The following is a 144,179-nucleotide window of genomic DNA, read 5'->3' on the forward strand; positions in this document are numbered from 1 at the left end:
TATACATTACTAGAGAGACTTGACTGAGGCATATACATCACTGGAGACACTGGGCTGGGGTATATACATCACTGGAGACACTGGGCTGAGGCATATACATTACTGGAGACACTAGGGTGGGGCATATACATTACTGGAGACACTGGGCTGGTGCATATACATTACTGGAGACACTGGGCTGGGGCATATACATTACTAGAGAGACTTGACTGAGGCATATACATCACTGGAGAGACTGGGCTGGGGCATATATGTGGCACCCCAGGGGTCTGGTTTCCACAGTAATAGCAGTATTACGTCTGTGAGCAGGTGGGAGGTCTCCTGGGCAGGGATCCTAAGCATGCCACACCTCCTGCCCAGTCCTGGGAGGGGAAGAACTTCCCCTACATAAACTGGGGCTGAGGCAGGGTTAGAGAGAGGAGTTCCAGACAGAGACGGAGTCTGGTCTGGACACGCAGAAACAGGGACAGATAGACATCAGGAGCTCTGTAGGAGCCAAGGAGAAGCGCCAGGGGCTGGAGCTGTGCAGAGCTCGCCCTGGGAGAAGGTACTAAAACCGGACACAGGAGTCCGAGGCTGTGGGGACTAAGATATACCCAGCAGCAGAATCCATCCGGCAGGGGATTCCAGGTCCTCTGGCCATAAAAGCCCGGAGGCTCAGTCACAACGAAGGGACCAGCACCGCCATCCCGGAGCGGAGGCTAACAGGAGGCCCCAGGTCACCAGCCATACGGGTGAGCACCACACGGTATACCCAGGGACGTGGGCTACTTGTAACCACCGAAAGCAGGGTAGCCAGGAAGGGTACAGACTAACGGGAAGGCCTACAACTCCACCTGGCCAGGGGAACTCCGGCTTACTCGCAGACTAACCAGGCCCCAACTACTAGCCAGTACTCCCGGGGAAATTTGCCTTGTACCATCAGTAAAGGCCCTGAACTGTACCCTCGCGTCTCCGTGCTTCCTTGTCGCACCGTTAGTGCTGGGACATCCACACCATCACTCCCAACATCATCCACATCCGCTGCCCTGAGGCCATACCTCTTCCGTTGGGGGTTATATCAACATTGCTGCACACCTATACCACCGGCCTCAGCGGACTGCCCTGCAGCGGCGGTTTCATAACCGCATTCAACGGGTGGCGTAGTCGGACACTAATACCATCATGCCAATAACTGCCACTTAGTTTGACCACCCTGGGCGCGGACCGGGTCACCGCCACACGAAGACTACTACCCCCATCGGATCCGGCTCCGGGTATCCCCCGCGCGCACGCGCGCCGCACTACAGCACTGACCCAGGGGGTGAGTCAACTTTGGCGTAGTCGGCAGGATTACGTGCCCGCAACCACCGGGTACTGCGTGCCTGAAAAAAGAGACTTTTATACTTACCTGTGGTGAAGTTTCCCGCCGTCCGGAGTCGTTTCCCGCCATCTGGAGCCGATTCCCGCCATCCGACGCCATCTTCTGCCTTCTTCCCGCCATCCGTGGAGTTTTCCCGCCATTGGACGCCATCTTGAGGGCGCCGCGCGGGAAGAAGAGGGGCGTGGACTCCGAAAGCCCGCGAGAACTGAAGCCCCGCCTCACGTCCGGACGTTGCGTAAGGTCCTGGAAGGAGCCCAGCAGACGCCGACGTCACAGGAGCGCGACGGAAGGTCCTCAACCCTGACGATCCACTGCGGAGCCGCGGCCTACGGAAGAGGATCATCGCAAGGTAGGCCACGGTCCACTAGGGGGGAGGAGGATATCGGATACGGAGGAGAGCTTCACCGCCACAGCCGCCGCCAGCGCCACCGCTGCTGCGGTCATGCCTTTCACCATGCCCTTTATCCCGGGGGCAGCCTGGCTACCCCAGTACTCAGGGGAGTCACATACCCTAAATGACTTCAGAGAAAGGCTGGATAGCCTCTTCCAGGTGTATCCCCTCACGGAGGCGCAAAAAGTGAGCATCCTGGTGGCCCAATTAATCGGGGCAGCCCAAAGGGAGGTAAAGTCCTGGCCACCTGGGAGGAAGAGGACTGTCAGAGACATACTAACCCGGCTGAAAGACACATTTGACACCCGCACCTCAGCCGAAATAAAACTAAGATTTTATGGGTGCAAACAATGGGCACATGAGAGTATAAGAGACTATGCTCTAAACCTACAAGAGGCCCTGAGAGCCATTAAGCAGGCAGACCCTGACAGCGTGGGAAATGAAGATAAGCTGTTGACTGAACAATTCATTGAGGGTCTACTGTGCAATGCCCACCGAACCCAGTTGCGGGCAATGGCCTTACAGGACCCTGACCTGGACTTTGCACAGTTCAAGGACAGAGCCATCCGGGTGCTCCGAGAACCGGCACCAGGTGGCGCTGTGACCCACAGGCGCCCTGCTATCACTTATCACCAGGAGACGGCGCCCTTGTCTGCAGGGCCTGTGGGAGCTGATGCGCAGGCTTTAAACAGTGACCCGGCTACAGACCTGCACCATCAGGTCCAAGAGCTAACTAAAAGCGTTGCCGCGCTAACCCGAACTGTGCAGTCTTTACAGGTTTCTACTGCAGGGAAGATTGAGCTGGCATCCGGACCGGAGGACATCCCGTGGCGCCGACCAAGGAGGACCCCACCGGCCAGAGGAAGACCCAGCGATCGATACAACGAGGACGACGACCTATTTGCCGCCGCTGCAATCAACCCGGACATGTGGCAAGGTACTGTCATTTAAACGGGCACAACCTGGGGTAGAGGGCCAACCCCCAGGCATAAGACCATCAGGCCCATCAAACTGGCGTGATAAATACGTAGGGGGACGTCCAATCTTGCCTGTGGTACTGGATGGCATTCCTATGAGTGCCCTACTAGACACTGGGTCACAGGTCACCACCATCCCGTACGTGCTCTTCAAGCAGTACTGGAATGATTCGGACATAACCCGCTACCCAGACGACGACCTGAGTATCATCGCCAGCAATGGTCAGCCCGTGCCGCAGGTGGGATTCAAGGAGGTGACCATTAAAATCGGTAAAGTCGAACTGACGGCACAAGGACTGATTATAGTGGACATAGACCGTCATGAGAGTCACCCTAGAATCACCCTGGGAACCAATGTAATTGAAAATTGTCTTGCAGAGGTGATTCTCATTTTACAGCAGGTTGCCAAGAACGCCAGTTCCGGCCAGCAGCGTGTGCTCCAAAAAGAGATCCGGGCACTGATGAAGCGGCAACAGGTGGAACTATCTGGTGGTGAGATAGGTAGCGTGAGAATGTGTGACCCGTTCCCTATTGCCATGCCCCCAAAAAGTGAGATGATGATTTGGTGCCGGGCAGCTATTGGTCTAAGAGGTAGAGACTACCAAGCAATGGTAGAACCCGTCTACTCAGACAGTAGGCCCACCATTTTGACAGCACGGGGGGTGGTCGATGTACGCCATGGGAGGGTGCCCGTTCGCATCATAAATATCGGTGAGAGAGAAGTACACCTGCCCCGGTATGCCACGCTAGCTAAATTGTTCACCATAAACCAGAATTCTGTACAGGCCGTGGAACCCTTGCCTCCATCTCAACCAGAGGAAGGTAACGGCTCTAAGAAACCAGTGGAGGACTGGTGTCAGCAACTACATCTGGGTACTGACTCCACTCCCTCACACCAGAAACAAGGAGTCTATCGGGTGGTTCAAGAGTACGAGAGAGTGTTTAGTAAACACCCGTTAGACTTCGGGCGAGTAAAGGGGGTAGAACACCACATCCCCACGGGAGACCATCCTCCCATAAAGGAGAGATACCGACCCGTACCCCCTGCACACTACCAACACGCCAAGGGGATGCTTAGAGACATGAAGGAGGCTGGGGTAATCAGGGACAGCTGTAGCCCCTGGGCAGCTCCACTAGTCTTAGTGAAAAAGAAGGACAACACTATGAGAATGTGTGTAGACTACAGGAAGGTCAACCGTATCACACACAAAGATGCGTACCCGTTACCAAGGATAGAAGAGTCCTTAGCTGCATTAAAATCTGCTAACTTCTTCTCTACTTTGGATCTCACTAGCGGGTACTGGCAGGTTCCTGTAGCAGAGGCAGACCGGGAGAAGACCGCATTCACCACCCCGATGGGTCTCAGCGAATTTAACTGTATGCCGTTCGGGCTCTGCAACGCACCAGGAACCTTCCAACGGTTGATGGAATGCTGTCTGGGACACCGGAACTTCGAGACGGTCCTGTTATACCTGGACGATGTCATCGTCTATTCCAAGACCTACGAGGACCACCTGAAACACCTGGCAGAAGTGTTCGAAGCTCTGGCAAACTACGGCCTAAAGGTGAAACCCTCCAAGTGTCACCTCCTGAAACCAAAGGTGCAATACCTGGGACACGTGGTGAGTGCTGACGGAGTGGCTCCTGACCCTGATAAGATCACCGTGATTAAGGACTGGCCAAGACCCTCCAGCATAAAGGAAGTGCGGCAGTTCCTCGGGTTGGTAGGCTACTACCGAAGATTCATTCCCGGTTTCACCAAAATGGCAGCCCCTATGCAGGACCTCCTGATAGGTCAATCTCGGAAAGCCAAAAACCAGAAGCCGCCCTTTAGGTGGGAAAAGCTGGAAGAGGAGTCCTTCTGCCAGCTGAAAATGGCCCTCACGGGGGATGAAATCCTGGCATATCCAGACTACAGCCAGCCCTTTATCCTCCACACGGACGCAAGCAACATCGGGCTAGGAGCCGTACTGTCCCAGATCCAGCAAGGGAAAGAACGGGTAATCGCTTACGCCAGCCGAAAGCTACGGCCCACGGAGAGGAACCCTGAGAATTATAGCTCATTCAAGCTGGAGTTCCTGGCAGTAGTGTGGGCAGTGACCGAACGTTTCAAGCATTACCTTGCCTCCTCCAAATTCATCGTGTACACGGATAACAACCCATTGACACACCTGGACACTGCAAGGCTCGGTGCTCTGGAACAGAGATGGATGGCTCGCCTGTCCAACTTTGAATTCACCATCAAATACCGGGCAGGACGCTCAAATGCCAACGCGGATGCCCTGTCTAGAATGCCGAACTTACCGGACGTAGGGGAAGATCCAGAAGATCTGGAAGAAGTTGAGCTCCCTGCGTTCCACCGTCATGGGATTACCCTGTATTCCCACCGTGTGAAGGACAGGCGCTCCGCGACGTTCAATCCCTTGCCCCACTACAACTGGGCGGAGTCGCAAGACAGTGATCCTGCAGTCCGTCTGGTGAAGGAAATGCTGACCCAAGCCGATGCCAGTCTGGACCCAGACGCCCCAGAGGAGACTAAGCAACTGTGGAAGGAGAAAAGTAGGCTGTTCCTCTACAGGGAGAAGTTGTGCCGGAGAATGGTTAACTCTCGAACACATGAGTTGACCTGGCAGGTAGTGGTCCCCAGACGAGACGCGGCTATGATTCTGGAGGCGTACCACAACGGAGCAGGACATTTCGGGTGGAAGAAGCTGGAGTTCTTATTGCGTGAACGGTTCTACTGGGTTGGCATGAGAGGAGCCATCGAGAGGTGGTGCAGAGACTGTGGACCGTGCCACCTAAGAAGGAAGGACCGTGCCAGCCAGAAGACTCCCTTGCAGCCCATCATCACCCGACAGCCACTGGAACTGGTAGCCCTGGACCATGTGAAACTGGCTCCAAGCAGATCTGGGTATGTCTACGCCCTCACAATCGTAGATCATTACTCCCGGTTCCTGGTGGTGGTCCCGGTCAAGGACTTAACGGCTCAAACAGCAGCTAGAGCCTTCCAGCAGCACTTCTGCCGTCCACACGAGTACCCGGACCAAGTGCTGACAGACCAAGGGCCAGCCTTCGAAGCGGAAGTCTTCCAGGAGTTCTGCAACCTGTATGGCTGCACGAAGATAAGAACAACGCCCTATCACCCACAAACTAATGGACTCTGCGAGAAGATGAACCAGGTGGTGATAGACCTCCTGAAAACATTGCCCCTGGAAGAACGCAGTATGTGGCCTGAGAAGCTGCCTGATCTGGTGGACCTATACAACCACATCCCTGTAGGTTCTACCAACTGTACCCCGGCTTACCTAATGAGAGCGAGACCTGGTAAGCTGCCTATCGACCTGGATATGGGAGTCCTGACGCCCGAGGACACCTCGCCAGAGGCAGACTGGGATACAGAACGGCAGCAGCAGTATCGGAAAGTACAGGAGAGCGTCGAGCGAAGTCTGTCTCAAGCTAGAGAAAGGCAAGAGAAGGCTTATAACCAGTATGCTCCCGCTGTTCCCCTGGTACCTGGAGAGCAGGTCTTGAAGAGGAAAAGACGGCTCCACAAGTTGGACGACCAGTGGGAGAAGGACCCGTACACCGTACTGCCATCAAGCCATGAGAACCCAAAGATTTGCGTGATCAGTAAGGATGGAGGAGAAACCACAACCGTTGTCTCCAGAGACCACCTGAAGAAGTGTCCCGAGCAGCTGCAAAACCCTGAAGAAGAAGATCAAGAAAACCCTCGACCCGCAGAGGAAAGGGAAGAAATGATCAGGACTGTACTCGGAGACTTCCCCCGGTCTTGGACACAAGTAAGCGGTGCTGTCGTGGTACCCGTCCTCACCTTTCTCCAGCCAGCCCCGCAGGTGCCTACAGAGGAACCAGTAGAGCTGGAAGAGCAGCCGGCCCAAGAGGCAGAAGAGTCCACACCAGCAGTACAGGAGGATCAACCCTCTGCTAGTAGTGAGCCTGCCGTGCCCCTAGTGAGCCAAAGAGTGCGCAGAAAGCTGCCCAGCCTGCCCATAACACCTCCTACATCCTGTAGTGCAGGACCAGTTAGTGAGCTCCGTAGGTCCATTAGGGTTACCAGAGGCCAGATGCCCGTACGTTGGAGAATCTAAGTTGGCTAGTTGCTTTAACTATTTTATGTTTACCTGTTTTGTTGTAGCCGTTGCTAATTATGTTTTTCAGTTACAGATTTCTTTATATGGACTGACAGGTTATGGACAGTGAGTAACCGGAACTCTGTTGTAAATATGTTTGGAGCGTAACCCAGGAATGGACTAAAGACTGTTAAAGACTCGGGGCAGGACAGACCCCTACCTGGTTACGGCTCCCTGTTCTTTGGTGAAATGGACACCCTTATTGCTTCCTGGTTACGGACACGCCGTGACCATCTCATGTATTTAATTGTTATTGTTTATACCCTGTTATGTTTTTTTTTTAAAAAAAAAATATATATGTTTAGTCCGGGAGTACTAAATTTCACTAGGGGGGAATGTGGCACCCCAGGGGTCTGGTTTCCACAGTAATAGCAGTATTACGTCTGTGAGCAGGTGGGAGGTCTCCTGGGCAGGAATCCTAAGCATGCCACACCTCCTGCCCAGTCCTGGGAGGGGAAGAACTTCCCCTACATAAACTGGGGCTGAGGCAGGGTTAGAGAGAGGAGTTCCAGACAGAGACGGAGTCTGGTCTGGACACAGAAACAGGGACAGATAGACATCAGGAGCTCTGTAGGAGCCAAGGAGAAGTGCCAGGGGCTGGAGCTGTGCAGAGCTCGCCCTGGGAGAAGGTACTAAAACCGGACACAGGAGTCCGAGGCTGTGGGGACTAAGATATACCCAGCAGCAGAATCCATCCGGCAGGGGATTCCAGGTCCTCTGGCCATAAAAGCCCGGAGGCTCAGTCACAACGAAAGGACCAGCACCGCCATCCCGGAGCGGAGGCTAACAGGAGGCCCCAGGTCACCAGCCATACGGGTGAGCACCACACGGTATACCCAGGGACGTGGGCTACTTGTAACCGCCGAAAGCAGGGTAGCCAGGAAGGGTACAGACTAACGGGAAGGCCTACAACTCCACCTGGCCAGGGGAACTCCGGCTTACTCGCAGACTAACCAGGCCCCAACTACTAGCCAGTACTCCCGGTGAAATTTGCCTTGTACCATCAGTAAAGGCCCTGAACTGTACCCTCGCGTCTCCGTGCTTCCTTGTCGCACCGTTAGTGCTGGGACATCCACACCATCACTCCCAACATCATCCACATCCGCTGCCCTGAGGCCATACCTCTCCCGTTGGGGGTTATATCAACATTGCTGCACACCTATACCACCGGCCTCAGCGGTCTGCCCTGCAGCGGCGGTTTCATAACCACATTCAACGGGTGGCGTAGTCGGACACTAATACCATCATACCAATAACTGCCACTTAGTTTGACCACCCTGGGCGCGGACCGGGTCACCGCCACACGAAGACTACTACCCCCATCGGATCCGGCTCCGGGTATCCCCCGCGCGCACGCGCGCCGCACTACAGCACTGGCCCAGGGGGTGAGTCATATACATCACTGGAGACACTGGGCTGAGGCATATACATTACTGGAGAGACTTGACTGAGGCATATATCTCACTAAAGATGCTGGGTTAGAGCATATATTTCACTGGAGAGACATGGCTGAGGCATATACATCACTGGAGACACTGGGCTGGGGCATATACATTACTGGAGACACTGGGCTGGTGCATATACATTACTGGAGACACTGGGCTGGGGCATATACATTACTGGAGACCCTGGGCTGGGGCATATACATTACTGGAGAGACTTCACTGAGGCATATATATCACTAAAGATGCTGGGTTAGAGCATATATTTCACTGGAGAGACTAGGCTGAGGCATATACATTACTGGAGACACTGGGCTGGGGCATATACATCACTGGAGACACTGGGCTGCGGCATATACATTACTGGAGAGACTTGACTGAGGCATATATCTCACTAAAGATGCTGGGTTAGAGCATATATTTCACTGGAGAGACATGGCTGAGGCATATACATCACTGGAGACACTGGGCTGGGGCATATACATTACTGGAGACACTGGGCTGGTGCATATACATTACTGGAGACACTGGGCTGGGGCATATACATTACTGGAGACACTGGGCTGGGGCATATACATTACTGGAGACACTGGGCTGGGACATATACATTACTGGAGACACTGGGCTGGGGCATATACATTACTGGAGACACTGGGCTGGGGCATATACATTACTGGAGACCCTGGGCTGGGGCATATACATTACTGGAGAGACTTGACTGAGGCATATATATTACTAAAGATGCTGGGTTAGAGCTTATATTTCACTGGAGACACTGGGCTGGGGCATGTACATTACTGGAGACACTGGGCTGAGGCATATATATCACTGGAGACACTGGGCTGAGGTATATACATCACTGGAGAGCCTTGACTGAGGCATATATATCACTAAAGATGCTGGGTTAGAGCATATATTTCACTGGAGAGACTTGGCTGAGGCATATACATTACTGGAGACGCTAGGCTGGGGCATATACATTACTGGAGACACTGGGCTGGTGCATATACATCACTGTAGACACTGGGCTGGGGCATATACATTACTGGAGACACTGGGCTGGGGCATATACATTACTGGAGAGACTTGACTGAGGCATATATATCACTAAAGATGCTGGGTTAGAGCATATATTTCACTGGAGACACTGGGCTGGGGCATATCCATTACTGGAGACACTGGGCTGAGGCATATACATCACTGGAGACACTGGGCTGAGGCATATACATCACTGGAGAGACTTGACTGAGGCATATATATCACTAAAGATGCTGGGTTAGAGCATATATTTCACTGGAGAGACTTGGCTGGAGACACTGGAGACACTGGGCTGGGGCATATACATCACTGGAGACACTGGGCTGAGGCATATACATTACTGGAGAGACTTGACTGAGGCATATACATTACTGGAGACACTGGGCTGGGGCATATACATTACTGGAGACACTGGGCTGGTGCATATACATTACTGGAGACACTGGGCTGGGGCATATACATTACTGGAGACCCTGGGCTGGGGCATATACATTACTGGAGAGACTTGACTGAGGCATATATATCACTAAAGATTCTGGGTTAGAGCATATATTTCACTGGAGACACTGGGCTGGGGCATATACATTACTGGAGACACTGGGCTGAGGCATATATATCACTGGAGACACTGGGCTGAGGTATATACATCACTGGAGAGACTTGACTGAGGCATATATATCACTAAAGATGCTGGGTTAGAGCATATATTTCACTGGAGAGACTTGGCTGAGGCATATACATTACTGGAGACGCTAGGCTGGGGCATATACATTACTGGAGACACTGGGCTGGTGCATATACATCACTGGAGACACTGGGCTGGGGCATATACATTACTGGAGACACTGGGCTGGTGCATATACATTACTGGAGACACTGGGCTGGGGCATATACATTACTGGAGACACTGGGCTGGGGCATATACATTACTGGAGAGACTTGACTGAGGCATATATATCACTAAAGATGCTGGGTTAGAGCATATATTTAACTGGAGACACTGGGCTGGGGCATATCCATTACTGGAGACACTGGGCTGAGGCATATACATCACTGGAGACACTGGGCTGAGGCATATACATCACTGGAGAGACTTGACTGAGGCATATATATCACTAAAGATGCTGGGTTAGAGCATATATTTCACTGGAGAGACTTGGCTGAGGCATATATGACGCGCCCCCTTGGCCAGTGCTGTAGTGCGGCGCACGTGTGCGCGGGGGAATACCCGGAGCCGGATCCGATGGGGGTAGTAGTCTCCGAGTGGCGGGGACCCGGTCCGTGCCCAGGGTGTCAGACTAAGTGGCAGTCTATGGCAGTAGATGTTAACTTGGATGTCGACTACGCCACCCGTTGAGTGCGCTTTGCAGCCGCCGCTGCAGAACAGTCCTCTGAGGCCGGTGGTATGGGTGCAGCGATGATGTTATAACCCCCAACGGGAGGGGTATGGCCTCAGGGCAGCAGGTGAAGATGATGGGGGTTGTGACGGTGCAGTAAGAAGAGTCAGAGTCAGGAGATGCAGTTTCAGGGTTTTTACTCACGGGTGTTCTCTCAGTCACTCTGGCCTTGAGTGACCACCCGAGCCGTGCTGCGTCCACCAGGTCCTGGACTCGGCTAACCCCCAGGCAGTTCCGGAGCGTGGTCCTGAGCTCCCTTTTCTCTCTCTGTCTCTGGCCGTTCCCACCAGGGATCCACCTTTGGCCGGCTCCCTCGGGTCTCTTGGTGGTCAAACCTCCTCTGGGTTCCCTGACCCTATACTTGGTGTGCCTTTCTGGTGGATTTGGTGAGGGTCGTGGCAAATCTTGACCACGAACTCCGGTTCCTGGCTGAGGATAAGTGGCCTCCACCAGTTCGGGTTCCGGTACCCGTGTCCGCCAACCCTTCACCCTTTTTGGTCTGATTCTGGGTTCTTAGGGTTCCCTCTGGTCTTCCACTCTGGGCCTTTCTTTCTCCTCTCTCCTCTGCAGGCTTGGCTCTGGAGCTGGGCCCAGCCGGAGCCACAGCTCCCTGTCAGCCCTCCTGGCTGAACTCTTCCTAAAGACTCCCTCAGCTCTCCCTGTCCTAAGATGGTGCCCACCATATATACTCCCTCTATGTGTGAGCCCAGGTGACTAGCACCCAATGAGCTCCTAGCTTTACCCAGAGTACTCCCCCTATCTGCCCCTACACTACTGGGATGTTCCACCCCCCTCCCACTCCAGCCAGGGACAGACGCTGTCGTACCTGCACATATACTTGGTGGGAGTACCGTAGTTCTGTCCCCCGGAAATGGGATGTATGTAGTGCATGCAGCCTACTGAGCTCAGTCCCACACTCCATCCTTACCCGGGAGTGCAATACCCCTGTAGCAGCCAAGTCCTCAGGGTGCTACATATACTTTACTGGAGACACTGGGCTGGGGCATATACATTACTGGAGACACTGGGCTGGGGCATATACATTACTGGAGACGCTGGGCTGGGGCATATACATTACTGGAGACACTGGGCTGGGGCATATACAGGTGCATCTCACTAAATTAAAATATCATCAAAAAGTTAATTTATTTCAGTTCTTCAATATAAAAAGTGAAACTCATATATTATATGGAGTCATTACAAACAGAGTGATCTATTTCAAGTGTTTATTTCTGTTAATGTTAATGATTATGGCTTACAGCCAATGAAAACACAAAAGTCATTATCTCAGTAAATTAGAATACTTTATAACAACAGCTTGAAAAATGTTTTTAAAATCCGAAATGTTCGCCTACTGAAATGTATGTTCAGTAAATGCACTCAATACTTGGTCGGGGCTCCTTTTGCATCAATTACTGCATCAATGCAGCGTGGCATGGAGGCGATCAGCCTGTGGCACTGCTGAGGTGTTATGGAAGCCCAGGTTGCTTTGATAGCAGCCTTCAGCTCGTCTGCATTGTTGGATCTGGTGTCTCTCATCTTCCTCTTGACAATACCCCATAGATTCTCTATGGGGTTAAGGTCAGGCGAGTTTGCTGGCCAATCAAGCACAGTGATACTGTTGTTTGTAAACCAGGTATTGGTACTTTTGGCAGTGTGGACAGGCGCCAAGTCCTGCTGGAGAATGAAATTTCCATCTCCAAAAAGCTTGTCGGCAGAGGGAAGCATGAAGTGCTCTAAAATTTCCTGGTAGATGGCTGCGCTGACTTTGGTCTTGATAAAACACAGTGGACCTACACCAGCAGATGCCATGGCTCCCCAAACCATCACTGATTGTGGAAACTTCACACTAGACCTCAAGCAGCTTAGATTGTGTCCTCTCCACTCTTCCTCCAGACTCTGGGGCCTTGATTTCCAAATGAATATTGGAACTGTGAGACCTTGTGGAGTGTGTCAATGACTGCCTTCTGGACATCTGTCAAGTCAGCAGTCTTCCCCATGATTGTGGAGCCTACTGAAACAGACTAAGGGACCGTTTTATACGCTTAGGAAGCCTTTGCAGGTGTTCTTTGGTAATTATTGTATTTTACTGAGATAATGACTTTTGTGTTTTCATTGGCTGTAAGCCATAATCATCAACATTAACAGACATAGACACTTGAAATAGATCACTCCGTTTGTAATGACTATATAATATGAGTTTCACTTTTTGGATTGAAGAACTGAAATAAATTACATTTTTGATGATATTCTAATTTTGTGAGCTGCACCTGTACATCATTTGAGACGCTGGGCTGGGGCATATAGATCACTGGAGACACTGGGCCGGGTCACCACCCCGCGCACCCAGGCAAGTGCCAGGGCCCTGAGAAAGCGGGGGGCCCACTCGCCACCGGGAACTCTATCACGCTATGGGGCCCTTGAGTTGGGGGAGCCCAGTGCCAGCACCCCCGAGTGGGCCCCCCCGCTTGCTTAGGGTCCCAGCCCTTGCAATAACTACTTCTCCCTGTTCCACCGCAGCTCCGGTGTCTTCCATGTCTTCTGACTCTGTGATGTCTTAGGGATGTAAGTAATAAAAGAAAACTAAAAAAATACATTGGTGTCTTGAATTTTAGTCCTTGTGAGGTTGGCTCAGTTAAACCTTGCATCAGAGGAGACTTGATACAGACATCTATAACAGCTGTTTTTCAGAGTTCATATACATGGCTGATATTTCAGTCATTTTAGACAAAGCAATCATGACTTATAATTGATGTCACCATTCTGTAAGCATGTTCCTATTAAGGGCAAGGCCAGTGTTGTAACATAGGCGGCTTTCTGTTGTCATTAATTTTTGGTGTAATAATAATATATATGTCCATAAGTAAAGTACATCTGCGAGCGGCGTTATCGAGTATTTTCATAGCAATAACTACTATATACCACTTTCACGTACAAACAAGAACTCTTCTTTGGTAATGCTCAACTGCATTGTTATGACCATGTTCACACTCTAACACAGGTAACGGTTGAAAAAAAGGAAAGAGAGACGCTGTACCTGCACCCAACTGGTCCCTGTACAGACTAGAAAAATCATTAACCACATAACTCAAAAACACTTCCTGGCTCCCTAAAAGGCTGTTGAGGGGTTTCTTGTACCTCCTAAGGAACCCGATGGGAGGCCGCAACACAAATGCTGCAAAAGGGAAAGGCAGGGAGACAGAAGAAGTCAGGGTAAGAAACTAAACACGTTCACACAGGATAGACAGGGATATATATCTAGAAGCAAAAAAATAAATGGGCTAAGCGAAAAACCTCCCAATCCCCCAAACATAAAAGAAAGGGAAGGGTACGGGAAGGAGAACTCACAGTCAGACCGCAGGAAAAGCAGCTGGGCTTTATCAAGCAAGATAATCCTTAGTTGAGGAGCTGGAACGCCTAACACCATCTAAGATCTCATTCCCACGTCCGTGTCTCCAGTACGTGTGAACGCAGTATAGGCCGCAAAATGTCCCGCACACGTGCACACTGATGACATCCGTGTGTCATCAGTGTGACACTTACCGGACACTGCAGTTTGCGCTGTTCCCCGGCGCCAGGTGCTGAATGCAGCTCACATAATTGTCGTCTGCTCTCCCTGTGATCAGGCGACAATGATGGAAGTTGTATTCAGTACCCGCAGTGTACTTTGTGTGTAAAATCAAGAATTAAATTTTAAAAAATCGTGGGCTCCCATCGATTATTCATGACCATAAGAGGAAAATCGCCCGCTGGGGGAATAATGGGCCCCACATAGTTCTCCATAGAGTATAATGTGCCTACATATCCTCCATACAGAATAATGAGCCCCACATAGTCCTCCATACAGTATAATGGCCCCACATAGTCCTCCATACAGTATAATGGGCCCCACATAGTCCTCCATACAGTATAATGGGCCCCACATAGTCCTCCATACAGTGTAATGGGCGCCACATAGTCCTCCATACAGTATAATGGCCCCACATAGTCCTCCATACAGTATAATGGGCCCCACATAGTCCTCCATACAGTGTAATGGGCCCCACATAGACCTCCATACAGTGTAATGGGCGCCACATAGTCCTCCATACAGAATAATGGGCCCCACATAGTCCTCCTTACAGAATAATGGGCCCCACATAGTCCTCCATGCAGAATTATGGCCCACATAGCCCTCCATACAGTATAATGGGCCCCACATAGACCTCCATACAGTGTAATGGGCGCCACATAGTCCTCCATACAGAATAATGGGCCCCACATAGTCCTCCTTACAGAATAATGGGCCCCACATAGTCCTCCATGCAGAATTATGGCCCACATAGTCCTCCATACAGTGTAATGGGCCCCACATAGACCTCCATACAGTGTAATGGGCGCCACATAGTCCTCCATACAGAATAATGGGCCCCACATAGTCCTCCTTACAGAATAATGGGTCCCACATAGTTCTCCATACAGAATAATGGCCCCACATAGTCCTCCATACAGAATAATGGGCCCCACATAGTCCTCCATACAGAATAATGGGCCACACATAGTCCTCCATACAGTATAATGGGGCCCACATAGTCCTCCATACGGAATAATGGCCCCACATAATCCTCCATACAGAATAATGGGCCTCACATAGTCCTCCATACAGTATAATGGGCCCCACATAGTCCTCCATACAGAATAATGGGCCCCACATATTCCTCCATACCGTATAATATGCCCCACATAGTCCTCCATACAGAATAAGGAAGTCAAGAGGCCAATGAAAAACAAAAAAAGGGCTTTCGGTAAACTTAAACAAGAAGGCAGCGAGGAAGCGCTAATATCTTATAGGGAAAAAAACAAAATCTGTAAGAAACAAATAAGAATAGCAAAAGAGGAGACAGAGAGACTAATTGCCAAGGAAAGTAAAACGAATCCCAAACTGTTCTTTAACTATATAAACAGTAAAAGGATTAAAACTGATGGAGTTGGCCCATTGAAAAATAACCTGGGTAAAATCATGGAGGGCGATGAGGGTAAAGCAAACCTACTCAATAGCTTCTTCTCCACTGTTTTCACAAAAGAAAACAATTTATCGGAGGAAATGCAGAGTGATAAAGTAAACCCTCCGCTAAATATCACCCACCTAACCCAGGAGGAAGTTCAGAAACGCCTAAATAATATCAAAATAGACAAGTCACCAGGCCCAGATGGCATACACCCCCGGGTACTAAAAGAATTAAGTAATGTGATAGACAGACCGCTGTATCTTATATTCAAGCACTCTTTATGGACAGGGACTGTCCCACTAGACTGGCGCCAAGCAAATGTGGTACCAATATTCAAAAAGGGGTCTAAAAGTGACCCTGGGAACTATAGACCAGTCAGCTTAACGTCTGTTGTGGGTAAATTGTTTGAAGGATTTCTTAGAGATGCTATTGTAGAATATCTTAATGATAATAACTGTCTAACTCCATATCAACATGGATTCATGAGGGATCGCTCCTGCCAAACAAACCTGATCGCCTTCTACGAGGAGGTGAGCTCACAGCTGGACCGGGGAGAGTCAGTGGATGTTGTATACCTTGACTTCTCCAAAGCGTTTGATACCGTGCCACACAAAAGGTTGGTATATAAAATGAGAATGCTTGGTCTGGGGGATAATGTGTGCAAGTGGGTAAATAGCTGGCTGAGTGATAGAAAGCAGAGGGTGGTTATCAATGGAGTAAGCTCAGGGTGTGTCAGGGTTACTAGCGGGGTGCCTCAAGGGTCTGTCTTGGGCCCTATATTATTTAATATATTTATTAATGATCTAGTGGAAGGGTTGCATAGTAAAATAGCAATATTTGCAGATGATACTAAACTTTGTAAAGTAGTTAATACAGATGAGGATAGGGCACAGCTACAGGAGGATTTAGATAAATTGGGGAGTTGGGCCAAAAAATGGCAAATGGGGTTCAATGCCGATAAATGTAAGGTCATGCACATGGGAAAGAAAAACAGCAGTCACCCATACATATTAAATGGGAAACCGTTGGGGAAATCTGACATGGAGAAGGACCTGGGCGTCTTGGTTAATAGCAAATTAAATTGGAGTGCCCAGTGTCAGGCAGCAGCTGCGAAGGCAAATAGAGTCATGGCATGCATCAGAAGAGGAATAGGGGCATATGATGAGAACATTGTTCTTCCTCTGTATAAAGCGCTGGTAAGGCCGCACTTAGAATATTGTGCACAGTTCTGGGCTCCGGTGCTCAGGAAAGACATATTGGAGCTAGAGAGGGTACAAAGGAGGGCGACTAAGGTAATAAAGGGAATGGAGGGACTAGAATACCCAGAGAGGTTGTCAAAATTAGGCCTATTTACTTTGGAAAAGAGAAGGCTTAGGGGAGACCTCATAAACATGTATAAATACATCAGGGGGCAATACAGAGATCTCTCCCATGACCTGTTTATACCAAGGATGGTGACAAAGACGAGGGGGCACACTATGCGTCTGGAGGAAAGGAGGTTCCTGCACCAGCATGGAAGGGGATTCTTTACGGTCAGAGCCGTGAGACTCTGGAACTCTCTGGGAGAGGAAGTGGTGATGTCCAACTCACTTAATGAGTTCAAGAGAGGCCTGGACGCTTTTCTTGAGAACAATAAAATTACATTTTATGCTTAGTTAATTAATCCAGGGATTTAATCTGACTGCCAGATTGGTGTCGGGAAGTGAATTTTTCCTCAATGATGTAAATTGGCCTATACCGCATGGTTTTTTGTTGCCTTCCCCTGGATCAACGCTGCGGAATAGCTGCAGTGCACAAGAAATAGGCTGAACTGGATGGACGCTTGTCTTTTTTCGGCCTTATAAACTATGTAACTATATAAAAACTATGAATAATGGCCCCACATAATCCTCCATACAGAATAATGGCCCCACATAGGGGTGGCTGTTCTGGTGTCGCGGGCCAAATAAAACCACCCTGCGGGCCAGATTTTCTCCATGGGCCAGAGTTTGACATGTATGCTTTAAAGTGGCTCTGTCAGAAAAAAAAAAATATTTAAAATATATGAAAAAAAACAAAACATGAAAGTTAAAAATAAAGATAATAAAAAAAGCAAAAGAAATAAGCATATGTGGCATCGCCGTGTTCAGAAAAGCCCAATCTATCAAAATATGAAAATTATTAGCCAGATTTGCAAACATTGTAAACAGAAATTTTTTTAAAAACGACAAAATTATATTGTTTGGCTGCTGCAATATCACAAAAAATGCTGTAACAAGCGATCAAAAATCTTGTAAACAGCAGAAAGTTTGTAAATTTTACTAATAAACCTAATTTGCAATGAGTTTGAATACTTTTCATAACAACTAATTTAGTAGGTGTTATTTATAGTCTTAAGAGTATGAACACATGGCATTTTTTAGACACCAGCGTCAAGTTAAATATTTCAGGAAAATGCTGGCGCAGTTTCTCCTGAAGCATCTTTCTTGCCATTGTTATTTGCGGCAGGGGCGCCATCAGGTCATTACTGCCCTTACTGCTGTATGGGGCCAGGTGAACAGCTGTAAAGAGCAGGGGCCGGGGCCCCCCTCTTGTGCTTCTGGTCACCGGGCCCCGGGTTATCACGTGCTGGTGCTGAGAGCATATGATGGACTGGGACTGGGGGGTAGGGAGAGCATATGATGGACTGGGACTGGGGAGTGGGCAGAGCATATGATGAACTGGGACTGGGGAGTGGGCAGAGCATATGATGAACTGGGACTGGGGAGTGGGCAGAGCATATGATGAACTGGGACTGGGGAGTGGGCAGAGCATATGATGAACTGGGAGTGGGGGGTGGGGAGAGCACATGATGGACTGGGGAGTGGGTAGAGCATATTATGGACTGGGGAGTGGGCAGAGCATATGATGGACTGGGGAGTGGGCAGAGCATATGATGAACTGGGAGTGGGGAGAGCTAATGATGAATTAGGAGTGGGGGAGCAAATAAAGAATGGGGGTAGGGAGAGCAAATTATGAATTGGGTGTGGGGGTGGGGAAAGCAAATTAATTGGGAGTGGGGATGGGGCTAGCAAATAATGAATTGAGGGTGGGGTAGCTCAAATAATGATGAATTGAGCGTGGGGGTGGGGAGAGCAAATTATAATGAATTGAGGGTGGGGGAGAATAAATGATGATGCAGTGGGGGTAGGAGAGAGAGGACATGAAAAAATGAATTGGGGCGGAGAGGGGCATGTAAATATAATTAATTGGGAGAGGGGGCATTGAGGGTGACAGAGTGTGACTAGTAATGAATTGGGGGAAAGAGTACAGGTTCTAATTAATTGATATATTTATTAGGTGGGGAAAGTGGCTATTTACAGTCAGTGGGGGCAAAGTGGTGGATTACAATTTATATTTGGAATGGTGGGTTACATAATAGCTACTTATATATTAATGGTGGGTGCATGTCTGTATTCAGCTGCGTAGTGTAGAAGTTGGGGAATGTGCTTTAGATAACTGTGATATTTTATGCAGAGAAGAGTCCTGGCTGGAAGAAGTGATGGCAGTCTGCGCTGGATGGAGGACTTCAACTAGTCAGTGAAATCTTTCGCATTGTACTGCATCTATATTTTTTATCCGTGCATCATGAATCGTGGTATGTGTTAAAGGGGCCCACTGAGACTCTTTCGCCTGAGGCTCACGAAAATCTGGAGTCGGCCCTGATAGCAACAGTTAACAGCCTCCAGCCAATCAGAGGCTAGCAGCTGACATCGGCACGCACATCGCCGGCAACGACGTCACTGCCATGCGCCAGCGTGTCCGCGCCTCAAATGGATGAGGAAGAGGACGCCGCTGTACCGCCAGGTATGGAGAATTTTTTTTTGTTTTTTTGTATGGGGCCAGGATGGGAGATCATATGGGGCCTGGGGGCAGGATGGGAGAACATATATGGCCTGGGGGCCGGGATGGGACATCATATGCAGCCTGGGGGCAGCATGGAGACACATGGAGACACATGGGGCCTGGATGGGAAAACATGGGGCCAGAAATGAGACACAATGGTGGCCAGGAATGAGACACAATGGGGGCCAGGAATGAGACACAATGGGGGCCAGGAATGAGACACGTCATTACAGGAAGGGCCAGGATGTGAAACATTATTACGGCTGTGATGTATTTTATTTTTGAGGATACGGTTTTCAGTGAGGGGGGTCCTGTTACGATGCAGGCCGGCACTATGTCGCCTTTTTCTTCATCTGGCGTAGTGTACAAGTTATGGAAAAATTGAGGAATGTTCTCTAGATAACTGTTATTTTCTGCAGAGATGAGTCCTGGCTGGAAGAAGTGATGGCGGTCTGTGCTGGATGAAGAAGAGAAGCGAAGATGAAGGACTTCAACTAGAGACGTCACTGGTGAGTCAGTGTGTTACCTGTACACTTACACTATATACTATATACAGGGCTCAGGGCCGGCGTCAGCACCCGGTGCACCCAGGCAAGTGCCGGGGCCCTGAGCAGGAGGAGGGCCCACTCGCGGTCAGGCACCCCGCCGGGTTATGGGCGGAGGAGAGCGGTGCCAGCACCTGCCCTTCTCCCCCGCTTGCTCAGGGCCCCGGCAGCCGGATACTTACCTCTCCCCGTGCCACTGCAGATCCGCTGTCTTCCTGCTGTGCGTTCCCTGTGACGTCTCAGGTCAGAGGGTGCGGTGACGTCTTTCCACCACGCCCTCTCCTGAGCCTTCACAGGCAGCGCAGAGCGGGAAGACGCCGGCAACGCTGGAGTCAGGACCTGAACAGTGGCAGCAGGTGAGGAGGAGTGAGGTGAGTATTTTTTTTTTTTTAATGTATGGAGGCATGGAGCATTATATGAGGGGGTGACATCCTGCATGGGGCATTATATGGGGGGGTGACATCCTGCGTGGGGCATTATATGGGGGGGTGACATCCTGCATGGAGCATTATATGAGGGGGTGACATCCTGCATGGGACATTATATGGGGAGGGTGGTGACATCCTGCATGGGACAGTATATGTGGGGTGACATCCTGCATGGGGCATTATATGGGGGGGAGAAGTGATATCCTGCATGGCGCATTATATGAGGGGAGTGACATCCCGCATGGGGCAATATATGGGGGAAGTGACATCCCGCATGGGGCATTATATGGGGGGGTGACATCCTGCATGGGGCATTATATGGGGGGTGACATCCTGCATGGGGAATTATAAGGGGGGGACAGTCTGCATAGGGCATTATGTGGGGGGAACAACCTGCATGGAGCATTATATGGGGACCAGTATCCTGTACGGAGCGTTTTATGGGGGCCAGTATTCTGTATGGAGCGTTATATGAGGGCCAGTATCTTGTACAGAGCGTTTTATGGGGGTCAGTATTCTGTATGGAGCGTTATATGGGGGCCAGTATACTGTGTGGAGCAATTTGCTGGTTTCTGAGCTATTATGGAATTTACAATAGATATCGCTCATGTAATGTAAGAAGTGAAATCTTTGCATTGTACTGCATATATATATTTCTCTGCGGTATCTGTGCATCATGAATCGTGGTATGTGTTAAAGGGGCCCACTGAGACTCTTTCGCCCGGGGCCCAGAAAAACCTGGAGCCGGCCCTGACAGGGCTCCTGTGTATAAAGTCACTGGTGATCTCTGTATTACCTGTACACTATATACTATATACAGAGCTCCTGTGTATAATGTCACTGGTGATCACTGTATTACCTGCAGGGGTGGATTAGGAGTAGCCAGGGTCCAGGCAGTTTAAAAGGTGTGGGTTCCCCCAGGTACCTGATGTATCACGTGACGTGCCACATGATCCCCTTTGATAGATCATGTGATAGGTCATGTGAGTAAAACGCAGGTGCTCTGGTGCAGATCTGTGGATGGAAAACGGCAGAGATAGCGGCACGCAAATTTATCTCTTACATACAGCACTATACATAACATAGCGATATACATAATAGAGCAGGGGTGGGAGAATAATTTTCATGAGGGGCCACATGAGAGACCGTGACTGTTGTGGACGCCGAACCATTATGCTGAAATTAACTTTGGTAATTCTGATCAATATTAATATTAACATATTGATTAGAATTATTTTTTATATTAATTGTATCACTTAATATTGAGCAGAATTAAGTATGCTCACACCACCTTATCTACAGTATGAGTCCCCACAGAGCCCCCTACATGCAATATGAGCCCCCAAATAGCCCCCTCAATCAACAAACAAAGCCATCAACCTATGGGGCTCTTATACATGTAAACCATAGCAAAAAAAGACACCTTAAAAATTCTCCCTTTCATTATTTCTTTTAAAAACCCATTACATAAAAACATAAATGCACATACATTTGCACAGAAAAACAGGGATTTAAAAAAAAGAGCAGAAATGAGGGGATATAGGGACTAGTTTTACCTTTTACAATTCCCTTCCTGACAGTGGAGGTTGGCACACTAACTTGAAACGGTATGGCGCCCCCACTCCTCGTTGACTACCCCTATGTGGCCTTACCAATACTCTAACTGATCAGGCATCCTCAATCAGATAATATGTAATGAACATGTATAAATATATAAAATATAGATACTAGTGGGCTGAGGGATCGATCATCAATACTGTTCAACAATCTGGCCAGAAAAACCCTAACAAAGTCCAAAAGAAACACATATGATGTCCTTGTCAAACAAACAATAACCCTTCAGATCATAAATGGCCAGTCAATTAGCAGTGCAATTAAACCACAAAACATCCATATACCTCATATCACGTTTCTATGGACATGGACTAACTATGTATATATATATATATATACACTGCTCAAAAAAATAAAGGGAACACTTAACAGAATATAACTCCAAGTAAATCAAACTTCTGTGAAATCAAATTGTCCACTTAGGAAGCAACACTGATTGACAATCAATTTGACATGCTGTTGTGCAAATGGAGTAGACAATAGATGGAAATTATTGGCAATTATCAAGACACCCTCAATAAAAGAGTGGTTCTTCAGATGGGGACCACAGACCACATCTCAGTACCAATGCTTTCTGTCTGTTGTTTTGGTCACTTTTGAATGTTGGTTGTGCTTTCACACTCATGGTAGCATGAGACAGACTCTACAACCCACAGAAGTTGCTCAGGTAGTGCAGCTCATCCAGGATGGCACATCAATGTGAGCTGTGGCAAGAAGGTTTGCTGTGTCTGTCAGCGTAGTGTCCAGAGGCTGGAGGTGCTACCAGGAGACAGGCCAATACACCAGGAGACGTGGAGGGGGCCGTAGGAGGGCAACAACCCAGCAGCAGGACCGCTACCTCCACCTTTGTGCAAGGAGGAACAGGAGGAGCACTGCAAAATGACCTCCAGCAGGCCACAAATGTGCATGTGTCTGCACAAACGGTTAGAAACCGACTCTATGAGGGTGGTATGAGGGCCTGATGTCCACAGATGGGGGTTGTGTTCACAGCCCAACACCGTGCAGGACACTTGGCATTTGCCACAGAACACCAGGATTGGCAAAGTCGCCACTGGCGCCCTGTGCTCTTCACAGATGAAAGCAGCTTCACACTGAGCACATGTGACAGACGTGACAGAGTCGGGAGACGCGTGCAGAGCGATCTGCTGCCTGCAACTTCCTTCAGCATGACCGGTTTGGCAGTGGGTCAGTAATAGTGTGGGGTGGCATTTCTTTGGAGGGCCGCACAGCCCTCCATGTGCTCGCCAGAGGTACCGAGATGAGATCCTCAGACCCCTTGTGAGACCATATGCTGGTGCGGTTGGCCCTGGGTTCCTCCTAATGCAGGACAATGCCAGACCTCATGTGGCTGGAGTGTGTCAGCCGTTCCTGCAAGATGAAGGCATTGAAGCTATGGACTGGCCCACCCGTTCGCCAGACCTGAATCCGATTGAGCACATCTGGGACATCATGTCTCGCTCCATCCACCAACGTGACGTTGCACCACAGACTGTCCAGGAGTTGGCGGATGCTTTAGTCCAGGTAGGTCTGGGAGGAGATCCCACAGGAGACCATCCGCAACCTCATCAGTAGCATGCCCAGGCGTTGTAGGGAGGTCATACAGGCACGTGGAGGCCACACACAATACTGAGCCTCATTATGACTTGTTTTAAGGACATTACATCAAAGTTGGATCAGCCTGTAGTGTGTTTTCCACTTTTTTTTTTGAGCAGTGTATATATATATATATATATATATATATATATATATATATATATATACTGTATACAGTATATATATACCCTATATGGCTGAACAGTTGTGCACTTAGCTTAATGGCATCTTCTTCTGACACATTTCCCTCCTCTTTTAGTAATTCAGGGGTTCATCAGGCAATTCCTTCAATCAGGACAAGAAAAAGAGACCATCAGCCGTACTGCAATGAGGATAACAGCTCACAGGCCTAGACACTATGCCCCCACATAGCCCCTTACATACAATATAAGCCCTCACACAACCCCCTATATAGAGCATGAGTCCTCACATAGTCCCCAATATACAGTATGAGCCCCCACATAGCTTACAGCCTGTAATTACGCCCTGGCACTTTGATTGACAGCTCCCAGTGCAGTGCATCATTGACCGAAAGCCAATGGTTCCTGGGATGAATAAAGTCAATTTTTTCCCCATGAGCTGCACTTTCAGTACAGCGGTCAGGCACCTTTCTAACGCTTGTAAGGAAGCTAACGGACACATAGTTGATGGGAGGTATGTATAACCGAGATGGTTGCCATCTGTGATGTAATCCTGAAGTGTTGCTCTAGTGCACATAGCGCTAAGAGGTTTGTTTGGTGCGTCCGGGCCCAGATTTTACGGGTAGCTGGAGAGATGGGTGGATTCGGCTACCCACATACCTCACCTCTGGGTGTGGTTAACAAGGTAAAATGGAGTCTGTTATTTGACACATTGTTATTGGACACTGTGTGTGGAGGGAAAAGGCCTCCGGTGTGATATCAAGACGGAGGCAGGGTACTAGATGCTCCCCAGCCTGTGTGCTCACAGGACTGGCTAACCAGAGACTTTGGCTAAAGGACTGTTTTCTTTATTTTGCCTGCACTGAAGGCTGTTTGTTTTCCTTTTGCTTGTGGATGATTTATGAAGCAATAAACCGACATGGACATTTAAACAGAAACGCTTCTTTTTTTGCCTCCCGACGCACCCAAGTGAATAGAAATCCCACAATTGGTGTTAGAAGTGCAGGCAGCGTTACCAGCAAATACAGTACGTGTGACTGCTACAAGACGTACTGCATGTCCTGGGCGAAGTTTGCCATAAGCCAGCAAGTGACACCAGACAAAATGGAGGACATTCTTAAACATCTCGTGCAAGCACAGCAGGCACTGCACCAGCAGCATCTGCAATTGTTACAGCAGCACAGGGAGCAGCAGCAACAAATGGCGCAACTGGAGACAAGTAAACTGCTTATGCAGCAGCAGCGACAGGACCAGCACCGTCAATAGCAGCAGCAAATTGATTTGCTCGCAGAGGCGATTCGTGGCATGGCGACAGCTCCGACAAGGTCAGTGGATGATTTTTCCATCCGGGAGGCGGTAAGCAGAGCCCTGCAGAAAATGACCTCAGGGGATGATACAGAGGCCTTTTTGCCTGTTTTTGAAAGGGTCTCCAAGAGGGGGTAACTTCCGCCAGAGCAACCTCAGAGGTGCTGGCGCCATACTTGACGGGGGAGCCCCAGAAGACTTACTGTGACTTGGCTTTGCAAGACGCCAAGGAATATGGCAAGCTAAAAACTGAAATTTTGGCGTGCTTGGGGGTAACGATGACTGTCAAGGCGCAGCAGGTCCACCGCTGGGCGTATCATCGTGACAAACCCCCTCACTCCCAATTGTTTGACCTACTGCACCTGGTCCAAAAATGGTTGCAGCCGGATCCTCTTCCCCTGCGCAGATGGTAGAGCGAGTGATGATGGACCGGTTTGTGCACTCCCTTCTGAGGCCAATACAGATTTGGGTTGCCCAGGGTGATCTCTGGAACGCTGATGAACTGATCGGATTGTTCGAGAGGTATCAGGGGGTTGAGGGTTCCTTGGGAAGGCAGCCCACTCCATACTGGGGTTCCCAACAGGGGCGGAGGCCCAAAAAAGGGTGGGGCGTCCAAGGTCATGCCAAAGGTCCCTGCTGGCTATATTATATGCTGGAGATGGCACGGCCCAGGTCATATAGCCGCCCGTTGTCCCCTGACCTCCAAGCAAATGGATGTAGCATCCAGGCTTCGTCCAGGACTTATTGCACCCCATTACTATAGAGCGGGACTTTTGTTTGTTTTGGGATCTGTGGGGAAAGAGATCAAGGCTTAGTTGCTCGAATAAAAAGCCGGTTGGACCTAAAGAAGTATCACCACACCCAGAATCTGACAGGTTTCCCTTCTGTGTCCTTGTGGGGGATGAGGAGGTAGTGTCCCCTGGGACTGACTTCCTGAGTTAGGGGTGACCAGCGAAAATTTTGTGTCCACTCAACATAGGGACCTAACTCTAAGGAAAGCATTGAACAATGTAACAGTCATAAATGTTATTGCGCCGGTGGCTGACACGAGATTTCCCTATTTTATGTTGAGTGGGGAGTTATTGTACCAGGTTACGAAAATGAGGGAGGAACTTGTGGAACAGTTATTGGTACCAGGAGCCTATAGATGGAGGATGTTGGACATGACACATTTAATGTCTTGGGTGGCCATTTGGGAGTGGAAAAAAAACTCAGAAATGGATCATGCAGCGGTTCTATTGGCCCGGATGTCACCGGGAAATCTTAAAGTATTGCAGGTGATGTCCTACGTACCAGTTAACAGCCCCCACCTCTCACTTTCGAAGTCCCCTCATGCCATTGCCCATCATTGAAGTGCCGTTTGAGAGAATTGCCATGGTCTTGGTCGGTCCCCTGGTTAAATCTGCTCGTGAGCAGCACTATATATTGGTAATCCTGGACTATGCCACACACTATCCTGAAGAGGATCCCCAGAGAAACTCCTCGGCAAAAAGTATAGCTTGCGAATTAGTCCACTTTTTTTCCCGGATAGGATTACCAAGGGAGGTCCTGACTGACCAAGGAACACCCTTTAGGAGTAAGGTGATGAGGGAAATGTGTAAGGTGTGTAAGGGCCTGCAAATCACCCAACTAAAGACATCAGTATATCATCCTCAGACAGATGGCCTTGTGGAAAGATTCAATAAAACTCTGAAGATTATGCTGAGGAAGACCATAGAAAAGGACGATAGAGACTGGGACTGTCTCCTGCCGTACCTGTTGTTCTCTATCCGAGAGGTTCCACAGGCCTCTACTGGGCTCTCGCCATTTGAACTTCTGTATGGCCGACATCCGCGGGGTCGCCCATCTCTATATACTACTAACATCAGCAGTTGTGTGAGCAGTATATAATTACAACATAAGTGTTACCATATTATCATTGATGCAATTAAGGTATTTTTTTGTATTATATGCAGAATACGTGTGAACTGGCACAGAATAGAAATGAATTCTTGTTATAATGACACATGGGGAGATTGATATTCTTGCACTGTATACTTGTGCACTATCCTTTCCTGATGTATATTAATCACTGATTATGGCGTGTTACCTATATATACCTTGTTTCTGCACTGTGAATGTTCATGGTTTGAGATAAACTCACAGTTAGAAGGGCCGAAACGTCGCCCGTACATGGGGAATAAAGGCCACAGTTTCTTTTACTATCAAGTCTGGAGTGCTGACATTTTTTGCCGTATATCACTATAAATAAATATGTATCTGCATCAATCTCTAATCATGTGGTTACTTTTTTATATGTAAAGCAATAACTGCACAGATGTCCTCATGTATATGAAATGTATAATCTACAGACTCGAGCCAATCGATCACAGGATCTATTGTAGTGGGACCAAGGTCCCACAAACGTCTTCGGCTGGTATTGGGACCCCGGCATCCTGGATGTATGTGGCATTTACAAGGGCGCACTATTTCCTGACCAGCCTAATTATTTTGCATGACCCTGACCTGATAACCATGGAGTCCTGTGGATCTTTTTATTCAGCTCTACAGTACACTGTATTATATATTGATGATGGCTTACACAGTGATTTTGGCCATGGCACAGTTTGTGCAGCACAAAATCATTGCAATCTCCTGCTACATTACATAGCAGCAGAAATAAAGTGAATAGGGTCACATTACATCCTCTAGGTACCACAACAAGCAACTGAAAAAAATCATAACTTGTCACATCACCGCAGAGGTCGCAATGTGACCCTACTCACGAGCGTCATACAGAGTCTGATGGGCAGAGGGCAGTGCTGGACACTTAGGCCGGGCAGTGCGAGCTCTGGCTGTGAGTTTAGAAAAAAGCACAGGGAGTTTCCCAGTCTGGAGAGCAGCATGTAAACAAACCAGGTGCAGGCAATGTAGTGAAATTCAGGAGGAACGAAAGTTAGAAACCACAAAATTTATAGGGGAGTTATAAATTATAATAGAGCACAGATTATCTTAAAAGTTTTATTTTTCGGTCTGACAACCTTCTTAAATTGGTGCCAGATGAAATTGGCTGCTTCTGGTGGTGGTGGTCGCCAGGTGGAATTGGCTGCTGGTGGTGGTGGTGGTGGTTGCTAGGTGGAATTAGCTGCTTCAGGTGGTGGTGGTGGTCTCCAGGTGGAATTGGCTGCTGCTGGTGGTCGCTAGGTGAAATTGGCTGCTGCCGGTGGTGGTGGTCGCCAGGTGGAATTGGCTTCTGGTGGTGGTGGTGGTCGCCAGGTGGAATTGGCTGCTGCTGGTGGTCGCTAGGTGAAATTGGCTGCTGCCGGTGGTGGTTGTGGTCGCCAGGTGGAATTGGGTGCTGCTGGTTGTTGCAAGGTGGAATTGGCTGCTGGTGGTGGTGGTGGTGGTTGCTAGGTGGAATTAGCTGCTTCAGGTGGTGGTGGTGGTCGCCAGGTGGAATTGGCTGCTGCTGGTGGTCGCTAGGTGAAATTGGCTGCTGCCGGTGGTGGTGGTCGCCAGGTGGAATTTGCTTCAGGTGGTGGTGGTGGTTGCCAGGTGGAATTGGCTGCTGCTGGTGGTCGCTAGGTGAAATTGGCTGCTGCCGGTGGTGGTTGTGGTCGCCAGGTGGAATTGGGTGCTGCTGGTTGTTGCAAGGTGGAATTGGCTGCTGCTGGTGGTGGTGGTCGCCAGGTGGAATTGGCTGCTGCTGGTGGTGGTGGTCGCCAGGTGGAATTGGCTGGTGGTTGCTGTTGCTAGACGGATGTTTCTTTGCTATATAGAGTGGAGATATAGGAAATAATGTTAAAGTGCATTCAATTCACAAGATAAAACCATTTTTTTACACTTTCTGCATGCTTCAATAGTCTCCATAGGAAACTAGAAGCAGCAGTTGTCTGATAGCTTCTACTACATACAGGCGATAAGCAGATCGCTTGTATGCAGCAGAAATGCTCACTTGCTATGAGCGCCGACCACTAGGTGGCGCTCATAGCAATTGAGACATGACAACCACAGGGGTCTGCTGCAGACCCTGGGTTGTCATGCCCACCCATTGGTGACCCGCGATCATGTGACGGGGTCACCGATGGGCGGGGCTTAAGACGCACTTCCCGGAAGCGCGAGTTAAATGCCGCTGTCAGAGATTGACAGCGGCATTTGACTGGTTAACAGCCGCGGGTGGATCGCGATTCGACCCGTGGCTGTTGCGGGCACATGTCAGCTGTACAAATCAGCTGACATGTGCCCGGTTCAGTGCGGGCTCAGCGCCGGAGCCCCCGCTGAACCGGCCTTTCCGAGCTGGTGCATAATATTACTGACCAGGTCGGAAATGGGTTAAAATATGAAAAAATGAATAAAAAAAGCATAAAAGTTGGAATCACCTCCTTTATCCCCCAGTGAATAATAAAGAAAATAAAAATATACATCTGTGGTATCGCTACATCCATAAGTGTCCAGTCAAAGCATAAAAATAATTAACCCGTTTGGAAACATCATAAACAGAAAAAAATTCAAAATGATAAAAAATGTGTTTTTTTGTGTGCAGCAACACTGTAAAAAAATGTTGTAAGTAATAAAAATGTCATATCTGTCAATAAATTATATTGATAAAAACTTTGTCTCACCCCGCAAAAAATAAGTCCTCACACAGCTCTATAGTCCCAAAAATGAAAACATTATTAGTTTTGGGAAATGGAGACACAATCCCCCCCAATTATTTTTTTTTCAAAAATCTGTTTTTGTTTTCACCACTAAAATAATGAAAAAACTACTAGTTTGGTATCGCCGTAATCATACTGATGAGGAGAATCACATTGGCAGGTCATTTCTTACCACACAATGTTTGCCATAAATATAATTCCCAATATACAGTACAGACCAAAAGTTTGGACACACCTTCTCATTTAAAGATTTTTCTGTATTTTCATGACTGTGAAAATTGTACATTCACACTGAAGGCATCAAAACTATGAATTACCACATGTGGAATTATATACTTAACAAAAAAGTGTGAAACAACTGAAAATATGTCTTATATTCTAGGTTCTTCAAAGTAGCCACCTTTTGCTTTGATGACTGCTTTGCACACTCTTGGCATTCTCTTGATGGGCTTCAAGAGGTAGTCACCGGAAATGGTTTTCACTTCACAGGTGTGCCCTGTCAGGTATAATAAGTAGGATTTCTTGCCTTATAAATAGGGTTGGGACCATCAGTTGTGTTGTGCAGAAGTCAGGTGGATACACAGCTGATAGTCCTACTGAATAGACTGTTAGAATTTGTATTATGGCAAGAAAAAAGCAGCTAAGTAAAGAAAAACCAATGGCCATCATTACTTTAAGAAATGAAGGTCAGTCAGTGCGAAAAATTGGGAAAGTGTCCCCAAGTGCAGTTGCAAAAACCATCAAGCGCTTCAAAGAAACTGGCTCACATGAGGACCGCCCCAGGAAATGAAGACCAAGAGTCACCTCTGCTTCTGAGGATAAGTTTATCCGAGTCACCAGCCTCAGAAATCGCAGGTTAACAGCAGCTCAGATTAGAGACCAGATCAATGCCACACAGAGTTCTAGCAGCAGACACATCTCTACAACAAGTGTTAAGAGGAGACTTTGTGCAGCAGGCCTTCATGGTAAAATAGCTGCTAGGAAACCACTGCTAAGGACAGGCAACAAGCAAAAGAGACTTGTTTGGGCTAAAGAACATAAGAAATGGACATTAGACCAGTGGAAATCTGTGCTTTGGTCTGATGAGTCCAAATTTGAGATCTTTGGTTCCAACCACCGTGTCTTTGTGCGACGCAGAAAAGGTGAACGGATGGACTCTACGTGCCTGGTTCCCACCGTGAAGCATGGAGGAGGAGATGTGATGGTGTGGGGGTGCTTTGCTGGTGACACTGTTGGGGATTTATTCAAAATTGAAGGCATACTGAACCAGCATGGCTACCACAGCGTCTTGCAGCGGCATGCTATTCCATCTGGTTTGCCTTTAGTTGGACCATCATTTATTTTTCAACAGGACAATGACCCCAAACACACCTCCAGGCTGTGTAAGGGCTATTTGACCAAGAAGGAGAGTGATGGGGTGCTACGCCAGATGACCTGGCCTCCACAGTCACCAGACCTGAACCCAATCGAGATGGTTTGGGGTGAGCTGGACCGCAAAGTGAAGGCAAAAGGGCCAACAAGTGCTAAGCATCTCTGGGAACTCCTTCAAGATTGTTGGAAGACCATTTCCGGTGACAACCTCTTGATTCTCATCAAGAGAATGACAAGAGTGTGCAAAGCAGTCATCAAAGCAAAAGGAGGCTACTTTGAAGAACCTAGAATATAAGACATATTTTCAGCTGTTTCACACTTTTTTGTTAAGTATATAATTCCACATGTGTTAATTCATAGTTTTGATGCCTTCAGTGTGAATGTACAATTTTCGTAGACATGAAAATACAGAAAAATCTTTAAATGAGAAGGTGTGTCCAAACTTTTAGTCTGTACTGTAAGTTAGAATTGCTTTTTTTATGCTAAGTAAAGTACACACATGGCTATACTGGGGCTGTGACACTGATTAAAACGATACCTGTGGTGCAGAAATCTGTTTTGTGGATTTTGTGTTTGAAGCGGTGGAAGTTTTTTTCTAATCATAGCTTTGTGCGTCGGGGCGGGACAGTGAGATGGAACTGTGGGTAGGGTCTTCGGCTCTGCCACAGCCCCTCCGCTGCTCTTGTTGTCTTTATCGTCCTCCTGGTTTAGACTTCGCGTCGGTGCTGTCCTAGCCACAAGTGGTGCTGGTGCACATTGATCTCTTTGCAGTTTTTAGGAAAATGGCGCTGGTGGTATCACATGCGCAAAATTGACCTCCCGGTGGTCTTCAGTAAAATGGCGCCAGTGGTGGCACATGCGCAGATTAAGATCTTGGCTAGTCATTGAGCCGAGATCTAAATCTGCCAGTGAGCCACCACCGGGACCATTTCCCTGAAGACTGGCAGGAGATCAATGTGCACAAGTGACGCCCGCGGCTAGGACAGCACTGGCGCAAAGTCTAAACCAAAAGGACAATAAAGACAACAGGAGTAGCGGAGGGGCCATGGCAGAGCCGAAGACCCTACTCCCAGTCCTGCCCCGATGCACAAAACAAACTTCAAACCCTTTATGCGGAAAATCCACAAAACTGATTTCTTCACCACAGGTATCGTTTCAATCAGTATCACAGCGCCAATATGGCCATGTGTGTATTTTATTTAGCAAAATCCTGCTGACAGGTTCTTTTTAAGAGTATGTTCATACTGAGTCTTTTTCCTCAGTCCTTGGAGGGGAAACATCAGAAATTCCTAGTTTTTGAGGAGTTGTGAATTTTTGAAGAGGATTTTGAAATTTCTGTTCCAAAAACTCAGTAAAAAAAAATCAATGTGAACACTCCCTAAAGCTAAACATTGGTTACATCACGGAGAGTATGTGCTCATAAATATTTTTTTAGGTTTTTTTTTTCAAGCAGATCTTCTCCAAAATTCACCTCAAAAATTATTCCAGAAACTCTTGGAAAACAATTCCAGTTCATTTCTATGGAAAATCCACTTTGAACGCTTCAGGAAAAAAAACTCTTCCAAAACCTCTTAAAAATCAGGTATATAAGATGTGCAGTCAGAAATATACAGTAGTAAAGAATCATCTATATCATTATGTCATCATTTGCTCAGTAAATCTCTGCTCTTACATGATCAGGGTGGTGGTCTTCTCCTGATCATCATTTTCGGTGATCTCATATCTACAGTACATAAAACATCTCATGTAAATGTGCAGGTAACGGTGCGGATTAGGGTCAATATTCACAGTGAAAATATACCAATAAAATCATACTTTATAACATATGCACTAAAAAGAGCAATACTTAAAACCAACACAGTACTCAAACAAGAAATGCTCCAGGGGCCGGGTGGTGATCCCTAATGGAAAACTACAAGTGTAACATCTGACGATGTGGGGTCCCAAACTGACCCTATTATATATCCTACCTAACCACGGGGGTTGGCACCCTAGAAAACGCAAATGGCGCTCCTGCTCAAAGACTGGCCCCAATAATCCCTAATGGCCCAAAGGGGAACAGGTCACAGTTGTTAAGTCAAAATACAGAAGGGTGATATCAGGATACAGGTATATTACCCACACAGGCAGACAGATATGCTGATAGCTGCAAACTAACATGGAGTCACATCCTCATTAAATATAAAGGTGAACTAGATTGATTTGTGCAAATCCAAACAGTATAGAGCAAGTTCTCATATATGGCATTAAAAATTATTGTAGCCTAAATGACAAAGCCCCAATCAGCACTAAACAAATTGTAACCAAATCACTCAACGCGTTTCCCCTCCAGCATCAGAGGATCTTCAGGAGAGAACACAGAAACAGATCTGCAGCAAAAATAGGTAGAGATATAAAGACCAAAGGACTTCACTTATTTCAATGGATTTCAGTAACCACAGGTCCAATGGAGAGTGGGCTCCTCATAGAAGCACATATCAAAGAATATATCCTCCGAAGGTGAATGGCCCCATAGGAAGTGTGTGCCACAACTGTGGAGCTCTGTTCCTTAAGTGTGTCCAGGACCGGATGTGGTGAGCCCCCTTACCCTGGAGAAGGGGGTCTCTCCCTCATATCTCATAGAGGGAGACTGGATACCATACAACAGGGGTCTCAAACACGCGGCCCGCGGGCTGCATGCTGCCCCTCCGGCTGCTTCTTGTGGCCCGCAGGCACAGACTCCGTAACTATCGCGGCTCTCTCCAGCTGCCGCCGACATCAGCGCTGTAATGCAGTGTATTGCCGCGCAGAGACCGGCTCTCTGCACAGCAATACCAGTGCCAGCCATATTGAAGACATGGTCCCCCATCCAGATCACCCATATTGCAGACATGGTCCCCCATCCAGGTCCCCCATATTGCAGACATGGTCCCCCATCCAGGTCCCCCATATTGCAGACATGGTCCCCAATCCAGGTCCCCCATATTTCAGACATGGTCCCCCATCCAGGTCCCCCATATTGCAGACATGGTCAGTTGTCTGTTCTCCTTTACTACACACAGGCGATCATCAGATCAACTGTGTGTAGCAGAATTGCTCACTGGCTATGAGCGCCGACTGCTGGGTGGCACTCATAGCAATCTGGCAATGACAACCGCAGGGGTCTCCTGCAGACCCCGGTTTGTCATGCCAAACCATCGGCGACCCGCAGTCATGTGATGGGATCACCGATGGGCGGAGCCAACCTTGCGTTTCCGATAAGTGCGAGTTAACAGGTAAACAGCCGCGGGTGGATCGAGATTCCACCCGTGGCTGTTGCGGGCATATGTCAGCTGTATAGATCAGCTGACATGTGCCCGGAAAGGTGCGGGCTCAGCACCAGAGCCCGCGCTAAACAGGGGGTTGTGATGTGTGTTGTACTATTACGGCAGACGTCATAAAGGGGTTAAACCCGTACAGCACACTGATGGTACACTAACTCCATCCATGAGCTGTACGTGTTTATCACGGACCCATAGACTTGTATTGGCCATTGTCATCTGTGCTGCCAGAAAAAACAGACCTGTCTCCATGTGTTTTGCAAGGACACCCGGTTAGGTTATAACGGGTACCGCATTTACTCTTCCGGGGTGGTGCCGTGTATACACCAATTGTCTCTGTTGATACATTTTGTAATATCACAAGGTAGTTTTCTGTCCACAGCATGGATGTCTATACCTGAGGGACTGTCGGGGCCTATTCCCTCACACATACTACCAGGACGATCCTTTTCAAAAACAAGAACAACCATGTAATGAAAGAGAGTAGTAATTATACTGAGGATTCATTCCAAGCCTGTGTTTTATGGTCTGGGTACATAATGCATTTTCCGGACTGGCTGCGAGTCTCCTCACCCGAACCCAACAGCTTCATATGAGCCTGAGGATGTGGAGTGTGGGGTCCGGAGATTCACAGTCGGACTGGAAATCACGGTCCATATAGCCTTAGGGCCGTTTCACACTGCGTTCTTCACCACGTTCACTCGGGGCTTGAGTCCGAACCCCCCGCAAAACAGGATTCGTGCATATGCGCCGACAGGGCCATTTACTATAATGGTGCAGATAGGACCATTGACTCTACCTTCACCATTATAGTCAATGTCACTGTCAGCGCATATGACCGAATCCTGCTTTGAATTTATTAAGCCTGTGAATTAATATTCAACAGATGGGAGAAAAGCAGCACGAGCCTATAATACTGTGTGGATGGGGCCACGGTGGGATTTGAACCCACAACCCAGAGCCGCGCCGTCACTAAGCTCTGAGCCACCAAACCTGTAGGAAAAAATTGTGCTTTGGCTGAGACCACTTCATGTCTTGGAGTCCCTGGCAATGTCCTGCCAGCTACATATGTGGTGGGCAAGCCACATAGGAGAACTCTCCGATCTGCTGCCTATCTATCCTATCTATCTTCTGATAGATATCTGGCTCGCTGGCAGATGCTTTCTTTATGACACTACCATGATCTCTGCACTGCACCCAATTATACAGGTAAACCTCAGCTCTATTTATGTGCCCGTGATGGCAGAAACTTTTAACTTAGGGAGACTTAAAAAAATATATATCTAAAGTGACCTGCTGACAGTGACCCCGCCCCTGCTGACAGTGACCCCGCCCCTGCCGGCAAAATGTCCCGCCCCTGCTGAATATTTAGGGCAAATTTGTTGAAAAGTTGTTGGTTTTGCCACCAGCTCATTTGCATATGTTGGTGAGCGAGCGCTCTGATTGGCTGGCTGTGGAATGCTGCATCTGCAGCCATGTGATAGACCGGAACATCACCCTGACAGGACAGGTCGCTGCACGAGGGATACGGGGTCACAGATTAAGGAAATGGGGCGTAACACAAGGCTGTATTTACCCCATGGCACCTTAGAGCGGGTGTCTAGGTCGGCAGACTGCAGGGGGCGACGTCAGCATGATTGAATAAACAAACATGTATATCCGCTGCTTCACCGCTGGACCGAGCGTCAGTATTGCCGATGATATTTGGTGGGATATCAATCCATCATCTACCACATCCTATACATAATCTAGGGCAGGGGTCTCAAACACACGGCCCCCTCTGGCTGCTTCTTGCGGCCCGCAGGCACATAGACCCCGTAACTATCGCGGCTCTCTCCAGCAGCCACCGACATCAGCGCTGTAATGCAGTGTATTGCCGCGCAGAGACCATCTCTCTGCACAGCAATACCAGTGCCAGCCGCCGGCCTATCAGAGGTCAGTAGCTGACATTGGCGTCCCAGCACAGCGGCGTATGACGTCACTGCCATGCGCAGATGTCAGCGGCTGGCCTCTGATAGGCCGGCGGCTGGCACTGCTATTGCTGTGCAGAGAGATGGTCTCTGCGCGGCAATACACTACATTACAGCGCTGATGTCGGCGGCTGCTGGAGAAAGCCAAGATCGTTATGGGGTCTGTGCCTGCGGGCCACAGGTGAAGAAAGGACGCTGAGGGAACGGAGGACAGGTGAGAATCTTTTTTTTTTTTTTCTCTGTCGTGTGAAATACACCACAGGGGACCTGTGCTCAGTATGGGGGGGGACACTGTGCGCAGTATGGGGGGACAGGGACCCTGAGCGCAGTATGGGGGGATGGGGACCCTGAGCGCAGTATGGGGGGACGAGGACCCTGAGCGCAGTATGGTGGGGGACGGACCCTGAGCGCAGTATGGGGGGACGAGGACCCTGAGCGCAGTATGGGGGGACGAGGACCCTGAGCGCAGTATGGGGGGACAGGGACCCTGAGCGCAGTATGGGGGGACAGGGACCCTGAGCGCAGTATGGTGGGACAGGGACCCTGAGCGCAGTATGGTGGGACGGGGACCCTGAGCTCAGTATGGGGGGACGATGACCCTGAGCTCAGTATGGGGGGGGACGGACCCTGAGCTCAGTATGGGGGGGGATGGGGACCCTGAGCGCAGTATGGGGGGGACGGGGACCCTGAGCGCAGTATGGGGGACGGGTCGGGGACCCTGAGCGCAGTATGGGGGACGGGTCGGGGACCCTGAGCGCAGTATGGGGGACGGGTCGGGGACCCTGAGCGCAGTATGGGGGACGGGTCGGGGACCCTGAGCGCAGTATGGGGGGGCGGGGACCCTGAGCGCAGTATGGGGGGGACGGGGACCCTGAGCGCAGTATGGGGGGGGTGGGGACCCTGAGCGCAGTATGGGGGAGATGAGGACCCTGAGCGCAGTATGGGGGGGGGGTGGGGACCCTGAGCGCAGTATGGGGAGGCGATAGGGACCCTGAGCGTAGTGTGGGGGGGCGACGAGGACCCTGAGTGCAGTATGGGGGGGCGACGGGGACCCTGAACGCAGTATGGGGGGGCGACAGGGACCCTGAGCGCAGTATGGGGGGGCGATGGGGACCCTGAGCGCAGTATGGAGGGGCGACGGGGACCCTGAGCGCAGTATGGGGGGGCGATGGGGACCCTGAGCTCAGTATGCTGGGGACGGGAGACCCTGAGCGCAGTATGGGGGGGGACGGGCACCCTGAGCGCAGTATGGTGGGGGACGGGCACCCTGAGCGCAGTATGGGGGGGCGATGGGGACCCTGAGCGCAGTATGGGGGGGCGACGGGGACCCTGAGCGCAGTATGGGGGGGCGATGGGGACCCTGAGTTCAGTATGCTGGGGACGGGAGACCCTGAGCGCAGTATGGGGGGGGACGGGCACCCTGAGCGCAGTATGGTGGGGGACGGGCACCCTGAGCGCAGTGGGGGGGGGGGGGACCCTGTGCGCAGTATGGGGGGACGGGGACCCTGTGCGCAGTAGGGGGGGGCAGCCCTGTGTGCACTATGGGGGGGGGGACCTAGATGGGGGCCATGTCTGCAACATGGGGACCTGGATGGGGGACATGTCTGTGAGATAAGGATCAGGATGGGGGACCATGTCTGCAATATGGGGGACCTGGATGGGGGACCATGTCTGCAATATGGGGGACCTGGATGGGGGACCATGTCTGCAATATGGGGGACCTGGATGGGGGACAATGTCTGCTATATGGGGGATCTGGATGGGGGACTGACGCGCCCCCTGGGCCAGTGCTGTAGTGCGGCGCACGTGTGCGCGGGGGAATACCCGGAGCCGGATCCGATGGGGGTAGTAGTCTCCGAGTGGCGGGGACCCGGTCCGTGCCCAGGGTGGTCAAACTAAGTGTGTGGCAGTCTTTGTAGATGTTGTTTAAGTGTCGACTACGCCACCCGTTGATTTGCGGTCGCAAGGCCGCCGCTGCAGAACAGTCCGCTGAGGCCGGTGGTATGTGTGCAGCAATGGTGGTATAACCCCCAACGGGAGAGGTATGGCCTCAGGGCAGCTGGTGCGGGTGAAGGGAGTGATAGAAAGGGCGTCCCGGTACCTTTAGTGCTGGTAGTGAGATGGAACACAGAGACTGATTGCAGTTTTCAATGCTTTACTCACAGATGTTATCAGTGTCAGTCCTGCAGGTGATGACGACCCGAGTCGTGCTGCGTCCACCAGGTACGGGGCTCGACCAACCCCCAGGCAGTTCCAGAGTGTGACCTTGAACTCCTTTCTCCGTTCCTTTCTCTGGCCGTCCCCACTAGGGACCCACCCATGTCCAGCTTCCTCGGGCCTTCTGGTGGCGAAACCTATCTCCGGTTTCCCTGACCCTATGTGGCGTGCCTTCGTGGTGAGTGTAGTGAGTGGTCGCGCCAAGACGTGGCCACGACCTCCGGTTCCTGGCTGAGGATAAGTGGCCTCCACCAGTTCGGGATCCGGTACCCTGATCTGCCAACCCTTCACCCGCTGACTCCTGGCGTGTTCGGGTTCCCTCTTCCTTCATGTCTCTGGGCCTTTCTCCAGGTTCCATTCCTTCCTTGTTCCTTGTTCCTTTCCTCTTGTCTTTCTCTCTCTTGCTCCCTTCAGGAGCAGCACCCAGACAGGGCTGCTGCTCCCTGTCACTACTCTTCTCCTCTTCTTCTGTCTGACTGAACTCTCCCCTAAGATGGTGCCCACCTTTTTATACTCCCTCTGACATCCGAGCCCAGGTGACTAGCCACCAATGGGCTCCTTCCTATGCCCAGAGTCCCTCCCCTCTCTGCTCCTGCACCACTGGGATATTCCTCCCCCCCTCCCACTCCAGCCAGGGACAGACGCTGTCGTACCTGCACATCTATCTGGTGGGAGTACCGTTGATCTGTCCCCCGGAAATGAGATGTATGTGGTGCATGCAGCTAACTGAGTTCTAGTCCACACTCCATCCTTACCCGGGAGTGGAATACCACACCTCTGGTTCGAGGTGCAATACCCCTGTAGCAGCCGAGCCCTCGGGGTGCTACAGGACCATGTCTGCAATATGGGGGACCTGGATGGGGGACCATGTCTGCAATATGGGGGAATTGGATGGGAGACCATGTCTGCAATATGGGGGACCTGGATGGGAGACCATGTCTGCAATATTGGGGACCTGGATGGGAGACCATGTCTGCAATATGGGGGACCTGGATGGGAGACCATGTCTGCAATATTGGGGACCTGGATGGGAGACCATGTCTGCAATATGGGGGACCAGGATGGGAGACCATGTCTGCAATATGGGGGACCTGGAGGGGAGACCATGTCTGCAAGATGAAGGACCTGGAGGGGAGACCATGCCTGCAAGATGGGGGACCTAGAGGGGAGACCATGTCTACAAGATGGGGGGCCTGGAGGGGAGACCATGTCTGCAAGATGGGGGACCTGGAGGGGAGACCATGTCTGCAAGATGGGGGCCTGGAGGGGAGATCATGTCTGCAATATTGGGGACATGGATGGGAGACCATGTCTGCAATATTGGGGACATGGATGGGAGAGCATGTCTGCAATATGGGGGACCTGGATGGGAGACCATGTCTGCAATATTGGGGACCTGGATGGGAGACCATGTCTGCAATATGGGGGACCAGGATGGGAGACCATGTCTGCAATATGGGGGACCTGGAGGGGAGACCATGTCTGCAAGATGAAGGACCTGGAGGGGAGACCATGCCTGCAAGATGGGGGACCTGGAGGGAAGACTGACGCGCCCCCTGGGACATATTCCTTTTTGAGGGGAATACCCGGCACCGGATCAGATGGGGGGTTGTAGTCTCCGAGCGGCTGTGACCCGGTCCCGTGCCCAGGGCGTCAAGCTAAGTGTTATGTGGCAGTCCTACAGATGTTATTAAAGTTCTTTTATGTCGACTACGCCACCCGTTGTAATGCGGTCACTGTGGCCGCCGCTGCAGCAGGGTCCGCTGAGGCTGATGGTGGATGTGCAGCTTGGTGGGATAACCCCCAACGGGAGGGGTATAGCCTCAGAGGGGACAGGCGCAGAGGATGGGGGTTGTGGTGGTGCGGTGCAGCCGGCAATGAAGACAGACTCGGGTTGTGCAGTTAAGGGAGTTTACTTACTGCGGATGTTTCGGTCACTCCAGCTGTTAGTGACCACCCGAGCCGTGCTGCGTCCACCAGGTCCTGGATCCGGCCAACCCCCAAACAAGTCCGGAGCGTGGCCCTGAGCTCTCCCTCTGTCCTTTCTTCAGCCGTCCCCACCAGTGATCCACCTAGGTCCAGCTCCCTCGGGCCTTCTGTTGGGCAACCCTTGGCCTTAGGTTCCCTGACCCTCCATGTGGTATGCCTTCAGGGTGGATGTAGTGGGTGGCCGTGGCAGATGCTGCCCACAGCCTCCGGTCTCTGGCTAGGGATGTTTTTGCCCCCACCAGCTTGGGTTCCGGTACCCTTGTGCTGACTCCTCACCCGGTGCTCTAATTTGGGTTCTTGGGTCCCTTCAGTCTTCCCCCTCTGGGTCTTTCTCTTTCTTTCTCCTCTCTCTCTCTCCAGGGCTGCTGTTTCCTTTTCTCTCTCCAACTGACTTGTTCTCAGCGTCTGACCCTGATCTAAGTTGGTGCCCTCCTTATATATCCCTCTATGTGTGAGCTCAGGTGACCAGCACCCAATGAGCTCCTAACACTACCCAGACTGCTCCCCCTATCTGCCCCTACACTACATGGGATGTACCACCCCCCTCCCACTCCAGCCAGGAACAGGCTCGGTTGTACCTGCACATTTCCAAGTGGGAGTACCGTCGGCCTGCTCCTCTGAAGTGGGATGTGTGTAGTGCATGCAGTCTATCTGAGCTCAGTTCCACACTCCTTCCTTACCCGGGAGTGGAATATCACACCTCTGGGTTGAGGTGCAATACCCCTGTAGCAGCCGAATCCTCAGGGTGCTACATTCCCCCCTGGTAAATCACAGCACGTCCTCGGGCTGTAAGACATAAAACACCAAAACATACAAAATTTTTATATGAACATATAAAACATATAAAACATTATATATATATATAAAACTTTTTTCATATAAACATTCTCGTCGTCTCTGGTTTCAGGTTCCTCCTCCGGACACTGTGCAACGTGTGTCCGGGAAAAGTGCGACAGTCTTTCTAGAAAAATGGTTTCTCCTATAAAACCGGTAGGGGGCGCTTTAGGAAGCGCAACTATATACAGGGGAAGTTGGCCGCTCTCAGTCCTCGGCCAGGTAGAGGGAAAGGAATGGCTGTTCACAGTCCTCAGCCTGTGGGATTAAGGGGTTAACGGGTAAACAGTTCACTGGTCCCAACGGGGACTATTTTTGCAGCAACAGTTTCAGTTTCTATATACCCCCATGGGGTAACTTATTTACAGCACCTGCTCTGCCGCACTCAACGGCGTCTTCCTCCTGCTCTTTCTTGATATGATGTTTCTTCAGACCCGTCCGGGTCCTCTTGCTATGGGCGCGGTGGTGTTAGCGCCCGGGTTGCCCGGGCCTTGCGGCCAGGCCTGGGGTATCTGGAAGGTGAAGGGCACCGTAAATACGGCGGCGCCCTGGGCTACCTGGCCTTGCGGCCAGGCCAGAGGCTCCGCGGAGGTAGGGGGCGCTGTTGGTGATGCGGCGCCCGGGGGTACTAGGCCTTGCGACCAGGCTGGTGGTAATTCCTGCTTTGTCACGCTCCGGGTCGGGGCGCGTGACGTCACAGGGGTCGCTGCGGCGGCTTCCGGTCGGGGCCTAGTCCATGGCGGTGACCTGGCGGCTACGGGCACAGCAGGGGGACTTTCGGGCTCTGCGACGGGGAGCTGGGGCAGGTAAGCGGTGTCACGGCTTGGGGTATAGGCGTCCCCTTTACCTGCCTCCATGCGTTCGGCTCCCTCCTCGGCGCCGTCTCCGGCCTTGGGTCCTCCTGCGCCATCCTCAGAGGCGGTCTGCTTCCTCTTCCAGGGTAGCGTGCTCCGTTGACTGGTCTCTGCTTGCTGGGTCATCTCCCGGCCCCACTCCGCCAGTATCTCGCGCTGTACCCGGGCCATTCTCCTTGCGAGGCCCTCCAGGGCAGTTTGTGCACACTCCCGGTCTCGGGGGAGCTGCGCTAGGATCTCCGCTAGACCTAGCGGGGTTGTGGACTCTAGCAGGCTCCTGACCATCGGGTCGGTGCTGCTCTGCTCGGCTTCCGGCAGGCTCCTGGCCAGCGGGCCGGTGCTGCTCTGCCCTCCTTCCTCGGTCTCTAGCAGACTCCTGGCCAGCGGGCCGGTGCTGTTCTGCTTTCTTTCCATCTCCGGGTGAGCTTCTCCGCTACTCCTTGTTAGACCTCTTGCCTCCGGGTGCGCTCGCTCCAGACTCCTCCAAGCGACACCCATCTTTTCTCTTCTCTTTCGTCTCCTCCCACTTCGAGGGCGGTCCCGGGGCAACTCGGTGACTGTCAGCTCCAGGGGGAGTTCTTTCACGCTGACAGACACCTCCAGCATCACAGTCTCTGTTGGTGGGGGCGGTTTCCACTTTTGGCGCCATTTTCTGTCCCGTCCCACGATGGGATGTGGCCTCTTGCCCTCCTTTGGCACGCCCATAATGGCGTCCGCTGCTCTTCCAAGGCGGGAAATCTGCGGTTTTGGCGGGAATCGCTTCCCAGTGGCGGGAAACTCGGCAGATGGCGGGAACAAGCTGGAAATGGCGGACAATCGGCGGGAAACGACTGGTGATGGAGTCCGATGGCGTGGACCCTCCGGAACCGGCGGGAGACTTCTTTCTGAGGTAAACTTGCACTTTTCTTCAGGCACGCAGTACCCGGGTGTTGCGGGCACGTAATCCTGCCGACTACGCCAAAGTTGACGCGCCCCCTGGGACATATTCCTTTTTGAGGGGAATACCCGGCACCGGATCAGATGGGGGGTTGTAGTCTCCGAGCGGCTGTGACCCGGTCCCGTGCCCAGGGCGTCAAGCTAAGTGTTATGTGGCAGTCCTACAGATGTTATTAAAGTTCTTTTATGTCGACTACGCCACCCGTTGTAATGCGGTCACTGTGGCCGCCGCTGCAGCAGGGTCCGCTGAGGCTGATGGTGGATGTGCAGCTTGGTGGGATAACCCCCAACGGGAGGGGTATAGCCTCAGAGGGGACAGGCGCAGAGGATGGGGGTTGTGGTGGTGCGGTGCAGCCGGCAATGAAGACAGACTCGGGTTGTGCAGTTAAGGGAGTTTACTTACTGCGGATGTTTCGGTCACTCCAGCTGTTAGTGACCACCCGAGCCGTGCTGCGTCCACCAGGTCCTGGATCCGGCCAACCCCCAAACAAGTCCGGAGCGTGGCCCTGAGCTCTCCCTCTGTCCTTTCTTCAGCCGTCCCCACCAGTGATCCACCTAGGTCCAGCTCCCTCGGGCCTTCTGTTGGGCAACCCTTGGCCTTAGGTTCCCTGACCCTCCATGTGGTATGCCTTCAGGGTGGATGTAGTGGGTGGCCGTGGCAGATGCTGCCCACAGCCTCCGGTCTCTGGCTAGGGATGTTTTTGCCCCCACCAGCTTGGGTTCCGCTACCCTTGTGCTGACTCCTCACCCGGTGCTCTAATTTGGGTTCTTGGGTCCCTTCAGTCTTCCCCCTCTGGGTCTTTCTCTTTCTTTCTCCTCTCTCTCTCTCCAGGGCTGCTGTTTCCTTTTCTCTCTCCAACTGACTTGTTCTCAGCGTCTGACCCTGATCTAAGTTGGTGCCCTCCTTATATATCCCTCTATGTGTGAGCTCAGGTGACCAGCACCCAATGAGCTCCTAACACTACCCAGACTGCTCCCCCTATCTGCCCCTACACTACATGGGATGTACCACCCCCCTCCCACTCCAGCCAGGAACAGGCTCGGTTGTACCTGCACATTTCCAAGTGGGAGTACCGTCGGCCTGCTCCTCTGAAGTGGGATGTGTGTAGTGCATGCAGTCTATCTGAGCTCAGTTCCACACTCCTTCCTTACCCGGGAGTGGAATATCACACCTCTGGGTTGAGGTGCAATACCCCTGTAGCAGCCGAATCCTCAGGGTGCTACAAGACCATGTCTGCAAGATGGGGGGCCTGGAGGGGAGACCATGTCTTCAAAATGGGGGACCTGGAGGGGAAACCATGTCTGCAAAATGGGGGCCTGGAGGGGAGACAATGTCTGCAAGATGACCAGTTCAAAAGGCGTATAGAAAATAAAATGGTATCACTAAAAATGTCACTTTGTCATGCAAATAATGCGGCCCCCCAAATTAAATGTTTTTCCGTGTGACCAGCTGAGTTTGAGACCCCTGATCTAGGGTATATAATATACACAGGGGCAGACATATCATTGGTGATCACAGGGGCCACTTCCACCGATAAAAGCACAGGGGCCCGTGTGTGTATAGACTTCTCGAATGGCACCAGTCCCGTTAATTCACGTCCGTGTTTAAACTCTGATGTGTGAAGGAGGCCTTAGGCAATAATAATATAATATATATATATATATATATATATATATATATATATATATTGGCGCTAGACCCCCTTCACACATCAGTGTTTAAACACGTACAGTGCCTACAAGTAGTATTCAACCCCCTGCAGATTTAGCTGGTTGACACATGCGGAATTAACTTGGCATTGTGACATTTGTACTGTAGATCAGCCTGGAAGTGGGAAATGCACTGCAGCAAATTTTGTTTTTGTTTTTTTTTATTTTTTTTTTTAAAAACTTTAAAAGTTAATTCAGAGTGTCATTTATTATTCAACCCCTCAAACCACAAGAATTCTGTTTGGTCCCCCTAAAGTATTAAGAAGTAGTTCAGGCACCAAGAATAATGAGCTTCACATGTGTGGATTAAAGATCTCTTTTGCCAGCCTTTTCTGACTATTTAAGACCCTCCCCAAACTTGTGAACAGCACTCAGACATGGTCAACATGGGAAAGACAAAGGAGCATTCCAAGGCCATCAGAGACAAGATCGTGGAGGGTCACAAGGCTGGCAAGGGGTACAAAACCCTTTCCAAGGAGTTGGGCCTACCTGTCTCCACTGTTGGGAGCATCATCCGTAAGTGGAAGGCTTATGGAACTACTGTTAGCTTTCCACGGCCTGGACAGCCTCTGAAAGTGTCCTCCCGTGCCGAGGCCAGGCTTGTCCGAAGAGTCAAGGCTAACCCAAGGACAACAAGGAAGGAGCTCCGGGAAGATCTCATGGCAGTGGGGACATTGGTTTCAGTCAATACCATAAGTAACGTACTCCACCGCAATGGTCTCCGTTCCAGACGAGCCTGTATGGTACCTTTACTTTCAAAGCGTCATGTCAAGGCTCGTCTACAGTTTGCTCATGATCACTTGGAGGACTCTGAGACAGACTGGTTCAAGGTTCTATGGTCTGATGAGACCAAGATCGAGATCTTTGGTGCCAACCACACACGTGACGTTTGGAGACTGGATAGCACTGCATACGACCCCAAGAATACCATCCCTACAGTCAAGCATGGTGGTGGCAGCATCATGCTGTGGGGCTGTTTCTCAGCCAAGGGGCCTGGCCATCTGGTCCGCATCCTTGGGAAGATGGATAGCATGGCCTACCTGGAGATTTTGGCCAAGAACCTCCGCTCCTCCATCAAGGATCTTAAGATGGGTCGTAATTTCATCTTCCAACAAGACAACGACCCAAAGCACACAGCCAAGAAAACCAAGGCCTGGTTCAAGAGGGAAAAAGTCAAGGTGTTGGAGTGGCCTAGTCAGTCTCCTGACCTTAACCCAATTGAAAACTTGTGGAAGGAGCTCAAGAATAAAGTCCACATGAGACACCCAAAGAACCTAGATAACTTGGAGAAGATCTGCATGGAGGAGTGGGCCAAGATAACTCCACAGACCTGTGCCAGCCTGATCAGGTCTTATAAAAGACGATTATTAGCTGTAATTGCAAACAAGGGTTATTCCACAAAATATTAAACATAGGGGTTGAATAATAATTGACCCACACTTTTATGTTTAAAATTTAATAAAATTCAACTGAGCAACATAACTTTTTGGTTTGTAAGATTTATGCTTCTGTTCATAAAACCTACTCTCGAATGCAGTTTGAAGGCTCTAACTTATTTGCATCTTATAAAACCAGCTAAATCTGCAGGGGGTTGAATACTACTTGTAGGCACTGTACGTGAAATAACTGGACTGGTGCCATCCGCGTTATTCATCCGTGTCTCCGTTTTTACCATCATTGTAGTCATCAGTGTTTTTCCAGTATGGATAAAGAAATGACAAAGCTTCTCCTATACTTCACAATGTTATCCCCTTACTGACCAGGCCATTTTCCGATTTCGCGTTTTTTCGTTCCCCTTCTTCCCAGAGCCAAACTTATTTTGTTTTTCGGTCAATATGGCCGTATGAGGGCTTATTTTTTGAGGGACGAGTTGTACTTTTGAATGACACCATTGGTTTTACCATATCGTGTACTTTAAAACGGGAAAAAAATTCCAAGTGCGGTGAAATTGCAAAAAAAGTGCAATTCCACAGTTGTTTTTTTGGGTTATTTTTTCCATGTTCACTAAATGCTAAAACTGACCTGCCATTATAATTCTCCAGGTCATTAGTTCGTAGACACCAAACATATATAGGTTATTTTTTATGTAATTGGTGATAAAAAATCCAAAGTTTGTTAACAAAAAAATGGCTCCATTTTCCGAGACGCGTAGCGTCTCCATTTTTCAGGATCTGGGGCAGAGTGAGCTTAGTTTTTTCCCACCGAGCTGACGATTTTATTGATACTATTTTGGGGTAGATCCGATGTTTTGATCGCCCGTTGTTGCATTTCATTTAAATGTTGCGGTGACCAAAAAAACTTAATTCTGGGGTTTTTAATTTTTTTCTTGTTACGCCATTTACCGATCGGATTAATTCTTTTTTTACATTGATAGATCGGGCGGTTCTGAACGCGGCAATAACAAATATGTGTATATGTAGCACCCCGAGGGCTCGGCTGCTACAGGGGTATTGCACCTCAAACCAGAGGTGTGATATTCCACTCCCGGGTAAGGATGGAGTGTGGACCAGGACTCGGTAGGCTGCATGCACCACACACACCCCATTTCCGAGGGACAGCTCAAGGGTGCTCCCACAAAAGTGCAGGCACGACAGCATCTGTCCCTGGCTGGAGTGGGGAGGGGAAAGTACACCCAGTGATGTAGGAGCAGATAGGGGTTGGGTCTCTGGGCATAGGTAGGAGCCCATTGGTTGCTAGTCACCTGGGCTCACACATAGAGGGAAGTATATAAGGTGGGCACCATCTTAGAACGGGGTTCTGTTCAGACAGACAGTCAGAGGAGAGAAGGAGTTCAGCCAGAGAGGGCTGACAGGGAGCTGTGGCTCAGTCTGGGCCCAGCTCCACGAGGCAGGCCTAGGGTGAAGGCCGGAGCCAGAGAGAGAGAGAACGGGAACAGAAAGGAACAGAAAGGAAAGAAGAAAAGGAACTTTAAGAGAGGCCCAGAGACACGAGAGAAGAAGGAACCCCATAGGCCCAGGAGATTGCGGGTGACGGGTTGGCAGAACAGGGTACCGGATCCCAAATTGGTGGAGGCAATAAATTCCTCAGCCAAAGACCGGAGGTTGTGACCACAACTTGGTGCGACCCCTCACTACATCCACCAGGAAAGCATACCACATAGCGTCAGGGAAACCGGAGATAGGTTTCTCCAAGAGAAGGCCCGAGGAAGCTGGACAAAGGTGGGTCACTGGTGGGGATGGCCAGAGAAAGGAAGAGAAGGGAGCCCTGTGCCACGCTCTGGAATTGCCTGGGAGTTGGTCGAGCCCCTTGCCTGGTGGACGCAGCACGGCTTGGGCAGTCACCGCCGGTACCGAGGTGACTAGGACCAGTAAAGAACTGTGAGTAAAGCATTGGAAACTGCAACCACACGTCTCTGTGTTTCATCGCCGCACCAGCACCATCAGTACTGGGATGCTCACACCATCACTCTCATCATCCACACTAGCTGCCCTGAGGCAATACTTCTCCCGTGGGGAGTTATCCCATACTTGGCTGCGCATACAGCATCAGCCTCAGCGGTCTGCAGCGCAGCGGCGGTCCCCACTGACCGCCATCCACGGGTGGCGTAGTTGGACACTTGTTATTACACTAAGACTGCCACTGAATTGACCACCCTGGGCACGGACCGGGTCAGCGCCACAGAGACTACAACCCCCAGCGATCCGGCTCCGGGTATTCCCTGCACAACACAGGCCCAGGGGGGCGCGTCATATATTTGTTTTTTTTTTTGTTTTATTTTGAATGGGGTGAAATTCAAAATTTAAACTTTTATACTTTTTTTTCAATAACATTTTTTTTTACCTTTTGCATGATTCAATGTCTCCATGGGAGACTAGAAGCTGCAGTTGTCTGTTCTCCTTTACTACACACAGGCGATCATCAGATCAACTGTGTGCAGCAGAATTGCTCACTGGCTATGAGCGCTGACTGCTGGGTGGCACTCATAGCATTCTGGCAATGACAACCGCAGGGGTCTCCTGCAGACCCCGGTTTGTCATGCCAAACCATCGGCGATCCGCAGTCATGTGATGGGGTCACCGATGGAGCCAACGTTGCGTTTCCAATAAGTGCGAGTTAAATCCGCTGTCAGAGATTGACAGCGGCATTTAACAAGTTAACAGCCGCGGGTGGATCGAGATTCAACCAGGGCTGTTGCGGGCATATGTCAGCTGTATAGATCAGCTAACATGTGCCCGGAAAGGTGCGGGCTCAGCACCAGAGCCCGCGCTAAACAGGGGGTTGTGATGTGTGTTGTACTATTACGGCAGACGTCATAAAGGGGTTAAACCCGTACAGCACACTGATGGTACACTAACTCCATCCATGAGCTGTACGTGTTTATCACGGACCCATAGACTTGTATTGGCCATTGTCATCCGTGCTGCCAGAAAAAACAGACCTGTCTCCATGTGTTTTGCAAGGACACCCGGTTAGGTTATAACGGGTACCGCATTTACTCTTCCGGGGTGATGCCGTGTATACACCAATTGCCTCTGTTGATACATTTTGTAATATCACAAGGTAGTTTTCTGTCCACAGCATGGATGTCTATACCTGAGGGACTGTCGGGGCCTATTCCCTCACACATACTACCAGGACGATCCTTTTCAAAAACAAGAACAACCATGTAATGAAAGAGAGTAGTAATTATACTGAGGATTCATTCCAAGCCTGTGTTTTATGGTCTGGGTACATAATGCATTTTCCGGACTGGCTGCGAGTCTCCTCACCCGAACCCAACAGCTTCATATGTGCCTGAGGATGTGGAGTGTGGGGTCCGGAGATTCACAGTCGGACTGGAAATCACGGTCCATATAGCCTTAGGGCCGTTTCACACTGCGTTCTTCACCACGTTCACTCGGGGCTTGAGTCCGAACCCCCCGCAAAACAGGATTCGTGCATATGCGCCGACAGGGCCATTTACTATAATGGTGCAGATAGGACCATTGACTCTACCTTCACCATTATAGTCAATGTCACTGTCAGCGCATATGACCGAATCCTGCTTTGAATTTATTAAGCCTGTGAATTAATATTCAACAGATGGGAGAAAAGCAGCACGAGCCTATAATACTGTGTGGATGGGGCCACAGTGGGATTTGAACCCACAACCCAGAGCCGTGCCGTCACTAAGCTCTGAGCCACCAAACCTGTAGGAAAAAATTGTGCTTCGGCTGAGACCACTTCATGTCTTGGAGTCCCTGGCAATGTCCTGCCAGCTACATATGTGGTGGGCAAGCCATATAGGAGAACTCTCCGATCTGCTGCCTATCTATCCTATCTATCTTCTGATAGATATCTGGCTTGCTGGCAGATGCTTTCTTTATGACACTACCATGATCTCTGCACTGCACCCGATTATACAGGTAAACCTCAGCTCTATTTATGTGCCCGTGATGGCAGAAACTTTTAACTTAGGGAGACTTAAAAAAATATATATCTAAAGTGACCTGCTGACAGTGACCCCGCCCCTGCTGACAGTGACCCCGCCCCTGCCGGCAAAATGTCCCGCCCCTGCTGAATATTTAGGGCAAATTTGTTGAAAAGTTGTTGGTTTTGCCACCAGCTCATTTGCATATGTCGGTGAGCGAGCGCTCTGATTGGCTGGCTGTGGAATGCTGCATCTGCAGCCATGTGATAGACCGGAACATCATCCTGACAGGACAGGTCGCTGCACGAGGGATACGGGGTCACAGATTAAGGAAATGGGGCGTAACACAAGGCTGTATTTACCCCATGGCACCTTAGAGCGGGTGTCTAGGTCGGCAGACTGCAGGGGGCGACGTCAGCATGATTGAATAAACAAACATGTATTTCCGCTGCTTCACCGCTGGACCGAGCGTCAGTATTGCCGATGATATTTGGTGGGATATCAATCCATCATCTACCACATCCTATACATAATCTAGGGCAGGGGTCTCAAACACACGGCCCCCTCCGGCTGCTTCTTGCGGCCCGCAGGCACAGACCCCGTAACTATCGCGGCTCTCTCCAGCAGCCACCGACATCAGCGCTGTAATGCAGTGTATTGCCGCGCAGAGACCATCTCTCTGCACAGCAATACCAGTGCCAGCCGCCGGCCTATCAGAGGCCAGCAGCTGACATTGGCGTCCCAGCACAGCGGCGTATGACGTCACTGCCATGCGCAGATGTCAGCGGCTGGCCTCTGATAGGCCGGCGGCTGGCACTGCTATTGCTGTGCAGAGAGATGGTCTCTGCGCGGCAATACACTACATTACAGCGCTGATGTCGGCGTCTGCTGGAGAAAGCCAAGATCGTTATGGGGTCTGTGCCTGCGGGCCACAGGTGAAGAAAGGACGCCGAGGGAACGGAGGACAGGTGAGAATCTTTTTTTTTTTTTCTCTGTCGTGTGAAATACACCACAGGGGACCTGTGCTGAGTATGGGGGGAGACACTGTGCGCAGTATGGGGGGACAGGGACCCTGAGCGCAGTATGGTGGGACGGGGACCCTGAGCGCAGTATGGGGGGACGAGCACCCTGAGCGCAGTATGGGGGGGACGGACCCTGAGCGCAGTATGGGGGGGGACGGGGACCCCGAGCGCAGTATGGGGGGGGACACTGAGCGCAGTATGGGGGGGACGGGGACCCTGAGCGCAGTATGGGGGACTGGACGGGGACCCTGAGCGCAGTATGGGGGGGGACGGGGACCCTGAGCGCAGTATGGGGGGGGTCGGGGACCCTGAGCGCAGTATGGGGGGGGCGGGGACCCTGAGCGCAGTATGGGGGGGGCGGGGACCCTGAGCGCAGTATGGGGGGGGGGCGGGGACCCTGAGCGCAGTATGGGGGGGCGACGGGGACCCTGAGCGCAGTATGGGGGGGCGACGGGGACCCTGAGCGCAGTATGGGGGGGCGACGGGGACCCTGAGCGCAGTATGGGGGGGCGATGGGGACCCTGAGCGCAGTATGGGGAGGACGAGAGACCCTGAGCGCAGTATGGTGGGGGGTGGGCACCCTGAGCGCAGTATGGGGGACTGGACGGGGACCCTGAGCGCAGTATGGGGGGGGACGGGGACCCTGAGCACAGTATGGGGGGGGTCGGGGACCCTGAGCGCAGTATGGGGGGGGCGGGGACCCTGAGCGCAGTATGGGGGGGGCGGGGACCCTGAGCGCAGTATGGGGGGGGGGCGGGGACCCTGAGCGCAGTATGGGGGGGCGACGGGGACCCTGTGCGCAGTATGGGGGGGGACGGGGACCCTGTGCGCAGTATGGGGGGGGACGGGGACCCTGTGCGCAGTATGGGGGGACGGGGACCCTGTGCGCAGTATGGGGGGACGGGGACCCTGTGTGCAGTAGGGGGGGCAGCCCTGTGTGCACTATGGGGGGGGACCTAGATGGGGGACATGTCTGCAACATGAGGACCTGGATGGGGGACATGTCTGTGAGATAAGGATCAGGATGGGGGACCATGTCTGCAATATGGGGGACCTGGATGGGGGACCATGTCTGCAATATAGGGGACCTGGATGGGGGACCATGTCTGCAATATGGGGGACCTGGATGGGGGACCATGTCAGCAATATGGGGGATCTGGATGGGGGACCATGTCTGCAATATGGGGGACCTGGATGGGGGACCATGTCTGCAATATGGGGGACCTGGATGGGAGACCATGTCTGCAATATTGGGGACCTGGATGGGAGACCATGTCTGCAATATTGGGGACCTGGATGGGAGACCATGTCTGCAATATGGGGGACCTGGATGGGAGACCATGTCTGCAATATGGGGGACCTGGAAGGGAGACCATGTCTGCAAGATGAAGGACCTGGAGGGGAGACCATGCCTGCAAGATGGGGGACCTGGAGGGGAGACCATGTCTGCAAGATGGGGGGCCTGGAAGGGAGACCATGTCTGCAAGATGGGGGACCTGGAGGGGAGACCATGTCTGCAAGATTGGGGCCTGGAGGGGAGACAATGTCTGCAAGATGACCAGTTCAAAAGGCGTATAGAAAATAAAATGGTATCACTAAAAATGTCACTTTGTCATGCAAATAATGCGGCCCCCCAAATTAAATGTTTTTCCGTGTGACCAGCTGAGTTTGAGACCCCTGATCTAGGGTATATAATATACACAGGGGCAGACATATCATTGGTGATCACAGGGGCCACTTCCACCGATAAAAGCACAGGGGCCCGTGTGTGTATAGACTTCTCGAATGGCACCAGTCCCGTTAATTCACGTCCGTGTTTAAACTCTGATGTGTGAAGGAGGCCTTAGGCAATAATATATATATATATTGGCGCTAGACCCCCTTCACACATCAGTGTTTAAACACGTACGTGAAATAACTGGACTGGTGCCATCCGTGTTATTCATCCGTGTCTCCGTTTTTACCATCATTGTAGTCATCAGTGTTTTTCCAGTATGGATAAAGAAATGACAAAGCTTCTCCTATACTTCACAATGTTATCCCCTTACTGACCAGGACATTTTCCGATTTCGCATTTTTTCGTTTTTTTGCTCCCCTTCTTCCCAGAGCCAAACTTATTTTGTTTTTCGGTCAATATGGCCGTATGAGGGCTTATTTTTTGAGGGACTAGTTGTACTTTTGAATGACACCATTGGTTTTACCATATCGTGTACTTTAAAACGGGAAAAAATTCCAAGTGCGGTGAAATTGCAAAAAAAAGTGGAATTCCACAGTTGTTTTTTTGGGTTATTTTTTCCATGTTCACTAAATGCTAAAACTGACCTGCCATTATAATTCTCCAGGTCATTAGTTCGTAGACACCAAACATATATAGGTTATTTTTTATGTAAGTGGTGAAAAAAAATGCAAAGTTTGTTAACAGAAAAATGGCGCCATTTTCCGAGACGCGTAGCGTCTCCATTTTTCAGGATCTGGGGCAGAGTGAGCTTAGTTTTTTCCCACCGAGCTGACGTTTTTATTGATACTATTTTGGGGTAGATCCGATGTTTTGATCGCCCGTTATTGCATTTCATTTAAATGTTGCGGTGACCAAAAAAAACTTAATTCTGGGGTTTTTAATTTTTTTCTTGTTACGCCGTTTACCGATCGGATTAATTCTTTTTTTACATTGATAGATCGGGCGGTTCTGAACGCGGCAATAACAAATATGTGTATATGCAGCACCCCGAGGGCTCGGCTGCTACAGGGATATTGCACCTCAAACCAGAGGTGTGATATTCCACTCCCAGGTAAGGATGGAGTGTGGACCAGGACTCGGTAGGCTGCATGTGTGACACCCCAGGGGTCTGGTTGCCACAGTGATAGAGATATTACGTCTGAGAGCAGGTGGGAGGTCTCTTGGTCAGGGATCCTATGCATGCCACACCTCCTGCCCAGTCCTGGGAGGGGAAGAACTTCCCCTATATAAACCTAGGGCTGAGGCAGGGTGGGTGAGTAGAGAAGAAGTAGAGACAGAGAAAAGAAGCAAATATAGGAACAGAACATCAGGGGCTCTGTGGGAGCAGTGTTACAAGGAGTCAGGGGCTGGCAGCTGCAGAGCTCGCCCTGACTGAGAAGATTTCTTACCGGACCCGGAGTCCGAGGCTGTGGGGACTAACTCCTACCCAGCAGCAGAATCCGTCAGGCAGGGGATTCCAGGTCCTCTGGCCAAGAAACCCGAAGGCACGGTCACACGCATGGGACCAGCACCGCCGTCGTGGAGCGGAAGCTACTAGAAGGCCCCGAGTCACCGGCCATACGGGTGAGCACCACACGGTACACTCAGGGACGTGGGCTACTTATACCCGCCTCTAGCAAGGTAGCCAGAAGAGTACAGTTAGTTTGGGAGGCCTACAACTCCGCCTGGCCAAGGAAGATCCCATCTGCTCAAGGACTGACCAGGCCCCAATCGCTAGCCAGTACTCCGGGAGGGTCTATCTTTGTCACCAGTAAAGACCCTGAACTACACTGTACCGTCTCCGAGTGGTTCCTGCTACCCCCATCATCCACGTCGGCTGCCCTGAGGCCATACCCCTCCCGTTGGGGGTTATACTATCACGCTGCACAATCCTACCACCGGCCTCAGCGGTCTGCCCTGCAGCAGCAGCTCCTTAGCTGTACTCAACGGGTGGCGTAGTTGTCCAACAGCTACCGCTGATACATCGCCGCTCAGTTTGACTCCCTGGGCACGGACCGGGTCACCGCCACGAGACTACAACCCTCAACAGATCCGGCTCCGGGTAAGCTCCCGCGTGCGCAACGCAGCGCGACACAGGCCCAGGGGCGCGTCAACTTTTGGCGTAGTCGGCAGGATTTCGTGCCCGCAACCACCGGGTACTGCGTGCCTGAAAGAGACTGTTCAAACTTACCTGTGGTGAAGATTCCCGCCATCCGGCGCCATCTTCAGCCTTCTTCCCGCCATCGGTGAAGATTCCCGCCATCCGGCGCCATTTTCAGCCTTCTTCCCGCCTTCCGTGGAGTTTTCCCGCCGTTGGACGCCATCTTGAAGACGTCGCGCGGGGCGTGGACTCCGAAAGCGCGCGAGAACTGAAGCCCCGCCTCACGTCCGGACGTCGCGTAAGGTCCTGGAAGGAGCCCAGCAGACGCCGACGTCACAGGAGCGCGACGGAAGGTCCTCAACCCTGACGATCTACTGCGGAGCCGCGGCCTACGGAAGAGGATCATCGCAAGGTAGGCCACGGTCCACTAGGGGGGAGGAGGATGTCGGATACGGAGGAGAGCTTCACTGCCTCAACCCCCGCCAGCGCCATCGCTGCTGCAGTCATGCCTTTCACCATGCCCTATATCCCGGGAGCGGCCTGGCTACCCCAGTACTCAGGGGAGTCACATACCCTGCATGACTTTAGAGAAAAGCTGGATAGCCTCTTCCAGGTGTACCCCCTCACAGAAGAGCAAAAAGTGAGCATCCTGGTGGCCCAATTAACTGGGGCAGCCCGAAGGGAGGTAAAGTCCTGGCCACCTGGGGGGAGGACTGTCGCAGGGATACTAACCCTGCTGAGGGACACCTTTAATACCCGCACCTCAGCCGAGATCAAGCTTAGATTCTACGGGTGCAAACAGCGGGCACATGAGAGTATAAGGGACTATGCCCTGAACCTACAAGAGGCCCTGAGAGCCATTAAGCAGACCGACCCTGACGGCGTGGGAGACGAGGACAGGCTGTTGACTGAACAATTTATAGAGGGTTTATATTGCAATGCCCACCGAACCCAGTTGCGGGCAATGGCCTTACAGGACCCTCATCTGGGATTTGCACAGTTCAAGGACAGAGCCATCCGGGTGCTCCGAGAACCGGCACCAGGTGGCGTTGTGACCCACAGACGCCCCACTACTACTTACCACCAGGAGGCGGCGCCCTTGTCGGCAGGGCCTGTGGGAGCTGATGCGCAGGCTTTGAGCAATGACCCGGCTCCAGACCTGCACCATCAGGTCCAAGAGCTAGCTAAAAGCGTTGCTGCGCTAACCCGAACTGTGCAGTCTTTACAGGTTTCTACTCCAGGGAAGATCCAGCTGGCATCCGGACCAGAGGACATCCCGTGGCGTCGACCAAGGAGGACCCCACCGGCCAGAGGAAGACCCAGCGACCGATACAACGAGGACGGACGACCCATCTGCCGCCGCTGTAATCAACCCGGACATATGGCAAGGTACTGTCCTTTAAACTGGCACAACCTAGGGTAGAGGGCCAACCCCTAGGAAAAAGATCATCAGGCCCATCGAACTGGCGCGACAAATATGTGGGAGGACGTCCAGTCTTGCCTGTGGTACTGGATGGCATTCCTATGAGTGCCCTACTGGACACCGGGTCACAGGTCACCACCATCCCGTACGTGCTCTTCAAGCAGTACTGGAATGACTCGGATATTACCCGCTACCCTGACGACGACTTGAGTATCATCGCCAGCAATGGTCAGCCCGTGCCACAGATCGGATTTAAAGAGGTGACCATTAAAATTGGTAGAGTTGATCTGGCAGCACAGGGACTGATCATTGTAGACATTGACAAACACGAGAGTCACCCAAAGATAACTCTAGGAACTAATGTAATTGAAAATTGTCTTGCAGAGGTGATTTTCCTTTTACAGCAGGTTGCCAAGAACGCCAGCTCCGGCGAGCAGCGAGTGCTCCAAAAAGAGATCCGGGCACTGATGCGACGGCAACAGGTGGAACTCTCCGGCGGTGAGATTGGTAGCGTGAGAATGTGTGACCCTTTCCCTATTGCCATGCCCCCAAAAAGTGAAATGATGATTTGGTGCCGGGCAGCTATTGGTCTAAGAGGTAGAGATTACCAGGCAATGGTAGAACCAGTTTACTCAGACAGTAGGCCCACCATCTTGACAGCACGGGGGGTGGTTAATGTACGCCATGGGAGGGTGCCCGTTCGCATAATCAATATCGGGAAGAGGGAAGTGTACCTGCCCCGGTATGCCACGCTAGCCAAATTATATACCATTAACCAAAATGCTATACAATCTGTGGAACCCTTGCCTCCATCTCACCCGGAGGAAGGTAACGGCTCTAAGAAAATAATGGAGGATTGGTGTCAGCAACTACATTTGGGTACTGACTCCACTCCCTCCCATCAGAAACAAGGAGTCTATCGGGTGGTTCAAGAGTACGAGAGAGTGTTTAGTAAACACCCGTTAGACTTCGGGCGAGTCAAGGGGGTAGAACACCACATCCCCACGGGAGACCATCCTCCCATAAAAGAGAGGTATCGACCCGTACCCCCTGCACACTACCAACACGCCAAGGGGATGCTTAGAGACATGAAGGAGGCTGGGGTGATCAGGGATAGCTGTAGCCCCTGGGCAGCTCCACTAGTCTTAGTCAAAAAGAAAGACAACACCATGAGGATGTGTGTAGATTACCGGAAAATCAACCGTATCACACACAAGGATGCGTACCCCTTACCAAGGATAGAGGAGTCTTTGGCTGCTTTAAGATCTGCTAACTTCTTCTCTACCTTGGATCTCACTAGCGGGTACTGGCAGGTTCCTGTAGCAGATGCGGACCGGGAGAAGACCGCATTCACCACCCCGATGGGACTTAGCGAGTTTACCTGCATGCCGTTCGGACTCTGCAACGCACCAGGAACCTTCCAACGATTAATGGAGTGCTGTCTGGGCCACAGAAACTTCGAGACGGTCCTGTTGTACCTGGACGATGTCATCGTATATTCTAAGACTTATGAGGACCACCTGAAACACCTGGCGGAAGTGTTCGAAGCTCTGGCAAGCTACGGCCTAAAGGTGAAACCCTCCAAGTGTCACCTCCTGAAACCAAAAGGTGCAGTACCTGGGACACGTGGTGAGCGCTGACGGAGTGGCTCCCGACCCTGATAAGATCACCGCAATTAAGGAATGGCCAAGTCCCTCCAGTGTAAAGGAAGTGCGGCAGTTCCTCGGGTTGGTAGGCTACTACCGCAGGTTCATCCCCGGTTTCACCAAAAAGGCAGCTCCTATGCAGGACCTCCTGATAGGCCAGTCCCGGAAGGCCAAGAACCAGAAGCCGCCCTTCAGATGGGAGAAGTTGGAAGAAGAGTCCTTCCGCCAGCTGAAGATGGCCCTCACGGGGGATGAAATCCTGGCGTACCCGGATTACAGCCAGCCCTTTATCCTCTACACCGACGCAAGTAACATCGGGCTAGGAGCCGTGCTGTCCCAGATCCAGCAGGGGAAAGAGCGAGTAATCGCTTACGCCAGCCGAAAACTGTGACCCACCGAAAGAAACCCTGAGAATTACAGCTCATTTAAGCTAGAGTTCCTGGCAGTGGTGTGGGCAGTCACCGAACGCTTTAAGCACTACCTCGCTTCTTCCCGGTTCGTCGTGTACACGGATAACAACCCGTTGACACACCTGGACACGGCAAGACTCGGTGCCCTAGAGCAGAGATGGATGGCCCGCCTGTCCAACTACGAGTTCACCATCAAATACCGGGCAGGACGCTCCAATACCAACGCGGACGCCCTGTCCAGGATGCCAAACCTACCGGACGTAGGAGAAGATCCAGAGGGACTGGAAGAAGTCGAACTCCCCGCGTTTCACCGTCATGGGACTATCCAGTATTCCCATCGGGTAAGGAGTAAGCAAGGCGCTACGCTTAACCCCTTACCTCACTACAACTGGGCGGAAACGCAAGACAGTGACCCTGCTGTCCGGCTGGTGAAGGAGATGCTGACTCAGCCAGAGGCTCGCCTTGACCCAGACGCTCCGGAGGAAGCCAAGCAACTGTGGGCAGAAAAGAGTAGACTGTTCCTTTACAAGGGGAAGTTGTGCCGCAGGATGGTTAACTCCCGGACGCATGAACTAATCTGGCAAGTAGTGGTGCCACGACGAGACGCAGCCATGGTGATGGAGGCATACCACGATGGAGCTGGGCATTTCGGATGGAAGAAGCTGGAGTTCCTGCTGCGCGGGCGGTTCCATTGGGTAGGCATGAGGGGAACCATCGAGAGGTGGTGCAGAGACTGTGGCCCGTGCAACCTGAGGAGGAAGGACCGTGCCAGCCAGAAGACTCCCCTGCAGTCCATCGTCACCCGGCAGCCGTTGGAACTGGTAGCCTTGGATCATGTAAAACTGACCCCAAGCAGAAGTGGCTACGTCTACGCGTTAACCATCATGGATCATTACTCCCGGTTCTTGGTTGTCGTCCCCGTCAAGGACTTAACGGCTCAAACAGCAGCTAGAGCCTTCCAGCAGCACTTCTGCCGTCCACACGGGTACCCGGACCAAGTGCTGACGGACCAGGGACCTGCCTTTGAAGCGGAGGTCTTCCAGGAATTCTGCAATCTGTATGGCTGCCGGAAGATAAGGACGACACCCTATCATCCGCAAACTAATGGACTTTGTGAGAAAATGAACCAGGTGGTAATGGATCTTCTGAAAACGTTGCCCCTGGAAGAACGCAGTCTGTGGCCTGAGAAGCTGCCCGATCTGGTGGACCTATACAACCACATCCCGGTAGGTTCCACCAACTGTACCCCGGCTTACCTAATGAGGGCGAGACCTGGTAAGTTACCTGTTGACCTGGAAATGGGAGTCCTGACACCCGAGGACACTTCACCAGAAGCAGACTGGGACACAGAGAGGCAGCAGCAGTACCGGAAAGTACAGGAGAGCGTGGAGCGAAGTCTCTGTCAGGCTAGGGAGAGACAAGAGAAAACCTACAACCAGTATGCTCCCGCTGTTCCCCTGGTGCCCGGAGAGCAGGTCTTGAAGAGGAAAAGACGGCTCCACAAGTTGGACGACTAGTGGGAGAAGGACCCGTACACCGTACTGCCCTCAAGCCACGAGAACCCGAAGGTCTGTACCATCAGTAAAGACGGAGGGGAGACCACAGCCATTGTATCCCGGGATCACCTGAAGAAGTGTCCTGAACAGCTACGGAACCCTGAAGAGGAACAAGAAGACCATCGACCCGTAGAGGAAAGGGAAGATATGGTTAGTACTGTGCTCGGAGACTTCCCTCGGTCTTGGACTCAAGTCAATGGTGCAGTTGTGGTACCCGTACTCACCTTCCTCCAACCAGCATCCCAAGCACCTACGGAGCAACAGGTAGAGCTGGAAGAACAGCCGGTCCAGGAGGCAGAAGACCCCACACCAGCAGATCAGGAGGATCAACCCTCTGCTTGCAGTGAGCCTGCCATATCCCTAGTGAGCCAAAGGGCCCGTAGACAGCCGCCCAATTTACCCTTGACAGCTCCTACACCCTGTAGTTCAGGGCCAGACAGTCAGCTCCGTAGGTCCACTAGGGCCACTAGAGGCCAGTTACCCGCACGTTGAAGGATTTGAAGTGTATAAATTGTTTTATTTGTGGTCACCTGTCTGTTACTTGTAAATAATTATGTGTTTCTAGTTATTTTTAGGAGTCCTTGGTGGATTTACCGGGAATCCTTGTACAATTAGTTGGAGTGTAACCCAGGATGGACTAAAAGACTGATAAGGACTCGGGGCAGGACAGACCCCTACCTGGTTACGTCTCCCTGTTTTGGTGAAATGGACACCTTTGTTTTCTTCAAAACTGCACCCGGTTGCGGACACGCCGTAACCATCTTTATGTGTTTTTCTTATTGTATTATTATTGTTTATACCTTGTTATGTTTTTCTAAAAATATGTTTAGTCCCGGAGTACTAAATTTCACTAGGGGGGAATGTGACACCCCAGGGGTCTGGTTGCCACAGTGATAGAGATATTACGTCTGAGAGCAGGTGGGAGGTCTCTTGGTCAGGGATCCTATGCATGCCACACCTCCTGCCCAGTCCTGGGAGGGGAAGAACTTCCCCTATATAAACCTAGGGCTGAGGCAGGGTGGGTGAGTAGAGAAGAAGTAGAGACAGAGAAAAGAAGCAAATATAGGAACAGAACATCAGGGGCTCTGTGGGAGCAGTGTTACAAGGAGTCAGGGGCTGGCAGCTGCAGAGCTCGCCCTGACTGAGAAGATTTCTTACCGGACCCGGAGTCCGAGGCTGTGGGGACTAACTCCTACCCAGCAGCAGAATCCGTCAGGCAGGGGATTCCAGGTCCTCTGGCCAAGAAACCCGAAGGCACGGTCACACGCATGGGACCAGCACCGCCGTCGTGGAGCGGAAGCTACTAGAAGGCCCCGAGTCACCGGCCATACGGGTGAGCACCACACGGTACACTCAGGGACGTGGGCTACTTATACCCGCCTCTAGCAAGGTAGCCAGAAGAGTACAGTTAGTTTGGGAGGCCTACAACTCCGCCTGGCCAAGGGAGATCCCATCTGCTCAAGGACTGACCAGGCCCCAATCGCTAGCCAGTACTCCAGGAGGGTCTATCTTTGTCACCAGTAAAGACCCTGAACTACACCGTACCATCTCCGAGTGGTTCCTGCTACCCCCATCATCCACGTCGGCTGCCCTGAGGCCATACCCCTCCTGTTGGGGGTTATACTATCACGCTGCACAATCCTACCACCGGCCTCAGCGGTCTGCCCTGCAGCAGCAGCTCCTTAGCTGTACTCAACGGGTGGCGTAGTCGTCCAACAGCTACCGCTGATACATCGCCGCTCAGTTTGACTCCCTGGGCACGGACCGGGTCACCGCCACGAGACTACAACCCTCAACAGATCCGGCTCCGGGTAAGCTCCCGCGTGCGCAACGCAGCGCGACACAGGCCCAGGGGCGCGTCACATGCACCACACACACCCCATTTCCGAGGGACAGCTCAACGGTGCTCCCACAGAAGTGCAGGCACGACAGCATCTGTCCCTGGCTGGAGTGGGGAGGGGAAAGTACACCCAGTGATGTAGGAGCAGATAGGGGTTGGGTCTCTGGGCATAGGTAGGAGCCCATTGGTTGCTAGTCACCTGGGCTCACACATAGAGGGAAGTATATAAGGTGGGCACCATCTTAGAACGGGGTTCTGTTCAGACAGACAGTCAGAGGAGAGAAGGAGTTCAGCCAGAGAGGGCTGACAGGGAGCTGTGGCTCAGTCTGGGCCCAGCTCCACGAGGCAGGCCTAGGGTGAAGGCCGGAGCCAGAGAGAGAGAGAACGGGAACAGAAAGGAACAGAAAGGAAAGAAGAAAAGGAACTTTAAGAGAGGCCCAGAGACACGAGAGAAGAAGGAACCCCATAGGCCCAGGAGATTGCGGGTGACGGGTTGGCAGAACAGGGTACCGGAACCCAAATTGGTGGAGGCAATAAATTCCTCAGCCAAAGACCGGAGGTTGTGACCACAACTTGGTGCGACCCCTCACTACATCCACCAGGAAAGCATACCACATAGGGTCAGGGAAACCGGAGATAAGTTTTGCCAAGAGAAGGCCCGAGGAAGCTGGACAAAGGTGGGTCACTGGTGGGGATGGCCAGAGTAAGGAAGAGAAGGGAGCCCTGTGCCACGCTCTGGAATTGCCTGGGAGTTGGTCGAGCCCCTCGCCTGGTGGACGCAGCACGGCTTGGGCAGTCACCGCCGGTACCGAGGTGACTAGGACCAGTAAAGAACTGTGAGTAAAGCATTGGAAACTGCAACCACACGTCTTTGTGTTTCATCGCCGCACCAGCACCATCAGTACTGGGACGCTCACACCATCACTCTCATCATCCACACTAGCTGCCCTGAGGCAATACTTCTCCCGTGGGGAGTCATCCCATACTTGGCTGCGCATACAGCATCAGCCTCAGCGGTCTGCAGCGCAGCGGCGGTCCCCACTGACCGCCATCCACGGGTGGCGTAGTCGGACACTTGTTATTACACTAAGACTGCCACTGAATTGACCACCCTGGGCACGGACCGGGTCAGCGCCACGGGGACTACAACCCCCAGCGATCCGGCTCCGGGTACTCCCTGCACAACACAGGCCCAGGGGGGCGCGTCATGTATTTGTTTTTTTTATTGTTTTATTTTGAATGGGGTGAAATTCAAAATTTTAACTTTTATACTTTTTTTTCAATAACATTTTTTTTTACCTTTTGCATGATTCAATGTCTCCATGGGAGACTAGAAGCTGCAGTTGTCTGTTCTCCTTTACTACACACAGGCGATCATCAGATCAACTGTGTGCAGCAGAATTGCTCACTGGCTATGAGCGCCGACTGCTGGGTGGCACTCATAGCAATCTGGCAATGACAACCGCAGGGGTCTCCTGCAGACCCCGGTTTGTCATGCCAAACCATCGGCGATCCGCAGTCATGTGATGGGGTCACCGATGGGCGGAGCCAACGTTGCGTTTCCAATAAGTGCGAGTTAAATCCGCTGTCAGAGATTGACAGCGGCATTTAACAAGTTAACAGCCGCGGGTGGATCGAGATTCAACCGGGGCTGTTGCGGGCATATGTCAGCTGTATAGATCAGCTAACATGTGCCCAGAAAGGTGCGGGCTCAGCACCAGAGCCCGCGCTAAACAGGGGGTTGTGATGTGTGTTGTACTATTACGGCAGACGTCATAAAGGGGTTAAACCCGTACAGCACACTGATGGTACACTAACTCCATCCATGAGCTGTACGTGTTTATCACGGACCCATAGACTTGTATTGGCCATTGTCATCCGTGCTGCCAGAAAAAACAGACCTGTCTCCATGTGTTTTGCAAGGACACCCGGTTAGGTTATAACGGGTACCGGATTTACTCTTCCGGGGTGGTGCCGTGTATACACCAATTGTCTCTGTTGATACATTTTGTAATATCACAAGGTAGTTTTCTGTCCACAGCATGGATGTCTATACCTGAGGGACTGTCGGGGCCTATTCCCTCACACATACTACCAGGACGATCCTTTTCAAAAACAAGAACAACCATGTAATGAAAGAGAGTAGTAATTATACTGAGGATTCATTCCAAGCCTGTGTTTTATGGTCGGGGTACATAATGCATTTTCCGGACTGGCTGCGAGTCTCCTCACCCGAACCCAACAGCTTCATATGTGCCTGAGGATGTGGAGTGTGGGGTCCGGAGATTCACAGTCGGACTGGAAATCACGGTCCATATAGCCTTAGGGCCGTTTCACACTGCGTTCTTCACCACGTTCACTCGGGGCTTGAGTCCGAACCCCCCGCAAAACAGGATTCGTGCATATGCGCCGACAGGGCCATTTACTATAATGGTGCAGATAGGACCATTGACTCTACCTTCACCATTATAGTCAATGTCACTGTCAGCGCATATGATAGAATCCTGCTTTGAATTTATTAAGCCTGTGAATTAATATTCAACAGATGGGAGAAAAGCAGCACGAGCCTATAATACTGTGTGGATGGGGCCACGGTGGGATTTGAACCCACAACCCAGAGCCGCGCCGTCACTAAGCTCTGAGCCACCAAACCTGTAGGAAAAAATTGTGCTTTGGCCGAGACCACTTCATGTCTTGGAGTCCCTGGCAATGTCCTGCCAGCTACATATGTGGTGGGCAAGCCACATAGGAGAACTCTCTGATCTGCCGCCTATCTATCCTATCTATCTTCTGATAGATATCTGGCTTGCTGGCAGATGCTTTCTTCATGACACTACCATGATCTCTGCACTGCACCCGATTATACAGGTAAACCTCTCAGCTCTATTTATGTGCCCGTGATGGCAGAAACTTTTAACTTAGGGAGACTTAAAAAAATATATATCTAAAGTGACCTGCTGACAGTGACCCCGCCCCTGCTGACAGTGACCCCGCCCCTGCCGGCAAAATGTCCCGCCCCTGCTGAATATTTAGGGCAAATTTGTTGAAAAGTTGTTGGTTTTGCCACCAGCTCATTTGCATATGTTGGTGAGCGAGCGCTCTGATTGGCTGGCTGTGGAATGCTGCATCTGCAGCCATGTGATAGACCGGAACATCACCCTGACAGGACAGGTCGCTGCACGAGGGATACGGGGTCACAGATTAAGGAAATGGGGCGTAACACAAGGCTGTATTTACCCCATGGCACCTTAGAGCGGGTGTCTAGGTCGGCAGACTGCAGGGGGCGACGTCAGCATGATTGAATAAACAAACATGTATTTCCGCTGCTTCACCGCTGGACCGAGCGTCAGTATTGCCGATGATATTTGGTGGGATATCAATCCATCATCTACCACATCCTATACATAATCTAGGGCAGGGGTCTCAAACACACGGCCCCCTCCGGCTGCTTCTTGCGGCCCGCAGGCACATAGACCCCGTAACTATCGCGGCTCTCTCCAGCAGCCACCGACATCAGCGCTGTAATGCAGTGTATTGCCGCGCAGAGACCATCTCTCTGCACAGCAATACCAGTGCCAGCCGCCGGCCTATCAGAGGCCAGCAGCTGACATTGGCGTCCCAGCACAGCGGCGTATGACGTCACTGCCATGCGCAGATGTCAGCGGCTGGCCTCTGATAGGCCGGCGGCTGGCACTGCTATTGCTGTGCAGAGAGATGGTCTCTGCGCGGCAATACACTACATTACAGCGCTGATGTCGGCGGCTGCTGGAGAAATCCAAGATCGTTATGGGGTCTGTGCCTGCGGGCCACAGGTGAAGAAAGGACGCCGAGGGAACGGAGGACAGGTGAGAATCTTTTTTTTTTTTCTCTGTCGTGTGAAATACACCACAGGGGACCTGTGCTCAGTATGGGGGGGGACACTGTGCGCAGTATGGGGGGACAGGGACCCTGAGCGCAGTATGGGGGGACGGGGACCCTGAGCGCAGTATGGGGGGACGAGCACCCTGAGCGCAGTATGGGGGGACGAGCACCCTGAGCGCAGTATGGGGGGGACGGACCCTGAGCGCAGTATGGGGGGGGACGGGGACCCTGAGCGCAGTATGGGGGGGGACGGGGACCCTGAGCGCAGTATGGGGGGGGGGACACTGAGCGCAGTATGGGGGGGGGACACTGAGCGCAGTATGGGGGACTGGACGGGGACCCTGAGCGCAGTATGGGGGGGGACGGGGAACCCGAGCGCAGTATGGGGGGGGACGGGGACCCTGAGCGCAGTATGGGGGGGGGTAGGGGACCCTGAGCGCAGTATGGGGGGAGATGAGGACCCTGAGCGCAGTATGGGGGGGGTGGGGACCCTGAGCGCAGTATGGGGAGGCGATAGGGACCCTGAGCGTAGTGTGGGGGGGCGACGAGGACCCTGAGTGCAGTATGGGGGGGCGACGGGGACCCTGAACGCAGTATGGGGGGGCGACGGGGACCCTGAGCGCAGTATGGGGGGGCGATGGGGACCCTGAGCGCAGTATGGGGGGGCGACGGGGACCCTGAGCTCAGTATGCTGGGGACGGGAGACCCTGAGCGCAGTATGGGGGGGGGGGGGGGCGGGCACCCTGAGCGCAGTATGGTGGGGGATGGGCACCCTGAGCGCAGTATGGGGGGGGAGATGGGGACCCTGAGCGCAGTATGGGGGGGCGACGGGGACCCTGAGCGCAGTATGGGGGGGCGATGGGGACCCTGAGTTCAGTATGCTGGGGACGGGAGACCCTGAGCACAGTATGGGGGGGGACGGGCACCCTGAGCGCAGTATGGTGGGGGACGGGCACCCTGAGCGCAGTGGGGGGGGGGACGGGGACCCTGTGCGCAGTATGGGGGGACGGGGACCCTGTGCGCAGTAGGGGGGGGCAGCCCTGTGTGCACTATGGGGGGGGGACCTAGATGGGGGACATGTCTGCAACATGGGGACCTGGATGGGGGACATGTCTGTGAGATAAGGATCAGGATGGGGGACCATGTCTGCAATATGGGGGACCTGGATGGGGGACCATGTCTGCTATATGGGGGATCTGGATGGGGGACAATGTCTGCTATATGGGGGATCTGGATGGGGGACCATGTCTGCAATATGGGGGACCTGGATGGGGGACCATGTCTGCAATATGGGGGACCTGGATGGGAGACCATGTCTGCAATATGGGGGACCTGGATGGGAGACCATGTCTGCAATATGGGGGACCTGGATGGGAGACCATGTCTGCAATATTGGGGACCTGGATGGGAGACCATGTCTGCAATATGGGGGACCTGGATGGGAGACCATGTCTGCAATATGGGGGACCAGGATGGGAGACCATGTCTGCAATATGGGGGACCTGGAGGGGAGACCATGTCTGCAAGATGAAGGACCTGGAGGGGAGACCATGCCTGCAAGATGGGGGACCTAGAGGGGAGACCATGTCTACAAGATGGGGGGCCTGGAGGGGAGACCATGTCTACAAGATGGGGGGCCTGGAGGGGAGACCATGTCTGCAAGATGGGGGACCTGGAGGGGAGACCATGTCTGCAAGATGGGGGCCTGGAGGGGAGACAATGTCTGCAAGATGGGGGGCCTGGAGGGGAGACCATGTCTGCAATATTGGGGACATGGATGGGAAAGCATGTCTGCAATATGGGGGACCTGGATGGGAGACCATGTCTGCAATATGGGGGACCTGGATGGGAGACCATGTCTGCAATATTGGGGACCTGGATGGGAGACCATGTCTGCAATATGGGGGACCAGGATGGGAGACCATGTCTGCAATATGGGGGACCTGGAGGGGAGACCATGTCTGCAAGATGAAGGACCTGGAGGGGAGACCATGCCTGCAAGATGGGGGACCTGGAGGGAAGACCATGTCTGCAAGATGGGGGGCCTGGAGGGGAGACCATGTCTTCAAAATGGGGGACCTGGAGGGGAAACCATGTCTGCAAAATGGGGGCCTGGAGGGGAGACAATGTCTGCAAGATGACCAGTTCAAAAGGCGTATAGAAAATAAAATGGTATCACTAAAAATGTCACTTTGTCATGCAAATAATGCGGCCCCCCAAATTAAATGTTTTTCCGTGTGACCAGCTGAGTTTGAGACCCCTGATCTAGGGTATATAATATACACAGGGGCAGACATATCATTGGTGATCACAGGGGCCACTTCCACCGATAAAAGCATAGGGGCCCGTGTGTGTATAGACTTCTCGAATGGCACCAGTCCCGTTAATTCACGTCCGTGTTTAAACTCTGATGTGTGAAGGAGGCCTTAGGCAATAATAATATATATATATTGGCACTAGACCCCCTTCACACATCAGTGTTTAAACACATACGTGAAATAACTGGACTGGTGCCATCCGTGTTATTCATCCGTGTCTCCGTTTTTACCATCATTGTAGTCATCAGTGTTTTTCCAGTATGGATAAAGAAATGACAAAGCTTCTCCTATACTTCACAATGTTATCCCCTTACTGACCAGGCCATTTTTCGAGTTTGCGTTTTTTTGCTCCCCTTCTTCCCAGAGCCAAACTTATTTTGTTTTTCGGTCAATATGGCCGTATGAGGGCTTATTTTTTGAGGGACGAGTTGTACTTTTGAATGACACCATTGGTTTTACCATATCGTGTACTTTAAAACAGGAAAAAAATTCCAAGTGCGGTGAAATTGCAAAAAAAGCGCAATTCCACAGTTGTTTTTTTGGGTTATTTTTTCCATGTTCACTAAATGCTAAAACTGACCTGCCATTATAATTCTCCAGGTCATTAGTTCGTAGACACCAAACATATATAGGTTATTTTTTATGTAATTCGTGAAAAAAAATCCAAAGTTTGTTAACAAAAAAATGGCACCATTTTCCGAGACGCGTAGCGTCTCCATTTTTCAGGATCTGGGGCAGAGTGAGCTTAGTTTTTTCCCACCGAGCTGACGTTTTTATTGATACTATTTTGGGGTAGATCCGATGTTTTGATCGCCCGTTATTGCATTTCATTTAAATGTTGCGGTGACCAAAAAAACTTAATTCTGGGGTTTGTAATTTTTTTCTTGTTACGCCGTTTACCGATCGGATTAATTCTTTTTTACATTGATAGATCGGGCGGTTCTGAACGCGACAATAACAAATATGTGTATATGTAGCACCCCGAGGGCTCGGCTGCTACAGGGGTATTGCACCTCAAACTAGAGGTGTGATATTCCACTCCCGGGTAAGGATGGAGTGTGGACCAGGGCTCAGTTAGCTGCATGCACCACACACACCCCATTTCCGAGGGACAGCTCAACGGTGCTCCCACAGAAGTGCAGAATGGGGGAACGGGAGACCTTGAGCGCAGTATGGTGGGGGACGGGCACCCTGAGCGCAGAATGGTGGGGGACGGGCACCCTGAGCGCAGTATATGGGGGGGACGGGGACCCTGTGCGCAGTATGGGGGGACGGGGACCCTGAGCGCAGTATGGGGGGGGGGGACCCCGAGCGCAGTATGGGGGGGACGGGCACCCTGAGCGCAGTATGGGACGGGGATGGGGACCCCGTGCGAAGCATGGGGGGGACGGGGACCCTGTGCGCAGTATGGCGGGACGGGGACCCTGTGCGCAGTATGAGGGGACGGGGACCCTGTGCGCAGTATGGGGGGCGGCCCTGTGCGCACTATGGGGGGGGGACCTAGATGGGGGACATGTCTGCAACATGGGGACCTGGATGGGGGACATGTCTGTAAGATAAGGACCAGGATGGGGGACCATGTCTGCAATATGGAGGACCTGGAGGGGAGACCATGTCTGCAATATGGAGGACCTGGAGGGGAGACCATGTCTGCAATATGGAGGACCAGGATGGGAGACCATGTCTGCAATATGGGGGACCTGGAGGGGAGGCCATGTCTGCAATATGGGGGACCTGGAGGGGAGGCCATGTCTGCAAGATGAGGGACCAGGATGGGAGACCATGTCTGCAATATGGGGGACCAGGATGGGAGACCATGTCTGCAATATGGGGGACCTGGATGGGAGACCATGTCTGCAATATGGAGGACCAGGATGGGAGACCATGTCTGCAATATGGAGGACCAGGATGGGAGACCATGTCTGCAATATGGGGGACCTGGAGGGGAGACCATGTCTGCAAGATGAGGACCAGTTCAAAAGGTGTATAGAAAATAAAATGGTATCACTAAAAATGTCAGTTTGTCATGCAAATTAAATGTTTTTCCGTGTGCGGCCCATATGCCCAGCTGAGTTTGAGACCCCTGCCATACAAAATACTATTTCATGCTCACTGCGCCTTAGAGTGACGTAATATAAGATGGCTACGCAGTCCACTCGGGAATGCATCTGGTTACTGCACTTGCGCAACCGGAAGTGATGTCATCAATATGACCCTCCACAACAGTGAACGGTCTCTCATGTGGACCCTCGGGGAATGTAACTGTCCACCCCTGGGATAAAGGAATCTAAACGATTGATGTAGAAGAGTATATATCCCATGTGAATGCCATATCCAGGTATCTCTACCCACAGCTGGAAGTGTTTTTTACAATGCAGGCCCTTTAATATAAATCCTGAGAAAGCAGGTATGCTATTATTAAGATGAGACACTAGTCAGCCAGGTGGATCGCCTGTGGTGGTAAAACAACTACTGGATAACTAGGGAGTAATAGAAAGCACTGGACCAGCGGGTGCGAGAAATAGATAGCAGGATCACTACAAGTACTGTACTCCACCAGGGGGTCAAGCGGAAACGCAACCTTGTATAATATATCAGACTGGTCATATAGTATATTTTCAGAAATAATATACGTACGGGATGTTTTCAAGAGATGAATTCTCCATACTATATTCGTATGCAGACGTCCAGATCAGTCTTGCATTTGCGATTTTGTGGAACTTTCTGTTGTAAAAGAAAAGTAATGACAAAGATTTAACAGCAGCAAATGTATGACAGCGACCTCAGAGCCACAATGATCCGACAAAGGTGACATATCGGAGAGATCGCACCACTCAGGGTGTAGTGTGACTGCAGGGGGCGCCACTATCTAACAGCAGCTTCCTTTCCCTACAGCTTCTTTCATCAGCTCAGGATGATGGGGGGTTAAGTAATGTGTTTTTTTACTGGACCCTTTAATTTTTTATAGTCTAAGACCCGAATTTATGCAAGTAATTTAACCAGAATTCTGGGATAAATTGCTAAATTTTAGCACAACTTGGAGTTGCACAAATATTTTTCAGCACTTTGAAAGACAGAAAAGGTGATGTGTTATGAGGGCACTTAGTCTTCTATGACAGTAGAATACCCCCGTATATGCCCCACAGTATAAAACCTTCACAGTATGACACCCCCACGATGCCCCTCCATATAGTATGATAGCCCAGAGATGTATTCCCACCCATAGGATAATACCCCTAACACACACATTACTATGCACCTACACATAATGCCCCAAAAAGTTGCACCACCACACAGTATGTTGCCCCAAGGCATCCCCCTCGCTCTATGATGCCCCCACAGTATAATGCCCCAAGGTGCTCCTTCACACTCAGTACAATGTCTCAAAATGCCCTCCCCAGTGCCCACCCCACGGCACGCAGAATAGTGCAATGGCTAAAAAAACCTCACAAAGTCTTGTTCCCATGATAAGTATGAATCTACAGGCTTGCTCTATTCTATGTCGTGTGGCTGGACGCTGCAGACATGATCTAGTGACATCATTATGTCTTCTGCACCAAACCTTATACAGTGCGGAGAGCATAGACTGTGTGGTGGTGCAGGGAGCTGACAGCTCCCTGCTCCACTACTATATACAACCATATCTATGAGGATACAGACTGGACATGTGCCGACCTCCTGAGACAGCTTCCTCAATCCAGCACCCTAGACAGGAGGTATGCTATAGAAAGTATACATACTTCTAATTATTACTCGTGTCTTTCTAAAGGAGCCATAGAAAAATGCTGGGTCATGAATAGAATAGAACTATAAGCGTAGACAGATATATATAATATGTGTCGACAGGTTTTATATAATTTCTACCTGAAAAAAAAAAGTACTTACAAAGTTTTCTCCATTGTCTTCATCTCTTCCTCTTCTTTTTCCAATCTCTCTTGTAAGATTTGTTTGATTTCTTTCCTGTTGTAGATGGAACATATATCATCATCTCATATGTAAATGTATAAATATCAGCAATTTGAAGATGAGTAGTGAACACATTCCACCCCTTGGCCTCCATCCCAAATACATTCCCAACATTTTCCATCTACATTACACAAATGATACAATTTTGTCTACATGGAGCGATCACTAGAGGGCGCTCACTGTGTAGGGACGGAAGAAACCTAGAAGGCTGGCGGCATAAAAAGACCTCATGGTTGTTATATACTTTTGATATATGTCTATCCCAGACTTATTTAAAGCTTTAATAACTGGGAAATTTTCCATTTTGGAATCTTCATTTGCACCGTTTGCCTTCTATAGCTTCTGTGTTGCAATATCTATTGCTGGCTGCATGACGAGTTAACCGAAAATCTGTCAGTGAACTTGTTCTAATGGTCCAATGATAGAGTTTGTAACTTTATCTGTCTTTTTTAGTTCCTCTCAGCCAATTTATAATCACAGACCACATCAAAGTTGAATGTGGAGGGAAACAAAGCGCCTGTGAAAGGCAAATGGTGCAAAATTTGTAATGAAATCAAAATGCTAAAATGTTTTGTCACCTACTGTATCTACTGGAATAATCCATTATCGCCTGTATTTTATACCATATTTTATCCAGGATGGAATAAATGTTAAATCTTATGGGATCTGCTTTGCTGGACTGAAATTTTGGATTGAAAAGTCTGTGTCTCCTGGCAGATGTTACTGTGATCTGGGAGTCCTCAACACTCCAGCGGTGAGATGACTTTATCTATAGGTTTAACATATATAATATCTGATATATTTCTACAGAAGCCATATCAAGATATTGCCTCATTTTTCTTTTCTTCTCACAATTCAAGTAACAATTCCACTAATATTTGTATCCCATAAAAAACACTGCCATCTTTCTACAATAAAATATGAGAAATGAGCCACACCCAGTAAATGGCAACTACTGTATCTGTGTATCAGGCTTATCCCCAGGAAGAAGCACATCACGAAACGCGCGTCGGGGCTAGTGATTCATCTCTCAGGTCATATACGCTACTCCTATTTATTTATCTCTCACTACCAGCACTTTATGCTTATCTACCTCTTAACCCTTTATACCTGCCTACTTGATCTGCATATTTTCTGCGTGTTTGCACTATTTTAAGCACTTTCTGCTACTATGTGATCCTAATTCTATCTAATATACACCTACACTATGTTAGGCCTTTTGGCCACTACGTGATTTGGATTTTCTATGATTTGAATTGGTAATATAATCACTTTGAGGTGGACTGCTACATGTTTTAATTATCATCTTCATATCTGACATTAACACCGGAGTTAGACCTGTGAGGGGTATATTTTTCTTCCTCTTTGTACCTATTAAGCACAAGTTCACTTTACTTGCTTGACCTAGATACAAATTATTTTTGTCATTAATTGTCTTTCAAACTTGCTGAATTTGATATATCATGATGAGAGTTTACATCTATCACTATGAAATGGAGTGTGAGCTCCCTCTTGTGGAGGAACCTGTTTTGACCACTGAATGAATTTATTTCTGCTAGTATTTTTCACCATTTTTTACTTGCTTTTAAAGAAATAATTTTTGACAATAAAGATTGATGTTTTTCTGGTATGATTGCTTTGACTTCCCATTCTTTGTAGGTGGTTATTATTTATATGGAAGTGCCATAGGATCTATTTGGCTATATTTAGGTTGACTTTACTGTATCTGTGTAGTAGATATACGGTGTATCATGTGCAGACAGGTTTTATATCATCTGTACCTGGAGACAATGAGTCACACATTGGAGATAAGGAAACATCTATATCATTGGGATCTATAAGGTTTGCTTCTATTAGATCAGTAATTCTCTGCACTTACATAGTAATGATCCTCTTCTTGATCAATTTTATTTTCTTCTTTCCCTCTTTCTTAGGGGTGTCCTTACTATTGTACAAGGAAGATCCATCAATTTATGTTAAATGGTCACAAACCCAATAGTACGAGCAAATGTAAGAAGCTTTGTAATATAGGTTATCAGAGAAATATGCTTCCTTCTCCACTTATGAGCCACTTCTACTCCCACCAGCGTCTTGAACTCACCATCCAAAAAAATAATTAAAAAAACAGTTTAAGGTGAACCTGTCAGGTCCTATAATGCTGTTACCTGCAGATATTGGGTTAATCTGCAGGTTACTAGCGTTATGAAGGTGCCGGGCGGCTGCACTGAAAGTGCCGCACCTGGGAGAAAATGTCATTTCTTCTGGGAGCTGCCGGCTTTCAATCGTTCAGGCGTGCCCGGAGGAATTACAGTCACGGCTCACAGCACTGAGAGCGGCGGATGTAACCACACCCCGACACTGACTGGTCGCTCAGAAGTGCATCAGTGCAGAGCCGGCTGTCAGTCAGTGGCGGGGTCCGGTTACTGCCGCCCTAACTGTGTACTGAGTGGTGACTGAAGCTGTGCCGGACACTCCTCTATGACTGAAAGCTGGTGGCTGCTCAATTGCCGGCATTTGCAATAATCACACTGCACTTGGATGACATCCGAGTGCAGTCCGATGTTTTGCACCCATAGACTTGTATGGGTGATTGGAATCCGATTCCTGAATGCATTCACAGCTTGCTGCTGTTATTTTCTCATGCTGAATCGGCACGAGATTTTAATCTGCGCATTTGCCGCCTCTAGCGGCCATTTTCCCCAAACTCATCGCAGTGAAAAGGATGGATAGTGCAGGGACTCCGCCGATATTTTAGGAACGCCCCGTGCTCGCAGCAAACCCTCACACCAGCGAAAGCTCCCTCCTCCCAACCCGGGGCCCACAGCATCGCCCCACTCCTGACACCGCAGCCAGCTTCCTGCAGCAGCGACCCTGCTTCTTCTAGGACCCTGCTCCACTGTAAGCTATATTCAGATTAAAAGGCACACCCCCATTTTCCCCCCGAAATATAGGGGGAAAAAAGTGCATTGTATAATCTGAAATATTCGGTGCGTATTTGATGGCTCGGCACCAGCAAAGCCATCTCTTATTCAGAACTGTAACAGAAAACAGTTTTCATCCATGAGGCCTCGTATCACGACTCATTCATTATACACTAGATTACAATACATACATCTGATGTAAAGGGAAACTGTCACCAGGTTTTTTACTCTAAATCCAGTGATGTGTCACTTACTGGGCTGCTTGCTGTTTTATCAGCAGTAGATTATCAGTAGAGGATTAGTAATCCTGCTGCCATTTAGTCCTCCATACTCATAATCTCTGTATAATCCCACCCCCACTACTGATCGGCAGCTTTCTGCCTATGCACAGTGTACACAGAAAACTGCCAGTGGTGGGGACAGGGTTATTCTGAGCTCAGTATTCAGAGAATTGGTAGATCTGCAGCAGATAAAACAGTGACTTTATCAAAACTGCTGCAAATAACCCAGTAAGTGATACATCTCAGGAATCAGGATCTCTGCCCCTACATTTGCTGCTCTGAGATGGGGCAGCTATAACCTGGTGGCAGATTCCCTTTTAATGTGTTTACATCTAGGCATTCACCAGTCCTGTGTGTGTCTTATAACCACCTTATAACTGGGTAATATTAATATTCATTATTATATAATTTTACTCTAGGACCAAATCTGGGGACGTCTCCGCTTTCTAACCTGGTGGGGGTCCGACTACCAGTGCTACAGATCCTGAGAGTGAAGGGTCCGCAGTGCTGGTTAGTGTCGCTTCCCCTCTGTTATTCCATGTACCGCTGTGCTCTCAGCCATGTCTGTATTAGGTGCAGCGCTGCCCCCATCACCTCCATAGAGCTGTGCTGTGGCTCCTGCATAGTAGGTGGATTTTCATTGAATCTTGCTGGTAACTATTGTGTCACCCGGTCACATTCTCATAGTTTCCATGTAACTTAGTGTGGTGCTTAGTTAAACTTTACACTAAGTTACAGTGTGGGGGGGTAGAGGAAAACCTGTAAGGCTATGTTCACACGTTCTGTTTTTGCTGTGTTTTTACACGAATTTATGCAAAATGTAAGCTGTGTTTTACAGTACCAGCAAAAGCTATGAGATTTCAGAAATCTCATGTACACACATTGTTTTTTTTCCTGACTGAATTGGAAAACTGCAGCATGTCACTTCTTTCAGCGTTTTTTCACCCATAGAAAGCAATGAGTGAGTGCAAAAATGCAGCAAAACGCAGGTATCAGGTTTTGCTGCATTTTTGTGAAAAAAGCAGGTACAGCAGGATGTGAAACCCATCTATTTTTGTGATTTTCCCAAGTTTAAACCATAATATCTTGGTCACGGGGGTTGGACACGATGACCCTGGAGGTCCCTTCAAACGCTAACATTCTATGATTCATCACCTGATAATGCCAGTTTAGGATTAGTGCAGTTTAATTAAATTAGTGATATGTAGAAAGTAAAAATTGGCTGACCAAGGTGTGAAATTGAACAATACTTGGTCAACTCAAAGGCTGAGCAAAGTGTGAACGTAAACAATATCCTACAAACTCAACAATCTGCCAATGTCTTAGGTAAACTATTCCCGACCAATTCACCCCACTGTTACATTTGTAATTGTGTAATTTTTCATTAACTTCTTTCTTCAGAATAGTCACTATTTTTTGAGGCATAAAAATCTTTTTCCACTAAATATTTTGATCAAATTGCCCTTTTTCCCAAAAATGGTTTTATGGTTTCACCTATGTCTTGAATTGGTGACCTGTGTTAATGCTTCTTTGGTGGAAACAAAGCTGAACTTTGGGATCCTGAAAAACGCAGCAAAACCTGCTATTTGTAAGCAGCTTCTTTACTGCCAAGAGAGCAGGTTTGGCTGCAGAGAAAAAAACGCAGCAAAAATGCAACATGTGAACATAGCCTTAGAATATAAATCATTATGTTATTTATAACGTTAGATTTTATTATCTCAATAATTCTCAGCACTTACAGAGTCAGGCTAATGTTCTTCAGGGCCATGTTCTCTTCTTCAATTTTCATTTCTAGAAGCTGTATGCTCCTCTTCCTATTGTACATGGAAAATATATCTCATATTGAAATATACAAATGCCATTATTTATTACGATATACACTAGTGACCAGGTACTTTCATTGCCAACATTTTACACTGACTACATTCCACAGTTAAAGGGAATCCGTCAGCAGGTTTTTACTATTTAATCTGAGAACAGCATGATGTAGGGGCGGACACCTTGATTCCATCAAGATGTCAATTACTGGGCTGCTTGCTGTAGGTTCAATAAAATCAGTGATTTATCAGCAGGAGATGATCACTAGAGGACTAGTTCTCTCCTGCTCTGTATAACCTCGTCCCCACCACTGATCAGCAGCTTTCTGTCAATGTACAATTTCCCCAATCAGTGGTGTGGGCGGTCAGGGCTAGATTTAGCGCTCATGCTGCTCTAGGCACTGTGATTTTTAATGCACTCTAGTTTTTTTTTACATATCTGTTATCCAGGTAAGCAAGACAAAAAAAATCTCCAAGCTTCTCTTACCCAGTGAACAAAAAAAAAAAAAAAAAAGGATCTGGGGGCGGAGTGTCCAGGGGGCGGAGTGTCCAGGGGGCGGAGTGTCCAGGGGGCGGAGTGTCCAGGGGGTGGAGTAACAGACCTGCTCATCCCTGAACCGATGTACTTACACTGTCCTGATGCAGGATGATCTGATGGCGCAGCCGGGGATCAGTCTTCCCTATGCACAGTGTCCTTGGATGTAATCTGTCTTCTGATTGGTGGAGCATCGCACAGCAGCCCCTGCTGACTTCCGTTCCAGCAATCAGCGCTGAGCGTTCTATTTTTCACTACATTATTCTGCTGCTTTCTGTCTGCCCTCGTCTCCGCAAAAAAACACACCCCTTCCCTCCCCACTCAGAAAAACACCAAAATAACTTACAAGTCTGGAAGGAGAAAAAGGGGAGTGGGGAAAAAATCACCACTAGGTGGCACCACCCCCTACAATGTGCCGCCCTAGGCACCAGCCCTACAGTGCCTAATGATAATTATGGCCCTATGAGTGGTGCTATACAGAGCTCAGCATTCAGAGCTCAGCTAGATCTACAGCAGAGAAAACAGTGATTTTATTAAACTACAGCAAGCAGCCCAGTAAGTGACACATTGCTGGAATCGGTGCTTTTAGATGGGAAACCTGGTGACAGATTTCCATTAAGTCCAGGGTCAGACAACCGTAGATTCTCTCATCCAAGAGAATTAGGTCCATTATGTTAATGACAATCTGATCAGAGTTTGCTCAGGGTGTCGGCATAGTGTGATCCGTGAGTAGAAGATGGAGAACAAAATTTCTCCCTTTTTTCAATTTTGTGAGTCCGTGGAAATTGGACTGCACTTAGTTGTCACCGAGTGCAGTCTGATGTTTTCCACGCACCCATAGGCTTGAATGGGTGAGTGGCATCTGATTTCAGAATGAATCGCAGCATGCTGTGATTTTTTTCACTGCCAGATCCTGCAATCAGTCATCACCACTGCCCTATTCAATAACATTGGTATGAATGCTATGCAATAAAAAAATCGGATAGAGCTCGTCCAATGTATACGATGGTGCTGCCCTAATTACTAAAATTCTGTCTGCCAGTTGCTGCCAGGACCTAGAAGATAATTGGCAGAAAAAGACTCCGTGGTCCATCTTGTCCATATTATTTCCCTTTTTTAAATTTACAATAGATGATTATGTGGCACCCCAGGGGTCTGGTTGCCACAGTAATAGGAATATTACGTCTGAGGGCAAGTGGGAGGTTTCTCTGGTCAGGAGCCCTTAAGCATGCAACATCTCCTGCCCAGACCTGGGAGGGGAGGAATCTGCCCTTATAAACTGGGTCTGGGGCAGGATCAGAGAGTCAGAGCCTGGAGAGGGAAAGTTACAGCAGGAGCTCTGTAGGAGCTAGGAGCAGAAGACCAGGGGCTGGAAGCTAAGCAGAGATATAGCTCGCCCTGGCAGAAGAATCTGATAACCGGACACCAGAGTCCGAGGCTGTGGGGACTGATATCCACCCAGCAGCAGAAACCAGCCGGCAGGGGATTCCAGGTCTTCTGGCCTTAGAAGGCCGGAGGCTCAGTCACAAGGAAGGGACCAGCACCGCCATCCAGGAGCGGAGGCTAACAGAAGGCCCCAAGTCACCAGCCATACGGGTGAGAACCACACGGTATACTCAGGGACGTGGGCTACTTCTACCCGCTTACAGCAAGGTAGCCAGAAAGAGTGCAGATAGAAGGGGAGGCCTACAACTCCACCTGGCCAGGGGAACTCCTGTTTGCTCGCAGACTGACCAGGCCCCTTATGCTAGCCAGCACTCCCGGGAGGGTCTGCCTTAATATCACCAGTAAAGACCCTAAACTGCACTGCTAAGACTCTGAGTCGTTCCTGCTTCATCGCCGCACCAGCACTATTAGTGCTGGGACTCCCGTGCACTATCACCCTCACCATCAACTACACTGCCCTGGGGCCGCACTCTTCCCGTGGGGAGTCACACTACCTAAGCTGCATACACCATCAGCCCCAGCGGTCAGCCTTGCAGCGGCGGTCCGCACTGACCGCAATCCACGGGTGGCGTAGTCGGACATTAAACCACAAAAACCCCATAAAAGACCACCATCAGCCTGACCACCCTGAGCCACGGGTCCGGGTCGCCGCCACGGAGACTACAACCCCCAGAGACCCGGCTCCGGGTAACCCACACGCGTCCACACTAGGCCCAGGGGGCGAGTCAATTATACCAGACATATTTAATTTACTGGTGATTTCCTAACTATGCCCCACAAAGTGAATATTGTAAATATTAATCGCAAAAAATAGCAATATTGCAGTTGTTTTGCATTTTGTCTTCTGCAGCCTCCATACATTCTAATACATTTAAGGCTGCTCAATCCTGTTCACTGTCAGATGAGCTTGTATACAGTTCACTGCAGTATACGTCCTTTCTTTCTAAAGAAGTCATACTACAATAGTGGCTTGTGTGTGTTTTCTCCTGGTTTCCATTATCCTTAGTGACTGAGTCAATTTTGACTTTAAGGCTATGTGCCCACTTAGCAGATTTGATGCAGAGCGTTTTTGCCTCTCCCTGGCAGAAAAAACGCATGCAGATTTACATGAATTTTTTCTGCCAGAGAGAAGCGTTTTTTCAGTGTTATTACATGCGTTTTCGCATGCGTTTTTTCAAGCACTTTTCCAAGAGATTTTGGCTATGTGCCCACGATGCAGAAATGAAGCAGAAAATTTCTGCAGCATTTCTGCATCTCCCTGGCAGAAAAAAACGCATGCAGATTGTGCATGCGTTTTTCCTGCAGAATACATGTGTTTCCGCATGCAGATTGACAAGCACTTTCCAGGCGATAGCATCACTTGGAAAGTGCTTGACAACTAGGTCACACATGCAAACAGCATGGATTTATACAGTGTGAACAGTAAAAATTAAAACAAATAAAGCTATACTCACCCCGGAGGCCCCGGCGTGGCTGCAGCGCTGGTTCCCGGCTGCCGGCATATCGCGAGACAGAGCGGTGAAGGGCCTGCGGTCACATGACTGTGACGTCACCGCAGGTCCTTCAGCGCTGCTGGCATTCAGAGAGAAGCCGCCGGACAGGTGAATATAAACTTTATTTGTTATTTTATTCTTTTTTTACAGGTACAATGGTACCCAGGTCTGGAGGAGAGTCTCGTCTCCTCCAGAACTGGGTACCATCCGCACATAGAGACGCATAGAAGCCGCTTGTAAAAATGTACAGTCGCGGTTTCTGTGCGTCTCAATGCAAGTCAATGGCGGGAGTTCCGCTGCGCTTCCGCAAAATTAAATGACATGCTGCGGATTTTTGTACGCAGCATAAACGCTGCGGAAAAATCCACAGCATGTGCATAGAACATGCGGAATCCCCTTGGGGACCATGGGGTGCGGATTACCTAGCGTTTTACAAGCGTTTATGCTGCGGAAATTCCGCAGCATAAACGCTTGAAAAACGCTACGTGGGCACACAGCCTGAGAGCATCACTTGGAAAAGTGCTTGATAAGTTGATCACACAATATAAATCCATGCAACCGGCATGGATTTATAATGTGTGAACAACTTAGATGTTAAAAAAAAAAAAAAAACCTGTATACTCGCCTCTCCGGCGGCCCCCGGTCTGCTCTCCGGTCTCCTCCGGTCTGCTCCCGGCCGCGTCTTCTCTCTTCAGCATCCCGCAGTGTAGTGTCAGGACCTGCGGTGACGTCATTTAGTCAGCTGATAGTCACGCGACCATCACCTGACCGCCGACGTCAGCGGTCGCATGACCATCAGGTGACTAAATGACGTCACCGTAGGTCCTGACAGTACACTGAGGGACGCTGAAGAGCGAAGACGTGGCCGGGAGCAGACCGGAGGAGACCGGGGGCCGCCGGAGAGGTGAATATATAGGTTTTGTTTATTTTTAACTTTTTATTTCTTTTTTTCACCGCGTGGTAGCCGGGATGAAGAGGAATTATAGTCTCGTCTTCATCCCAGGTACCACACGCACCGTGATTACGCTGCAGCGTAATCGCAGTAGAAATGGTCATGCTGCGTTTTGCAAAGCAATGCGAATTCGGCGCGCAAATTAGCACATCATGTGCACAGCACATCCGAATTCACATTGCTTTGCATGGCAGACTGTTTTACAAGCGTTTTCGTGGCCGTAAAAACGCCGCAAAACGCTACAAAAACGCTACAAAATCGCTACGTGGGCACATAGCTTAATGACCAGGACACATTTTTGAAATCTGACCAGTGTCACTTTGTGGTAATAACTCTGGAACGCTTCAATGTATCCTAGTGATTCTGAGACGTTTTTTTTCGTGACATGTTGTACATTGTGGTAAATTTAGGTCAATAATTTTTTCCTTTTATTTGTAAAAATATCTGAATTTCGGTAAAGACGTAGAGAAATTCACTTTTTTCAAACTTTCCATTTTGGTATCCTTACACCAATTAGTCATGCGGCACAAAATAATTAATAAAAAACACTTCACATATGTCTACTTTACATCTGCATAATTTTTAAAACATCATTTGATTTTGTTTGGGTGTTAGAAGGGTTAAAAGTTTAGCAGCAAATTTTCATTTTTTGCAAGAAATTAACAAAACCAGTTTCTATAGGGACCTATTCAGATTTGAATGGACTTTGAGGTTTTTATATTTTGGAAACTCCCCAAAAGTGATACCATATTAAAAACTGCACAATTCAAATACTTCAAAACAGCTGTCAAGATTTTTTTTTAACCCTTCAGGTGCTACACAGGAATTAATGCAAAGTGGAATGTAAAAAAACTTTTAATTTTTCCCCTTTAGACCCAATTTTTTCACTTTTACAACTGATAATACAAGAAAATGGACCTCACAACTTTGTTACCCAGTTTCTTCTGAGGGGGCTGATACCCACGTGTGGTCAGAAACCTTAGTATGGACAAATGTCAGGCCAGGAAGGGTAGAAGCACCATTTGAATTTTGAAACACAAATTTGGATGAAATAGATTGCAGGCACCATGTCACATTTGCAGGGCCCCTGAGGTGCTTAAACAGCAGAAAACTCCCACAAGTGACCCCATTTTTGGAAACTACAGCCCTCAAAGATATTATCCAGAGGTATCTGGAGCGTTTTGAACCCAAAGGTACTGCACAGATATAGATAACATTAGATTGTCATTTTGAAAACTTACATTTTTTTCATAATGTTCTTTTTGTCCCCAATTTTTCACTCTTGCAAGAGGTAACATGAAATAGTGGACACAGCAATTTACCAACTATCTTCTGAGTGTGCTGACACCCCACATGTAGTCAAAAGTTCTGTTTGGACGGAACGGAAGTAGCGACATTTGGCTGGAATAGATCGCAGACACCATGTCTCATTTGCAGGGCCCCTGGGGTATCAAAACAGCAGAAATCCCCACAAGTGACCCCATTTTTGGAAACTATCTCATCAAAAAATTCTGTGTTGACCATGTTGAACTCATAGGTTCTTCACAAAACTTTTTAAAATGTGGATGTGAAAATGAAAATGATGTTTCCTTCTGCTAAAATGTTGTTTTAGCCCCAAATTTTTAATTTTCACAATGGTTTACATGTAACTTCTCTACCTAAATAAAAGAATCAGTCGTCTGAGATAAGGAAACATCTATATCACTATATAATCTATAAGGTTTACTTGTATTAAATTGTTACATTTTTCACTTACGTTGTTGTGAACTTCTTTTTAATGTCTTTACTGAGATCCTGAAGAATTTTTTTCAGGGGGTCCACCCTATAGTACGAGGAAAACATATCAATGTGCTTAATATCAGCATGACTACATGTGCACATGCGGATATTAAGCGATTCAATGTGCGGATGGTATCCAGGTCTGGAGAAGAGGAGACTCTCCTCCAGACCCGGGTACCATAGTACCTGTAAAAAAATAGAATTAAAATACAAAATATACATTATACTCACCTTCTGATGCCCCCAGTCTCCATAGCGATGCGTCCTGGCTCCCCGGCAGCTCGCGATGGTCTAAATGGACCGGCCATGACCGTTGATGTCGGCTGCCGCTTGACCCGTCACATGACTAAATTACGTCATGGCAGATCATTTTACACAACCGCGAGACACCGGGAAGACCGGATGCATCGGATAAGGAGACCGGGGGCCATCGGAAGGTGAGTATAAAGTTTTTTTTGTTTTTTTTTAACATTTTTATTCTTTTTTTTAACAAACTTGGTCACACTATATAAAATTCATGCCGGTTGCATGGATTTATATAGTGTGACCAAGTTGTCAAGCACTTTCCAAGTGATGCTAAAATCACTTGGAAAGCGCTTGATAACCCACATGCGAAATCGCATGATCAAAACGCTTCACTTACGCTTGTCCCTGGCAGGAAAAACGCATGTAAATTCCGCATGCGTTTTTACTGCCAGGGAGATGCAGAAACGCTCAGGAAAAATCCGGAGCATTTCTGCATCGTGGGCACATAGCCTAACACTGGTAATTGATTTGAACTATTAAAAAAGATGTCCTAGCTTATTTCTCCCCTCTCCACAGTACAGGGAATAAGCTGCTGATTGCTGGGATCCATCTGCCGGACCCTCCAGCTCTGAGATGCCCTTGTAGGATGGAGCCGCGGTGACGCCTGCGCACCCCACCACTATACAATGAGAAGAAAGACTCTTACCTGTAAATCAGGTCTGTGGCTGAAAGACAAACAACAGGTTAGAATTAGATTTACTGAATTATATAATAAAAGTCACTCAGCTGCAGTCAATGACTTATTTTTAGGCCGTATTCACACTTCATTTTATTCTCATCTGCATAAAACCAAAACAACTAGTTGTCACTATTATACTGCATCCGAGTTTCATCTTTTTTTTTGGGGTCCGTGCCCATTTTTACCATCAGTATGTCATCCATTTCTCTTATATGCAAAAAAAGGAAAAAAGCTGCTGGAAGTTTTTCTTAGTAGTCAGTCAATGGGTGAGTGTGATCCACAATTCTCCCCAGAGCTGACATGTTACTAGCTCCATAGAATATAAGGGCCAGTGAAAACTGCAGACCATACACCTGGTACAGACACAACCATGTGAATGAGCCCTTCCTCTCCATCATTATTGTACAGAGACTTCCTTACACAATATCGGATCTGATCTGGCATTCAGGTTTCGGCTGTACTGTAACTACTGTAGTGCGGGGGTGTTACATCCATAGCGGCAGACCACACGGCCGTGAGTCCTGGGGAGCGCTGGCTCTGTACCCCCATCACCCAACCGTCATCACTATATTACTGCTCATGTTCCACCATTCAGCCTGCACCTGTGCGTCTGAGACTCAGCTCAGCAGGCGCGATTACGTCACTGGATGGCGCCTGCTGTGCAAAGCCTCAGTCCCCACACTGCACAGACCGGAGCAGGGCGCTGGGGAACACGGCGAGGTATAAATGCTATAATTGTGTGAGACTGTCAGTACTTACATCTCATGTTGGAAATTGCCGTCTGTAATAGTAAAACAGAGAAATATATAAAGTCCATGAATTATTTCAGCTTCTTACATTGTACATCACATACTCATGGTTTCCTATTACACTGGATAATCAATGGGTTTTTAAGTTATCGCACAAGATAGATTTATTAATACTAGCGCAGTCTATGAGCAGAGAGCCAGTCCGTGCCCCATGCAGCATTCATATAGTCCATAAACCGCACGCCCGGTAAGTGACCCCGGAATCTGCTGACAACTCAGTGACATCTGACTTTATTGTCCACTTATTCAAGTATAAAATATGTGGAATATATTGTGACAGTGGCAGAATACTGGAGGGAGGGGAGATATGTTTCACTGAGGCTATTAGCTTCAGTGATGTAAAACATGGAAGTTGCTTCTGCATATTAGGTGCAGAGAGGGTTAATGAGTCAGGTTTACAAGGGCATGTTTTATTGGTGGATTGCTAAGTGCAAGGTGGGAGGCCATCCACCATACCTCCAATCCAGGGAGTCTTCTGGGCTTTAAATAGCCAGCCTTTTGACTCGGGTGTTGTTCAGTATCTGGAGAGACTTGCTCCAGAGAGCGGCTGGCAGGGATTGTGCTGAACCCTGTGTGATTAACCCTGAGTGGCCAGACCTCGGCCGATATATGGACTGTGCTGCACTTTGTATGTTGTTTTGCGATTTTTTTGCCAAATGGGCTGTGTTTACTTTATGGACTCCAGGTTAGTTTATGACGCTTAATAAACTAACCCAAAATTTTAAAGAGACAGTGTCTTGTGTCTACCTCCGTGTACAGCCAAGCAAGCAGCTTTGCCACAATATCTATAAATGAGCTGTGTGTTATGAGTCTCTGAAGCTGTGTCTATTTTTCCACATTTGTGTTAATAGATGGGGTCAGACTGGCAGAGCTGCATTGGTAAATCTGCATGAATGTAAGAGTTATGTGTATTCCGGGTGCTGTATACTACATAGATTAACCCTTTAATGCCCCATGAGAAATATATTCCTCATGGAGCGTGTCAGGGACTTTGGAGCGGTCTCAGAAGCAGAGTCCACTCCACACTGGGCAGATGTCGCTATATTATATAGACAGCATCATCCTCTAAAAGCAGCAATTGGCGTGACCCCTGACTGCTGCTGTTAACCTGTTTAATGCCGCTGTCAGTTTCTGACGTGACGTGATCGCAGGGGGCGGATGGGTTGCTGTGACAGTCAGGGGCCGGCTAAACTCCCCTGTGCCTGGTATGTGATCTCTCCTGTGATGTCCATCCTGTGGTTGAGCGTCAGAGAACACAGTGATTTTTACTATATACCGCAATACTGCTGTATTACTGTATGTTGCACAAGTGATCAGATAATCGCAGGTTCAAGTCCTGTAATGGACCTAACAAATAAAGTAAACAGTAAAGACATTTTTTTAAAAAAATGTAATCGAATTACCCAGTTAAATTTAAAGGAAAAAATAAATAAAAAAATACACATATTTGGTTTCAATGTGTTCAGAAAAGTCCAATCTATGAAAATATAAAAGTAATTGACCCAATCTGTAAAAACTGTAAAGCAAAAAAAAAATCAAAATGGCAAAATTGCGGGTTTTTGGATGCTACAACTAAAAAAAATGAATTAAGAAGGGATCAAAGCTTCATAACTATCCCAAAATAGTATCAATAAAAACATCAGGTCACCATGCAAAAAAAGAAGCCCTCACACAGCTCCATCCACCCAAAAATTTAAATTTTACTGGTATTCAAAAATGACGACTCAAGTTAATTCTTGTTTTCTTTTGTTTTTTTACAAAATTCATATTTTTTTATTTAGCATTTAAAGGGAATCTGTCAGCAGTTTTTTTTCTACCTCATCTGAGAGCAGCCTGATGTAGGCAAAGAGAAGCTGAATCCAACTGTGTATCACATAGATTACTGGGTGCAGCAGTTCTCACACCAATCAAAGTTTTTAGATTTAGCAACGAAGCAGAGCTGAGAAAGCTAACCCCGCCCACACCACAGCTATCCCCGCCCACACCAGGCTCTGTATGTACAATGTCAATAGATAGTGAGCTGCCTGTCACAGGAAGGGGCGTGTTGGACCAGGGCTCATGGGACTAGGTAGTCACAATCCTTGTAAGCAAACAACATGGGGCTTGATAAGAGAGGCATCGCTGAAATCTGTGTTTACCCCTACAGCATGCACTTTTCAGTTTACATAGCAAAAACCAGCTGACAGATTTCCTTTAAATTAAAAAAAACAATGCAAGTTTGGTATCGTTGTAATCGTACTGATCTGATTGGTCCAGGCATTTGGCCGTGAATAAAGAATGGACATCAGACAACAGAAATTAATTTTTATATATCCGTATAGAGACATCATTACATTCACTATTCTGAATTACATGACTTTTCTTATTTCAGACTTACAAAAATCTTTGTCCAGTGTGCGCTCGACATTTTTCAAAAATAAATAATCACAGAAACCTGAATTGGATAAAGAGAGAGGTTTCCTTATAAATAACCTAATGTTAAATACCAATTGTATCAATTGTACATATTGCCATAACAAGCTAATTAACAAATATAAGGTTTTCTAATGAAAAATGTCTGGGATATGAGAATTGGGAAGTAGAGGAAGCTTGTCATAAGAAATCAGAAACATATCTATAGGAAATGGGAAATAATAAGGACAGGACAGGAGTGTAAGAGACAGATACTCACTGTAAATCTCCTACTATAACCCTCAACGGAATTCTGGGTGAGCAGTTGCTTATATAGTCCTGATGTCATAATGTCCAGGCAGAGGTGACCATGGTGCCCATCCTGTGATGTCATAACATTCTAGAACAAGCCCTGCAGCCAATGAGATCCAATATAACTATGTATAATAATAAAGTCTATGGAGGGTTTATAATTGTATGTAAATAATCTGATACAGTAAATGGTTACAAATGATAAGAAACAGCAACACATCACATACAGACCCATGAACACATATACGCAGAAGGGTCTTATAATCAAATTGTTTTCTTCTACAGTATTGTTACTATACATATACACCATAGGGACATAAGTATAGGGATACAGAATTTTATGACATCCCATTCTGAATTCATAGGCAATAATTTGGAGTTGGTCTCTTTGTACAAGATTTTGGAGGCGTCTGTGGGAATTTTAGCCCCTTCATTCAGAAGAGTGTTTCGTCCTGGCTAGCAATCTCCATTCTAGTTCATCTCAAAGGTGTTGGATGGGGTTAAAGTCCGGACTCGGTGCAGCCCGTCAGGTTCTTCCACACCAATCTCCCCCAACCTTGCCACATTTCTACTGCTCTGCAGTATGACAGATATAAAGTGATAATCCTGAAAAGACATTTTATGAAAAATGGAGAATAATTTCGGTATTCAAGCTGATAAGAAAGTTCATGTCTTTGACAAAGAACTCCAAGTCTAACACCTGAATTTATTACTCACTACATGGGCCATGTCACACCTCCACCAGGCTGACTCCAGATCACTACACTCCTAAGCCATCACTGCCATCACCCAGAGGCATATCTAGGAGAAGGGCAGCCGGGGCATGTTCCCTGGACGCAGCCAGCATGGGGGCGCAGTCGGGCCGCCTAATGCGGTGGTCCGAAGTGTCTCCCCCGGCGGCTGCATTCTGCCGCCCCCTGGACTGGAAGTCGGCAGTTCTTTGAGCCGGCTGTCAAGCTAACATCCGGCTCACAGAAGCTGCAGCGCACCCGCTCCCTGTGATCAATTGTACTCGTGTCTTTAAGATGCAAGAACAATGGAAGCTCTGACTGCCAGGTTAGAGTGTCGTCAGCAGCACGATCAAGTCATGTTATCACGCTGCTGACGTCACTTGCTGGCACGGAGAGCATTGATGGTAAGTGCTCCACATTAATGGAGCTGAAGACACCGAAGATGGGGGGGATTTGGTGTAATGGGGCTGGGGTGTATTTACTGCTTGGGGGGTATTTACTTTCTGGGGGGGTATTTACTGCATGTGGGGTTATTTACTGTGGGGGGTATTTACTGTGTGTGTGAGAATATTTACTGTGTGGGGGGTGTATTTACTGTGTATGGGGGGTATTTACTGTGTATGGGGGGTATTTACTGTGTGTGTGGGGTATTTACTGTGTGTGTGGGGTATTTACCAGGTGTGGGGGGTATTTACTGTGTGTCTGGGGAGAAATTTGAAGACACAATATGAGGAGGAAGGGGTGAGATGGGGGCATGTATGGGGAGATGGCTGCAAATACAGTATGGTGAGTGGGGGTATGGCTGCGGACAGTATGAGGAGCAAGGGAAAAATGTATAGTAAGGGGTGATGGGATGGGTGCGGACACTGTATGGGGGGGTCAGAGGGACTCCCTGTCCTGTGTGGAGAGGCAGTATGGAAAGTGAGAGGGTAAATGTATGAGGAGGGTGGGGGAAACGTGTGAGAAGACTATTTGGGGGAATAGTGCGAGGAGACAGTATGGGGGGGGAGTGTGACTGGGCACAGATTAGAGACTGAGTAGTGGGGGGTAGCATGGGGGAACAGTGTAAGGGCACAGCCAGGAGGGAACAGTATGCCAAGGAGGGGGAGTGTGATGAGGGGGCACAGTATAGAGAGTGGGCCCTATATGGGAGACCCAGTGTGAGAGAACAGTGTGAAGAGGGGGCCCAGAATGGAAAGGAGGGGGGCAGTGTAGGGAGCATGTACCATAGGAGGGACAGTGTGGGGGTTATATTTTGTTCTGGGAATATAGTGAGGGGCAATCATTTATTCAAGGGATCAGCGTATGGCAGATATTTTTATTCAGGAGCATTATAATGACACTGCTATCTTTAAGGGCATCGTGTCGGGATGTGCTGAAGAAGACCGGGGATGTAAGTGACTCGCCCCCCACGGCCGTGGGGTACTCGGCAGCCGGGCCTCTGGTTGCCAGGGTATATCACTGTGGCTGGCCCGGTCCGTGACCCAGGGCGGTCAGTGAAAAAGGGAACTTCTATATGGGGTTTTTGGGATTTTTCGTGATGCCACCTGTGGTGTCTGGTGAGGATCACCAGCGCTGCAACAGTCCACTGAGGCAGATGATAGGGCAGCTTGGGATGGAACGGCTCCCCACAGGTGGAGCAGGCCTCAGGGCAGTGTAGAATAGATTGAGGTGCGCTGGGCGTTGTGGTGCAGGGAGGGAAATGACAACGGTGAAATAAAGGAGCGAAGGCAGTTCAGTGCAGTCATCCAAGATTTACTCACAGTTCATAGACAGTCCACAGGTGCACTGTACTGGTGCAAACCTCCCGCGTCGCGCTGCGTTCATCAGGCAGGGGTTCAGTCCTTCCTCAGGCAGTTCGGGTGTGCTGGCAGAACCCCACTTTCCTGTGTACCTTCCTAGACCGACTTCACGCTGGGTCTTTACTCCCTCCTGCCCTGCGCTTCCCACTGTGAATCCTGTTCGGGTGCTGCGAGGTCCCCCCTGTCCGTCGGAGTTGCACAGACCTGCTTGACCTTACTTTTGGATTGAAGTGAGAGTTTGGCTTCTGGGTATAAAAGCCAGAAGCCTCCGGTTTTTCCAGCCGAGGCTTGAAGCTGCACGACTGGGCCAGTGGCCGGTCCCCTTCTTGCGGCCTAGATCCTCCTGACACTTGGCAGGTTCGGGGTGTACGGGTGCCACCTGCACTCGCCGTACCCCCTAGGATCCCCTCTGAAGAATGGAGCCTACTCCCTGCTCCCCTCCTGGGCCTCAGTCCTTGGCCCGTGTAGTGGAGCAGAGCTCCTAAGGAGACTCTGCCCCCAGACTGTTCTCCAACCACTAGACTGCCACCCTAAGATGTCTTCCCTATTTTATATCTTTACTGTATGAGTGCTCCCATGAACTACTTCCTCCACCCACACCCACTACTGGTTCCCCCTAACTTTGGGTTCTCCCCACCCCAGCCAGGGTCAGGGCTCAGCAGAAAACTACATTGCGTCTTGCCCAGGAGCGGACACAGACTGTAGTGGGCCCCTGTGCAAGAATTTTTTGGGGGGCCCCCCCCTGCCCTTCATAGGGGGCATGAAGGCCCCCCCCCCCGTGCATCTCTCATCCCCCTGTGCATCTCTGATTCCCCCCACTCCTAGTTAATTAATTGTATTTAAAAAAAATAAAACTTGTTATACTTACCCCCAGGGCCGGCTCCAGGTTTTTGTGGGCCCTGGGCGACAGTGTTTCAGTGGGCTCCTTTAACACATACCACGATTCATGATGCACAGATACCGCAGAGAAATATATATATATAGTACAAGGCCAAGGATTTCACTTACTACATTACATGAGCGATATCTATTGTAAATTCTACAATAGCTCAGAAACCGGCGAATCCTCACAGCGCACAGTGCAGACCGGACAGTATAGTCCTCCATACAGTATTATGGGCACCATACAATGCTCCATACAGGATACTGACCCCCTAAGGCTGCGTGCCCACGATGCGTTTTTCATGCGTTTCCGCTGCGGAATTTCCGCAACGGAAACGCATCAAAAACGCATTGGTAATCCGCACCCCATGGTCCCCAATGGCATTCCGCAATGTCAATGCACATGCTGCAGATTTTTCTGCAGCGTTTCTGCAGCGCTCATAAATCCACAGCATGTTCATTAATTTTGCGGAAGCGCAGCGGAATGGCCGCCATTGACTTGCATTGAGACGCACATAATCCGTGTCTGTACATTTGCGGATGGTACCCAGGTCTGGAGGAGAGGAGACTCTCATCCAGACCTGGGTACCATTGTACCTGTGAAAAAAAGAATAAAATAATAAAAAAGTTTATATTCATCTGTCCGGCGGCCCCTGCAGCGCTTCTCCTTCCAGGACCTGAGATGACGTCGCGGTCATGTGACCGCAGGCTGTCTCGCGATGTGCCGGCAACCCGGAAGAAGCCAGGACGAGTGCGACAGCACACGCGGCGAGGGATCGGGGGTAAGTATAGCTTTATTTTTTTATTTTTACGGTCACACTGTATAAATCCATGCCTTTTGCATGGATTTATATAGTGTGACCTAGTTGTCAAGCACTTTCCAAGTGATGCTATCGCCTGGAAAGTGCTTGTCAGTCCGCATACGGAAACACATGCGTTAACGCATGTGGATACGCATGTGAATCCGCATGTATTCTGCAGGAAAAACGCATGCACAATCTGCATGCGTTTTTTCTGCCAGGGAGATGCGGAAATGCTGCAGAAATTTTCTGCTTCATTTCTGCATCGTGGGCACATAGCCTTATACTGCTCCTTACAGGATACTGGTCCCCATATACTGCTCCATACAGGATACTGGTCCCCATATAATGCTCCATACAGGATACTGGTCCCCATATAACGCTCCATACAGGATACTGGTCCCCATATAACGCTCCATACAGAATACTGTCCCCCATATAACGCTCCATACAGAATACTGTCCCCCATATAACGCTCCATACAGAATACTGTCCCCCATATAACGCTCCATACAGAATACTGTCCCCCATATAACGCTCCATACAGAATACTGACCCCCATATAACGCTCCATACAGAATATTGGCCCCCATATAACGCTCCATGCAGGCTGTTCCCCCCCTTATAATGCCCCATTACACGAGCGATATCTATTGTAAATTCTACAATAGCTCAGAAACCGGCGAAACCTCGCAGCGCACAGTGCAGACTGGACAGTATAGTCCTCCATACAGTATTATGGGCACCATATAATGCTCCGTACAGGATACTGACCCCCTTATAATGCGCCATACAGGATACTGGTCCCCATATAATGCTCCATACAGGATACTGGTCCCCATATAACGCTCCATACAGGATACTGGTCCCCATATAACACTGCATACAGAATACTGGCCCCCATATAACGCTCCATACAGAATACTGACCCCCATATAACACTCCATACAGAATATTGGCCCCCATGTAACGCTCCATGCAGGCTGTTTCCCCCTTATAATGCCCCATGCAGGATGACACCCCCTTTTAATGCCCTATGCAGGATGTCACCTCTCCCCCCCATATAATGCCCCTTGCAGGATGTCACTTCCCCCCTTTTCAATGCCCCATGCAGTATGTCAGACCACCCCCTCCCTTATAATGCCCCATGCAGGAGGTCACACCCCCCCTCCTTATAATGCCCCATGCAGTATATCACACATCCACCCTCCTTATAATGCCCCATGCAGGATGACACACACCCCCTCCCTTATAATGCCCCATGCAGGATGTCAATTCCCCCCTCGCCCTCTTATAATGCCCCATGCAGGATGTCACACCCCCTCCCTTATAATGCCCCATGCAGGATGTCACTTCCCCCCTCCCTCTCTTATAATGCCCCATGCAGGATGTCACACCCCCTCCCTTATAATGCCCCATGCAGGATGTCACCCCCCCTCCCTTATAATGCCCCATGCAGGATGTCACTTCCCCTCTTCCCCTCTTCTAATGCCCCATGCAGGATGTCACTTCCCCCCTTCCCCTCTTCTAATGCCCCATGCAGGATGTCACACCCCCTCCCACCCCCATATAATGCCCCCATGCAGGATGTAAATTCCCCCCTCCCCCATATAATGCCCCATGCAGGATGTCAATTCCCCCCTCCACCTCTTATAATGCCCCATGCAGTATGTCACCCCCCCCCATATAATGCCCCATGCAGGATGTCACACCCACTCTCCCCTCTCCATATAATGCCCCATGCCCCCATACATAAAAAAAAAAAAAAAATCAAATACTCACCTCACTTCTCACCTGATGCTGATCCGGACTCCAGCATCGCCCGCGTCTTCGCGCTGTGACAGCTCACGGGAGATCGCGCGCGGTGTAAACATATCACCGCGCCCTCTGACCTGAGACATCACAGAGGACGCGGAAGACGCTGTGGAGGCACGGGGAGGGTAAGTATTGTGCCGGCGCCGTCACATGACCGGAGATGTCCCTGCGCTCAGCATGGGGCCGGGGGCCCATGTCGAGCGCAGGGACATCTCCGGTCATGTGACGGAGGGGGGTCCTGCCGGGGGGCCCCATGAGGAGACGCACAAGAGGGGGGCTCCGAGGGGGCCCCGACCAGCCGGGCCCCATGCTGGAGTCAGGGCAGTCATGCCCTGATGGCGGCCCTGCTGACGGCTGGAGGGGCGCCCTCTCCTTCGGGGGCCCCGTTCAATGAACCGGCTGCACGGGCGGTAGGTCCGCCCCTTGTCTTGCCCCTCCTGCTGGCCTGGGGTAGTGTAGTGTTGGATGTAGGTGTTTGGGGTTCCGTGCAGCACTCCCTCCTTACCTGAGAGAAGGGAGACACCACACCTCTGGGTGAGGTGCAGTACCTCTGTGGCGACCGAACCCTCAGGGGCGCCACATAAGTCTGTAGAGATGAGCTGTGGATGAGAAAACTCATCATGGAGACTGGACAATATGAAGAAGAAAAGAAAGAGAACGACTCCAGAGATAATGTCATCTATAAGGTACCTGGATGTAAATGTTTTCTTTTGATACTGACTAATTCTCATATTTTTATTTATGTTCAGAGCATTAAAGGGGTTGTCCAAGTTTGTGATGAGTCTGCAGTCATTCTATGTGACTGCACGCTGTCAGGATTCTCTCGTGCCAGCAATTTGCATACATGTGGTCACGAGCCGACTAGACATGCGTGGCCTCACTCAATGAAAATGAATTGAGCGAGGCCGGACACATCTAGATGGAATGTGGCCAGAATTATACAAATCGCATACTTGTGTTGTGCAAGGGAGAATCCTAAAAGTGTATAGTGCATGCGCTGGGAGAATTCAGAAGCCTGCAGTCACATAGAGTGACTGCAGACTTTCATCTCAAGCCTGGACGAGCCCTTAATTATAAAATGAAGCCCTGTAGCGGATCCTAACAGCTCTGGTTCCAGCAGTCATCTCATGGCCACTTCACTCATATGTGATTTTCAGTGTTACGGTCACATGACGAGCTTCTCTTCCCGCTTCTCTTTTTTTCACTGAACATTGAGAGAACTACCGAGGGCAGCTTGTTGGCATGTGATTAAGGCTGGGGTCCCACCAGCGTATCACATTCGATGTGAGAGCATCGGATGCAATATGCTAATGACTTAGTCCATGAAAAATAGTAAAAACGTGGCGCTCACCGTCCTCTTAAAAAAATGCATATAATGTCCTTAAAATATTGCAGCGATGTCATCATTTGGATGCTGGACGGACGACGGCCGTTTTCTGCTAGCTGCGCATCAACGTCCAATGTTTTAGGGACATGAAATAAAGGTTTTTTAAGAGGACGGTGAGTGCCACTTTTTTTTTATTTTTCATGGACTATGCTATTTGCACTTTTCTTCATGGTGAGCACCCAAGTTCCCAGAGCCATAGTGTGATCCACCTGTCCAGAGTAGGCTTGATTGTGTCAGCGTGAAGTGTTTTCTGGTGTTGGCATTTTTCTTTTTATCCTCCAGTGTTCGATATGCTAATGACACTCGGCTCCTGCTCTGCAGCGAGCGTGAGCCGAGTGTCAGTGCTCTGTGCTCCAATCCTCTAGCATGTGAGAATCACAGCACAGCTGCGGAGGAGACGTAGAAATTAATTTCTCCATCTCCCCTGTTGCTGGCATCAGAGGGAATCACACTGCACTCGGGTGACATCTGAGTGCAGTGCTATGTTTCACACTCACCCATTGACTTATATGGGTGCGTGCGATCCAAACTCCGCATGCAATTGCAGATTGCGTTTTTTTTTTCAGTCCGATCGTGATCCAATTCATAGATTAACATTGGACTGAATGCAATCTGATTTTTTATTCGATTGCATTTTTCCAATGTAATCGAAAGTGAGAGCGAGCCCTATGACTGTTCCTGGGAGTTCCTGGGATAAGCTCAGTGTGCTGTATATGGGTCTCTGTGCAAGCTCAGCTCAGTTTCAGATGATGAAATGAGTCCCTGGAGTTTTGGAGAGATGTATTTTTTTAATTTTTTCTATTACATGGCAATGTGTTTTGTCAAAGAGGTCACTGGGGTGGACTCAGTGGACAGTGGAATATGGGTCCCTGGGGATGAGCAGAGTGGACAGAGAAAGGAATCTTCATCATAGCCAGATTTCCCCCTGAGCTAAATCTGCTAAGGGTTCCCAGGGTGAGCTCACTGAACAGTGGGATACATCCCTGGGGATGAACCCAAAAGACAGTAATAGGATGAGAACAACGGACGGCATGTAATGACATTCAATTGGTCAAAATCCGCACTAAGACGCTATCTCCACTACAGAAATTGACATGCTGCAGCTTGTAAACCCACACCGCAGGTGAGTTTACGCAGCGTTAAACAGAAGCACAGTGGGCATGGGATTTCTATAAATCCCATCCACTGTACTTGTAATGTAGAATGCATCGTTCTGGACGCAGCGCAGATGGGCTGCGTCCAAAACTCTGCTCTTCCTGATCGTGGGCACGAAGCCTTAGCAAAAGACCATACAACCCCTTTAAATCCCAAGTATTGTAGTGCACCTCCCCTTCACTTCCCCAAAGTTGTGCATTGGTGAAGGTATTTTTCTCGGGCTGAGCCCCTCACCTGGGACTGCATGTAAGATTCCCTGTGGTGACGGCTCCACTGGGTCTAATATCTCCATCCACATAATTGGACTAGTGACTGGGAGAAAAATGGCTTAATTGTGGCCCCTGAGACAGTAACTAGAGTAATGGAATGATTGCTTTATCTGATTACCAATCTCTGTCTGGCCTTATGTATATGACTCGCCCCCTGGGCCGTGGGGCACTCGGAACCGGGCTTCAGGGCAATGCTGGGAGTAGTAGTGGCGACCCGGTTCCGTGGCTCAGGGTGGTAAGACCAGTGGTAGTCTGCTATGTGCTGTAAGTAATGTCCGACTACGCCACCCGTGGATTGCGGTCAGGGCTAACCGCCGCTGCAGTGCAGACCGCTGGGGCTAATATAAATGTGCAGCACTGAATAGTTCAACTCCCCACTGGAGGAGTATGGCCCCAGGGCAGAATATATAATGGATGATGGGGGGGATGATTCCGACCGCGATAGCCAGGAAACGGAGGCCTCTTAAACAGTTCAGGGTCTTTATTAGAACAGGTAATATGACCCAGAAAAAGGCCCGGCTAGGAGGGGGGCCTGGATGTCTGAGAACAAGTGGGAGGCTGGCCCTGGTCAGGGTGAGGGTGTAGGCCTACCGTGCTCTCTGTGCTCCTTCTGGCTATTTCCCTCCTTGTAGTGTAACAGCCCACGTTCCCAAGCTCACCGTGTCCTCTCGCCCGTATGGCTTGCAACTTGGGTCCCTTTCTACTCCCGGCCTGGTACGGCTTTGCTGGTCCCTTCCGCTGTGGCGGAGCCTCCGGGCTTCTTAGGCCAAGGAACATACAGTCCCCTGCGGACTGGTTATCTGCTGTAGGACGTGGAATCCTCACAGCCTCAGACACCAAAGTCTGGTAGATTAGTCTCTTCGTCTGCCAGGACAGGCGCACTTCGCCTCTTGTCCCTGGCTCATGGCTCTCCTACTGCCACACGTCCTCTTAGGCTGCAACACAACTGTCTCTCTCTGCTCTGGGACACCTCTCAATCCAGAGACAGGTCGTCCAGTTCTCCCTAACCCTGCCCCCAGCTCCAGCTTTTATAGGGGCAGCCTGCTCCCCCTACTGGTCTGGGACAGGAGGTGCTGCATGCTAATGATCCCTGACTAGAGGACCTCCCCCTTGCTCTCAGACACAGCTTTATTATATTTGTGGCATCCAGGCCAGGGTGACACATTCCCCCCTAGTGAAATTTAGTACTCCGGGACTAAACGAGAAACAAGAATAACATGCATGACCATAAAACATTAGTAGACAAACGACGCACAAGTTGAGTTCTTAAGGTCACAGTGTGGTCTGTGACCGGGTGTCCATATCACCAACACAACGGTGAGCCTTAACCAGGTGGGGGTCTGTCCTAGCCCCAAGTCCTTTACAGTCTTAGTTCATTCCTTGGTCAGGCTCCGAACGCAGTCCATACAAAGTCCCGGTTATTAAAAGTCCATAACCTTTGAGTCTGTACGGTAACTGCAAGAAACTGAAACACACAATTACCAATCATGCATGTAACTTTGCAAACATTTCAACACTTGGCAACAGGGTTATTTACAGTTTAGTGCACCCTATATTCTCCAGCGAGCGGGTATCTGCCCCTTTGTGCTCCTGGTTGACCTACTTAATCCACTGCCTGGTGGTGGACCGACCTGGCTTTCCCCACTAGCGTTAGGGGTACAGCTACCAGCTTGGTGTACAGGTAGGGCAGGCAGCTGTCTGCGGGTCCTTTGGCTTACCGCAGGCATGGCAGGCTCACTGTCAGCAGAGGGTTGATTCTCCTGGGCTGCTGGTACAGGCTCTTCTGCCTCTGGAACTGCTTGCTCTTCTTCACCTTCCGGCTCTGGTGTAGGTTGTTGCTGAGCCGGTTGCAGGAAATGCAGGACGGGTACCACTATGGCATCGTTTATTCGAGTCCAGGACTGAGGAAACTCTCCGAGAACGGTGCTGATCATTTCTTCCTTGTCCTCTGCGGGTTCAAGGTCACTTTGATCCTCTTCTGCACTACGGAGTTGCTCGGGGCACCTGTTTAGGTGGTCTCTGGAGACGGTACTAGTGGTTTCTCCTCCATCCTTGGTGATCACGCACACCTTTGAGTTGTCGTGGTCAGACTGCAGTACGGTGTAGGGTTCCCTTTCCCACTGGTCGTCCAACTTATGTAGCCTTCTCTTTCGCTTCAGGACCTGCTCACCAGGTTCTAGGGGACCAGCAGGGGCGTGTTGGTTGAAGAGTCTTTCTTGCCTTTCTCTCACCTGGGCCAGGCTCTTCTCCACACTCTCCTGTACCTTCTTGTACTGCAGTCGCCTTTCCGTATCCCAGTCCGCATCCAGGGAGGTGTCCTCAGGTGTTAGGACTCCCATCTCCAGGTCCATGGGCAGCTTACCTGGTCTGGCTCGCATCAGGTAAGCCGGGGTGCAGTTTGTAGCATTCACCGGGATATGGTTGTACAGGTCTATTAGGTCTGGCAGTTTTTCTGGCCACAGGCTGCGTTCCTCCAGGGGCAACATCTTCTAGAGATCAATGACTATATTGTTCATTTTCTCACACATCCCGTTGGTTTGTGGGTGGTAAGGCGTTGTACGAATCTTCTTACAGCCATAGAGGTTGCAGAACTCTTGGAAGATTTCGGCTTCGAACGCTGGACCCTGGTCTGTCAGGACCTCTTCTGGATACCCGTGTGGACGGCAGAAGTATTGCTGGAAGGCTCTGGCCGCCGTTTGGGCTGTCAAGTCTTTCACCGGGACCACCACTAGAAAACGGGAATAGTGGTCCACGATTGTCAGGGCGTAGATGTATCCTGACCGGCTTGGAGCCAATTTGACGTGGTCCAGAGCTACCAGCTCAAGAGGCTGCTGGGTGACGATGGGCTTCAAGGGTGTCTTCTGGCTGGTGCGGTCTTTTCTCCTTAAGTTACAAGGGCCACAGTCCCTGCACCACTTCTCTACAGCCCCTCTCATGCCGACCCAAAAGAACCGTCCTCTTAGCTGGAACTCCAGTTTCTTCCAACCAAAGTGCCCCGCTCTGTCATGGTAAGCCCCCAGGACCATAGCTGCATCCCGCCTTGGGACCACGACTTGCCAGGTCAGCTCGTGTGTCCGGTGGTTGACAAGTCTTCTGCACAGCTTGCCTTCATAGAGGAACAGCTTGCTCTTCTCTTTCCATAGCTGCTTGGCTTCCTTTGGAGCATCCGGATCTAAGCGGGTCAGCAGATCTTTCACCAGGCGGATTGCAGGGTCACTATCTTGGGTCTTGGCCCAACTGTGGTGAGGTAGGGGATTGATCATAACAGTTGTTAAATCTTCCTCTTTCACGCGGTGGGAGTATTGAGCGGCCCCATACCGGTGGAACGCGGGGAGTTCTACCTCCTCCAGCTCTTCTGGGTCTTCGTCACCTTCAGGTAAGTGAGGCATTCTCGACAGGGCGTCAGCATTGGCATTGGTTTTGCCTGCCCGGTACTTGATCACGAAGTCATAATTGGAGAGACGGGCCATCCACCGCTGTTCCAGGGCACCAAGTCTTGCACTGTCTAGGTGTGTTAACGGGTTGTTGTCCGTGTACACAGTGAACTTTGCAGAGGCCAAGTAATGCTTGAAGCGTTCCGTTACGGCCCACACCACCGCCAAGAATTCTAGCTTGAAGGAGCTGTAATTCTCCGGGTTCCTCTCGGTGGGCCTCAGCTTCCGGCTGGCGTACGCGATCACCCTTTCTCTGCCCTGTTGGTTTTGTGACAGTACGGCTCCCAGTCCCACATTACTGGCGTCTGCGTGGAGAGTAAAAGGCTGGCCATAATCAGGGTAGGCCAGGATCTCATCCCCTGTGAGGGCCATCTTCAACTGGCGGAAGGACTCCTCTTCCGGTTTATCCCACTTGAAGGGTGGCTTTTGGCTTCTGGACTTAGACTGTCCTATCAGGAGGTCCTGCATAGGAGCTGCCATCTTAGTGAACCCGGGGATGAACCTTGGTAGTAGCCTACCAACCCGAGGAACGGCATCACTTCTTTGATGTTCGAGGGGCTTGGCCAGCTCTTGATTGCCGTGACCTTGTCAGGGTCGGGGGCTACTCCTTCCGCACTTACCACGTGCCCTAGGTACTGGAACTTCGGTTTCAACAGGTGACACTTCGATGGTTTCACCTTCAGGCCATAGCCTGCCAGGGCTTCGAACACCTCGGCCTGGTGCTTTAGATGGTCCTCGTAAGTCTTCGAATAGACGATCACGTCGTCCAGGTAAAGGAGGACCGTCTCGAAGTTTCGGTGCCCTAGACAGCATTCCATCAGCCTCTGGAAGGTCCCTGGTGCGTTGCAGAGCCCGAAGGGCATACAGTTGAACTCGCTCAGTCCCATCGGGGTGGTGAAGGAGGTCTTCTCCTTGTCAGCCTTTGCCACAGGAACCTGCCAGTACCCGCTAGTAAGGTCCAAAGTAGAAAAGAAGTTAGCTGATTTTAGTGCGGCTAAAGACTCCTCTATTCTAGGCAGCGGATATGCGTCTTTGTGGGTGATACGGTTGATTTGTCTATAGTCCACGCACATTCTCATGGTGCCGTCTTTCTTTTTTACCAGAACCAGGGGGGCTGCCCAGGGGCTACAGCTATCTCTAATGACCCCAGCTTCTTTCATTTCTCTTAGCATGCCCTTGGCGTTCTGATAATGTGCAGGGGGTACAGGCCTGTGTCTCTCTTTTATTGGTGGGTGGCTCCCCGTGGGCATATGGTGTTCTATCCCTTTTACTCTGCCGAAGTCTAGCGGGTGCTTACTAAAAATTCTCTGGTACTCCTGGACCACCCGGTAGACTCCTTGTTTTTGGTGCAGGGGAGTGGAGTCAGCACCCACATGGAGTTTCTGGCACCAGTCCTCCTTTTGTTTCTGGGAGCCATTACCCTCCGCCTGTGGAGATGGAGGCAAAGGCTCCACGGCCCTGATAGCTTTGTGTTCGACAGCAAACAGTTTGGCAAGTGTATCGTACCTGGGTAAGTGTACCTCCCTCTCTCCGATGTTGAGAATGCGAACGGGCACCCTCCCATGACGGACATCAACCACCCCCTGGGCTGTCAAAATGGTGGGCCTGCTGTCTGAGTACACGGGTTCTACCATGGCTTGGTAGTCTCTACCTCTCAACCCGATTGCAGTCTGACACCAGATCATCATTTCACTTTTGGGAGGCATGGAAATAGGGAATGGGTCACTCATTCTTACGCTACCGATCTCACCACCAGACAGTTCTACCTGCTGCCGTCTCATCAGGGCTTTTATCTCTTTGTTGAGGACTCTCTGTTGGCTGGAACTAGCATTCACCGCCACCTGTTGTAGAATTACAATTACCTCTGAAAGACAATTTTCAATCACGTTAGTACCCACAGTTATTTTAGGGTGACTTTCACGACGGTCAATGTCCACAATAATCACTCCCTGTGCCGGCAGTTCAACTTTACCAATCTTAATGGTCATCTCTTTGAACCCCATCTGCGGCACGGGAAGCCATTACTGGCGATGATGCTCAAGTCACTGTCTGGATACCGTGTTATATCAGCATCAGTCCAATACTGCTTAAAAAGTACATAAGGGATAGTGGTTACTTGCGACCCGGTATCCAGCAAGGCGCTCATTGTTATGTTCTGCTACCAGAGCTAAGGAAAGAGAGGAGATCTGTCCCTACGATAGAACTCAGCTTAATCCCTACGATGTAACAGGGGACCTGATCCTGCGATCAGACCTGCTAAAGTCCTAAGCTAGTCTGTACGGAGACCTATAGATGTGGGGAAGGAATCCCTACAAGTACTAAGGACTGGGAGGAAAATGGGACACCTCCTAACAGAAATAGTAGCAGACAGACGAACAAACAAAATATATAGAACATAGAGGTCCGTAGACCAAGCAAACTAACAGAGTTAGATACAGAGCACAGGCTAGCTAGAAAGTAGTTAAACAATGAAGTCCAGCAAAGCCAGAAGGGCGGAGCAGGATTAAATAGGCCAACAAGGTCATGTGACCAGCAAAGGAAAAAACCTAAGAGCAAGGTTCTAACAGTACCCCCCCTTCTAAGAGGATCCTCCGGATCCCCTAGGACCAGGCTTATCAGGAAATCTCCTGTGAAACGCTCTGATAAGTCTGGACGCGGAAACATCATCCGACCTCACCCAAGAGTTATCCTCGGGTCCGAAACCTTTCCAGGCCACAAGATACTGCAAACTACCTCTATACCGTCTAGAGTTAAGGATGCGAGAAATTTCATATTCCCCGTCCTCCACCACCGGGGGAACAGAGGCAGAGGCGTCACAATCCGATACAACAGCTTTTTTCAACAGAGAGACATGAAATACCGGATTAATTCTCCAGGAGGTAGGAACCTCCAACCTAACAGCAGATTGGTTGACAACCTGAAGCACCTTAAAGGGCCCTACAAACTTGGGACCCAATTTCTTAGAAGGAATCCTCAACCGCAGATTCCTAGAGGACAACCAAACCATGTCGCCAACAGCGAACATAACCTCCTGTCATTTCCTATCAAAGTAGTCTTTAGATTTTCTGTTGGCCTCCTGAAGATTACCACGCACATCCGTCCAAACTCTCTCCAAATCACCGGAAAAATTCTCCTCCTCAGACACAGCAGATCCCAACTTGGAGAACGACCCAAACGACGGATGTCTCCCAGAACAACAAAAAAAAGGCGAACAACCAGCAGAAGAAGATGTATGATTGTTCAGAGCAAATTCAGCAAGTGGCAGAAACTCAGACCACCCCTCTTGATTGTCTGCCACAAAACAACGCAAGAACTGCTCAACATCCTGGTTTTTCCTTTCTGTCTGGCCATTAGATTCAGGATGATATCCTGACGAGAACGACAAATGAACTCCCAACCTGTCACAAAAGGCACGCCAAAAACGAGCCACGAACTGAGGACCTCTATCAGAAACAATGTCAGTAGGAACGCCATGAAGTCTGACAATTTCCTTGACAAAGGCCTTAGCGAGAGTTTTAGCGCAGGGCAGTTTGACGAAGGGAAACAAGTGACACATCTTGCTAAAACGGTCCACGACCACCCAGATGACAGTAAAACCCTCAGAGGGGGGAAGGTCAGTTATAAAGTCCATAGCCAAATGTGTCCAAGGAGCACTGGGAACCTCCAAAGGACAAAGCAACCCCGCAGCAGGAGTATGTGAGGACTTAGATCTAGCACATATAGTACATTGGCGCACCCACTTAATGACTTCCTTCTGCCATCCAGGCCACCAAAAACTGCGACCCACCAGTCTCTTGGTCTCAGAGATTCCGGGATGACCTGCCAACCGAGATTCGTGACACTCAACAAACAAATCTCTCCTAAAGGTCCCAGGCACAAACAACCTCCCATGAGGAGTGTTAGATGGGGCATTCTCCTGTGCTTTAAGAATCTCATCTTCCAAAACGGAGTCCAAAGCAGCTATCACAACACCTTCTTGTAAAATGTTCTCCTCTTTCTCAGCACCGACTATGGGAGAAAAACTGCGAGACAAGGCATCCGCCTTAACATTCTTAGTACCAGGGATGTAAGTAACGGAGAAATTAAACCGCGAGAAAAACAGTGCCCACCTAGCCTGATGGGCATTCAGGCGCTTGGCAGCATCAAGATATATCAGATTTTTATGATCCGTAAGAACCTGAACGGGAAATTCCGCACCTTCCAAGAAGTGGCGCCAGTGTTCAAATGCGAGTTTAATAGCCAATAATTCCCGATTACCAATATCGTAATTCAGTTCAGTCTCCGAAAATTTTTTTGAAAAAAAGGCACAGGGATGTAATCCATCCCCGTTATCCTGAGACAATACTGCGCCAACCCCCACAGAGGAAGCATCAACCTCAACCAAAAACGGCTTAGTCACATCAGGCTGCATAAGGATGGGAGCAGAGGTGAACCTCTCCTTGAGATACACAAAAGCTTCAATGGCCTCAGAAGACCACTGAACCGCATCAGCACCTTTCCTGGTGAGATCGGTCAGAGGTTTGACAATACTAGAAAAATTTTTTATGAATTTTCTGTAATAATTGGCGAAACCCAAAAACCTCTGTATCGATTTCAAACCAATAGGCCTAGGCCATTCCTGTACAGCTTGAACTTTAACCGGGTCCATCTCAAAACCTTCGCTGGAGATAATGTAGCCCAAAAAACTAATTCTCTGTACAGCGAACTCACATTTCTCCAGTTTAGCAAAAAACGAATTGTCCATCAATAACTGTAATACCTCACGTACGCTCCGCCAATGAGACTCCAGATCCGGCGAATAAATCAAAATGTCATCCAAATACACAACCACATTTTTGTCGATCAAAGGTCTAAGGATGTCATTAATAAGATTCTGAAAAAATGCAGGAGCATTAGTAAGACCAAAAGGCATAACCAGATTCTCAAAATGACCCACAGGAGTGTTAAAAGCAGTCTTCCATTCGTCACCCTCCTTCATGCGCAACAGATTGTATGCCCCCTTAAGGTCGATTTTAGAGAACCACTTGGCCCCCATTAACTGGTTAAACAGATCAGGAATCAATGGCAGTGGGTAAGGATTGCGTACAGTAATTTTGTTAATCTCACGAAAATCCAGACAAGGACGTAAACCGCCGTCCTTTTTTTTTACAAAAAAAAATCCAACCGCCACAGGAGACTTAGAGGGCCTAATGTGACCGGCGGCCAAGCTTGTCTGTATGTATTCCTCCAAAGCCTTTCTCTCAGGAATAGTAAGGTTAAATAAACGACTTTTAGGAAGAGTCGCTCCAGGGACAAATTCAATAGAACAATCATAGTCTCTATGGGGAGGCAAAACCTGCGATTCCTTCTCAGAAAAAACTCTCCAAAAATCCTGAATAGGAACAGGCAATTCTCCCCTATCCAAAGCTGCAATACGCCCGTTACAACACTTGTCATAACATTTATGGCTCCAGGATTTAATTTCACTGGTAGACCAATCCAGTACAGGATTGTGAAATTTTAACCAGGGCAATCCCAATATTACTGGAGAAGGCAAGTTATTCAACACTACCAAATCCAATTTCTCATGGTGAACACCATTAATAGTGAGAGGAAATTCACAGACCTTGAGAGTAATATTCTTCAAAGGGGAACCATCCACAGAAACCACAGCAATGGGGGATGATAAAGGTTCGGGTTTTAAATTGAGTCTTTCCAAGAATCCCCCATCAATAACATTCAGAGTAGACCCACAATCAACAAACACCCGAAATTCCATTAATTTTTCCTGAGCAATCGTGGAAGCAGCTAAAAATACACCCTTGGAATTTAAACAGGCAATACGGGCATGACTGACCATTTTTTTTTCTTTCTTGATACGAAGCTCACAGTCTTTAATTAAATGACCAGATTTTCCGCAATAGAAACACAAGCCTTCAGAAAATCTGCGATCTTTTTCTTGAGAGCGAGGTGCCATCGCTCCAATCTCCATCGATTCACCACTGTTAGTACACACATTCTCATAACCAGAAACTGACATAGCAGAGGATTTGCTCTCATTAACCCTTGCACGCAGTCTCCTATCCACCCGTATAGCTAATTGCATAGCCTGTTGCAAATCTTCAGGTGTAGGATAAGCAATTAGCAGGTCTTTAACCCTTTCACTGAGCCCAGCAAGAAATAGACTTTTCAGAGCAGAATCGTTCCACCCTGTTTGAGTAGACCATCAACGGAAATGAGTACAATATTTTTCCACATTACCTGATCCCTGTTTCAAACGTCTCAACTCAGTCTCAGCTGATGCGACACGGTCAGGATCATCATATAATAGTCCCAAGGCAGAAAAAAAACTATCCACTGAACTGAAGCATGTATCACTAGGTTGCAAAGAAAAGGCCCACTCCTGAGGCTCTTTGCGCAAAAGTGACATTATAAACCCTATGCGCTGGGAATCATCCCCAGAGGACTTGGGTCTCAAACGAAAATACAATAAGCAAGCATTTTTAAATGAAAAAAATTCTCGGTGTTCACCAAAAAATAAATCCGGCAAACGTACCTTAGGCTCCAAGAAATGTGCTCCAGGACAGTTACTCACGTGTTGACGGAGCTCAGTCACCTCCAAAGAGAGTCCCTGCAGGTGTTTAGCCAAATCCAGAACCGACACCATGATGGAACAGAAAAAAATCTTTCCTTAGAGCATTTGCTGGGCTGGACTTACTGTTATGTTCTGCTACCAGAGCTAAGGAAAGAGAGGAGATCTGTCCCTACGATAGAACTCAGCTTAATCCCTACGATGTAACAGGGGACCTGATCCTGCGATCAGACCTGCTAAAGTCCTAAGCTAGTCTGTACGGAGACCTATAGATGTGGGGAAGGAATCCCTACAAGTACTAAGGACTGGGAGGAAAATGGGACACCTCCTAACAGAAATAGTAGCAGACAGACGAACAAACAAAATATATAGAACATAGAGGTCCGTAGACCAAGCAAACTAACAGAGTTAGATACAGAGCACAGGCTAGCTAGAAAGTAGTTAAACAATGAAGTCCAGCAAAGCCAGAAGGGCGGAGCAGGATTAAATAGGCCAACAAGGTCATGTGACCAGCAAAGGAAAAAACCTAAGAGCAAGGTTCTAACACTCATGGGGATACCGTCCAGCACCACGGGTAAAACCGGGCGCCCCCCAACGTACTTATTACGCCAATTGTAAGGGCCTGGTGATCTTATGCCTGGGGGTTGGCCCTCTGCCCCAGGTTGGACCCGTTTAAATTACAGTACCTGGAAATGTGTCCGGGCTGGTTGCATCGTCGGCAAATGGGCTGTCCATCCTCTGCGTAGCGGTCTGTAGGCCTCCCTCGAAACGACAGGGTCCTCCTCTGTCGACGCCCCGGGACATCCTCCGGACTTGAAGCCAACTTGATGAGTCTTGACGGGTCCACTTGTAACGCCTGGACGGTCCTGGTCAACGCCGCGACGCTCCTGGTCAGCTACTGGACTTGGTGATGCAGATCTTTCGACGGGGCTTGGTTCAGGGCCTGTGCATCGGCCCCCACAGAGTCCATAGAGGAGGGCGCCGCCTCCTGGTGGTAGGTGAGAGCAGGGCGCCGGGGGTTTATAGCGCCACTTGTTGCGGGTTCACGGAGCACCCTTATGGCCCTGTCCTTGAATTGGGCAAAGGTCAGATCAGGGTTCTGAAAGAACTTGAGGCGCAGCTGAGTCCTGTGGGCGCTAGACAGCAGACCTTCTATGAACTGTTCTGTTAGTAGCTTATCCGTATCCTGCATGCTGCCAGGGTCAGCTTGTTTGATGGCCCTCAAGGCTTCCTGCAAATTTAGGGCATAGTCTCTAATGCTGTCCTGTGCCCGCTGCTTACATCCATAGAACCGCATTTTAATTTCAGCGGAGGTACGGGTATCAAAGGTACCTCGCAGCCGGGCCACAATGTCCTTTACAGTCCTTTTCTCCTCAGCGGGCCATGACTTTACCTCCCGCTGGGCTGCGCCAGTTAGCTGCCCTGTCAGTATGCTAATCTTCTGTTCCTCTGTCAGGGGGTAAACTTGGAACAAACTGTACAGCCTTTCCTTAAAGTCAGTTAGGGCATGGGGCTCCCCTGAATACTTGGGCAGCCAGGCCGCTCCAGGGATGTAAGGCAGGGAAAATGGCATCACCGCTGCTGCAGCGGCGCTGGTGGTAGAAGGTCCCTCCGCGTCCGTCATCTTCCTCCCCCCTAGTTAAGCGTGGCCTACCTTCCGACGATCCTCTTCTGTAGGCCGCGGCTCCGCTGGTGCTGCTCCGGACGAGGACCTTGCGTCGCGTCCTGGTGACGTCAGCGTCGCTCTCTCTCCCTTCCAGGACCTTGCGCAGCGTCGGTGCGTGGGGCGGAGCTTCGGGTCTCGCATGGTTTGGACGTCCACGCCCCTCTTCTTCCCGCTCGGCGTCCTGAAGATGGCGTCCGATGGCGGGAAAACGGCTGAAGATGGCGGGAACCGATGGAAGATGGCGGGAACCGATGGAAGATGGCGGGAAACGGCTCCGGATGGCGGGAAACCTCTTTTCAGGTGCGTGTACAGTCTTTTTCAGTCACGCAATACCCGTTTGTGGCGGGTTGGTTACTATCCTGCCGACTACGCACAAAACTGACTCGCCCCCTGGGCCGTGGGGCACTTGGAACCGGACTTCAGGGCAATGCTGGAAGTAGTAGTGGCGACCCGGTTCAGTGGCTCAGGGTGGTCAGACCAGTGGTAGTCTGCTATGTGCTGTAGGTAATGTCCGACTACGCCACCCGTGGATTGCGGTCAGGGCTAACCGCCGCTGCAGTGCAGACCGCTGGGGCTGATATAAATGTGCAGCACTGAATAGTTCAACTCCCCACGGGAGGAGTATGGCCCCAGGGCAGAATATATAATGGATGATGGGGGGGATGATTCCGACCGCGATAGCCAGGAAACGGAGGCCTCTTAAACAGTTCAGGGTCTTTATTAGAACAGGTAATATGACCCAGAAACAGGCCCGGCTAGGAGGGGGGCCTGGTGTCTGAGAACAAGTGGGAGGCTGGCCCTGGTCAGGGTGAGGGTGTAGGCCTACCGTGCTCTCTGTGCTCCTTCTGGCTATTTCCCTCCTTGTAGTGTAACAGCCCACGTTCCCGAGCTCACCGTGTCCTCTCGCCCGTATGGCTTGCAACTTGGGTCCCTTTCTACTCCCGGCCTGGTACGGCTTTGCTGGTCCCTTCTGCTGTGGCGGAGCCTCCGGGCTTCTTAGGCCAAGGAACATACAGTCCCCTGCGGACTGGTTATCTGCTGTAGGACGTGGAATCCTCACAGCCTCAGACACCAAAGTCTGGTAGAATAGTCTCTTCGTCTGCCAGGACAGGCGCACTTCGCCTCTTGTCCCTGGCTCGTGGCTCTCCTACTGCCACACGTCCTCTTAGGCTGCAACACAACTGTCTCTCTCTGCTCTGGAACACCTCTCAATCCAGAGACAGGTCGTCCAGTTCTCCCTAACCCTGCCCCCAGCTCCAGCTTTTATAGGGGCAGCCTGCTCCCCCTACTGGTCTGGGACAGGAGGTGCTGCATGCTAATGATCCCTGACTAGAGGACCTCCCCCTTGCTCTCAGACACAGCTTTATTATATTTGTGGCATCCAGGCCAGGGTGACACATATACACAAAATCCAGCCCGCATGTCTTCCTCTGCGTACTGTCACCAAATGGAAATATTGATTCCTGAGGCTGAACACATTCCAGGAGAAATTTGTGCACCTTAAACTGACGAGCAAGCAAATCTCTAATAAAATGCAACAATATAATCGACGTAACCAGTGCTCCATGCTGGAAAAAGTCTACATCCGTTAGAGCAGTGGACTCCACTCTACGTCCATTGGTCCAATAGTCTTTAGTCCATGGCCAGCTCCTCACATCTTATATCACAACCAAAACAGACAATGATTCAATAATTTGCATCATATTTGAATTCATACCAAGAAGTACAACAATGACTACACTGATATGACTTCTTTATCCAATTTCTGGTCTCAATGGCCACATGATGACTATGCTACAATCGAGAATGCAGAATGTATGGGCTCCTGGTGGTATATATTACTGAAGATATCAGAATGTATGGGGTCCTGGTGGTATATATTAGTGAAGACATCATAATGTATGGGGTCCTGGTGGTATATATTAGTGAGGACATCAGAATGTAAGGGCTCCTGGTGATATATATTAGTGAAGACATCAGAATGTATGAGGTCCTGGTGCTATATATTAATAAAGACATCAGAATGTATGGGGTCCTGGTGGCAATATATTAGTGAAGATATCAGAATATATGGGCTCCTGGTGGTATATATTAATGAAGACATCAGAATGTACGGGGTCCTGGCGATATATATTAGTGAGGACATCAGAATGTATGGGCTCCTGATGGCAGGGCCGGCATCAGCACCCGGCGTACCCGGGCAAGTGCTGGGGCCCTGGGCCATCAGGGGGGCCCACTCGCCGTCGGAGCCCGGGCCGCTTCCCCCGCATCTGTGCAGGGCTGCCGGTCCTGTCCGAGCCCTGCTCTGCTTCATGCAGCAGTCAGTGTGCTGTCAGTGTGCTGCTGCTCCACCAATCAGGCCCAGTGCTGTCACTTTCCAGACATGGCCGCACGTGTGGCGCCCCTGAGGGTTCGACCGCCACAGGGATGCTGCACCTCTTTAATGGGGTGTAGTGTTCCTCCTTTGAGGTAAGAACAGTGCGATGGTCAGGACTCTACCTCCACATCCAACACCACACTTCTCCCACCAGAGGGGGCTAGTAGGCACCAGGTGCCGCCTCTGCTGGGAATCGGGAGACTGGGGAACCAAGAGATACGGGAACCAACTAGTGGGTGAGGGTGGAGGATTCACATTTTAGTGACACTTTAAATGTGATATTTAATACACAGCCATCTTGGTTCTGGGTTCTTGGATCGTGACCTCCCTCCCTGAGCGTGGATCCTGTGTGGACCTGCAGAGGATGGAGGCACGGCCCTCGTACCCTGGCCTTGGGTCGAGGGGCAGGTTGCAGATAATTTATGTCTCAGCCCGGTCAAGGACCATGACCAAGAAGGCCCAGAGCTTAGGAGTGTAGCTCCACCGCAAATGGATCCCAGGGGGATGCAGACGGAGGGGTATACGCCACCTGTCCTCGCAACCTGATCTATTCAGAAGGATTCCAGCTGCAAGAGGGGTACCGGCCCCTGACACCTGACCTTGCCACTCTACGTCCTGGTCAGGGAAGTCCGGTAGGCCCTGAGGATCCCACCGGGTAACGGAAGGAGCGGAGCTTCCACCCGTACCCTTTTTCTGAGTGAAGTTCAGAGGGAGACCCGGCCTATCTACACACACACAGACAGGAAAGGACCCGGTCTGAAGTCCAGGAACACTCTGGTGCGGGGTCCTGATTGAACACTGGACTTACTCGGAGGTTGTCGGACCCCCCCCACCTCTGGTGACCGCAAAACTCTGCGATGAGCAGGAAGAAGCCTTTCAACTGCAATCTCCACCGTGAGTAAAAACCCTGGAAGTTAACCCCTATGGCCTCCAGACTCTTTATTCTGCATTACACCGCACTACGCAGCACCAGACCTCCTAGACTACAACCCCCTCCATCCTGGCTCTCTCTGCCCTGAGGCCCTGCTCCGCCTGTGGGGAGTAGTAACAATGACGGCTGCCATAACATCCTGCCTCAGCGGCCTGCAGCAGCGCTGGTGGCCTTCACCAGGTGCCACAGGTGGCGTAGTCGAGATCAGCCACTCAACCCGGATAAGCCCATACCACCCCTTTTTAGTGTGACGGCCCTGGGCACGGAGCGGGTCCGGGCCACGGCTGCACCCCATCTACAACACAGGACCCGGCTCCGAGTCCCCCATCTCCCAGGGAAGGGCTTCCAGCGTCACACACACGCAGTGCGCTGTGTGGCTGTGTCTGGTAGTAATGATGCGGCAGGGGAGACACACAAGCAAAATTAAAGGCGTAGTGTCACCCCTGCCGCATCATTACTACCAGACACAGGCGCACAGCGCGCGGCCATGTCTGGAAAGTGACAGCACTGGGCCTAATTGGTGGAGCAGCAGCACACTAACTGCTGCATGAAGCAGAGCAGGACCCTGTACACATGACGGGTAAGCGGCCCGGGCCCCGACGGTGAATGGGTCCCCCTGATGGTCCAGGGCATGTGACACGCCGGAGGTCCTGCACTGCCACATGACTGAGGAGCTGGACGGGACACATGCCAGGGGGCAGGTGAGCGAGGCTTCCCCAATCCTCATATAAAAAATATTTCTAATGTGTGTGTGCATGTATGATGTGAATGTCTGTGTATGTCAGTGTGTATGACTGTATATACATATTTATGTCTGTTTTATATGTTTTTAAGAATCTGTTAAAATATGTATGTGTATGTATCTGTGCGTGTCTGCGTATTGTATGTGTGTATATCTGTGTACCATGTGCATGTCTGCAAACCGTGTGTGTGCACATGTCTGCCTACTGTGCATGTGTGCATGTCTGCATATGTGAAGGATGAGGGGACAGGCTGGGCCCCGTGTACTATAACTATATTTCTCCGCCGTATCTGTGCATCATGAATGGTGGTATGTGCTAAAGGAGCTCACTGAGCCTCATTCTCCGGGGCCCACGAAAACCTGGAGCCGGCCATGCCTGGTGGGTATATGTTAGTGACAACATCAGAATGTATGGAGTCCTGGTGGTATATATTAGTGAGGACATTACAATGTATAGGGTCCTGGTGGTATATATTAGTGAGGACATCAGAATGTATGGGATCCTGTTGGATATATATTAGTGAAGACATCAGAATGTACGAGGTCCTGGTGATATATATTAATGAAGATATCAGAATGTATGGGCTCCTGGTAGGTATATATTAGAAAAGACATTAGAATGCATGGGCTCCTCGTAAGTATTTATGAGTTTGTATGAAGGTTTACTGTGTATACACATGTCTATATGTATGTATGTGCATTTATGTGTCTGTATGTATGTGCTCTGTGTATACATATAGGTGTGTGTGTGCTCAGTGTATACATGCGTACATGAGTGTGTGCACTATGAGTGTGATACATATAGCCATGGTCGAAAGTGTTGGCACCCTTGAAATTTTTTCAGAAAATGAAGTATTTCTGCCAGAAAATTATTGCAATTACACATGTTTTGTTACACACAAGTTTATTTCCTTTGTGTGTATTATAACAACACAAAAAAAACAGAGAAAAAATGGCAAATTGGACATCATTTTACACAAAATCCCAAAAATTGACCGGACAAAATTCTTGGCACCTTCAACTTAATATTTAGTTGCACACCCTTTGGAATAAATAACTGCAATCAATCGCTTCCATCAACATCAACCATCAACAAGCTTCTTACAACTCTCAACTGGAATTTTGAACCACTCTTCTTTTGCAAACTGCTCCAGGTCTCTCATATTTGAAGGCGCCTTCTCCCAACAGCAATTTTCAGATATCTCAAAAGGTATTCAATGAGATTTAGATCCGGACTCATTACTGCCACTTCAGAACTCTTCAGCGCTTTGTTTCCATCCATTTCTGGGTGCTTCTTGAAGTATGTTTGGAGTCATTTTCCAGCTGAAATACCCATAACCTAGGAAGCAAACCCAGCTTTCTGACACTGCGCACTACATTGCAACCCAAAATCCATAGGTAATGTTCAGATTTCATGATGCCTTGTTCACAGTCAAGGCACCTAGTGCCAAAGCCAACAAAACAAACCCAAAACATCTTGGCACCTCCTTTTTTATTTGCTAAGCAGTAGAATGATGTGCTTTACCAAAAAGCACAGATTTCATAATACTTTGCACAAAGCCAAGGCACCCAGTGCCAGAGGCAGCAAAACAACCCCAAAACATATTTGAACCTCCACCATATTTGACTGTTGGTACTGTGGTACAGCAGAATGATGTGCTTTATCAAACAGCTCATCTATCCAGAAGACACTTTTTAAGAAGGATTTTGGCTTACTAACATACAATTTGGCAAACTGCAGTCTATCTTTTTTTATGTCTCCGTGTCAGCAGTGGGGTCCTCCTGGGTCTCCTACCATAGTGTTTCATTTTATTCAAATGTCGACAGATAGCTTGCGCTGACACTGATGCACTCTGAGCCTGCAGGACAGGTTGAATTTCTTTGGAAATTGATTGGGGCAGCTTATTCACCATCCAGGCCATCCTGCGTTGCAACCTTTCACCAAATTTTCTCTGCCGTCCATGTCCAGGGAGACTAGCTACAGTGCCATGGGTTGTAAACTTTTTCATTATGTTTCGCACTGTGGACAAAGGAACATCAAGATCTCTGGAGATGGACTTGTAAGCTTGAGATTGTTGATATTTTTCAACAATTTTGGTTCTCAAGTCTCCAGACAGTTCTCTTCTCCTCTCTCTGCTCTCCATGCTTAGTGTTGCACACAGACATAAAATGCAAAGATTGAGTCAATTTATCCCCTTTTTATCTGGTTTCAGGTGTGATTTTCATTTTGCCCTCAGCTGTTACTTGCCACAGGTGAGTTGTTTACTCACAATTTTGGAAAGGTGCCAGCAAATTCTGTTCAGCCCATTATGGGTTTTGTGTGACATTATGTCCAATTTGCCTTTATTTCTCTGTTTTTTTTGTGTTGTTCCAATACTCACAAAGGAAATAAACGTGTATAATAAAACATGTGGAGTTGCAATAATTTCCTGGGAGAAATACTTCATTTTCTGGAACAATTTCAAGGCTGCTAACACTCTTGGCCATGACTGTATGTATGTGTGTAACATACAGTGTATAAGAAGATGGAAGTATTGCCAACATTTCCCCTTGAAGACACGTGTATTGTTGCATTGTATTTTATGTGTGACCTGTTGGGACTTGTCTACCATTAGTCTGCTGGAAGTCAAGGAGTGAGCAGTACCGTGTAGTGACTGAACGAAAGTCCATTATGGTAGAAGTAGGCCTCACGTGCAGCGTACAGTCGGGTGGTGAAAGAGGATGTGGCCGGCTGTGGCAGTTGATGGAATTGGTGGAGCAGAGATGGGAGGATAACACAATGGAGGGGGTGGTCGCCCACTTAAAGGGAAGAATGGTAGGATCGCACGGGGAACATAATCGCGGGCCGTGTCAGCCTCTTTCACAGACTGCGATGGAGGAAGAAGAACCCGAGGCCTGCAGCCTGAGGGTGCGCTAAGGCCGGGTGGTCTAAACAGAGAAGACCACTGGGTCCCCTGAGGAAAAATCAGATGCGGGACTGGCGTTGGAGGTCTCGCATCTGATTTTTGGACAGTATATACTTCTCCCTACGTTATTGTCCAGTAAAAGACAGTTTATGTTTGAGTGGTGCTCTCATTAAAAGACTCTGCAACATCTGGTCCTGGCCAACATGTTTGCAATCTCCCAACGAACGATCAAAATGCCGCTCATTCATTGGGTGATTGGATTGTTTATGCTGGAATAGAAAACATTGTTCTCAGCAGCACATCGCCCAGTGAAAACTGTAGATGTGCTGCTGATAACACGATACTGTATAGGGACAGATTGATCTATCAGGGACCATTCTGTTCCCATCATTCTTCATAAACCTGTGTAAAGTGGCCGGGAAAGAAGCGCTGACTGACTTCAATATTGTCATTCACGCTCATTTAACGGCCTAAACTCAGCCCATGTAATTGCAACCTTAATAATTGAGTGTGATGGTGCAATCTGTTAGCATTTAGGGCCCCGATTAGGTTTGTCTAAAACTGGTCCTGGGTTTAGGTTAATAATAAATAACATTGGTAACCAAGGACACAGTAGCACCGGGACACAGGAGAATTCGCCGGTGGGCCCCCGTCCTTGGCGGGCCCCTGAGCAGCACTCATGGGGCCCGCTGGTTAACATGGCCGCTGGTGCTCCTGCACCGGGGCCCGAAGGTGGAGGGGGGGCCATTGCAGTGCGGTTGATGAGGGCAATCTGGCCTGCTTCGTGGACCCCCAGGCCTCATAGTGTGCGGCAGGCAGGGAGCGATGTGATCCCTCCCGCTCCGTTGTTGACGGGAGGAAAATAACAGCGGAGCGGAGGGATCCGTCCTGTGCTTCCTGCCTGCCACTTTCTCCCTGACACAGACTCGCGCTGCTTGATGACGTCACCATGCAGCGCGAGCCTGTGTCAGGGAGAAAGATGGCGGGCAGGAAGCCGAGGATGATGCTGCGGGGGAACGAGCAGAGAGGGTAAGTGTTTTTTTTTTTTTTACTAATACAGTGATGATGGAGGAGGTGGAGAGGAGATGAGGGAGAGCAACAATTATGGAGGAAGATGAGGTAGAGCAATGGTGATGGAGGAGGTGTGGGGGAGATATGGGAATGGTGATGGAGGAGGTGGGGGGAGATATGTATGGCATTGTGATGGAGGAGGTGGGGGAGATATGGCAATTATGATGGAGGAAGTGGGGGAGATATGGCAATGATGGATAAGGTGGAGGAGATATGGCAATGATGATGGAGGAGGTGGGGGAGATATGGCAATGATGGATAAGGTGGGGGAGATATGGCAATGATGATGGAGGAGGTGGGGGAGATATGGCAATGATGATGGAGGAGGTGGGGGAGATATAGCATGGCAATTATAATGGAGGAGGTGGGGGAGATATGGCAATGATGATAGAGGAGGTGGGGGGGGATATGGCAATGATGGAGGATGTGTGGGGGAGATATGGCAATGATGGAGGAGGTGTGGGGGAGAAATGGCAATGATGGAGGAGGTGTGGGGGAGATATGGCAATGATGATGGAGGAGGTGGGGGAGATATGGCAATGATGATGGAGGAGATGGGGGAGATATGGCAATGATGATGGAGGAGGTGGGGGAGATATGGCAACGATGAATGAGGTGGGGGAAGATATGGCAATGATGATAGGTGCGGGGAGCTTTGGCAATGATGATGCAGGAGGTGGGGGAGATATGGCTATGATGATGGAGGAGGTGGGGGAGATATGGCAATGATGGTGGAGGAGGTGGGGGAGATATGGCAATGATGGAGGAGGTGTGGGGGAGATATGACAATGATGATGGAGGAAGTGTGGGGGAGATATGGCCAGGATGGAGGAGGTGTGGAGGAGATATGGCAATGATGATGGAGGAGGTGGGGGAGATATGGTAATGATGGAGGAGGTGTGGGGGAGAAATGGCAATGATGGAGGAGGTGTGGGGGAGATATAGCAATGATGATGGAGGAGGTGGGGGAGATATGCCAATGATGATGGAGGAGATGGGGAGATATGGCAATGATGATGGAGGAGGTGGGGGAGATATGGCAACGATGAATGAGGTGGGGGAAGATATGGCAATGATGATTGATAGGTGCGGGGAGATATGGCAATGATGATGGAGGAGGTGGGGAAGATATGGCAATGATGGAGGAGGTGGGGGAGATATAGCATGGCAATTATAATGGAGGAGGTGGGGGAGCTATGGCAATGATGGAGGAGGTGGGGGAGCTATGGCAATGATGGAGGAGGTGTGGGGGAGATATGGCAATGTTGATGGAGGAGGTGTGGGGGAGATATAGCAATGTTGATGGAGGTGTGGGGGAGAAATGGCAATGATGGAGGAGGTGTGGGGGAGATATGGCAATGATGATGGAGGAGGTGGGGGAGATATGGCAATGATGATGGAGGAGATGGGGGAGATATGGCAATGATGATGGAGGAGGTGGGGGAGATATGGCAATGTTGATGGAGGAGGTGGGGAAGATATGGCAACGATGATTGAGGTGGGGGAAGATATGGCAATGATTGAGGAGGTGCGGGGAGATATGGCAATGATGATGGAGGAGGTGGGGGAGATATGGCAATGATGGAGGAGGTGGGGGGGAGATATGGCAATGATGGAGGAGGTGGGGGGGAGATATGGCATTGATGGAGGAGGTGGGGAGGATATGACAATGATGATGGGGGAGATATGGCAATGATGATGGAGGAGGTGGAGGAGATATGAAAATGATGGAGGAGGTGGGGGAGAACAATGATGGAGGAGGTGGGGAGAGCAATCATGGGGATGGGGGAGAGCAATGATGGGGGATTATTTGGACGCTATATACTGTTAATAGGTGGTCTGGTCATGGTGTGGTGGTATTTCTCCCTTGTATGTAGCATTATTTGGTCACTATGTGGTGGTAATATGTTGTCTGGCCACGGGGTTACTGTATTTCTCCCTTGTATGTAGTAGTATTCGGTCACTATGTGGTGGTAATATGTGGTCTGGTCACGGTGTGGCAGTATTTCTCCCTTGTACGTGGTACTATTGGTGTTGGTATAGTGGATTGTGTTGTGTATGGCGGTCATTTGTTCTCTCTGATATTAATTAGAAGATTCTTTATTTCCATTAGTGATTAAATACTTGGAACAAGATGCACTCACAGGGGTTCTCCAGGGAAAACAAGTAATCACCTCTCCACAGGATAAGTGATAAATTAGTGACTAGTGGGGGTCTGACTGCTGGGACCCACACCGATTGGTAGAATGTGGAGTTTTTATCCCATTAGACTGGAGCTCATGTGCGACTTGACCACTGATCCATTCATTCCCTCAGTGGCTGTTCTTGTCTTTTTCTGGAAGCCACAAAGAGAATGAATATCCTGTCAGGGATAAAATGTCCCCATTCTTCCGATCAGTGCGTTTTGCAATGTTTGAACACAAACAATCAATAAGTTGTCACTAATCCTGTGGAGCCCATGGATCGATGATAACTTGTTTTAACCAAAGAACCCCTTTAATGCAAACTATCGTAATTGTACATCCCAGTTATGGTGGCGCACAGTAGTTGTGCAGGAGCCGCCTGTGATTTACAGTCGACACTCCACTATAACGGGGATAACAGCTAATGGGTATTTGCATATAGCTGTAGGGTGGGCCCTTAGGATCAATTCCTCCTGTGGACCCCAGACACCACAGTCCGACATTGTTGGTAACCTAATGGGTCATATACCCGATAAGGTGCTCAACTATTTTTTAGGGATAGTGGTTTAACCTCTTAACTCCGAACACCAGCATTCTTTAACACCTCCTAATAATACTATGTTAAATATTATTTGTATTCCAAAGTTATGAGCTTTAAAATGTGGAGATTAAAAAAAAAATTGCCATGTCAGAAAGCACCAACCCAGGCAGACGTTTGACAGGTGAAGTGTTATTTTTTGGGGGATAGTAGGAAAAACAATAAAATATAAACGTAGATTGACAACGGATTACAATAATGTATTATTTCTCAGAATTCATTGCCATTAAAAGGGAGAATCTGTCTGACTCCCAAAGTTTACAAATTTTCTCAGTAATCGTGATGAGATAAAATTCTCACAAGGTGACAACACTGAACCCGCTTATTCTCACGTGATCTAAGATTGCCAGACTCATAGAGATGACAAAACGGGAATCGGCCACTTCCCTGCATGTCTCAGAAGTGGCTGTTTGTATAAATGAGACCTAATTCCACAGGAATATTGCTTTCTTTAAGGCAAAAGACGTAAAATTTATTAAAGTGAATCTGTCACCAGGTTTTTGTTACCTCATCTGAGAGCAGCATAATGTGGAAAAATAGACCCTGATTCCAATGATGTATCACTTAGTTTCCTGGGTGCAGCAGTTGTGACACAATCAGAGTTCTTAGATGTAGAATGTAGCAGAGCTTAGAAAGCTAACCCCGCCCACACCAGGCTCTGTATGTACCTAGTCTATTGACAGTGAGCTGATTATCACAGGAGGGGGGCGTGGTCAGACTAGCAGTTGTGTGAGACCTAGTCTAGCAGTGATAATATCCTGGTGATAGAACCTTCATTGTAAATAAACAACAGTACACAAGCTGATAATTGACACATTGCTTAATTCAGTGTTTTAACACCTACATTATGCTATCCTCACATTACATAGCAAAAAAAACTGCTGACAGGTTCTCTTTAAGTGTGACATTTTATCACAATTTAAATATTATTGGGAACATCTACTTTTCTCTGTTGGTTTTCCACAGATATATTGCTGAAGTTACAATCACATAATAGCAGGGGTTATCCAGAAAGAGTTTTTCAAAAATACTCTAAGCTCTTAGTGGCAGAACATAGTATAAATGGTGAATTTCTGTATTATTATTAACCATACACTGACACCTAGTGGTCACAGAGTTAACTGTTGTTAGGGTGAGAGAAAATATACTGTAGCAGACAATCTTCATATCAGTGATATTGAGTTGTGTGTTTCATTTATAATTCAAGTAATAATTTTTTTTTTTCATAGAAAATATTTTTTTTCTTTTACATAGGAAACAATATTTAATTAGTATACTAGAATACTGGCTCCTATGTATAAGAATGTAGATGGGCTATTTCTGATACCAAAAATGTTTGAATGATTAAAATTTTTATATTTATTTAACGGTTTTCTACTTTTACTTTATTTTTTAGTCCCCTTAAGAGACTTGAAGCTGCATTTGTTTGATCACTTATACTATAAAACATCAGGGCTGGTGCATATACATCACTGGAGACACTGGGCTGGGTTATATACATCACTGGAGACACTGGGCTGGGGCATATACATTACTGGAGACACTGGGCTGGGGCATATACATTACTGGAGACACTGGGCTGGGGCATATACATTACTGGAGACGCTAGGCTGGGGCATATACATTACTGGAGACACTGGGCTGAGGCATACACATTACTGGAGACACTGGGCTGGGGCATATACATTACTGGAGACACTAGGGTGGGGCATATACATTACTGGAGACACTAGGGTGGGGCATATACATTACTGGAGACACTGGGCTGGGGCATATACATTACTGGAGACGCTAGGCTGGGGCATACACATTACTGGAGACACTGGGCTGGGGCATATACATTACTGGAGACACTGGGCTGGGGCATATACATTACTGGAGACACTGGGCTGGGGCATATACATTACTGGAGACACTGGGCTGGGGCATATACATTACTGGAGACACTGGGCTGGGGCATATACATTACTAGAGAGACTTGACTGAGCCATATACATCACTGGAGAGACTGGGCTGGGGCATATACATCACTGGAGACACTGGGCTGAGGCATATACATTACTGGAGAGACTTGACTGAGGCATATATCTCACTAAAGATGCTGGGTTAGAGCATATATTTCACTGGAGAGACATTGCTGAGGCATATACATCACTGGAGACACTGGGCTGGGGCATATACATTACTGGAGACACTGGGCTGGTGCATATACATTACTGGAGACACTGGGCTGGGGTATATACATCAATGGAGACACTGGGCTGGGGTATATACATCACTGGAGACACTGGGCTGGGGTATATACATTACTGGAGACACTGAGCTGGGGTATATACATTACTGGAGACACTGGGCTGGGGCATATACATTACTAGAGAGACTTGACTGAGGCATATACATCACTGGAGAGACTGGGCTGGGGCATATATGTGGCACCCCAGGGGTCTGGTTTCCACAGTAATAGCAGTATTACGTCTGTGAGCAGGTGGGAGGTCTCCTGGGCAGGAATCCTAAGCATGCCACACCTCCTGCCCAGTCCTGGGAGGGGAAGAACTTCCCCTACATAAACTGGGGCTGAGGCAGGGTTAGAGAGAGGAGTTTCAGACAGAGACGGAGTCTGGTCTGGACACGCAGAAACAGGGAAAGATAGACATCAGGAGCTCTGTAGGAGCCAAGGAGAAGCGCCAGGGGCTGGAGCTGTGCAGAGCTCGCCCTGGGAGAAGGTACTAAAACCGGACACAGGAGTCCGAGGCTGTGGGGACTAAGATATACCCAGCAGCAGAATCCATCCGGCAGGGGATTCCAGGTCCTCTGGCCATAAAAGCCCAGAGGCTCAGTCACAACGAAGGGACCAGCACCGCCATCCCGGAGCGGAGGCTAACAGGAGGCCCCAGGTCACCAGCCATACGGGTGAGCACCACACGGTATACCCAGGGACGTGGGCTACTTGTAACCGCCGAAAGCAGGGTAGCCAGGAAGGGTACAGACTAACGGGAAGGCCTACAACTCCACCTGGCCAGGGGAACTCCGGCTTACTCGCAGACTAACCAGGCCCAAACTACTAGCCAGTACTCCCGGGGAAATTTGCCTTGTACCATCAGTAAAGGCCCTGAACTGTACCCTCGCGTCTCCGTGCTTCCTTGTCGCACCGTTAGTGCTGGGACATCCACACCATCACTCCCAACATCATCCACATCCGCTGCCCTGAGGCCATACCTCTCCCGTTGGGGGTTATATCAACATTGCTGCACACCTATACCACCGGCCTCAGCGGTCTGCCTTGCAGCGGCGGTTTCATAACCGCATTCAACGGGTGGCGTAGTCGGACACTAATACCATCATACCAATAACTGCCACTTAGTTTGACCACCCTGGGCGCGGACCGGGTCACCGCCACACGAAGACTACTACCCCCATCGGATCCGGCTCCGGGTATCCCCCGCGCGCACGCGCGCCGCACTACAGCACTGACCCAGGGGGTGAGTCAACTTTGGCGTAGTCGGCAGGATTACGTGCCCGCAACCACCGGGTACTGCGTGCCTGAAAAAAGAGACTTTTATACTTACCTGTGGTGAAGTTTCCCGCCGTCCGGAGTCGTTTCCCGCCATCTGGAGCCGATTCCCGCCATCCGACGCCATCTTCTGCCTTCTTCCCGCCATCCGTGGAGTTTTCCCGCCGTTGGACGCCATCTTGAGGGCGCCGCGCGGGAAGAAGAGGGGCGTGGACTCCGAAAGCCCGCGAGAACTGAAGCCCCGCCTCACGTCCGGACGTTGCGTAAGGTCCTGGAAGGAGCCCAGCAGACGCCGACGTCACAGGAGCGCGACGGAAGGTCCTCAACCCTGACGATCCACTGCGGAGCCGCGGCCTACGGAAGAGGATCATCGCAAGGTAGGCCACGGTCCACTAGGGGGGAGGAGGATGTCGGATACGGAGGAGAGCTTCACCGCCACAGCCGCCTCCAGCGCCACCACTGCTGCGGTCATGCCTTTCACCATGCCCTATATCCCGGGGGCAGCCTGGCTACCCCAGTACTCAGGGGAGTCACATACCCTAAATGACTTCAGAGAAAGGCTGGATAGCCTCTTCCAGGTGTATCCCCTCACGGAGGCGCAAAAAGTGAGCATCCTGGTGGCCCAATTAATCGGGGCAGCCCAAAGGGAGGTAAAGTCCTGGCCACCTGGGAGGAAGAGGACTGTCAGAGACATACTAACCTGGCTGAAAGACACATTTGACACCCGCACCTCAGCCGAAATAAAACTAAGATTTTATGGGTGCAAACAACGGGCACATGAGAGTATAAGAGACTATGCTCTAAACCTACAAGAGGCCCTGAGAGCCATTAAGCAGGCAGACCCAGACAGCGTGGGAAATGAAGATAAGCTGTTGACTGAACAATTCATTGAGGGTCTACTGTGCAATGCCCACCGAACCCAGTTGCGGGCAATGGCCTTACAGGACCCTGACCTGGACTTTGCACAGTTCAAGGACAGAGCCATCCGGGTGCTCCGAGAACCGGCACCAGGTGGCGCTGTGACCCACAGGCGCCCTGCTATCACTTATCACCAGGAGACGGCGCCCTTGTCTGCAGGGCCTGTGGGAGCTGATGCGCAGGCTTTAAACAGTGACCCGGCTACAGACCTGCACCATCAGGTCCAAGAGCTAACTAAAAGCGTTGCCGCGCTAACCCGAACTGTGCAGTCTTTACAGGTTTCTACTGCAGGGAAGATCGAGCTGGCATCCGGACCGGAGGACATCCCGTGGCGCCGACCAAGGAGGACCCCACCGGCCAGAGGAAGACCCAGCGATCGATACAACGAGGACGACGACCTATTTGCCGCCGCTGCAATCAACCCGGACATGTGGCAAGGTACTGTCATTTAAACGGGCACAACCTGGGGTAGAGGGCCAACCCCCAGGCATAAGACCATCAGGCCCATCAAACTGGCGTGATAAATACGTAGGGGGACGTCCAATCTTGCCTGTGGTACTGGATGGCATTCCTATGAGTGCCCTACTAGACACTGGGTCACAGGTCACCACCATCCCGTACGTGCTCTTCAAGCAGTACTGGAATGATTCGGACATAACCCGCTACCCAGACGACGACCTGAGTATCATCGCCAGCAATGGTCAGCCCGTGCCGCAGGTGGGATTCAAGGAGGTGACCATTAAAATCGGTAAAGTCGAACTGACGGCACAAGGACTGATTATAGTGGACATAGACCGTCATGAGAGTCACCCTAGAATCACCCTGGGAACCAATGTAATTGAAAATTGTCTTGCAGAGGTGATTCTCATTTTACAGCAGGTTGCCAAGAACGCCAGTTCCGGCCAGCAGCGTGTGCTCCAAAAAGAGATCCGGGCACTGATGAAGCGGCAACAGGTGGAACTATCTGGTGGTGAGATAGGTAGCGTGAGAATGTGTGACCCGTTCCCTATTGCCATGCCCCCAAAAAGTGAGATGATGATTTGGTGCCGGGCAGCTATTGGTCTAAGAGGTAGAGACTACCAAGCAATGGTAGAACCCGTCTACTCAGACAGTAGGCCCACCATTTTGACAGCACGGGGGATGGTCGATGTACGCCATGGGAGGGTGCCCGTTCGCATCATAAATATCGGTGAGAGAGCAGTACACCTGCCCCGGTATGCCACGCTAGCTAAATTGTTCACCATAAACCAGAATTCTGTACAGGCCGTGGAACCCTTGCCTCCATCTCAACCAGAGGAAGGTAACGGCTCTAAGAAACCAGTGGAGGACTGGTGTCAGCAACTACATCTGGGTACTGACTCCACTCCCTCACACCAGAAACAAGGAGTCTATCGGGTGGTTCAAGAGTACGAGAGAGTGTTTAGTAAACACCCGTTAGACTTCGGGCGAGTAAAGGGGGTAGAACACCACATCCCCACGGGAGACCATCCTCCCATAAAGGAGAGATACCGACCCGTACCCCTTGCACACTACCAACACGCCAAGGGGATGCTTAGAGACATGAAAGAGGCTGGGGTAATCAGGGACAGCTGTAGCCCCTGGGCAGCTCCACTAGTCTTAGTGAAAAAGAAGGACAACACTATGAGAATGTGTGTAGACTACAGGAAGGTCAACCGTATCACACACAAAGATGCGTACCCGTTACCAAGGATAGAAGAGTCCTTAGCTGCATTAAAATCTGCTAACTTCTTCTCTACTTTGGATCTCACTAGCGGGTACTGGCAGGTTCCTGTAGCAGAGGCAGACCGGGAGAAGACCGCATTCACCACCCCGATGGGTCTCAGCGAATTTAACTGTATGCCGTTCGGGCTCTGCAACGCACCAGGAACCTTCCAACGGTTGATGGAATGCTGTCTGGGACACCGGAACTTCGAGACGGTCCTGTTATACCTGGACGATGTCATCGTCTATTCCAAGACCTACGAGGACCACCTGAAACACCTGGCAGAAGTGTTCGAAGCTCTGGCAAACTACGGCCTAAAGGTGAAACCCTCCAAGTGTCACCTCCTGAAACCAAAGGTGCAATACCTGGGACACGTGGTGAGTGCTGACGGAGTGGCTCCTGACCCTGATAAGATCACCGTGATTAAGGACTGGCCAAGACCCTCCAGCATAAAGGAAGTGCGGCAGTTCCTCGGGTTGGTAGGCTACTACCGAAGATTCATTCCCGGTTTCACCAAAATGGCAGCCCCTATGCAGGACCTCCTGATAGGTCAATCTCGGAAAGCCAAAAGCCAGAAGCCGCCCTTTAGGTGGGAAAAGCTGGAAGAGGAGTCCTTCTGCCAGCTGAAAATGGCCCTCACGGGGGATGAAATCCTGGCATATCCAGACTACAGCCAGCCCTTTATCCTCCACACGGACGCAAGCAACATCGGGCTAGGAGCCGTACTGTCCCAGATCCAGCAAGGGAAAGAACGGGTAATCGCTTACGCCAGCCGAAAGCTACGGCCCACGGAGAGGAACCCTGAGAATTATAGCTCATTCAAGCTGGAGTTCCTGGCAGTAGTGTGGGCAGTGACCGAACGTTTCAAGCATTACCTTGCCTCCTCCAAATTCATCGTGTACACGGATAACAACCCATTGACACACCTGGACACTGCAAGGCTCGGTGCTCTGGAACAGAGATGGATGGCTCGCCTGTCCAACTTTGAATTCACCATCAAATACCGGGCAGGACGCTCAAATGCCAACGCGGATGCCCTGTCTAGAATGCCGAACTTACCGGACGTAGGGGAAGATCCAGAAGATCTGGAAGAAGTTGAGCTCCCTGCGTTCCACCGTCATGGGATTACCCTGTATTCCCACCGTGTGAAGGACAGGCGCTCCGCGACGTTCAATCCCTTGCCCCACTACAACTGGGCGGAGTCGCAAGACAGTGATCCTGCAGTCCGTCTGGTGAAGGAAATGCTGACCCAAGCCGATGCCAGTCTGGACCCAGACGCCCCAGAGGAGACTAAGCAACTGTGGAAGGAGAAAAGTAGGCTGTTCCTCTACAGGGAGAAGTTGTGCCGGAGAATGGTTAACTCTCGAACACATGAGTTGACCTGGCAGGTAGTGGTCCCCAGACGAGACGCGGCTATGATTCTGGAGGCGTACCACAACGGAGCAGGACATTTCGGGTGGAAGAAGCTGGAGTTCTTATTGCGTGAACGGTTCTACTGGGTAGGCATGAGAGGAGCCATCGAGAGGTGGTGCAGAGACTGTGGACCGTGCCACCTAAGAAGGAAGGACCGTGCCAGCCAGAAGACTCCCTTGCAGCCCATCATCACCCGACAGCCACTGGAACTGGTAGCCCTGGACCATGTGAAACTGGCTCCAAGCAGATCTGGGTATGTCTACGCCCTCACAATCGTAGATCATTACTCCCGGTTCCTGGTGGTGGTCCCGGTCAAGGACTTAACGGCTCAAACAGCAGCTAGAGCCTTCCAGCAGCACTTCTGCCGTCCACACGGGTACCCGGACCAAGTGCTGACAGACCAAGGGCCAGCCTTCGAAGCGGAAGTCTTCCAGGAGTTCTGCAACCTGTATGGCTGCACGAAGATAAGAACAACGCCCTATCACCCACAAACTAATGGACTCTGCGAGAAGATGAACCAGGTGGTGATAGACCTCCTGAAAATATTGCCCCTGGAAGAACGCAGTATGTGGCCTGAGAAGCTGCCTGATCTGGTGGACCTATACAACCACATCCCTGTAGGTTCTATCAACTGTACCCCGGCTTACCTAATGAGAGCTAGACCTGGTAAGCTGCCTATCGACCTGGATATGGGAGTCCTGACGCCCGAGGACACCTCGCCAGAGGCAGACTGGGATACAGAACGGCAGCAGCAGTATCGGAAAGTACAGGAGAGCGTCGAGCGAAGTCTGTCTCAAGCTAGAGAAAGGCAAGAGAAGGCTTATAACCAGTATGCTCCCGCTGTTCCCCTGGTACCTGGAGAGCAGGTCTTGAAGAGGAAAAGACGGCTCCACAAGTTGGACGACCAGTGGGAGAAGGACCCGTACACCGTACTGCCATCAAGCCATGAGAACCCAAAGATTTGCGTGATCAGTAAGGATGGAGGAGAAACCACAACCGTTGTCTCCAGAGACCACCTGAAGAAGTGTCCCGAGCAGCTGCAAAACCCTGAAGAAGAAGATCAAGAAAACCCTCGACCCGCAGAGGAAAGGGAAGAAATGATCAGGACTGTACTCGGAGACTTCCCCCGGTCTTGGACACAAGTAAACGGTGCTGTCGTGGTATCCGTCCTCACCTTTCTCCAGCCAGCCCCGCAGGTGCCTACAGAGGAACCAGTAGAGCTGGAAGAGCAGCCGGCCCAAGAGGCAGAAGAGTCCACACCAGCAGTACAGGAGGATCAACCCTCTGCTAGTAGTGAGCCTGCCGTGCCCCTAGTGAGCCAAAGAGTGCGCAGAAAGCTGCCCAGCCTGCCCATAACACCTCCTACATCCTGTAGTGCAGGACCAGTTAGTGAGCTCCGTAGGTCCACTAGGGTTACCAGAGGCCAGATGCCCGTACGTTGGAGAATCTAAGTTGGCTAGTTGCTTTAACTATTTTATGTTTACCTGTTTTGTTGTAGCCGTTGCTAATTATGTTTTTCAGTTACAGATTTCTTTATATGGACTGACAGGTTATGGACAGTGAGTAACCGGAACTCTGTTGTAAATATGTTTGGAGCGTAACCCAGGAATGGACTAAAGACTGTTAAAGACTCGGGGCAGGACAGACCCCTACCTGGTTACGGCTCCCTGTTCTTTGGTGAAATGGACACCCTTATTGCTTCCTGGTTACGGACACGCCGTGACCATCTCATGTATTTAATTGTTATTGTTTATACTCTGTTATGTTTTTTTAAAAAAAAAAAAAAAAATATGTTTAGTCCGGGAGTACTAAATTTCACTAGGGGGGAATGTGGCACCCCAGGGGTCTGGTTTCCACAGTAATAGCAGTATTACGTCTGTGAGCAGGTGGGAGGTCTCCTGGGCAGGAATCCTAAGCATGCCACACCTCCTGCCCAGTCCTGGGAGGGGAAGAACTTCCCCTACATAAACTGGGGCTGAGGCAGGGTTAGAGAGAGGAGTTCCAGACAGAGACGGAGTCTGGTCTGGACAAAGAAACAGGGACAGATAGACATCAGGAGCTCTGTAGGAGCCAAGGAGAAGTGCCAGGGGCTGGAGCTGTGCAGAGCTCGCCCTGGGAGAAGGTACTAAAACCGGACACAGGAGTCCGAGGCTGTGGGGACTAAGATATACCCAGCAGCAGAATCCATCCGGCAGGGGATTCCAGGTCCTCTGGCCATAAAAGCCCGGAGGCTCAGTCACAACGAAGGGACCAGCACCGCCATCCCGGAGCGGAGGCTAACAGGAGGCCCCAGGTCACCAGCCATACGGGTGAGCACCACACGGTATACCCAGGGACGTGGGCTACTTGTAACCGCCGAAAGCAGGGTAGCCAGGAAGGGTACAGACTAACGGGAAGGCCTACAACTCCACCTGGCCAGGGGAACTCCGGCTTACTCGCAGACTAACCAGGCCCCAACTACTAGCCAGTACTCCCGGTGAAATTTGCCTTGTACCATCAGTAAAGGCCCTGAACTGTACCCTCGCATCTCCGTGCTTCCTTGTCGCACCGTTAGTGCTGGGACATCCACACCATCACTCCCAACATCATCCACATCCGCTGCCCTGAGGCCATACCTCTCCCGTTGGGGGTTATATCAACATTGCTGCACACCTATACCACCGGCCTCAGCGGTCTGCCCTGCAGCGGCGGTTTCATAACCGCATTCAACGGGTGGCGTAGTCGGACACTAATACCATCATACCAATAACTGCCACTTAGTTTGACCACCCTGGGCGCGGACCGGGTCACCGCCACACGAAGACTACTACCCCATCGGATCCGGCTCCGGGTATCCCCCGCGCGCACGCGCGCCGCACTACAGCACTGGCCCAGGGGGTGAGTCATATACATCACTGGAGACACTGGGCTGAGGCATATACATTACTGGAGAGACTTGACTGAGGCATATATCTCACTAAAGATGCTGGGTTAGAGCATATATTTCACTGGAGAGACATGGCTGGGGCATATACATTACTGGAGACACTGGGCTGGGGCATATACATTACTGGAGACCCTGGGCTGGGGCATATACATTACTGGAGAGACTTGACTGAGGCATATATATCACTAAAGATGCTGGGTTAGAGCATATATTTCACTGGAGAGACTAGGCTGAGGCATATACATTACTGGAGACACTGGGCTGGGGCATATACATCACTGGAGACACTGGGCTGAGGCATATACATTACTGGAGAGACTTGACTGAGGCATATATCTCACTAAAGATGCTGGGTTAGAGCATATATTTCACTGGAGAGACATGGCTGAGAATATACATCACTGGAGACACTGGGCTGGGGCATATACATTACTGGAGACACTGGGCTGGTGCATATACATTACTGGAGACACTGGGCTGGGGCATATACATTACTGGAGACACTGGGCTGGGGCATATACATTACTGGAGACACTGGGCTGGGGCATATACATTACTGGAGACACTGGGCTGGGGCATATACATTACTGGAGACACTGGGCTGGGGCATATACATTACTGGAGACACTGGGCTGGGGCATATACATTACTGGAGACACTGGGCCGGGGCATATACATTACTGGAGACACTGGGCTGGGGCATATATATCACTAAAGATGCTGGGTTAGAGCATATATTTCACTGGAGACACTGGGCTGGGGCATATACATTACTGGAGACACTGGGCTGAGGCATATATATCACTGGAGACACTGGGCTGAGGTATATACATCACTGGAGAGCCTTGACTGAGGCATATATATCACTAAAGATGCTGGGTTAGAGCATATATTTCACTGGAGAGACTTGGCTGAGGCATATACATTACTGGAGACGCTAGGCTGGGGCATATACATTACTGGAGACACTGGGCTGGGGCATATACATCACTGGAGACACTGGGCTGGGGCATATACATTACTGGAGACACTGGGCTGGGGCATATACATTACTGGAGAGACTTGACTGAGGCATATATATCACTAAAGATGCTGGGTTAGAGCATATATTTCACTGGAGACACTGGGCTGGGGCATATTCATTACTGGAGACACTGGGCTGAGGCATATACATCACTGGAGAGACTTGACTGAGGCATATATATCACTAAAGATGCTGGGTTAGAGCATATATTTCACTGGAGAGACTTGGCTGAGGCATATACATTACTGGAGATGCTAGGCTGGGGCATATACATTACTGGAGACACTGGGCTGAGGCATATACATTACTGGAGAGACTTGACTGAGGCATATATATCACTGGAGACACTGGGCTGAGGTATATACATCACTGGAGAGACTTGACTGAGGCATATATATCACTAAAGATGCTGGGTTAGAGCATATATTTCACTGGAGAGACTTGGCTGAGGCATATACATTACTGGAGATGCTAGGCTGGGGCATATACATTACTGGAGACACTGGGCTGGGGCATATACATCACTGGAGACACTGGGCTGGGGCATATACATTACTGGAGACACTGGGCTGAGGCATATACATCACTGGAGAGACTTGACTGAGGCATATATATCACTAAAGATGCTGGGTTAGAGCATATATTTCACTGGAGAGACTTGGCTGAGGCATATACTTTACTGGAGACACTGGGCTGGGGCATATACATTACTGGAGACGCTGGGCTGGGGCATATACATTACTGGAGACACTGGGCTGGGGCATATACAGGTGCATCTCACTAAATTAAAATATCATCAAAAAGTTAATTTATTTCAGTTCTTCAATATAAAAAGTGAAACTCATATATTATATGGAGTCATTACAAACAGAGTGATCTATTTCAAGTGTTTATTTCTGTTAATGTTGATGATTATGGCTTACAGCCAATGAAAACACAAAAGTCATTATCTCAGTAAATTAGAATACTTTATAACAACAGCTTGAAAAATGTTTTTAAAATCCGAAATGTTCGCCTACTGAAATGTATGTTCAGTAAATGCACTCAATACTTGGTCGGGGCTCCTATTGCATCAATTACTGCATCAATGCGGCGTGGCATGGAGGCGATCAGCCTGTGGCACTGCTGAGGTGTTATGGAAGCCCAGGTTGCTTTGATAGCAGCCTTCAGCTCGTCTGCATTGTTGGATCTGGTGTCTCTCATCTTCCTCTTGACAATACCCCATAGATTCTCTATGGGGTTAAGGTCAGGCGAGTTTGCTGGCCAATCAAGCACAGTGATACTGTTGTTTGTAAACCAGGTATTGGTACTTTTGGCAGTGTGGACAGGCGCCAAGTCCTGCTGGAGAATGAAATTTCCATCTCCAAAAAGCTTGTCGGCAGAGGGAAGCATGAAGTGCTCTAAAATTTCCTGGTAGATGGCTGCGCTGACTTTGGTCTTGATAAAACACAGTGGACCTACACCAGCAGATGCCATGGCTCCCCAAACCATCACTGATTGTGGAAACTTCACACTAGACCTCAAGCAGCTTAGATTGTGTCCTCTCCACTCTTCCTCCAGACTCTGGAGCCTTGATTTCCAAATGAATATTGGAACTCTGAGACCTTGTGGAGTGTGTCAATGACTGCCTTCTGGACATCTGTCAAGTCAGCAGTCTTCCCCATGATTGTGGAGCCTACTGAAACAGACTAAGGGACCTTTTTATACGCTTAGGAAGCCTTTGCAGGTGTTCTTTGGTAATTATTGTATTTTACTGAGATAATGACTTTTGTGTTTTCATTGGCTGTAAGCCATAATCATCAACATTAACAGACATAGACACTTGAAATAGATCACTCCGTTTGTAATGACTATATAATATGAGTTTCACTTTTTGGATTGAAGAACTGAAAGAAATTACATTTTTGATGATATTCTAATTTTGTGAGCTGCACCTGTACATCATTTGAGACGCTGGGCTGGGGCATATAGATCACTGGAGACACTGGGCCGGGTCACCACCCCGCGCACCCAGGCAAGTGCCAGGGCCCTGAGAAAGCGGGGGGCCCACTCGCCACCGGGAACTCTATCACGCTATGGGGCCCTTGAGTTGGGGGAGCCCAGTGCCAGCACCCCCGAGTGGGCCCCCCCGCTTGCTTAGGGTCCCAGCCCTTGCAATAACTACTTCTCCCTGTTCCACCGCAGCTCCGGTGTCTTCCATGTCTTCTGACTCTGTGATGTCTTAGGGATGTAAGTAATAAAAGAAAACTAAAAAAATACATTGGTGTCTTGAATTTTAGTCCTTGTGAGGTTGGCTCAGTTAAACCTTGCATCAGAGGAGACTTGATACAGACATCTATAACAGCTGTTATTCAGAGTTCATATACATGGCTGATATTTCAGTCATTTTAGACAAAGCAATCATGACTTATAATTGATGTCACCATTCTGTAAGCATGTTCCTATTAAGGGCAAGGCCAGTGTTGTAACATAGGCGGCTTTCTGTTGTCATTAATTTTTGGTGTAATAATAATATATATGTCCATAAGTAAAGTACATCTGCGAGCGGCGTTATCGAGTATTTTCATAGCAATAACTACTATATACCACTTTCACGTACAAACAAGAACTCTTCTTTGGTAATGCTCAACTGCATTGTTATGACCATGTTCACACTCTAACACAGGTAACGGTTGAAAAAAAGGAAAGAGAGACGCTGTACCTGCACCCAACTGGTCCCTGTACAGACTAGAAAAATCATTAACCACATAACTCAAAAACACTTCCTGGCTCCCTAAAAGGCTGTTGAGGGGTTTCTTGTACCTCCTAAGGAACCCGATGGGAGGCCGCAACACAAATGCTGCAAAAGGGAAAGGCAGGGAGACAGAAGAAGTCAGGGTAAGAAACTAAACACGTTCACACAGGATAGACAGGGATATATATCTAGAAGCAAAAAAATAAATGGGCTAAGCGAAAAACCTCCCAATCCCCCAAACATAAAAGAAAGGGAAGGGTACGGGAAGGAGAACTCACAGTCAGACCGCAGGAAAAGCAGCTGGGCTTTATCAAGCAAGATAATCCTTAGTTGAGGAGCTGGAACGCCTAACACCATCTAAGATCTCATTCCCACGTCCGTGTCTCCAGTACGTGTGAACGCAGTATAGGCCGCAAAATGTCCCGCACACGTGCACACTGATGACATCCGTGTGTCATCAGTGTGACACTTACCGGACACTGCAGTTTGCGCTGTTCCCCGGCGCCAGGTGCTGAATGCAGCTCACATAATTGTCGTCTGCTCTCCCTGTGATCAGGCGACAATGATGGAAGTTGTATTCAGTACCCGCAGTGTACTTTGTGTGTAAAATCAAGAATTAAATTTTAAAAAATCGTGGGCTCCCATCGATTATTCATAACCATAAGAGGAAAATCGCCCGCTGGGGGAATAATGGGCCCCACATAGTTCTCCATAGAGTATAATGTGCCTACATATCCTCCATACAGAATAATGAGCCCCACATAGTCCTCCATACAGTATAATGGCCCCACATAGTCCTCCATACAGTATAATGGGCCCCACATAGTCCTCCATACAGTATAATGGGCCCCACATAGTCCTCCATACAGTGTAATGGGCGCCACATAGTCCTCCATACAGTATAATGGCCCCACATAGTCCTCCATACAGTGTAATGGGCCCCACATAGTCCTCCATACAGTGTAATGGGCCCCACATAGACCTCCATACAGTGTAATGGGCGCCACATAGTCCTCCATACAGAATAATGGGCCCCACATAGTCCTCCTTACAGAATAATGGGCCCCACATAGTCCTCCATGCAGAATTATGGCCCACATAGCCCTCCATACAGTATAATGGGCCCCACATAGTCCTCCATACAGTATAATGGGCCCCACATAGTCCTCCATACAGAATAAAGGCCCCACATAGTTCTCCATACAGAATAATGGCCCCACATAGTCCTCCATACAGAATAATGGCCCCACATAGTCCTCCTTACAGAATAATGGCCCCACATAGTCCTCCATACAGAATAATGGGCCCCACATAGTCCTCCATACAGAATAATGGGCCACACATAGTCCTCCATACAGTATAATGGGGCCCACATAGTCCTCCATACGGAATAATGGCCCCACATAATCCTCCATACAGAATAATGGGCCTCACATAGTCCTCCATACAGTATAATGGGCCCCACATAGTCCTCCATACAGAATAATGGGCCCCACATATTCCTCCATACCGTATAATATGCCCCACATAGTCCTCCATACAGAATAAGGAAGTCAAGAGGCCAATGAAAAACAAAAAAAGGGCTTTCGGTAAACTTAAACAAGAAGGCAGCGAGGAAGCGCTAATATCTTATAGGGAAAAAAACAAAATCTGTAAGAAACAAATAAGAATAGCAAAAGAGGAGACAGAGAGACTAATTGCCAAGGAAAGTAAAACGAATCCCAAACTGTTCTTTAACTATATAAACAGTAAAAGGATTAAAACTGATGGAGTTGGCCCATTGAAAAATAACCTGGGTAAAATCATGGAGGGCGATGAGGGTAAAGCAAACCTACTCAATAGCTTCTTCTCCACTGTTTTCACAAAAGAAAACAATTTATCGGAGGAAATGCAGAGTGATAAAGTAAACCCTCCGCTAAATATCACCCACCTAACCCAGGAGGAAGTTCAGAAACGCCTAAATAATATCAAAATAGACAAGTCACCAGGCCCAGATGGCATACACCCCCGGGTACTAAAAGAATTAAGTAATGTGATAGACAGACCGCTGTATCTTATATTCAAGCACTCTTTATGGACAGGGACTGTCCCACTAGACTGGCGCCAAGCAAATGTGGTACCAATATTCAAAAAGGGGTCTAAAAGTGACCCTGGGAACTATAGACCAGTCAGCTTAACGTCTGTTGTGGGTAAATTGTTTGAAGGATTTCTTAGAGATGCTATTGTAGAATATCTTAATGATAATAACTGTCTAACTCCATATCAACATGGATTCATGAGGGATCGCTCCTGCCAAACAAACCTGATCGCCTTCTACGAGGAGGTGAGCTCACAGCTGGACCGGGGAGAGTCAGTGGATGTTGTATACCTTGACTTCTCCAAAGCGTTTGATACCGTGCCACACAAAAGGTTGGTATATAAAATGAGAATGCTTGGTCTGGGGGATAATGTGTGCAAGTGGGTAAATAGCTGGCTGAGTGATAGAAAGCAGAGGGTGGTTATCAATGGAGTAAGCTCAGGGTGTGTCAGGGTTACTAGCGGGGTGCCTCAAGGGTCTGTCTTGGGCCCTATATTATTTAATATATTTATTAATGATCTAGTGGAAGGGTTGCATAGTAAAATAGCAATATTTGCAGATGATACTAAACTTTGTAAAGTAGTTAATACAGATGAGGATAGGGCACAGCTACAGGAGGATTTAGATAAATTGGGGAGTTGGGCCAAAAAATGGCAAATGGGGTTCAATGCCGATAAATGTAAGGTCATGCACTTGGGAAGAAAAACAGCAGTCACCCATACATATTAAATGGGAAACCGTTGGGGAAATCTGACATGGAGAAGGACCTGGGCGTCTTGGTTAATAGCAAATTAAATTGGAGTGCCCAGTGTCAGGCAGCAGCTGCAAAGGCAAATAGAGTCATGGCATGCATCAGGAGAGGAATAGGGGCATATGATGAGAACATTGTTCTTCCTCTGTATAAAGCGCTGGTAAGGCCGCACTTAGAATATTGTGCACAGTTCTGGGCTCCGGTGCTCAGGAAAGACATATTGGAGCTAGAGAGGGTACAAAGGAGGGCGACTAAGGTAATAAAGGGAATGGAGGGACTAGAATACCCAGAGAGGTTGTCAAAATTAGGCCTATTTACTTTGGAAAAGAGAAGGCTTAGGGGAGACCTCATAAACATGTATAAATACATCAGGGGGCAATACAGAGATCTCTCCCATGACCTGTTTATACCAAGGATGGTGACAAAGACGAGGGGGCACACTATGCGTCTGGAGGAAAGGAGGTTCCTGCACCAGCATAGAAGGGGATTCTTTACGGTCAGAGCCGTGAGACTCTGGAACTCTCTGGGAGAGGAAGTGGTGATGTCCAACTCACTTAATGAGTTCAAGAGAGGCCTGGACGCTTTTCTTGAGAACAATAAAATTACATTTTATGCTTAGTTAATTAATCCAGGGATTTAATCTGACTGCCAGATTGGTGTCGGGAAGTGAATTTTTCCTCAATGATGTAAATTGGCCTATACCGCATGGTTTTTTGTTGCCTTCCCCTGGATCAACGCTGCGGAATAGCTGCAGTGCACAAGAAATAGGCTGAACTGGATGGACTCTTGTCTTTTTTCGGCCTTATAAACTATGTAACTGACGCGCCCCCTGGGCCAGTGTTGTTTGGGGGATACCCGGAGCCGGATCAGATGGGGGTTGTAGTCTCCGAGTGGCGGTGACCCGGTCCGTGCCCAGGGTGTCAAGCTCAGTGTGTGGCAGTCCTACAGATGTTGCTGGATGTTCTTTAGTGTCGACTACGCCACCCGTTGATTTGCGGTCAATACGGCCGCCGCTGCAGCAGGGTCCGCTGAGGCTGATGGTGTGTGTGCAGCTTCTGATAGTATAACCCCCAACGGGAGGGGTATAGCCTCAGGGGGTCAGTTGTAGAGGGTGGTGGTTGTGGTGGTGCAGTGAGGATGGTATTAAGACTCAGAGTCGGGCTGTGCAGTTCAGGGTGTTTACTTACTGCTGTTGTTCTGGTCACTCCGGCCTTGAGTGACCGCCCGAGCCGTGCTGCGTCCACCAGGTCCTGGACTCGGCCAACCCCCAGGTAGTTCTGGAGCGTGATCCTGAGCTCCCTTTCTGACGTTCCTTTTCTCTGGCCTTCCCCACCAGGGATCCACCTATGTCCGGCTCCCTCGGGTCTCTTGGTGGGTACACCTCTTCTGGGTTCCCTGACCCTATACTTGGTCTGCCTTCCTGGTGGATTTAGTGGGGGGTCTTGGCAGATCCTGCCCACAACCTCCGGTCTCTGGCTGAGGATTAGTGCCCTCCACCAGCTTGGGATCCGGTACCCTTGTGCCAACCCTTCACCCTGTTGCTTGTATTTGGGCTCTTGGGGTTCCCTCTTCTTCCCCTCTGGGTCCTTCTGACTCCTCTCTCTCTTCTTTCAGGACTGCTTGACCCTCTACAACAGACTGACTAGTAGCTGTCTGCCTGTCTGACCCTGATCTAAGATGGTTCCCACCTTATATACTCCCTCTATGTGTGAGCTCAGGTGACCAGCACCCAATGAGCTCCTAGCATTACCCAGACTGCTCCCCCTATCTGCCCCTACACTACTGGGATGTTCCACCCCCCTCCCACTCCAGCCAGGGACAGACACTATCGTACCTGCACATAAACTGGTGGGAGTACCGTTGATCTGTCCCCCGGAAATGGGTTGTATGTAGTGTATGCAGCCTACTGAGCTCAGTTCCACACTCCATCCTTACCCGGGAGTGGAATATCACACCTCTGGCTTGAGGTGCAATACCCCTGTAGCAGCCGAATCCTCAGGGTGCTACATAACGATGTAAAAACTATGAATAATGGCCCCACATAATCCTCCATACAGAATAATGGCCCCACATAGGGGTGGCTGTTCTGGTGTCGCGGGCCAAATAAAACCACCCTGCGGGCCAGATTTTCTCCATGGGCCAGAGTTTGACATGTATGCTTTAAAGTGGCTCTGTCAGAAAAAAAAATTATTTAAAATATATGAAAAAAAACAAAACATGAAAGTTAAAAATAAAGATAATAAAAAAAGTAAAAGAAATAAGCATATGTGGCATCGCCGTGTTCAGAAAAGCCCAATCTATCAAAATATGAAAATTATTAGCCAGATTTGCAAACATTGTAAACAGAAATTTTTTTAAAAACGACAAAATTATATTGTTTGGCTGCTGCAATATCACAAAAAATGCTGTAACAAGCGATCAAAAATCTTGTAAACAGCAGAAAGTTTGTAAATTTTACTAATAAACCTAATTTGCAATGAGTTTGAATACTTTTCATAACAACTAATTTAGTAGGTGTTATTTATAGTCTTAAGAGTATGAACACATGGCATTTTTTAGACACCAGCGTCAAGTTAAATATTTCAGGAAAATGCTGGCGCAGTTTCTCCTGAAGCATCTTTCTTGCCATTGTTATTTGTGGCAGGGGCGCCATCAGGTCATTACTGCCCTTACTGCTGTATGGGGCCAGGTGAACAGCTGTAAAGAGCAGGGGCCGGGGCCCCCCTCTTGTGCTTCTGGTCACCGGGCCCCGGGTTATCACGTGCTGGTGCTGAGAGCATATGATGGACTGGGACTGGGGGGTAGGGAGAGCATATGATGGACTGGGACTGGGGAGTGGGCAGAGCATATGATGAACTGGGACTGGGGAGTGGGCAGAGCATATGATGAACTGGGACTGGGGAGTGGGCAGAGCATATGATGAACTGGGACTGGGGAGTGGGCAGAGCATATGATGAACTGGGAGTGTGGGGTGGGGAGAGCACATGATGGACTGGGGAGTGGGTAGAGCATATTATGGACTGGGGAGTGGGCAGAGCATATGATGGACTGGGGAGTGGGCAGAGCATATGATGAACTGGGAGTGGGGAGAGCTAATGATGAATTAGGAGTGGGGGAGCAAATAAAGAATGGGGGTAGGGAGAGCAAATTATGAATTGGGTGTGGGGGTGGGGAAAGCAAATTAATTGGGAGTGGGGATGGGGCTAGCAAATAATGAATTGAGGGTGGGGGTGGGGAGAGCAAATTATAATGAATTGAGGGTGGGGGAGAATAAATGATGATGCAGTGGGGGTAGGAGAGAGAGGACATGAAAAAATGAATTGGGGCGGAGAGGGGCATGTAAATATAATTAATTGGGAGAGGGGGCATTGAGGGTGACAGAGTGTGACTAGTAATGAATTGGGGGAAAGAGTACAGGTTCTAATTAATTGATATATTTATTAGGTGGGGAAAGTGGCTATTTACAGTCAGTGGGGGCAAAGTGGTGGATTACAATTTATATTTGGAATGGTGGGTTACATAATAGCTACTTATATATTAATGGTGGGTGCATGTCTGTATTCAGCTGCGTAGTGTAGAAGTTGGGGAATGTGCTTTAGATAACTGTGATATTTTATGCAGAGAAGAGTCCTGGCTGGAAGAAGTGATGGCAGTCTGCGCTGGATGAAGGACTTCAACTAGTCAGTGAAATCTTTCGCATTGTACTGCATCTATATTTTTTATCCGTGCATCATGAATCGTGGTATGTGTTAAAGGGGCCCACTGAGACGCTTACGCCTGGGGCTCACGAAAATCTGGAGTCGGCCCTGATAGCAACAGTTAACAGCCTCCAGCCAATCAGAGGCTAGCAGCTGACATCGGCACGCACATCGCCGGCAACGACGTCACTGCCATGCGCCAGCGTGTCCGCGCCTCAAATGGATGAGGAAGAGGACGCCGCTGTACCGCCAGGTAAGGAGAAATTTTTTTTGTTTTTTTGTATGGGGCCAGGATGGGAGATCATATGGGGCCTGGGGGCAGGATGGGAGAACATATATGGCCTGGGGCCGGGATGGGACATCATATGTAGCCTGGGGGCAGCATGGAGACACATGGGGCCTGGATGGGAAAACATATGGGGCCAGAAATGAGACACAATGGGGGCCAGGAATGAGACACAATGGGGGCCAGGAATGAGACACAATGGGGGCCAGGAATGAGACACGTCATTACAGGAAGGGCCAGGATGTGAAACATTATTACGGCTGTGATGTATTTTATTTTTGAGGATACGGTTTTCAGTGAGGGGGGTCCTGTTACGATGCAGGCCGGCACTATGTCGCCTTTTTCTTCATCTGGCGTAGTGTACAAGTTAGGGAAAAATTGAGGAATGTTCTCTAGATAACTGTTATTTTCTGCAGAGACGAGTCCTGGCTGGAAGAAGTGATGGCGGTCTGTGCTGGATGAAGAAGAGAAGCGAAGATGAAGGACTTCAACTAGAGACATCACTGGTGAGTCAGTGTGTTACCTGTACACTTACACTATATACAGGGCTCAGGGCCGGCGTCAGCACCCGGTGCACCCAGGCAAGTGCCGGGGCCCTGAGCAGGAGGAGGGCCCACTCGCGGTCAGGCACCCCGCCGGGCTATGGGCGGAGGAGAGCGGTGCCAGCACCTGCCCTTCTCCCCCGCTTGCTCAGGGCCCCGGCAGCCGGATACTTACCTCTCCCCGTGCCACTGCAGATCCGCTGTCTTCCTGCTGTGCATTCCCTGTGACGTCTCAGGTCAGAGGGTGCGGTGACGTCTTTCCACCACGCCCTCTCCTGAGCCTTCACAGGCAGCGCAGAGCGGGAAGACGCCGGCAACGCTGGAGTCAGGACCTGAACAGTGGCAGCAGGTGAGGAGGAGTGAGGTGAGTATTTTTTTTTTTTTTAATGTATGGAGGCATGGAGCATTATATGAGGGGGTGACATCCTGCATGGGGCATTATATGGGGGGGGGTGACATCCTGCGTGGGACATTATATGGGGAGGGGGGTGACATCCTGCATGGGACAGTATATGTGGGGTGACATCCTGCATGGGGCATTATATGGGGGGGAGAAGTGATATCCTGCATGGCGCATTATATGAGGGGAGTGACATCCCGCATGGGGCAATATATGGGGGAAGTGACATCCCACATGGGGCATTATATGGGGGGGTGACATCCTGCATGGGGCATTATATGGGGGGTGACATCCTGCATGGGGAATTATAAGGGGGGGACAGTCTGCATAGGGCATTATGTGGGGGGAACAACCTGCATGGAGCATTATATGGGGACCAGTATCCTGTACGGAGCGTTTTATGGGGGCCAGTATTCTGTATGGAGCGTTATATGAGGGCCAGTATCTTGTACAGAGCGTTTTATGGGGGTCAGTATTCTGTATGGAGCGTTATATGGGGGCCAGTATACTGTGTGGAGCAATTTGCTGGTTTCTGAGCTATTATGGAATTTACAATAGATATCGCTCATGTAATGTAAGAAGTGAAATCTTTGCATTGTACTGCATATATATATTTCTCTGCGGTATCTGTGCATCATGAATCGTGGTATGTGTTAAAGGGGCCCACTGAGACTCTTTCGCCCGGGGCCCAGAAAAGCCTGGAGCCGGCCCTGACAGGGCTCCTGTGTATAAAGTCACTGGTGATCTCTGTATTACCTGTACACTATATACTATATACAGAGCTCCTGTGTATAATGTCACTGGTGATCACTGTATTACCTGCAGGGGTGGATTAGGAGTAGCCAGGGTCCAGGCAGTTTAAAAGGTGTGGGTTCCCCCAGGTACCTGATGTATCACGTGACATGCCACATGATCCCCTTTGATAGATCATGTGATAGGTCATGTGAGTAAAACGCAGGTGCTCTGGTGCAGATCTGTGGATGGAAAACGGCAGAGATAGCGGCACGCAAATTTATCTCTTACATACAGCACTATGCATAACATAGCGATATACATAATAGAGCAGGGGTGGGAGAATAATTTTCATGAGGGGCCACATGAGAGACCGTGACTGTTGTGGACGCCGAACCATTATGCTGAAATTAACTTTGGTAATTCTGATCAATATTAATATTAACATATTGATTAGAATTATTTTTTATATTAATTGTATCACTTAATATTGAGCAGAATTAAGTATGCTCACACCACCCTATCTACAGTATGAGTCCCCACAGAGCCCCCTACATGCAATATGAGCCCCCAAATAGCCCCCTCAATCAACAAACAAAGCCATCAACCTATGGGGCTCTTATACATGTAAACCATAGCAAAAAAAGACACCTTAAAAATTCTCCCTTTCATTATTTCTTTTAAAAACCCATTACATAAAAACATAAATGCACATACATTTGCACAGAAAAACAGGGATTTAAAAAAAAGAGCAGAAATGAGGGGATATAGGGACTAGTTTTACCTTTTACAATTCCCTTCCTGACAGTGGAGGTTGGCACACTAACTTAAAACGGTATGGCGCCCCCACTCCTCGTTGACTACCCCTATGTGGCCTTACCAATACTCTAACTGATCAGGCATCCTCAATCAGATAATATGTAATGAACATGTATAAATATATAAAATATAGATACTAGTGGGCTGAGGGATCGATCATCAATACTGTTCAACAATCTGGCCAGAAAAACCCTAACAAAGTCCAAAAGAAACACATATGATGTCCTTGTCAAACAAACAATAACCCTTCAGATCATAAATGGCCAGTCAATTAGCAGTGCAATTAAACCACAAAACATCCATATACCTCATATCACGTTTCTATGGACATGGACTAACTATATATATATATACACTGCTCAAAAAAATAAAGGGAACACTTAACAAAATATAGCTCCAAGTAAATCAAACTTCTGTGAAATCAAACTGTCCACTTAGGAAGCAACACTGATTGACAATCAATTTGACATGCTGTTGTGCAAATGGAGTAGACAATAGATGGAAATTATTGGCAATTATCAAGACACCCTCAATAAAAGAGTGGTTCTTCAGATGGGGACCACAGACCACATCTCAGTACCAATGCTTTCTGGCTGTTGTTTTGGTCACTTTTGAATGTTGGTTGTGCTTTCACACTCATGGTAGCATGAGACGGACTCTACAACCCACAGAAGTTGCTCAGGTAGTGCAGCTCATCCAGGATGGCACATCAATGCGAGCTGTGGCAAGAAGGTTTGCTGTGTCTGTCAGCGTAGTGTCCAGAGGCTGGAGGTGCTACCAGGAGACAGGCCAATACACCAGGAGACGTGGAGGGGGCCGTAGGAGGGCAACAACCCAGCAGCAGGACCGCTACCTCCACCTTTGTGCAAGGAGGAACAGGAGGAGCACTGCCAGAGCCCTGCAAAATGACCTCCAGCAGGCCACAAATGTGCATGTGTCTGCACAAACGGTTAGAAACCGACTCTATGAGGGTGGTATGAGGGCCTGATGTCCACAGATGGGGGTTGTGTTCACAGCCCAACACCGTGCAGGACACTTGGCATTTGCCACAGAACACCAGGATTGGCAAAGTCACCACTGGCGCCCTGTGCTCTTCACAGATGAAAGCAGGTTCACACTGAGCACATGTGACAGACGTGACAGAGTCGGGAGACGCGTGCAGAGCGATCTGCTGCCTGCAACTTCCTTCAGCATGACCGGTTTGGCAGTGGGTCAGTAATAGTGTGGGGTGGCATTTCTTTGGAGGGCCGCACAGCCCTCCATGTGCTCGCCAGAGGTACCGAGATGAGATCCTCAGACC

This window comes from Phyllobates terribilis, unplaced genomic scaffold (genome assembly GCF_046119375.1).
Source record: "Phyllobates terribilis strain yellow unplaced genomic scaffold, ASM4611937v1 Scaffold_5__5_contigs__length_657084704, whole genome shotgun sequence".
Classification (NCBI taxonomy): Eukaryota; Metazoa; Chordata; class Amphibia; order Anura; family Dendrobatidae; genus Phyllobates; species Phyllobates terribilis.